This window comes from Camarhynchus parvulus, chromosome 6 (assembly GCF_901933205.1).
Source record: "Camarhynchus parvulus chromosome 6, STF_HiC, whole genome shotgun sequence".
NCBI classification, from domain to species: Eukaryota; Metazoa; Chordata; class Aves; order Passeriformes; family Thraupidae; genus Camarhynchus; species Camarhynchus parvulus.
The window spans coordinates 25,802,780-25,946,958 of record NC_044576.1 but is presented as its reverse complement, the minus strand read 5'-3'; the positions used below and the strand labels follow the sequence as shown (position 1 = coordinate 25,946,958).

At 42.3% G+C, this 144,179-nt stretch overlaps 3 protein-coding genes across 6 annotated transcripts; 1 reads left to right on the top strand and 2 right to left on the bottom strand.

Moving 5' to 3' along the window:
* Positions 1 to 59,567: 59,567 nt before the first annotated feature.
* ADRA2A (adrenoceptor alpha 2A) lies at positions 59,568 to 62,961 on the bottom strand. Its single transcript, XM_030951710.1, has one exon. The coding sequence runs from the start codon at positions 62,842 to 62,844 to the stop codon at positions 61,510 to 61,512; it is 1,335 nt and encodes a 444-aa protein (XP_030807570.1). The 5' UTR covers positions 62,845 to 62,961; the 3' UTR covers positions 59,568 to 61,509.
* A 16,446-nt stretch (positions 62,962 to 79,407) lies between these two features.
* Positions 79,408 to 140,082, bottom strand: SHOC2 (SHOC2 leucine rich repeat scaffold protein). 4 transcript variants are annotated; one of them, XM_030950860.1, is made up of 10 exons: positions 139,945 to 140,082; positions 139,065 to 139,215; positions 115,183 to 116,117; positions 102,176 to 102,313; positions 89,985 to 90,115; positions 86,968 to 87,156; positions 85,554 to 85,676; positions 83,306 to 83,443; positions 82,701 to 82,818; positions 79,408 to 81,428 (listed from the first exon to the last, which is right to left on the bottom strand). In XM_030950860.1, exons 3-10 carry the CDS (start codon positions 115,883 to 115,885, stop codon positions 81,220 to 81,222), a joined length of 1,749 nt encoding a protein of 582 aa, XP_030806720.1. In that variant the 5' UTR covers positions 115,886 to 116,117; positions 139,065 to 139,215; positions 139,945 to 140,082; the 3' UTR covers positions 79,408 to 81,219. The 4 variants fall into 4 exon arrangements, with proteins under 4 accessions (XP_030806720.1, XP_030806722.1, XP_030806721.1 ...); XM_030950862.1 differs by lacking the exon at positions 139,065 to 139,215 and adding an exon at positions 131,547 to 131,616; XM_030950861.1 differs by lacking the exon at positions 139,065 to 139,215.
* LOC115905459 (basic proline-rich protein-like) lies at positions 139,723 to 140,175 on the top strand. Its single transcript, XM_030951759.1, has one exon. It carries the CDS (start codon positions 139,723 to 139,725, stop codon positions 140,173 to 140,175), a length of 453 nt encoding a protein of 150 aa, XP_030807619.1.
* Positions 140,176 to 144,179: the final 4,004 nt, after the last annotated feature.

Genomic DNA, 144,179 nt, shown 5'->3' with positions numbered 1-144,179 from the left:
CCCAGCAACATAGGAAAGCACTTCCACTAACTTTTCCTGTCAGTCTCAGCACTTGCACTGCTGTTGCTTTTGTCCCCAGGAGAGCAGAGCTCTCACTCGACTCACAGGAGCCACCTGCTTCCCCCTCAGCAAGCCTCCCATCCCCTGCCATGCATCTTCCTTATAGACAAGGTTTGGACCCCAGCCCCTGCTCACCCAGGTGGGTTTGCATTGTTAGAATAACGAGCCCCATTTCAGGAGGATCGTTTCCTCCAGATGGATCCAAAGCATTTCGCAAACTGTTAATTAAGCAAGCCAGACTCAGCAGAGGAAGCTCTCCTTAGAACTGCACAACAAATCCCTTTTGGATGTAAGAAAGCAGATGTCTTACCACCAGCCCAGCACAAATAATGAGAGTTATTTGTAAGGAAACTCAGCCTGGGGAGGAAATACCTGCATGTATCACAGGTACTAGGTCAGATAATTTATGGTTTCCTCTAAACAGGAGGCACCAGAGAAGGGAGGCTGGCTCTTTTCCTACACTGCTCCCAGAGTGGGGCTGCACCAGACCCTCACTGAGCTGCTGGAGATGCGTGTCCAGGTACCTGTGTCCATGTTTTGAAGCACAGTAGTCAATGGGGAATAAGTTTTTTAAAGTTAGTTAAAGGTTTTTCTTGCTTTTCAATTTTTCATGTTCCTTATGGACTTCCTTTTCCCCAGAGGTTAAAGCCTGGTTCTTAACAGCCCCTAGATTTCACAGTGGGGATGGGGGTCAAACCCCCTGAATTCTCCATAATATTTTTGAGACTGCTAGAAGTGCTAGTGCTGGAAGAAGGAAAGTATCAGCAGAAAAAAGAAATCCCTGCAGGTGTAAAATCCCCTCACTCTATTGGCTTTGTCACAGCATATGAGCTATACAAGCAAAGGATGTGTCTTCTGGCCCATTCTCTGACTTTGCTGGCGGTGAATAAGGCCCTTGCTTACCTCATGTAACCACCAGACAAAGCATGCCTACATGCTTGTCCACATCTGGGAAAGCCATGGAATCCACCAGGTGGGAAAAATGGACCCCATGGGCCAAAACATGCACCTACCTCTCACATGGCCATATCTCCACTGCTCAGTGTAGGTCTGTCACACTGCAGATGTTGGTCAGGAAGATTGGACTGATGTCCCTCTTAAACATCAAATGTCAGGAGGAAAGCAAGAATACTGCAAGGCAGAGTAGAGACATTAGCTACCATTATAACCCTGGCCCAAAATGTCCCTGCCCCAGAAGCCCAGGGTGAAGGTAGGTCAGGAAGTATGGGATGTAGCTGGGCACCAGAGGCCAGACATGGAGACAATCAAGAATATTTAACCTGTACCATGAGGTCAAGGATAACTGCAGGTTGCTGCAATTTCCCTGTCAGGGAGGAGTTATAAAAGTGGCCATGCTGAACTGAGACAAGACTCCTTTTATGCCAGGATTGGGCTTCACTAATCATGCTTGTATCTGACTGTGTTCCACTTCACATCTTCGAGGCAACTAAAAAGCTGTGACTAAATAGGTAACTTCAATGAGGAAATTTCCATTTTAAACTAGCATCCTTCCAAAATAGAGAAAAAAAAAAATTGGAATATAGACAGCTGACCAAAGGCTATCTTATTTGCATAATGAGGGCTCCCCATCAAACAGAAAAATTAAAGCCCTTTGAGCTCAGGTTTAACATTAGGTACATTCTTGAAAACTGCCCCAGGGTGCAGAAATATGCATAAGTGCTTCTACTCTGGTGCCAGAAGTGATTGTACCTTCAGGAAATGCTTTTGAAACCAGTTTCTGAGTCTCACTCAAACTGCTTGAATACTTTCTTGCAGTTCGCATGCTGAGTTCTGTTACAGATTCCATTATAAATGCTGAATCCCAAACACATCTAAAACTACTCCCTTTTGAAAAGCATAGGAAGTCACAAAGGGATAAGGGATGCTCATTTCCAATAGGGTTTGCCACAAACCATGGGCTCCTGCCTATACATGATGGCTTTCTGAAGTCCCCTCATTCATGTAATAACAGCATTGATCTGCAAAGCTTGTTGATCCCTGGGAGGCTTGAAGAATGGTTAGAAGTCTTGTTTGGGAAGTTTTTTAAAGTTTCCCATTTTTCCACTGTTAAGGTTTGCATAAATGCAAGGTAAGAAAATTGTTCTTCATGTTTCATTATTGAGAAAGCAGCCACCACTGAGAAGCTACAATGAGAGTCTCTCTCTCTTCAGGCAACAGCCCACTAGACAAATTGAAGTCTGTTATTTCTGCAGAGTTCCCATTCATATGGAATATTTTGAAGTGGTCTCATAAGCAGCAAATTTTAGAACACGACATTACGAAATATGGGAAAAAAAGAAAAATGTGACTCCAGTCTAATTTCCCTGCAGCACTGAATTTGGTTTTAAAGAAAAAAGAACTGGAAACACAGACAAAGGCATAGCTCTGTTTTTAAAAGGATGAAAAAGAAAACATACAAACTTGTCATTTGACTTGCTATTTATCCAGAATTTTCTAAGTTCTTTAAATAAATTCAAAGCATATCAAGTAGGAAAGAAAAGTAGACAAAGTTTTCTTATTAAGCTTTTCACAAAAAGCACATAATATTCTTATTTTTACATTGTACCTCTTTCTGAAATGTCACAGAGAAGTCTCAACACATAGTGATTACCTTTTTCATTGTCAGCTACAAAAAAATCCAACCAGAAAGAGGGTTTCAATTAGGAATCCTCCTCATTTTCCTATAAAACATCTGGTGATGTAGAAATCAGCATCTTTTCCTTGGTAGAAAGGAAGGGGCTGCTTTTTACAGGCTACAAATGTTTTTCTGTTTTCTTGTGATTCTCCATTGTCTCAGTACACAATTATGTAACAATAAGGGTGACCTGGGATCAGGACAATCAGCAAAGGGAGATGTCAGGATCTCTGCCTCTTGGTGACTTCTGGTTAAGACAGGAGCACCACTAGAAGCTCTGTTTTGATGAAGACATGACCTGCTGGACTCCAAACAGGAGTAATCAAAGAAAATTCTGTGTTTAATGTTATAAATACCTCAAAGATCCATTTTGATCTTAAAATCTCAGTTGACAGCCTATGTGTTACCTTGCAACCTGAACTCATGCTCATGCTCAAGCCTGTGATCTGAAACAGACCAAGTGTCTCAGCCAAGGCTCACAGCAGCAGATGAAAGGAGTTGGCTTGAACTGATTTTGACCCATAACGAGGGTACATGGACAGTTGAGCGGAATTGGGCATCATGTTGAAGATCATAGCTTAAGAAACACAGCAGACAGGAAAACGTTTGCAGAAAATCTCAAGAGTCTGCACTTCATGATCAGGTCTACTAAATAAACACATCAGCTCTGAACAGACTCCAGGGTTAACTGCTACACATTATCTCCATATTAAACATTTCTTTCATTTGACTGAGGAGGAGACTTTCTGTCCTGTGGACAAGCCACAGGAGTAACACCTGAGAAACTGCACAATTTAAGATCTAGCCAGTGTTTCACATTTATTCCTACATTAAAGTATAATTATGTGCAGTGGATAGACCTGGAAAACAATCCTAGCCTTGGCATGGAGAATTTCTGTACAGACAGAGCATTTACAAAGTATATTATTACTGACACCTAATTTAGTCTGTCAGAGCGGCACTATGAGGGACTAATTAAAGTCAAAGTAGAACAAATGCTTGTACTCAAGAAAAACACCAGGGAAAACGCAGACAGATTTTACCAATCTGCACATAGCTTGTGCCTGTCAGTGTGAAGTGTGTCTGAGGTGGTTCATTTGATACATTTTACCTGCTTCAAAGCAGAGTCTGTTCCACTAGGATAGCTCTCAATTTCAAAAGAGCACATTACTGGCACTCACTGTTTGCCCAGACTGCTTACTTAACCAAGCTTAAGATTTTGAATTTTGAGCTTCCAATTACATTTTTACAGTTTTCTCTGGCTTTTCACAGCCTCAGAAATCTATATCCCAAATGTGATAGATCTCCCATACCAAGAAGGAAAAACAAACACAGACAAACAAAAATGACAGGCAGGTTGAAAAGAAGGAGAGGGGTAAAGAGACAGCCTGGTATTTAGAGCACAACTGTTGGACCAACTCACTGTTAGTTGCTTGTACGAAGCAAGACCCCTCAACTACCAGGGTATTTTGCAGGGCATTAAATTCATTCAGTAGGGCTGGGGCAAAGGGAGAAAGAGTGCTGAGGCTGTTATATGCCAAGCTTTGATTATTTCAGCAAATGAGGATCTTTCTTGCCAGAGGCGAGTATTTTGAAGATGCCCTGAAAAGGCTTGTTTTAAAATTCAGTGACTCTACAGGACTTCAACTCAACTAGCCAAAGAGCCAAGTGCTCCTGAATAGCTGTTTATTGTTTGCAGTACATATGCAGAGAATGAGAATTTGCAATTTCTCATTCTCAGCACCTGAAATTTCCTCTGTTTTGCTATCAGCATTTGGGACATGGAACCTACAAAGCATCAAAGGGGACCACACATTTCTGCTTAGGCTTCTGAGGTTCTGCAAACCTGGGAGACAGGACCCAAAGCTGTGCATCCCAAAATCCACCACCTTGCAACATCAATCAGCTGTGTGACATTCAGTGCTGCTCCCAGCATGGGCTTTGGCCACAGAGCAGTGCAACATTGGTGATAGCTCCAGGTGAGACTAAGCTCCATCCCTTCCTGTGGGCAGACCACTTGAATGGCAAAAAATGGGCTGTGTGTGATGGCTTAGGGTATAACAGTGAAAGAGGTTTCATGTTTGCACAGGAAAGCTTTCCGAACTGAGCTATGAAAGACATTTCAACACATCAGCCAGGAGCTTAAAGAAGGTCAGCCCAATGCTGGCTTTCTTATCTTGGCCGCAGAATATTTTTCAAAGTCCAACCCTTTCAAATTATTCCTGCAGGCCCACATGTACCCTCCATCAAGGCAAAGCTGGTCCACTCTATTGCCTCATTCACAGAGTAGTTCAGTCTTGTTACTCCCTGTGCAGACACTGGATCCCATTCCTCCCCCTTGTTCTGTGCTAAAGATGCTCCTCACAGCCTACACAGCATATACATCCATCAGCAGGCTTTGGCTTGTACAGCACCAGCCCAGCCTGAAGTGACAGTGGCTGGGTTTAGAGCAGCTCCTCTCTTCTTTCTTGAGATGGTTTTCAGAAGGACAGGAGCTGAGCTTTCCTAGAAGAAAAATCAGAGGCAAACATAAAATTACACTGTATTACCTTCGGTCAGATAAACCACTTTTGGGAAAAGAAGGTCATAACAACTCCAGAAATGCCTAATAGTTCCACTGTGAGTCTCTGGATAAAGCCAGGGACTGGAAACAAAATGAAATCATTACATAAAATTATTTGTACTACTGTAATGTTTGAGAGCCCCAGCTTAAATTAGACCTTTCTTTAGCAGGTGCTGTGCAGAGCCAGACAGAGGCAGTTTCTGCCTGAATTATTTTGCCAACTCAACACAAAGGAGAAAGGCGGGGGTGCACTTGTGCTCTCTTCCCACAGGCATAGGCACAGAGGAGGTCTGGGGTCAGCCAAGGCTGGTGTGAATGACAGCTGGGAGCAGAGGTTTTGCAACACCACATAACCCAGGTGGCCTTATTTTTATTGTTGTTGTTGTTATTAAATACATTATCACAGCATCCTCAAGCAGTGTAAACCAAGATGATTTCCTCAAGCTACGCTCCAAGAGGCATATTACACCCCCCACCAAACTTATTGAATTAAGTGAAGTGTGCATATTATCTTTGCTTATGGCTTTCAAGGCTCATGAATGCTACTGTAATTGTTTCATAACACAGATCAATAAGTAGAGCCCAAATATGTCCTGTCTGCCTCAGGGGAAAGGCATTAAGAGTAGCTGGGTAACAGCTTTTTCGAGATCTTTCTGCCCACCAGACAAAGGGAACTCCCTGTAAATTCTCACTTCTCAGGAAAAGATCTTATTTGCAGGTCAGTCTGTGAATTGTTCCTTAAACAGAAGATGGCAGGAGCTTTCATTTGGAATTAAGGGATCAACTTAACTGGCTAGGGTTATCTTAAAAAGTCCTAAATCTTCAAGCATCTTAAATTAATCTACAATTTAAAGGACCTTACTTCATCCCATATCAGTGCTGTCAGCTTTCACATGTCACTTGCATGCAGAGATCCGCTAGATATTCCAGAAAGATCACACAGGTGAAGTTTGTGTTTACCTGAGGACAACGGGAAACACAAAAAATATCAAAGGACAATAAAGTAAATGAAAAAACTCTCATTTTTCGCTATGTTGAATAAATTTTTGAGTGTGTTTTCCATTTGCTCCAAGAGGAAGTATGCCTTGCTATTTATGCAGCAAGTTAGCATATTTCTGAAGACATAAATAAAAATATCAAGGTGAAACACCGAGGAGTTTATTAGCTTAGTTATTAAGAGCTCTTTACACTTAACAACCTAAAGCATACACAGAGCAATTTGCAATCAACACTTTTTAAGCTCTGAATAATCCATTCCTTAAGCAAGCTTTCCTGCTTCCTTGAAAACATCTTTCGCGTCTTCAAACTTTCAAAGAGGAAAGCCAAATTCATTAAAGCAACTTCTTAGCTATGCTTTCCTCTCTCCCCCTTATTCCATCATATCTCCTGTTCTCAAGTGAGCTAATTACTCTGTAATTGGAGCTGCAGAGCCTCCTGCCAGGGCAGGACTCAGCCCAGTGAGAACATCTCCTGTGGATGGGATCCAGCTGGATAAGGGACCAGAGGGATGTGACAACTGGCAGAGCTGTTGGCCTGGGATACTTAATCCCTTTTCCTGGTTACACCTTCTCCTCTAATCAGAGATGCCTCCAGATCCCTCCCTACACTGCCATCTCCTCTCCCAACCAGACCTTATTACCCCACTGCTCTGTTCTCCCTCACACACAAACTCCCATCTTCCCCCATCTCCTTCAGCTCCTCCAGTCCCTGCAGTACCCAAATACCTCCTCTCCCTTCACTGGTCAGTTTTTTCTTTCATCCTCCTCCTCTCTTTTTCACTTTTCCTTACTGGTTTCGTCTCTTTTCAGCACAATCTACAACGGAAAAAATATTTCTGCTGTCAAATAGAATTTGTGACATTTGCTGTGCTTATTCAAGCCTTGCTCACAACACCCAAGTTACCTTAATATATTCTCTTAATTATCTGGCTGGCTGGCTGCAATACATCATCTTAAACCAAGCTAGCAATATGTAGTGCATTTAAAGATAGCTCATGGAGTGTAAATGATCCTACAGGTCCTTGCAATGATCATGCAAGTGAGACACCTTCTGGCAAGGGTAACAGGAAACAGACACAAATAGTTTGTAAATAAGATCCTTATTTTTTTAAGTAATCCATGAAAACATACCAAATACCAAGAGATGAGTAGGAATAGAGAAGCAAAATTCATGTTTCAGATATAAATCTTGAAATTCTGGCCTTTTAACAGACTTTCTTAGAGCTGAGAATCACAGCACTTGAGCTTCTTTCCCTGATGGTTTAAATGACATTTCTCTCTTTCTCTGGACTGGAAGCCTTTAGGGATCATCTCATAGCAATTCTTTAAATTTATCCTCAATTCAAAAGAAGAATATAATTTTCTGTAACACCCACCTGGCAGCTTTCAGGAAAGCTACAACACCGTGTGGCACAACAAGATGCTCTGTGACCTCTCCTACAGGCTTTGCATTCACTTGCTCTTTGTGCAGTTACCATTAATCTGAAATATTGTTAGGCAGAGAGCATATGGTGAATCTAAGAACCTAATAAAGGCAGTTAATGCAATTAGAGCTGGTAAGAGAAGAGGTGGCTTTGCAAGAAGACAATAAGTAAAGGAATCAGTAAACAAATGACATAATAACTTTCTTTATCATGGGCAAGGCCAAGGATCCCACTAAAAAAACATTACTAAAACTATAGCAAAGAACACTCTGGGCAGCACCTCATTTGTCTTGACATGACACTGAGAAGTCATGCTGTAATACTCAGATCTCTTGTTTTTCCAATTTGTATACTTCTTAGTCTTGTATGAACATATTTTTCTGAGGACAGGAAAAAAAAGAGACCCAGGAGCTTTATTCTGAAATAATGCAGTATTTCCCAAATCTGCAATGAGTGAAAATGTTTTCATAAACTAACTTAATTAAACTTTGAAGGGAAAATCTTAAAAAAAAACCCAATCCAAGTATTTTGGTAAGGTGATATTGCAACAGCTGAAGTGAAAATTAATGTAAACTAATCAATGTAAACTAAAGGGAGCACTACAACAGATCCTCATTCTTACATTTCTGTTGCCAACATTGAATTCAAATAGGATCATGCTGGCATCAATATAAAGAAAAATAACTTTTTATCCAGAAATTGATCCTAGGCAGCCAAAATTCAGGCTACATTATTGAAACAGAAGCTGACACATACAGAGCATCATCATTGGGGTAATTTTATTTAATGTGACAGCATCTTGAATTATTAGAAAAACTATTTCAGAAGATAGGAAATTCCAAAACACATCAGCTTCCTGAACCCTCACCACCTGTTTCTAAACTCATGAACATTTTTGACATATACAAGAGTCTATTCCACTGACTGTAAATAGGAAAAGAACAGACTCTGACACACAGCTCTGTTTGCCATTTGTGGATGTGACTGAAAACAAGACCTCCCTTGCACTGTATTTAGCTGATTGAGTCGTTCAGTCTTTGTTTGTATTATCAGGGGTTTGGAGACCATTGGATCTGAATGCAGGAAATCATTTCCTCCCTGTTCAGATTCATTGCAGTTTAGTGCTGACAGAGGGAAGGACAAATTTGCATTTTTCTGCAGCACGGTAAAATGTTTTCACAATCATTTTCTATCCATTTTTTCCCTCCCACTGTTGTTTTAAAGCATTCTTAAATTTGATGACATATTTTTTTCCTTGCTGGTGGTGCCTGCTAGTTTAATTAATTTCTAGTTAATAGAAGACATTACACAAAACTATCAGTGAGCAAATTAAAATGATCTAATAGTCCTTTCTGGCTTCATACCTTCTGCAACCATTAGAGAGGCAAGCATACCTGAGCCAGGAAGGGAAAAGATCCTGTAATGTTTAATCTGCTTGTGATTTCTGGGAACCTGTCCAATGATGTATGTCTGCCAGAGGAAGACAGAATTGTGTCCCGGGGGACTCCACTGGAGCAGGGCTTCCCGGTACCTCATTAGCCTCCACTGCAAAGTCCTTGTGCCTGAGGTGGCTTCCCTTAAAGGCAGCAGTGAAGGGAGGTGGGTCCAAAGGCAGGCTGCCTGAACTTTAAAGTCTTCAGAGATTTGACAGTTCAGCCAAAGGGTGTGTTTCAGGCTTTGCTTTAAAGAAAAAAAAAAATCTATTTTCCACATTTAAAAAATGAACAGGTTTTTGGGTTTGGTTTGTTGGCTTGTTGTTTTGTTGTTGTTTTGTTTCTTTGGGTTTTTTGTTTGGTTGGTTTTGGGGTTTTTTTTGTTAGAAAAACATTTTTTACAGATGAAACAATAAGTTCTTGCAGCTTGGGTTTCTTCAAGAAGCTATAATATTGTCTGAAAAATCAGTCAATTAATAATGGTTAGCACATGGGATCAGCTCCAGAGTAAATTCCTCCTCCTGGTGTAAGGCTCTTTAGAAGTTGTACAGAATAAATCTCATACTCCTACCAACAAAGGATCATTTCACTCCGGACATTCTTGCCTTCTAGAAACACCCACGAGCTGAAAACTTCTAAACAGCGACAAATAAACCTTGGGACACCATTTTTTACCGTGCTCGGTCTGGTGAAAGAAGCAGGCTGCTCTTCGGCTGCTCTGCAAGCCAGCCGGCAACACCAGAGGGCTCTGTGGCTGCGCAGAGCCGGGCCCGCCGCGGACACTCCGCGATGGATTTCTCCTCACCTGCTCCTCCTGAGCGGTCACCGCTGGCTGCTGGCACGCCCTTTCCACGGCTCCAGGCTGGGAGGGACCCTCCCTGGGCAGGGACCCTCCTTTCTCCTGCCTCCCGCTGCCCCCAGGTCCCGGCCCAGCCGGGCCCAGGCTCCCCGCACAGCCCCGGAGCGGAGCCTGCAGCAGGGCCGGGGCCGCCCTGCCCCGGGAGGTGAGGGGCGGTGCAGGCAGCTCTGCTGGAAGGGCTTGTTCTCTCTTTTGAGTCTCGCTCTAGACAAGCTCAGTCAGGCAAAGCTCTTGGTTTCATTTCAGCCCTTTCTCTTCTGAGATCATTAAAGCTCCTGCTGCAGGCAGAGCTGGCCACGTGGATGGTGCCTGCAGTGCGTGAGCAGAGCTGTTCCCTCTTGGGCCTGATGCCTGTTCCCATCTCATCCATGCTGGGCTTTCTCCTGGACCTGCAGTCACCGCTTTTGCTGCAAGAGCCATAGCCTGAGCTATGAGCTGGTTTTTCATTTTCACCAATTTTGCCACCACAGCTCAGCTAGTTTTTCTCAGGGGAGCTTTCTGGAAGATTTCCCTGCTTGTCTCAAAAATCTGTGGGATTTGGTACAGTGAGAAAAATCTCCCCTTCTCACTGACAAGCTCTGACATTTGCTGAGGGCCCTATCAGCCCCAGGAACATCAGGTAGCCGCTGGCCCCATCACATCCATGGCATAGATGGATTCCTCCCTGCAAAAGTGCCTCAGACATTTGTGAATGCCCCCCTCTGAAAATCCCCTGGACCACAGAGCCATGGCTCTTGCCTTGCTAACTGCCCTTGCTTTTTCCAGCCATCAGAAGTCACAGATGGCATTTTCTCCAAATTCTCTCCTTTACTCTTTTGAAACTGACGCCCAAGAAAATCTCAACCTATTGATGGGGGGGAAAAAAACAACAAAAAAACAACAAAAGCCAAATCAGGAAGAAACCAAAAGTCCATGATCTCTTCAGAGTGTGAAGAGTGCTATTACTGTAACTGCCACAGTTTATTAAACATCCCTGGGCTGCCCCATGTCAAGGACAGGGTAACCTGAGCACGTGTAACACCACCTCAGTTCAGACCATGCAGGTGCATCCATCCATGCAGGCAAGAACAGCAAGAGCCTGCACTGAGGACTTTTACAGCATTAACCAGCATTCGTTTGAAGGATGGACAGGCTATAACTACATCAGTGCAGGGCACTTACCCTTACCCAGGGCTCCTCTGAGTGTGTGGCTGTCTAAACTCCTTCATCTCCATCTGCTCTCACCTGCACAACATGGCCAAAGATATTAAACACTTCTTCTGCAACAGCTTCTCCAAGGACAAGAACAAAACATTTAATTAATGTCACCCTCCTCCCCTGGACAAAGGGCAGTACAGCCCACATGGACATCTCCAGCTGGGTGTCTGTAGCACAGGGTGGCAGTGTCAAGGGAGGGCAGGGAATCAGAGCTGGACTGAGCTGTGCCTGCCCACCATCCCCTCCCACACATGAATAAGCCTTTTCCTCACCTGCTTCAATGAACACACTTGAATCTCTTCACTGCAGGTTTTGCAAGAGGATCCCTCGAGCCTGCTGCACTGCTAGGAGCTGTGCATCTTCTTCCCAACCCATAATATCCAGTAACTGTGTCCAGCAGGTCCCAAAGGAGTGGGGAAAGGTGTATTTGCCCGTGCCAGCAGGGTGACAGCAGAGATGGCACAGCTGGAGAAGCACAGGTCTGCCCTGCCTGCAGACACACATTCCCTGTCAGCCAAGCTCCAGGTGGCAGATCAGAGGAGCCAGCTGCTCGGATGGAAATGAACCTGTTTTCTCCCTCTCACACACAAACACAAGCCCACAAGTGAAAGAAGTCATGCTGGAAGCTGCTTTATGAGGAGCAGTTTAACACAGATGACAGGTGGAAACTGAGGCTTAGGCTGAGATCTCAGATAAGAGAAGCAAGGAGGAGCAGGTCATTTCTAGACATAGATCTCAATGCACAATGATGAGAAAAATGTTGAGGCCAGCTCAGGGCTCTCAGGAGCAGAGGCAGTATTGAAGGGTTTACGCTCACAGCTTGAAAGCCTGCTGTGGAAACCACAAGGAGAGACTGGGGACTGCAATGGAGCACAGGCAGAGACAAGGAGAGAGAGGGGGACTCTGTGGTGAACCTGCCACCAAAAGTCCAATTTTCCTGTGCCCAAGCTCCAGCTTTCCCAAGATCCTCACAAATATTTCTAGGCTACAGAAATATAAACATCCTTAAACCTGATGGCAAGAGCCTAAGGAGGGGTGAATATTTGTTCAAAGCCAGAGAGGTAAAGTAAAAGGAGGTAAAAAGTAAAAATCTTCATGGAACAAGTCACTGCTGTGCCTGTGAGCTACTCAGTGCCCAGTCCCTGCCACCCCCAGACCCAGCAGGGTCCCTTCCAAGAAAAAGCTTGATTGAAGCTACTTTTCCTTGAACATGTTTGGAGAAGTGCAATGAAGTTTCCTTTCCAGAGTGACAGGACATGGAACATTCCAGCTCAAAGTCCCCACAACGGCACAACCTCCTTCTCTCCCTCTCCTCTCATTCATGCTGCTGTGTCCGTGACTGAGCTCTGCCTGCAAGAGACAATTCCATTTCAGTGCAACAGATTCAAACTCTAATTGAGTTTTCCCATTTAAATCCAGGCAGGAACAGCTCTGCCAGCCTGCAATCATGAGAGCTATTTTTGAAGAGAATTTCCAAACTAGCCAGGAAGTCAAATATAACATTTTTAAAACATTTTTAAGTGTGTGTGTGTGCACACGTGAGTGCATTTCCTTCTGCAAGAAAGGAACAATTGTTCCTTGTGCATGAGAGGAGCCAGGTTGCTTTAATTGTGTGGCTGCTGATATGACTTCTCTGTGCCAGTTGAAAACAAAAAAAATCTTCAGTTTATGTGTGTATTCCTGCTTTTAGTGACTGACTGTAATGGAAAAAACATAATGCTGCTTCTCTTCTTTTAGCCCTGTCTCATCCCAGACACCATCTATCTTCATGCCACCCTACGGCTGCTTGCACAGTGGTGTCCCCTCCCTTATGCTGCTTAATTCAAGTGCACAGTCTAGGGATTATTTGGAATATTTTATCCCCATCTCTGTACAGCACAAGGAAGAACTGTTTTATGATGAAGATATCAGATTAGGACTCACCCAGATTTTGCATTCAATACTGATTCAAACTTCTCATGGAACTCAGTTTTTCGTCTTCTATTATGCAAAAGTGCAAAAAAACTTTGTCTTTCATGCTATTCTCTTTCAAGGCAAAGTCTAAGCCACTTTCCCTTTGGCAAGATTTAGCACACTGAACACCTATTAAGCTTCCATCACTAATTGTAGACCTGCATTTTCTATCACTTTCCTTGTATTATTTTCTAAATACAGTATGTTGTTTTTTTTAAGAGCTAAGTGAACTCTTTGATAGATGCTTTGATCTCTAGTTTAATAGGCCTTTACAGTTTAAATCAGTGCTAGGAATTAAAGTCAATACTTGCATATTGAGCTAGTTTCAATTTCATTGATCCTTTAGTAAGGACAAGAGTGCTTTGCAGGGTTTACTATCTTACAGCTAAATTGACTGGAATGTTTTGAAGGTTCAAATACTTTAACAAAAATGTTCTTCCTAGTATAAAAATGTTTGCACAAAAGCATACAATTTGCTGTAGAATAATTAACAATTAAATGATGATGAGCCCATCATCATTTTGTGCTAGAAACACTAACTCTCAGCTACAGTAAAGCCTTGCTCTGAATTTCTCTCTAAGCAGAGCCTGTTTCACTCCATGTCATTTCCATTTATCGTTTCCCTACTTCATCAGATTGTATCTGAGGACCTAATGAAAAACAGTGTTGAAAGTCACTCCCTAAAATTAAGATAACCAACATCCACCTCTCTCCTCTCATCCACTAAGCCAGTCACCTCACCTATCATCATCCCCCTGTGCAGTGAAGAAGAAGGCCTGAAAGCCAAGATCATGGCATGGACAGGCCAGTTTTATTTTCCCAGTGCTTGCAATTGTTTAATCCTGGGATGGTCAATTCTGTCATGAAAAAGGTAGATGTGATTTCTTCATTTCTGTTTTACATTAGTAGATCTTGTTTAACCTCGATCTTAGATATTTAAATGCATTGCAATATTCTGGGCTTAAAATTGTGCTGTGACCTTTAGAAAAGGATCCTGAGGCTAAAATATCAGTTGTGCCATTCCAAGAACAGCTCATTTCCCCATACAGAGCTTTTTGTGTTGCTAACAAGGAGCCTGGTTTTTGTGTTGTTCTTCATGAAAACAGAAGCTCAGCCTTGGCATCATCTCTCCTTGAAGTAACTAAGAAGTGAAATTGGCCCATGTTTTATGTTTTATGACAAATGTGGTTGAAAGCTTAGTTGAAAATTCGATTTTCTTTAGAATAGAAAGCAAGGAGGACAAATGTCAAGGAAATACTCTTTTTGGCATCCCTGTGCCTTGGAGTAGCTCTCTGAAGATGGATTTTCTAGGAGAGAGAAACTGTGATGAACTAGGCCCTGAAATTACTTTCATGGTCTAACATCTTAAATATTGTAAAATATTAAAGAGGAAGACTCTCCCTTGCCACCATTAGTCCTTCAAAGCCAGTTCTCTGCAGAGATGTGAAGGAGTAGACAACAGACATTACCAACACAGACTTATTTGGAGATCAGGAAATAAAATAGGTGAATATATCAGGAAATAATATAGGTGTTTGGATGTGGCCAACACTGCTCAGGACTCAGACATACCTGGTGTGTCACTTGAGCTGCAGTAGAAATTCCCAGTCCCCACTGTGTGTGTGGCACAAACAAGGAGTACCACGTTTGCTGACATCCTGGGGAGGGCCCAGCTGGAGGATGTCAGGCTGGGGCTGAGCACAGGCTGTATGATGAGAGGAGGAAAGCATAGGGGATGCTCAGCCTAGCAGGGAGAATCTTCAGGAGGAACTTGTTGCTGTCTTCTACTACCTGAAAGGATTTTATAAAAAACGAGCCAGGCTCCTCTTGAAGAATCACAAGAACAGAATGAGGGAGAAAGACCACAAGGACACAAAGAAATAAATCTTCTCTGTGCATGGCAGTAACCACTGAAACACAGGGCCAGTGAGTTTGTGGACTCTCCATGCTCAGCTCAAAGCCCTAAGCAACTGACCTGCCTTTGGAGCTGTCCTTGTTTTGGGATGGAGATTTGGCTGGACAACCTCCAGAGGTCTGTTCCAGCCCATACCACTCCTTGAGCCAGTGACTAACAGGGAATTTAATATAACTTAATTATCTCAGCTTAAGACAGGGTATCCAGACTCTTACTGAGATTTAGAGATGCACAAGAACAGTGGGAGTCTTGTCTGCATCAGAAAAGATACTGAAAACGTTGGTTAAACATTTTTTCAGCAGGCAGTGATGCTTCAGTAAGCCTAAGGCTGTTACTAATATACCTAAATATTGTGATTATATAAACATTTCAAATAAGGAGAAAATTTCAAAACTATATGTCTACTCTTCACTTAGTTTCTCTGATAGCAGAGCTGTTCTTCCTAAATATGCAGGAATTTCTTCACAGAAGCATAGTCTAGATACACTGGTATATTTTTCTGTTGGGAGACATTTTTTTCAAATATTCATTATGGACATAATATGATAGAAAAAGCTTATTTTTAGTCAGCAGTCTATGGTATCACATGAAGCATCAAATGCTAGGAAAGCATTCTGGTAACTGAACATGAAAATTATATATATATGTATGTGTGTATGTATGTGTATATATATATGGGATATTTCAAAGATATCTGGTTTTAAAGTCTGTGTTGGATACAGACCACTCTTCCTTTGCACCTGCTGCTGCTTTCTCAATAATTTATCTGTAATTAATTATTGAGATACCATTTTTTTTAAATATAAGTGAAATCTTCACAGCACAAAACACAGAATCATGAATTCAGCATTGAACTGCTCAAGCAGAGACAGAATAGAAAGGCAGAAGAATTGTTATTAGCATACAAATAGATGAGATAATGGAAAAGGGGATATACTGCTCAGGAAGCAGCTTTACAAATGTTATTTTTCAAGTGTTCTACAGGATGGAAGTCCCCATTTAATAACAGCATTTTAAAATTGTCATTAAAGCCTTAATCCTTTAATGTGCCACATGTGGGTGGCTGCTGTCCAGATGCCAAGTGAGGCTGGGGAGGAGGTGAGCTTCATGAGAAGGGGGAATTCTTCAGATATAGATCACATTGTCCTGCAGGTTTACAGATCCTCCCTGCACCATCCTCCAGAGACCTCTGAGAAGATTTTCTGCAAAGTGAAACAAGAGAAATGAAAAAAAAAAAAAGAAAAAAGAATGGGAAAAAAGGCATGCAAAGTGCATTCCTTTCAGCAACAAACTCAGATTTCTAAGGTTTTCTATCACTCATTACTAAGGTACAGTCACAGGTCCCCAAGAAATAAACAATGATTTTTAATATTAATGTACATTGATACTAATACATATTTAAAGAATTTACCTACCTTTAGCTGAACCACAGAAACTGAAAGCTACTGGGCTTCCAGCAACCTGCAATGCAATATAAAATGGATTATCTTAAACAATCTTTTCTGGAAATGGTTGGCACAAAGGTATCAGAAAATTGCATCCTCTCACCTGAGAGATGATTATTTCATTGCTTGCAACTATCTGACCATAACTTTAAGGAATTCTTTGTGGACCTCAAAAGGAACTTTGCATTACACTTTTATGCCAAGGCAGTGGATACAATCTGAACAAGAAAAATCCTCATTGAAATACTCTTCAAAAATAGCTGCATATTTCACCTAACATCCTCTATTGTTGGCCCAGTCTAATCAGTGTGGCCAGTATCTGAGTCTCAGGAAACTGTTTAGATATCTGTGGGTGAATGTCACATTGGCAAGCACATAGAAGAGCTAATCACTCTGCAGGATATTAGGCTTTGTCTCCACATGCAAGCCACTGAAGCCATTGTGATGGAGTTCAGCAAGAAGGGTTTCAGGCAAAGAATGGTTAAATTATAGTAACTGCTCTCAACATTACCTAAAAAAAAAGTATAAAAGGATACCTCAAGGACCTAAGCTTTTTATAACCTTTGAAGCAGCAAATCTCTGACAGTACTTCATAGAGTAAGTACTGAAAGATAAACAGCTGCACCAGTACATATTATTATCAGTTAAATTATCAGATTCCAGCTGGCACAAAAGTCAAGTCAAGCAAATAATTAAAACTTCCAAGAGGAGCTATGTGCCCATGGGGTTCATCCTGAAAGTCACTGAAGTGATTCACTCACAGAAGTCCTGATGCCTAAATATCTAAAAGAAGATACTTGTAACTAGGGTGTTCATTGCTCAGATATTGGTCAGAAGATTAAAAGAAAATTGGGACTAATAGAAAGCTCAGCAAAATAAATATCACCTGCCACTGACCTGAATATTTGCAGCTGCTCTGTATCTTTGATTTAGTGGGTGAAACACAAAATGTCTCAGGACTCCTTGATCCTACCTCTAATGTTGATATTAATATCTTTGTTACAATTACCCAGGCACTGTAACCTAGACATTTTAACCAACAGTTAAAATAACTGGTGCTATTTTATATGCTAAAGCTGCTTTCCAGTTGGTGTCAATGTAAGAAATTACTGTAAATAGACCAAACTGCCTGCAAAGTTACAGAAAAGGCAGCTGGGAAGCTGCTGAGAACCTGAGAAAGCAGAAGTTTTTCTTTGTTGCTGGATGATATGGCAGCATTCAAAGGAATCTCCCTTTGAGATAGATCATTGTCAATCCTGTTCCAATTCTCACCTTTTTGTTGAAATATTTCTTGAGCTTGAAACCTCTCCTCAATATAGGAGGAGGGAGTGAGGAGAATCTGAAAATTGGGGGTTTTATTCTTCTGTGCTTTCTCTGTTGTCACTGGAGAGACATCCTTAGTACTTCTCCCCATGGCAACCTGGAGGTAAGCTAGAAACACAATACTGAAATAATCCCTTTTCCACAAATTTTCACATACATCCAAGATGACAGGAACTGGGTAGTGGACAGATTTGGAGACGTAATAAATGAGGTCCCCAGGTGCAGAGCCCTGATGCCCCACAAAACAAAAATTCAGAAAGATGTCCACCAAAACCATCTGAAACTTGTGCTGAAAAGAATTAGATGGGAGAAAGAGACAGGAAGGAGAAGAAAAAGGAAAGGGGAGAAAAAGCCAAAACAAAAGGAATAGTGAAAGAGAAGGGGAGCTCAACAGAAGAACGTCTGAGTCACTCTTTTATTAAAACTTTCTGTAAGGTTCAAAAACCCTACTGCATTTTATCTGTGAACCTGAAAAGATGAAAGGAGCAAGGAGCAGAAGGCTCTAACTTTCATGTTTACACACAAATGCTTAGAAGGAACCTACCTTTGCCTTACAACCTCATTCAGTACTTGGAAGTGCAAACACAAATTAAGCAAAGGCTTTGAAGTCTTTAGCTATGCAGAAGTCCCAGCAGAACAAGGAGTTCTGAGCTGAGGCAGAAAGGTGCCTGCAGTGTTGAAGGAACATGAGTGCAAGGAGGCAGAGACAGAAGATATGTCTTTTAATCCTCTGAGTTTTGCTTGTGCCAGGAGTCTTATTGAATCCATAGGGGCACTTTGTCTTGGAATGCCAGGAAAGTTGCTGCTCTGGCCTGTCAGCATTGTCTGAAGCCTCTCTGTCAGCCAGGTCTGTTGGTGAGCCTCACTTGGTAAGCACTCCCTTGCCAGGGCTGGAAGGCTGGGAGTGAATGCAGCAGGAAGGGTGAGATCAAGCCGAAGAGGTTCTGCACACATCCCCAGTGCTGCTGTGCACAGGAGGAAATGCTGCTGCAGCCAAAACACCTGAACTGGCAGTGAAGGTACCAGATTTGTCCACATCAGCTCTTTCTGGGCAAGGTATCATCACCTGAGAAATCCTCCACAGCCACAGGGCACCAAAAGTAGCCCAAGAGAGTCCTCCAAGCAAAAAACCTCAAAATACGTGGTGTTCAATGCACTCTCTCCAGGCTGGACTGTCTCTATGGGCTATCTCTACCCCTTCCCTCTGACTGTATTGTTCTGTCTTTGACTGGATGGCTCTACTCAGCTGATACACTCCAGCACTGCTCTGGGCTTGCCCCATCCAGACTTTACCCAGAAAGGTTTACTGAGCTCTCAGTTAGCACAACTAGGGAATTAGAGAGAGGAGAAATAACCAACACCAGCAGGGATGTGCCATAATTATCCAAGCTGGTAGAGAGCACTGAAGAGAAAATCAAATTACTTGAGTGTTGCTGTGCACACAAGAACCAAAATTCTACATTCCATAAGAGAAGCTGAAGCAAAAACCTGCATAAAGTTCTTCTACTTGTTCTTGGAGCCTGAGGACTCCTTGTTTTGTGTATAAAGAGAGTATTGACTTTGGCAGCACAGGGTACATCCTACAGGCCTCCAAGTCTCTTAAGCCTACTGCCTCTACTTCTTTACTCCCATAAATCCCTTCTAAAAATGAATGAACATTATTTTAAAAAAAAAAATATATATATATATGCTTAGTGAGTCTTCTCATGTATGGCCTAGATGAAAATGCAAATGTTTAGCATCTGAACTCCGGGCTAAAAGACAGCCTGGCAAGCAATGAGTACCTGTTGCTCACTATTTATTTGCTTTAGAACAGTAACAATGTCACCATTTCCAGCCAGCAGTTAACACTGCCGGGTTAGCACTGAAGGCTTTTTTTTCTCAGTGGACTCAAACACTTCAGGGCTTTTCCCCTCAAGTTTAGAGAATATCTCTAAAAATGCAAATCATCAAATTCCTGCTGATCACCCAGATGTTGCTGTTATAATACATGGTCATATATACATATATGAGTGTTTATCTATACATAATATAAAATTGTGCATATACAAGCTCTATTCATATAAGTTTTAAAAGTATATAAATACGCCTATGTGTTCTTGAATATACACATGCTATGGAAGAAAGAGCCTACTGTTGGAGCTATTGAAAAGTCATCTGGACATCATCCTGTGCAACTGGTTCTAAGTGGATCTGCTTGAGTAGGGGGCTGGATAAGATCTCAGGAGATCTCTTCCCATTCCAGACATTCTATTCTAGAAAAATTCTATTTTTCTACTCAAAAGCAATTATTCAGGATGGCCATCTTCTAATGGCATCCATCTCTGGAGCATAGGAACAATTTAGCAGCATGTTTATCCAGTTCCTAAGATCGCAGAAGTTTTTCTCTGCATTTTTCCTTTTGGGACCTGCTGTGAAAAGTTCATTGTTTTACTGTTAGCAGTTCAGTATGCTCCAGGCTGGAACACTGAGCCCAGTGACAAAAGTTAAATATCCCTACGTTCAACAACTTCATGAAAGATTTTAATCTCTAAAGTAAAATGCTTGTAACTCCTTTGCCCAGAAGGACAGATTCTACAAACATAAATTTTACAAATAAGTTTTCCTTTTCTTCAGTGGTGAGCTTTTCTTCCTTACAGCTGTCTCTAGGTTAAAATTAGATGGAAGAGAAAACTTTTCCAAGCTTATCATGAGAAATGTTGTATCCCAAGTTACTGAGAAATATTAATGAGTGTACTAATGGATAGAATTAGGAGCTTTAATGACTTACATTCAGCTGCCCGGAGCCTTACAATCTATGAAGGACTGAAGGAAGGCTCCCAGAGGGTCTCATGATGTGCTGATTCTCAAATCAATCCTTGGATCGCTTTCCTGGGAGTGCTCACAGACTTAGTAGTTTCAGGCACCAATTCAAGAAAATTGTCTTATTCACTATCTGCCATTGCAGATACTCCAGAGTTTTCAGCGCCCAGCAACTAAAACAGGGAAAGCTCCTGATTTCTGACAATTTTGCAATGTGCTTAAACACATGCATAGGTTTTAAATCCTTGTATTAAGCCATGTTCCTAACAGCTTTCCATAGTTTGACCATTTTTGGGACTGAGTTACGCAGTTCTAAATCTGGTATATTATGCCTCATAACCAAGTGAATTCCAGATTCTTGCTGTTCCAGCTAGGAAGAGATTTTAGGTTGATTTGGGAGCTTTATTGAACAAACTCTATTTTGTGTCTATTTGAAGACAATTTCAGTTTTAGTTGCTTTGTAGTCCTCAAATAAGATAAATAGTTGTCATTATTTACCATTGACTTTTTTCTTAATTCTATTGCCCTCTGGCAGTAAATGCATTTTGCTTAACCACAGCAAAGCCCCAGGGACTCTGCTGCAAGATCACTGAAACCTCCAGCAAAGAGGAATGGCTCATTTTCTTTACATAAGAGCAGGGCCCCACATTAAAGTGGAGAAGAAAAAGTGACACTGAATTTTTAGAAGATTTTCATGTTTCATCTTAGCCATTTGAAACTCCGTTGTTCTCTGCCACAACAAAAAAAATGTCTTGAGTTCCTACAAAAGCAGAAGACTGAAAGGATACTTAAAGAGAGAAAACCAGGTAGTCCAAATTGTGGTCTAGCAGTGAGTGTCAAGAAAGAAATCACAGAGCTGAGAGGAAAGGGAGGTAATCCTGATGTGGTTGAAAGGATAAGTCTGGCGCCGACTGCCAGAGAATAGCACAATCAATGGCACCACCAGCCTATGGAAATGGAGAAATTATTTTCATGATGCTGCATAATGATAAAAGACTGGCTGGATTTGCTGCTTGTGGTTTCTTATACTGAGGAACATAAGAAATGCCTCGACATTTTCAGCACTTCAGAGGGAAGTCCAGGTTGTGGCAGACAACAACTGAGCTAATTATGAGAAAGGTATAGGGGAAAACAAAAAAGAAAGGCTCCTCCCAGCATGTCACAGGTTTTCTTACTCAGGAGTTCTTGTGAAATTAAGAAGGTGCAAGAAGCAAATTTTTCTCCCCCAAGCCTAGTCCCTTTGTGTCCCTTAGACAGCCTGAGTTGACAGTCCTGTTAGAAGGCTGTGGTCCCCTCAGTCACACCCCACAGCTTTGCTAAAGCACTTTCTGCAGCAAAACAAAGACATAATTCACTATGGGAAGCTGCCAGCATGCAGCCATTACTGTAGGTTTGCTGTCTGATTCCTAAAGATCAGAGTATCACAGCCTCTAGGAGGGTCAGCAGAAAACTCAGCCCCAACATTTCCTATATTCTTGCTCCATATCTATACAGATACCAGATCAATTCCCTGCAGCTTCACTCCATGGCTCCTCTAAAATCCACTCTTGTTGGAGAAGGTGGTCTCAGTTAGATTTTCAATCAGCAGTTCAAATCCCTGTACCTTTCTCCAGGCCTTGAGGTATCTGCTGCTGTATACCAGCAATAATCAAAGAAGCAACTCTGAAGGTTTGTAGTGAGGTGAAGATCTCTCTGAATTATTCTCTCTTGCCCAAGATGAAGCATTTAATATTTTCACCCCAGAGGCAGTAAAGATGAGGGAACAGTGACATGAAAAATGAAAACAAAAATACAGAAAGATATATTACCTTCATGAGGTGGAATCTGCTTGGGTTTTTTCAGATGTTCACATTGCAGACTGGTGGGATCATCAACAACCACTGAGCTCCTAGATGCACAGTCTATACAAATAATGGTGACTGCACAAAGGCTGGAGGTGCTCACTGACCAACACATCTCCTAACTGCTGTTTAAGGACTGAAGGTATGGCTGACCCTGGTTAGGCTGTGCTGCATTTCATTTCAGTGCTGCATCGTGGGGTTTGCTCTTTATTCAGTTCCTGATGTCACAGAGATGTCTCTAGTGGAGACCACACTCCCCCTTTGCTTCATTGCTGTGGTATTTTATGAGGCAGAATGTAGGCAAGGTAGAAAAGCTGTGATTCAGATAATCTCACAAGTAACATTGCTCTGCCACTGAGGTGACTTTGACCCATACCAGAGAGCTAATACAGCTCTACACTTCCAGCATATCAGCTTTAAAGCAAGTCCTTGGGCTCCTCATTTCTTTTGAGACTATCCTGCTAGAGATGTACAACCTATGAATAAATACAGTTTCTCAGAGTGCTTTGTTTTCACTTTGGCACAATCTGTAGATGCTATGTTCTAAAAAACTCATAGGAATTGAATTATCCCAAGTCCTACTGTGCTGTGCCCCTTCATCTAAATTAGCTGAAATTGGCTAATATACTCAGAAGTATAAGACATAAATACAAACACACAGAGAAACTGTACAAACTACACTGAACCAAGCAGCTGTTGTCCTTCTGGGGTTCCTTTTAGTGACTAAATTGTCATCTTCAAGAGTCAATTAAAAATGCCAGGGAAGTCTCTTCTAGAGAGTCAGCATCTCCCTCTGTGCTCCCTGAGTGGTGCTCAGTGCTTGCCACAACAAACCCATCTGTGAGACATCCTGACATTTATGTGAGAAATGGGTAAGTAGGTCCTTTGGATCAAGACACAATACAGGATAAATGTGTTTAATCCAGCTCTTAATGCTGTCATTATTAGAGTCTCTTTGCACAAATCAACTTCATTTCTCTCAATCCTTGCCAAAGTGTCACCCTCCACTGGAAGGCCCCTGTATTATCCCTGCAGGAAGGACCAGGAGACTTAAAGTATGATATCAAGAGGATAAAAAAAAACTCAAAAAAAACCAAGAAATAACCTTCTGAAAACTTCTGGTAAGGCCAGAAACTGTTTGGGGGCTGTGAACCCACACTGAAAAAAAATCTGCCAATAACTCTCAGTTCTACCTATCCCAAGCAGACAGTCTTTTCCCGTGGATTTTCCCACTTATGGTAATCTTCTGGATACTATAAAATATAAATACCAGCATTATAAATATCAGCATTAGTACAGATGACACCCTAGTCTTTTAGTTCTTTTAAGAATTGGGCAATCTAAACTTGTTTCATACTTATTCAATTACTTGAATTTTTCACCATGGAACTAGAAAACAAATTGAGTTTAGTGTTTAATATCTCTGGAGTTGCCAAAAAGAGGGCAAGACAAAGAAAACACAATTTTATAAAGCAAAACTTCCCAGCTTCCATGTCCAATAAGCAATTTTTCATAGGAGCTAGTGGGAAAAAATTTTTATTTGCTCTTCCATAACTGCAAAGAATTCACCTAGATTACCATAAAGCCTGAACTTAAGAGGAAACTGAACTTCTGACAAGGCAATCCAGATTTTAGCCCAAATAACACATACCTGGAGGTACCTTTGGATACCACTTAAATACTGTTGTCAGTCTTCATGAACTGAAGGATAAAAGCACTAAGTTGACAGTTCTGAAATCTGGGGGAAATGTGGGAGTTTAAATGACAGATGTTTTTGGTTAGAAATACATCATCATCATTCACTTCATCAGCTGCAGGAAAAATGAAAAAATCCATAGAAACCAACCAAAGATGATAGTTTAATGGTCTAGTAGGATGTGTATTACAAGACACTGAAAACACAAGGATTGTTTAAACATGGAATGATGAATATGACCTTATCTTACTCACGAAGAGTCAGAACAGCTGCATCCTGATGCCAAGTATAAACAAAGGCAAGGCAAGATGTGCTGTGAATAATCTGGATTTGCTTCTTTATTCATCAGTGGAAAGTAAAGCACAGCAGAGACATCTCGGTTTCTCACCTCTCCTGTATCAATATATAAATATAAAAGAGCGCAACCCGCATGTGTTTAAACAGAGACTCAAAAATGTTTGAACATCAGGGAAGCTTAAGAGATGTCTTAGAGATTCTCTCAGGGAAAGAAAACTTCAGAGCACATTTATGCTAAATTGCACAAAATGCCCAGCTTTGTAGCTTCATTCAAAGCTTTTTCATCCACAGGAGGGTATAACTTGTGAAGAAGATCCACAAATTTCAACACCATGATTTCCAAGTGATCTCTCAATGCCCATTCTCCAGCATATCCAATACTCTGACTGAGAAACACTTTTTTATTATTATTTTTTGAGGAAGGACTCTAATTTTGGAAGCTGAAGAGTGACAGTAGGATCTCCACTGATTGGACAGCTCTTCTACATGAAGAAATATATGTTGACTCTAGAGAATTCTTTATGAAAGAATGAGCTGAAATGCAGGAAGGTCAGTGAGTGCAAAATAAACTTCATAGCCTTTTAAATATCATAAAGGCAACAGGAGCAGGAGGTAACTTAGATGGATCTGAACATTCTAAGAAATCCTAAGGAGAGAAGAAGAAGAAAAAAATCAGAGTTTTCATCAAGGAATATGCTCAGGTATCAAGGAACAAATATTTTTGAAAAGGGGGGTGGGGTGGGGGGTTGGGGTCTAATGTCCAGACACCAACTCAGCAGGGCTTTGAGAGAGCTGTGACTAAGACAAGAGACAATCATTTTCATTTGAGAGACAGTTCTCTAAAACACCTTGAAGAAAAGAGATATTGACAGGAGATACAGACAGAAATCCTGCCATCAGCAATCACTCCAAAGCAGGGATATTTCCTCATCACAATATTCAGAATAGTGCCATAAGCTATGTAAGGGAACAGATTGACAGGCAGCACAAAGTCAAGATTAATGATGAGTCTCTAACCATCTAATTGCAGCTGAATATCTGAGTGCAGCAAATCACACCAAATATAGTGAATATAATCAAATGCACTTCCCGTGCAGGGAAAATATCTCTCTGGTGCTCCTGTACATGCCTGGTTCCCAGATGAATCAGTCAAATTGCTGTTTCAAGCTTTCAAGACCCAGTCAGAGATGCTGTCTGTGTGAGGGTAGTTATTCAGAGGATAGCAAAGCCCAGTTCCCTGGGGTTGGTGGGCTGCCATGGCTGACCCATGGCTGCAGTGTTATGCAGGATCAGAAGCCCCAGTGGGGCCTTTTTCAGAGTAAATTTTTCCTGTACTGTTTTCTCCAGCAATCTGATCACCACCATGAATCTCCCTCTCCCTCTATGCCACCAAAACACAAGATATGGTCCTGGAAATGAGCCTGGAAATAACCTGGAAATAACTTAATAAATGCTGCCCTTTATTTGGGAGGAATGAGTGGCAGCACTGATATCGCTCTGGGGAGAGACAAAGCTCACACATTCTGATTGCTGATCCATACACACTGCAGCAAATTAAACTTGACATGCACTCCTATAAATCCAGCCTGGCAGTGGAAGAGCTGGATCCAGAGCTCTTCAGGAATATAATGTAAAATAAATAATATAATATAAAAACCTGAATATCTGGTAGCCCCCGTGGAGAAGGAAGATGGGATGGGACAGGACCTCTGCTGCCATCTTCTCCCAAAAAAAGGAAAGAAACTTTCCTATTGCGCAGTTAAAGGAGTATCAGAAGGGTTACAGGATCTTTATCTCCAGGGTAGCTCTTGGTTTTGGGAGCAAAACTGCCAAGAAACCATAATTTTATTGCCACAGTTTGCAACACAGTGATGAATGCTAAATGATGCCTGTTCACATTCAGGTGCCAAGTGAGTGCTTTAGGTACATTACCTTTCTGTTCTTTTCTAGGGAGCTAAGAAAAATTGATGTATTGGCAGTTACTTCTTTTTGTGCAAATATTCTCATTTGTGTTTCCCTGACATTTAAAGCATTTTAGAGCCATGCAATGGTTAGATTTATCCTTGAGGTACTCTGTCTACACTGGGTGCACTCCTAAGGAGCTTCAACATTGTCTTGAACTCAGATCTTCAAGACTCACCATACCCTGGATGATCAAGGGAATATTATATTCAATCCTTAATGCACAGCTAAGGAGACTGTTGGCAACAATCTTTGCTTTGACCCATGTGCAGCTCCAAGGTAGCCCTAACTGTTGAAGAACCATAGCCCCTCTCTTATACAAAGGAAGAAACACTGAATTCCTTTTACTTCCTTCTTAATTCCCATTTGTGAATGTTATAGACCACCCTCAGAAAAATTATTGCAAGACAAATATACACAGATGCAGTGATTTTATTTGCTACTGCACTATTTTATGAGTGTGTACTGCAGAGCCTAACTTGAAGGCAAGAAGATTTATGATGTAATTACTTTAGTATATTGTTGTACAATTTGCAACTAATGGAAAAGAAATTTACTGGCTACACTTCAGCTGTCAGAAAGTCTGTCTGCAGAATAAGAGTGGAGGGAATATGTGCTTCTCCCCATGAGTGGAAATGTTAAATGACAGGCATCACTTAACCTGATCCAACATTTTAAATGTGATCAGCTACCCATATCACAATAAGTAAATTTTCCTGCAAAGAAAATTAATTATTCTTCATAAGGAAACAGAAGCATGTGATATCAAGAAGCAAATAAAAGCTTACCCAGCACACCCACTCCCAGGAGAGTCAAGCCCAGTCAATCAACTTTCTAGCCAAGTGTAAAAATTAAGAATTCCATGTCCTTTTTTAATTGCTTTAATTGGTAGTGTTTCCCAGTGGACTTTCATGTTTCACTTAGCCTATTTTCCCCCAAGTTGAAAAAAATGCATCTGATTAATAATCATGTAATTGAATTTCCAGCTCAATGTTTAATGTCTAACATCCCGTAATTAGGAAGAGCAAAAGCAGAGACTTGTCTTCACTTTTGACATAAGATCTTTTTGATGGAGAAAAAATCATTAATATCAAATGTTTTGCAACTTACATTTCTCAGCTGCTTGCCAAATCTCTTCAAATGAGATGCCTGGTAGTAAACATCACTTTCATTAGAAACAGAGAAATTGGAGGCATGAAATTGAATGGAGGAGGATGGAGGAGTTCTGTCACAGTTTTCACTGGCCCTAATACTCAATATAATTTAGAAGGAACCCACACTCACATCTCTTGGAAATAAAATCAAAGTTTCCTGTTGCAGCACAGATGAAAAAGCTGATGCAATCTGATGCGTATCTAAGCCTCAAGTGAATTTAGCCTATATCAAATAGCAGTGAATGTGAAGATTTTTGTTTGATCTTTGTACTTGGGGCAGTTGCCTGCTCTCTGAAGCAGAGAGGCAGCTGTGGCTTTCTGTTCCTTTCCCCATTTTCTACCCTTTGTTCACTACAACTACCATTGTTTGGAGAATTCTGATTAATAGTTCTGGGCTCCTGTTATAGAGATAGTAATAAGGCATGTCTGCATCATAAAACTTCCCCTTACACAATTAGAACAAAAACTATTAAAAAAAACCCAAACACAATAAAATACAGAAATACCTTTTCTCCATATTGAAAATGCAATGAAACCAAGGAAAACTTGAAATGAAAATAAATCAGGCTGCCATCCAGGATCATGCATTGTGGGCAGATCTTCATATCCTCAACTTCAGCCTATTTAATGTAATTATTAAACAAATCTTGAAATAAGACAGGTTATGAAACCTCATAACCATGTCCATATCAGAAGGAAACCATGCCAAAGTTTCCAGTTCCAAATGCTTCATAAAAGCCTTTCAAGACCCTTTACACAGTCAGCTATCATCACAAGTTCAGCTAATGAGAGCTGAAACCACCGAGGTGCTGCCATATTTTGTACTCAAGTATAGTGCTGATGATCTTGATAAAGTCCTCACCCTACACATCAATTTTCAGTTAGGATCCTTCAAAAGGCAGTGAAGTGTTTACCTTGACTTCTTATTTCTTGTTCATCACTCTCCAAGCTTCTGATCTCTTCCCACATATGAACTATCCAACAGCAATGATGTGACCATGCCCTGAGCTGATGGACACACCTACACAGAAACAGAGGCACTCCAAAAGGACTCATTGAGGAATTCAGCCAGGAATTCACAGGTAAAATAAACTAATACCTGCTAATAACCATAACAATAAAAATTATAATAATAACAAAATGTCCTTTTATTGTCTCTGGGCACATATTCTATGTTCCCTTAGAGCATCCTGAAGGCACATTTAATTGAGATACACTGAGGTGACTGTACTTCTCCAACTTCTTGCCTCTTCCCAGTGTGAATTCAACTTCAAGGCATATTTTTGGAGCAGAATTATAGCTCATACAGAAGAAATCAAGGCAGTACAAAGGTAACTTACCCTGCAGTATGAGATGGGGATATTTAAGCATCTTTTAGTGTGCACAGCACATTGCAGGAATAGGGCAGCCTGTGACCTGAGACAGCCCAAAGCCCAAAGGACAGCCTGTTCTCTCATGCTTGGTGCTTTTCCTCTGCTCCTCTGGGACTCCAGGGTGCCCAGAACATTGGCCTTCAAGGTCACATCTGCCAGAGTATCCCTCTCATCACTACTGTAACACAAACCAAAAGAAGTAATTGAACCTCTTCCTTGACTGGTTTTTTCTTTTGCATAAAAAAGGCAATGGTATTGATGTCTCTTCCAGAACTCCCACTCAAATGTTTATGCAAAAAAAGGAAATATTTTAATAGGAAAATGGAGGATATTCTGTAGAAAAGAAATTCTCATTATGTAAGGTAAAAAGGCAACCAAAAATTACAGAACCCTAGCGGAAAAGGCCTGAAACAGAAAAGCCAAATAATTTCTTAGCAGAAACAGTCTTTTAACAATGGCTTAGGGAAAAGAATTTATGAGCCAATTATAAGTCTCCATAGCTCTATAAACCTAACTGAGATGAGCATTGACTAACACATCAAATTCCTGGTGGGGATTGGATTGTTAATGTGGGCACCAAGATATGGCCGCACCGTTCAGCACCCAGGCTGTGAGACTGTGGAGTGCTGTCTTTCCCTGAGTTAGCTTCCACTTGTGTGCTTGGCTGGGTTTGGGAGAGGAACTGTTCCTTTTTCATGCTCCACTGAGCTGGAGACAAAGAAATTACAAATTAAGTTGGACCCTCCCAAAGGGTTACTTTTTTAAAAACTGCATATTGGCTGTGAGGCAGCCTCTTATATGTGCAGTCTTCTCTGCTCCCTATGAATTGAAATATGGCTTTTAAAATGATGTGAGTTTGGGGGTGAGTAAATCTAATAATCTTGCCCTGATGAAATTATTTACATGACATTAGTCCATTCCTGAGCATTATACTAACAAGCAGTGTGCAAAAATAGGAAATATCTATGTATGACATATTGACCTGAATGCCAAATACCTCAGATTTCTACATTAACAAGCTGATGGGTACTATTACAGCAATTATGTCAAATAAACCAAAGCAGACTTTAAGGTCTGCCTACAAAATGAGAGCCAAGAACATAATTATTGATGAGTCTGCAGCTGTGCTGAAGCTTATTCTGTATTAAACATCTCATATACTTTTATTTTGGTATGGCTTGTAGGATATCTCCAATACCAAAAAGTTCTGCTTTTCCCATGACTCAGAGCACTCTGGGTGGTACAAATAAGAAGGCAAGAAAGGGGAAACTCTGTCCTTGGCTATGGTCTTCATGCTGATGTAGCTTCTGAGTCAGATCTCAGGGATACACCTTGATGACCCCATTTGCCCACACCTATCATTTACAAGTTTTCACATCTACACATGAAGAGGTCCACAAAACTTCTTCATATATGCTGCCTCCTGGATGAACCTGGGCTTTTAGACAGTGAGGGCATTTTCTGCCTCAGGAGAGGAAACAGCTGCCCTGGCTCCTTCTCACGAGCAGCCTGCCTGGGGAGCCAGCACAGCCCTTGTACAAACTCCATGAGACAAACCCTGGGGAGATGAAGAGTTAATAAATCTCCTGACCAGAATGGCTAAATCTCTTTAATGCAGCTGTACCCACCAGATAACACTGTGCTCCAGGAGGAGCAGCCTTTTTGTGCCCCATATCTGATCCAAGCTGACTTACCAGAATTGGTCTGACTCACACGTACCAACCAGCCTGCTCTCCTGCAGGAGCGAGGAATGGAGAAAAAGCTTCCCTCAGAAGTGTGTTGGTGGGATTGGAGCCATTTCAGAAAAATTGGGCTGCCACAGACTGGCCATGTACTTTACCATCCTACATGCAGTTGTATTTTCATTTTCCATCAATTATCCAATCCAGTAATCCCAGGGCAGCATACAGACTCTCTCCACAAAATTCAGGTTCCCCATTAGATTACTATAGCTTTACAAGCTAAGTTCTTTCTTTCCCTTTCCTGAAGCTGCCTTATGCTGCCATCACATGAGCTGACAGACAAAGTGATTTGCAGAAATAGTCCATCTAACACAATAGGCTGCCACCAACAGCCTTGAAATGTCCCCAACACACTTTCACAGCCTTAGGTAGTTTTGTCCTGAATGCACTTACACTTCCAATCCAACACCTTACAGCAGCCAGTCCAACAGCAAAACTCCCCTGAGCTTCATCACCTTTGCTTTAGGTGATGATAGGCAATGAGGCTAAGGCTTTCAAGGGAAATTTGAAAGGCTCAGATTACACACAAACAATAAAATGAGTAATATGCACTTATGCTTCTTAATAGGACTGCCAGTGGCCAATTTGTTGCACTTTAGACCCCATGTTTCACAGGCAGTTGAATAAAAGTGTACTTCCCTGGAGTGTAATAACAGCAAAAGAGGACTGACCAGGGACGAATCCTTTTCACCTGAGTCACTCAGTAACATGCAACTACTCTGCAAACATAACAGTAGATGTTGCTTCATCAGTTCCTTCCAAGCTTATCTGCCGCAGAAAAGGTTAAGCATATTGACCAGGTGTTGCCTTTTGTGATATGTTTATTTTATTAGTGCACGTCCTTGAAGTAACGCTGCATTTCATGTACCTGCCAGATAAGTGACTGAAGGGACTCGGCTTCTGGGACTGAGAACTCAGGGGAGGGAGGATGGAAGGGAGAGGAGTGCATTTCAGTACAGATAAGGAGTTCCAATTCTCATGCTCATGCAAATGGCAGGGACAGAAGTGGCTCACCTTGTAGAGGACAGATTCGCAAACATTTTCCTCTTCAAAATCGATCTTGGAGTACCAGAAATCAGGTCCCATTTCAAAATTCCCCTGGTTTTTTCCCTAATAATGCTGCCATCTACTTTAGCCCGTGGGGCTGTCTCTGTTAGATGAGACATTTTGGGATAAAAAGACATACTGAGAAATCTCCCAAAGGCTTATCCATAGCCTATGACAGACAGGTGGATACCTGAGGAATTCCTTTCTGTGAACTGTCACTGATGGTACTAATCCCAGGCTGGTGATCAGCCCTGATGGCTGAACTGTGCCATGGTCACTTCCCACAGCAGATTGGTTTGCAGTCTGCACACACCACCTTGCATGGATTCGTTGCTTCCAGAGGAGCCCTGGACTGAGCTGGGCTCAGGCATGTGCCTAGCCAAGCTTAGAGACAAAAACTACTCTAGCACAGTGAAGGCTTAATTAAGTTCTCAGCTGCTCGGTTGAAGACTTAAAAAAGAGAATCAGAGACATTGAAAGCTGGCACTGACCTTTCTGTCCTGTGGTCCCACTTTGACCCCCAAGGCACTGCTGCAAAAGGAACTCAGCATCCTCCACCAGCTGATAGGTTCAACCTGGCAGGCAAGGACCACATGGGTCCAGCCCCACACCAAGGGGCTCCTTTCAAGTCAGCTCTTTGTCCTCTTGCTCAAGACAGACTGCTTCTCTTTCACTCTTGACTTCTGCATCTTTCTTCCCTCAGGAATGCAGCTTCAGCAGCCCCATACAGCAATGATAACTGCAGCTCCCCCAGTCCTTTTTTCCCTTTAGTGTGTCTGTTGCTTATGGAAACATAGCAAGGGAAACCTTCTCCTCACAGGTGTCTCTGAACTCAAACTGCTGCTTTTTTCCAGAACTAGCAAATGCCTTTTAAGTAGCCTTTTTTCAGATACATATTTTAGAGGCCACTACAATACTTTGTGGTTTTAAACTATTTCCTTTGCACAGGCTCACAGTTAGCCACCAGAGTGATTTTCTCCTTCCTATCCCTCCAGTTGCCCACAGCTACTGGCCTCACACAGATTCACTCTCACTTTACTCTGAGGGCTTGGTTTCACAACTCTCCAGCAGAAATTAAAACAGAGATTGAACAGATCAGCTGGAAATTTCAGGACTTCTGCTTTTGCAGCAGTTCCCTTCTGTTAGAAGGTGGAGACAGAGACTAGTAGCCCATCTCCTGTCCATCACTAAATGTCTCAGTAGAAAAACATTCCCTAATAAGTGCTATGGAATCTATGGAATGTCTTCTCAGTTCATCTGAATGCAGATGCTGAGGTTCGATGTTTATTATAAACCCAGCACAGTTAGCACACAGGCATCAGGTCTGTGATCCTGCAGCATCAATAACCCCACAGCTTCTCTCTGGTGTTCCTCTTTTTTTTCTTCCTCTGCCTCCATGCCATTTTCTTTTCCTTACACTTTCTCAAGCCTTAAAAGGCCTCCAGTTTTAAGTATTTCTGTCTGCTCTGCTTTTCTTTATCAGGGATTTGCCCTCCTTCTCTCAGTTCTCTTGGCGACTCTCCATTTTCCTTGTGCGAACCAAGAAATTCCTGACTGCTGCACTTCCCATCTTGTGCTTTGCCGTCGTTGTCCCTTTGTTTGTGTGCATGCACGGAGAGCATGAGAGGAGCCCAGCCAGCCAGTGACACGGCTGGAATCGCACAAGAACTGCAGGTGGAGCCAAACTCTCCATCCATCCTTGCAGCAGCTGCTTCCCTGGAGAGGCAGCCCCAGCTGGGTGACAAAGACCAAGCTCAGAGCCCTGGGAGCACCTGGGGGAGCCCAGAGCTCCGTGCCTTGACACACACATTTACCACCAGATTTGTACAGCTGCACTTCCCCCTGCACGGATCTGCTGCTGCTCTGTGCTGCTTTTTACTTTTATAGCAGACAGCTGTGCTTCGTGAAGAGACTGGGCAGGATTTAATCGATAAATGTTAGAAAACTGACCATTTTTTCCCTTACTCGCTCTCTAGACCCTCAGCACAGCTTTCCCCCCTACGTGCACTGGCTGGTTTTTCAGTCCTGCCCTAAGACCTGCACCAGCTGGTGCTGCTGCTGGGACAGGGTCAGATGCTCCCCCACATTGACCATAAATTATAACTGACAGTGATCCTGGACAAGAAAGAAACATTGGTGATCCAGATCGATGATTTTGAATAAGTACTGAATCCTACAAACTCTATCCATAATCCATTACCTCTGAAACATCTCTCTCTTTATGACTCAGCATCTGGTAGTCAGCTGAATCCAAACTTTTATAGTATTGCATTAAAGCCATCTTCAGAATGATTTCTTCATGTTCCTAGAACTGTATAAAACCACAGGAGCAGTCAAGTAAAATATGCAATAATTCATAGTTATCAGAGCAACAATGTAAAATATTTGCTTCCTCCATTTTTTTTTTAATTAAGAAAAGTATTAACGTGGCATCAGATGTTTGGAAAGAAATCCATCTTATGGTTTGTTAATCAGAATAATATACTAGACTACTGAGAGAGAAAACTCTCAGGGCTGAAAGGTTCTGCCAGTTATTTCCTATAGGAAGATGTTAAGACTCCATATGCATTTGTTAGCCTGAAATTTGATGTTGCCTATCCAAAAACATTTCCAACCTGAATGCACTTAAACATATGGTTAATTTTAAGTAAATAAGGAGTGACAAAAAATTCAAGCTGAGCACTTATGACTTGGAACACAAACTGGATGAGTTGCTGAAAACTCTCAAAATAGCAGAGTGGCCAACACATCTCAGAGATTTGGAAGTTTTATATAGATTACTTTTTTTTCTCATCCTCTAATATTACAGCAATATTTTGTCTTTACCATTAGCACATGCATGTGACATCCCCAAGCACTAAAGTGTCTCTCTTGAGGAATGGCTGCATTTCAGCTGTCTCTGCACAGCTTATTAATTTTGGCATTACTCTGGGGCTCCTGGTAATGCTGTTCCATAAGGGTGTGATCTTGTAAATAATCCATTATAAATTATTCTTTTTCTGCACACAGGTGAGCAAATGTCTCACACCTTGCAGATGTTGTTAGCTGAGGTGAAAAATCACCAGCTGGCTGTTGGTTTTAGCAGAACAATCAGCACAAAGTACCAAAACGTGGCTATGTCTCTGCCCTACCGTGTGGCACGATCAGCTCGAGGCTGATGCATTTTTTAGGTGTGTCCTTTGTTTAGCAAAACGAGACAGCTGAGGACAGGATGCAGTCCTAGAGGCATGATGAGCAGATCACATCTATCTTGTTCATCCATTTTTCCAGCTTCTGAGAGATCCACTGGAACACAGTATCACCAGAAAGATACGTGTTTTATAAATAAGCAATGACAGGCAAAAAGCAATTGAATTAGATCCCCAAAGCTTTACTAAGACAGATGATCCTTGAAAGCACAGCTAGGATATTAAACATAGTGAAAGTATAATTCTTAATTTCTAGGCATCTGTGAGAATAATTACCATTCTTTTGGGAGCATTGTAGTGGCTGTAGCTGGTAGATGTCTAAATGAGACAATATTTCCTTTCGATATTGCATCATTAAGATAACTGATTCCTATACCCAGACAAATGTTTCATATAACTCTCCTCCCTTTCCTTAATGTGTGCAATTGTGAAAGAGGAGCACTGTGGGGATTTAGTGGCTGTATCTCTTTATGAGTCTGAACTGTGACATGGAGAACTTGGTGAGTTTATTGATTTTAATTTCTTATATTTGGGATTTATCTTCTCAGCTTTTACTTAACAGCTGAGAATACTCACAATGTTGATATGGAAGGCTGGCTACCCAAGGGCAAATTTCAGATCCTCATTTCTCCACCTGTGTACTTACTTTTCTGCTCCTGGATGGATACCAGCTGCCAGGCTTTGATCAAGAGTGGCTGACAGGTACACTCTGTGAGAGAGCATTCCTCTCCCTCAGCCTCCATAACCAGGGCTGAGAGGAGCAGGGGACCCTAAGTGAATTTCCATGGATATCAGAGGGAAAGATCAAACATTCCTTTGAAGATACTTTGTCATTGAAATCTAGATTATGACCTCAGATTTGGCTTGAAAACCCTTAAGTACAAGGCTCACAGTACTTCTAGGGGGTAAAAGGGTCTGAAACGCAGGGGTTGATAGCTGTAGGTGTCAAGATATTAATTTTTCTCAGGAAGACAGCCAGAATGGTCCTGAAAGCAAAGACAGAAAACCTGCTGAGAAATCCCCTTTCCAGATTACATAAGAACCACCATCCTGCTTTGCAGTAGTGAGGCAAAGTTTAGAGTTTTTGGTTTAAACCAGACTCAGAAATTCTCAGGCCATTTCAGTATAGGAAGGAGAGTTGAGTTAGATTGATTTCCTTACCAGACCATTTAAAGACCAAGCTAATAAGTAGCTTTATGACTGAGAACTCATGTCACAACATAGGAAAAGTAAAGAGACATGAAACAGTAGATGGAGCATGTCTGTCATCCTCAGAAAAGGCGTTTCTTCTTGTGGATCACTGAACTTTGGTGCCAGAAGGAGCAATGCCTGTCAGTGATTTGTTGTTCCCCTTGCTCACTTAACTGTTCTTTTCCCCATGGCACCATTTTTATCTTTTTCAAGTTCCTTGACATCTATGAGGGAAGTATTTGTGCCCTATCTTGTCTCTGCATCCCAGCAGTCAGAGCCATAGCCTGGATGTTCCTCCAACCTTGGGTATTGCTGCCAGAGAGAATTAATGGCCATAGATTGCCAGGGGTAATGAACTCTAATGACTTCTCACTTGAGACTGTCTTGGTTCAGTAACACAGGGATTGATGTAAGATTTTCTTTAAAAGGTATTTTATTTCCATGATTCCTCACCTTCTTTGGTCGCTCCACCCTCCCTTCCTTTCCCTTCTTTCTGCCAGTACTGCCAAGCCTGGCAGACCATTACTGCCTTCTCCATCTTCTATTTTGAGACGGGATCACCACCAGCCAGCCACAGGGCAGGGCTCTGCCCAAAGCCTTTTCCAGTTCTCCCACGTGCAAAGAGCCAGCACACATTCATGCCCATTATGGTGCTACAGTGGACCCATTCATGGACTCACTTCTTCCTGCTGTGAGATTGCCTTGCCCCAGCACTGTTTTCCTTGGCACAACCCATGAGACAAGAAGGAATTTTTACATCCAAGTCGCTCCGTCTCTGGGAAACATTTCCCCATGCACACATCCTAGCAGGAGATCTACTGCATCCGTAATTGCACCCAGCACTTGGAATGTGGTGACGCCTCCACATCTCCTGACCAAACATAGTCTTTGCCCTTGCCCAACGGTGGAATAGGCTCTACCAGCATTACCCTATGGTCCTTTATCTCCTGCTTTCGTCATTCCCATTTTTATGTGTTTGGAGGAAAGTTGTGTTGCGGCTGCTATGATGCACGGCTGCCTGGCAAAGGAGATTTGCTGTATTTGTGGTATTTCTGCTCTTCTCCTTTCAGCTTTTTAGGCAGCAGCAAGTCAGTGATCTCCTTTGTGGTTCTCTTCTTCCCAATTCTTCTGGTCTCATGAAAGACTTTTCTAAAATTCATGAATGCTCATTGCAAGCTGACCCTTAAGAGGCTCAGTGCTCCAGCTTTCCTTTCTTCTGGGACAATTTAAATAAGGATAAGCTGCTGTTTGATCTGAGGAGAGGATAATGCACGGGGGTGCAGTTCTACCACACAGAACTCAAGCCTGGATGCCACACCAGCTGAGACCAGTGGCACAGTAAGTCTATTGTCAGAGGTGCCAGAATGCACTCTTTGTACAGTAGCTTCAGATTAATCCTGGTATTAGTGAGACCTGAAAACAACCACAGCAGGTTTTGATCAACCAAAGCACAAATGGTTCTCACCAAAAGTGGGAGGGGAAATTATAAGGGTGATTTCATCCTTTCATGTCTAATGCAGACTATGACAGATGGGGGAACCATGGAGCATACTAATGAATGGGATAGGAAGGAGAGCCTTCAGGGTGGGAACACTTGACTGCTGAGTTATCCTCCATCCCAGGTACCCCTTGGGTGTTTGAACAGGAGTTACTTCATTTGCAGCCACGAGCACACACAGTTCCTGCCACAAACTGGTTGTGCACTGACTCCTGTCCAGCTCAGTGCTTCTCACACACAGTGTTTACTCCTTGGGTAAAGCTACCTCAGGTATCCCCACATTTAAAAGGAATATTCCTTTTTAAAGCATCAGACAACATGCTCACTGCCAATGGCTCTCTTACACCTCTGTAGCCACAGCAAACAGACCCTGCTGACTAACACAGGTGCCAACTGTCCTTCTAGCACTGTGAGCTGTAAAACCAGAATTAAGAAACAAGAGCTTTCACAATTTTCCATTTTCCCCACTCCACGAATAAAATCCATGGATATAAAATATGAATGAATCTATGGAGGATGTTTGGTAAAATATTAATAAATCTATGGAATTATGGATTTATTCATGATAGTTTTTTGGTTTCTTCTGGAAAGCGTAGCTCAGCTTGAGTTTTGGATGAGTGTATTCCTTGTACCTACCAGATTAAAATTTGTCTCTGTTGATCTTCTAAAGGGGTAAATGAGCCCTTTAGCAGCCCCACGGCAGCCTGGCTAAACTGCTTATTGTGCTAACTAAATAAATCTCCACTACATTGTGCAATATAGATATAACTCAAGACAATGGAGCAGCACTACCCTTTAATAACTGCACTTGAATCAGATTGTAGGTGAGTTCATGAGCTGCAGTACAGGAGAAGCTATTTGCTCCAGGCATCTCTGCAGAGAGATGGAAGTTGAATATGAGAATAGAGGCAAATAATTCTGAAAGAGCTTTTAGAGGGGCTTCAGACAGAAGGAAGAAAAAGGTTTCGTAGCAGAGCAGATGTACAGGTGAGGGCTGAAAAAAGAGAAAGCAACCACTGTCAGGAACATTTCCACAGCCCAGTAGTCAGCATCAAACCCCAATCTTGTTTTCCATGCTCTCAGGACACTCCTAAAAAAGCAGCAGGAGCTGTGCACTGACAGAGATGTTTCCCTGCCTGGTGCTGCCTGAGCACACCAAGGCCTGATCCCTGCCCAGGACTAAGCCCTGCAGCAAGGCTGGGGCAGCCCAGAGGTTGGAGAAGAGGAAATGTCCTACAGGGAAGGCTTTTCCCTGCATCACTAGATCAGACCAGCACTCATGCAGGAGGCATAATTAAAACACAGTGCATTGACAGATAGCTGCTTAATGAAAAAATTAACGAACCAGCTCTGGAAGATACAAATCTAAGGAAAAACAAACAACACACTGGTGCCCAGCCTGACAGTCAGGCTATCACAAAAAAACTGGTTTCATTATTTAACCACTGTTTTGTCCTTCCCAACACTTACTGTGTTGGGCATTTTTTCCATTTTTCAAGCAGTTTGCACCCTTGAAGCCCAGCTCCCTGTGGTTCTGGGAAGAAAATATTCAGCCCAGGCTCCACCTGCAGTGACAAAAAAAAATTTCCAGGCAGAGGGGGCCAAAAGGTATACATTCCACTTTTCAGGTTACTTACCTGCATCAAAAGAAAATCTAGAAGGCAATTATGTGGGAAATGAGTTAAAATTGGAGGTGAGAATTAGCACCATCTCACTGGGGAGGGAGATTTCCAGCTGGCCTATGCAAACAAAGCCAGGGTGAGTTCAACTCATTAACTCAGCATAAACCATCTACCTCTTTTCTGTTGTACTGTTTTTTCTGCCAGATTAGGGAGCTGAATCAGCATAGAGAGGATCCTACAGGTGCCAGAGCTTGGATAAATGACAGGATCTTAAATGTTGGACTGCAGAGCAAAGAAGCTTAGTGAGCAGTAGGCGTCAAGGAGAAGATCTTACCCCATCTGAGGGTACTGTTAGTCTGTAAAATTGGTGAGACAGGGATTGCACTTCAGCACTTCTGTGCACTTTTTGATCTGTACTTCTATCTGTGGGAGACAGAATTTATAATACAACCAGAATAAAGTATAAGCTGTGATGAACACGCCACCACATCTACACAGGAGTATAACAGAATCTCTACAATATATTTAGTAGGTGGGTATGAAAAGTGGTGATCAAGGTTATGTATTGGAGCTGCTGTTCCTGCAGGACCAGTGACAATTGTGAATTGTGTGTGGATTCTCCCAGAAGCAGATTTAGATTTATCTGCTAGTCCTGACCTCCTGCCTGCCAAGGGGAGTGGCAGAGACCCCTGCAAACACCCTCCCCTAGTGACTGTAGCTATTGTCAGTGGCAGAGAGGTGCCTCAAAGGTGCACAAAGGGGAACAGGCTGGCTCTTCAACACCAGCTCGACACTCTCACACTGCCGAGCTGCCCTCCAGACTGGCCTGGGGTGGGTGCCACAGCCACACATCCGCTTGCATCATGAAAGCAAACAGCCTCCTTGGTGCCACTCAGCCCTGGTCATTCAGGAGTGAGTCACAGCCATGGCTGTCCCCTGTTCCAGAGAGTCCCAGCATACACATTTGTCACTTGCTGATCATATGCTCAGAGATTTTCTCTTTTTCCTATGGTTTTTTTTTTTTTTGGTTGGCTTTTTTGTTTTACAAGATAGTAAAGCTTATGGTGTATCTGACTAGCTAACATCTTCCTGGTGCTGTGGGAATTACTATATCCAATGCTTTTAGAGAAGGTATTTGTACTGCTTTTACCTGCCACTCTCCATATCGATCAATTGCTGCTTTCAGGAATTTATTTCTACCATATTACAAAGATCACCTTACTTCAAATCCACTCTGTCTCCTGGATACATGTTAGCAGGAGAAGTATGGCTTTTGTTGCATTTTCTTAGACTATTATTCTATATTAAAAGAAGATTAATTATAATGACTTTGCTTAAAATGTCATGGTGCAGTGAGATGACTTTCAGTTCCCCTAATTTAAAGTACTTAAGGCTACTCCTCCTGTTGTGTCCTGTGTTTACATCATTTATACTTTTTTCTTCAGTAATTTTTCCTTCTGGTGAAGTCTGCGGGGTAGCAGCCCTGGAGCCTTCAGGCTCACATCTGCATTCACTCTCCCTCCCCAGTACTCTGAGTGTCCCCTGGGAAGGGTGACTGGCAAAGGAGCAGCCTCTAGGAGGAAAACAAGGTGCTTTCTCCAGGTCCAGGATGGGCCCCAACCCCTGCCAGGCTTGGGCAGAGACACACAGGCAACCCAACAATGGGAGAGAAATTAAAAATGAACCCTCTGCTAGGTAAAACATTGCAAAGAACAAATAATAAACAGTCTGCTCTCAAATATAAGAGAATGAAGAATGCTCGTTTATAATCTCGTCTGGTACAGAAACTATATAATATATAATGTAATACAGCATGATATATAGGATGTTTCGATGGGGTTTCAGTGTCTGGAAACAAAACTTCAAAAGAAGAACTGGTTTCCAGCACTTTATGATGAGGTACATTCTTCCCTTACAAAGTCCCCACACCTAAATTCCAAATACTGCCTCAAAAAGTATGGTGACTTTAATTCAAACCTTCTGCTTCTCAGTGCATTCTCACGCTGAAATTTATAAGCTTCTGCTCATCCTTTTTGTACAAAATAATAAAAATTTGAAAGTCACCTAAGCACACTCATTATTGCTTGGCTGCTTGCTGTTTTAGACAGAAATCTGGTCAGAAGGGAAGACTTGAGCATTGCAGTCACACTAACAGGAGATGTTTGTCCATGGTGAAGACGTCCCTGAAGACAGCAGCAATACACCATAGGTAAATTTAATCTATTGCATCACTAGTTTGACACTCCCAGCAGCCACCTGCAGAGAGTTCCCAAGGACTCAGCACTGACCCAGCTTGTCCCCTGCCTGATCCATGGTAGCATGCCAATCAAGGATGAAGTGGGAAGGAAAGCTTTGGAAAATACCACCACATAAATGAAAAATAATGGAAAGTTCCTAGCTTGGGTTAATTTCAGAAATTGTCCGAGAATCTAGCACCAGCAAGCTTTCAACTTGATGATGAAGTGAAAAAAAAAAAAAATCAAAAAGCAAAATGAAAAAAAAAAATTCCTAGCTGAATGAAAGATAGATAGATAGATAGATAGATAGATAGATAGATAGATAGATAGATAGATAGAAAGATAGATAGAAAGATAGATAGATAGATAGATAGATAGATAGATAGATAGATAGATAGATAGACAGATTTAAAATTCACAGAGATATAGTAGTTTCTAAGTCAGTTACTGCCAATAAAGTGAGCTCTGTTGACTGCAGAGAATCCAGGTTATGTTATTTGTTTATATTAATGAAGAAAAAAAACCTCAACAAATTGGGAGCATGGTGCAGAGAGAAACTTCCTGGGTCATAAAGTCCAGACTATGAGTATCCCAGGCACCACATAATTGACTCCTTTTCATCTGAGTTATCTCTGGTCTCCCAGATTGATGTGGAAAGAATGTAAAACAGGAGATACTAGCAATCAGAAAGTAAAAAATTACTGTACCATAAGCAAAGCCACACCAGCACTGAGAGCAGCCACAAACATAACAATGTGTAAGGCTCAGACAGGTAAGGCAAAGACAAAAGTGTCATGAAAAGTCTGATTGAATTTTGAGGAAATGTGTTGTGGTCTCAATGCACCTGTACCACAGGAATGCCAGAAGTGCCCCTGGGCAGGGCACTGAAGGCAGGACCATGGATGGGGCTGTTTGGTGCCCACTCCCACTGTGCTCTGGGGTTTCCTCCACTCCTGCCTGATGGGTGTGAACACCCCCCACTCATAGAGTTTCAGCCCATGGTGATGAAATGCTCAGCTCAATATAACCAGAGGTTGACAGGATGGGAACACAGCTGTGTCCTGCAGGGATAAACCACAGCTCTGGCAAAAGCTGTTCAGAGCTGCTGATTCACTGCTGTTACCAAGTGGTTTACCATCACTGTAGCAGGCATCAGTGTCTGTCCTCTCTCCCCTGTCCTGCCCTGTCCACTAAGCTGCAGGGTTGTGTTTCCATTCAGTCTTCTTGCCTCCACCACCTTTAATCACCTCTAATTCACCTCTGTGAAAACTGAGATTTGGGAACTCAGTTCTTCTTGGGTAGAGTGGAAATCAAAGTCTTTATCTTTTGTCAAATGAAAGCCTCATGTCTTTTAGAGGAAGGGAAGGAAAGGATAAAACAATAGCAAACTGCATGAGGCAGAGGGAATTGATTGCAACCAGCCATATGTAATTGCATTGTGGAGGACATTTAATATTTCAACTTGATTTTTGCTGTATCAGGAGAGCAAAGAATATCAACATATGAGGAAGGGAGAGGCTGCAATGTCTCTTGATTTGAACTGTAAATGCCCACAAGCAAAACCATGAAGTACAATTTCAGACAATCTGTACTGCTGTTGACTGAATGCATGTGGCCCAGGCTGCAGGGAGAACCAGAAAGCCACTGGACCTGCCTGGGGACAGCAGTGACCCTAAGCCATCATGGCAAGTCCCCAGCACAGCAGGTATTTAATCCAATTCTAGTAACCAATTTCTCTCTCCCCTTCACTCCTGGGTAGCTACAAGCACACTGGCAAAGGGCTCTCAAACCCTTGCAAAGAGGAAAGAGCTTTGCATCCTACAGTCTGAAATGGCCCTACCCTCAAAGCCAGAACTTATAACGCTGACTGGACCAACTTGTCTGCAGCTCTTTGGCCACCTACCACAGCAATACAGCTCCCTGAGGTGGATCAGAGCTGGCTCAAGCTACAGTTTACATCACAGAGGGAATAGTTGCCCCAAGAGCTCCATATGCTCATCCTTTCTGACAGCCTAAAGCTGCCAAACACCTCTCTGTTTGCCTTGATCACTTCCACGCTCACTCAGCCAAGTGCAATCCAGCTGTACAAATTAATTATCGAAAAAGAGGGGGAGATTTACTCACTGCTCCAGATGATTAATCAGCTAGTCAGGCATAACACCACCCATGCTATTGTAATTGCAGTAAAATAATAAATAATGTTATGTGTACTGCAATCACAGCCATCATCAAACACCGGAGGAGCCTGGTAATATAAGCAATGTCATCTGTTCACAGTCTCTACAGCCTGAAATTATCTAGAATCTGGAATCAATTCTTAAAGACAGCTCATGAGATCAAGGGCTTGGTACAGAGGAAGACTGGAAACCAACCAGTGATGGAAACCAAAACATGAGAGGGTTTTTGGACAGATTTGGGGGCAAGAATGCAAATCCCTTCCAGGTTTGGTTTGCCTGACCTGGTGTTACACATGTGCAGACAGGAGCTGGACAAGAGGTACAGTACAAAATGCTGTTGCAAGCACTGCCACACTCCCTGCTGCTGGGACAAATTCCTCCAGCCCTGAGCATGCTGCTCATCCCAGGGTGTGAGGGTGGAAGCCACCCCTCACCACCCAATGGAGAGGAGACAGGCAGGGCCAAGCTCACCAGCATTCCATGCATCCAAAATCTTCTCTCAAGAGCAACCACCAAAAAAGGTGATCTGGAGAGACAAGACAGATTTCTTGGGTGATTAGTCCCTTAAAATAAACCACAGTCTTCCTTTTGTTTTCCACTCTGTTCTGGAAGCAGCCTGTGAATAGCTAAGACAGGGAATTTGTTTGACAGAATTTACCAGCTTTGCATCCTTATTTATAGCTCTTCCTGTGTGGCTGAGTAAGTACCCCAGCCATTAGGTTACCTTCTCAGTAATTCTGCATGCACAATTGGTCCTCTCATCTCACTGACCTTGTCCCTGAACTTACTGCAGTGAAATGTCTCCACTAAATTTCTGTTCACTCATTCTCTTCATTCAGATCTCAAACCAAAACCATAAAGATATGACTTTTAGCCCCCAATCCTATTGCTCAGCAGCCACAATGTGCATTTTTTTCTCTGCATTCTCCATTTCACACAGGATCAATACCTCCTCCAACTTTCTAAACTAGCAAACTTCTGAGAAGGGATCATAGTCTTGGATCCTGAAACTGGGCTGCAGCAAGGAGCAGTTTTCAGGGCTCATATATTCATATGAGTAGCAAAAGGATGTATTTACTGCAGGTGAGGATGCCCCCAATCCACATCCTGCATAAACACAGTGACCAAGAGTGCAGTCCCCAAAGCCATACACACACACACACATGGTAGCAAGGGCACTGTACCCGACTGTCTCAACCCCTCTCAGATTCCAAAGCTGCTTTAAAACACCTCATGTGCTTACATAAATGTCTTGAACTCATCATAAGTTTGGGCCAAGCACCTGACTTCTGTCTCATCACTCAAAATAGGCTCAACAAAGATTATTTGGCTATCTGTCAGCCTTGAAGCACTGTATCTTGCATCTTAGCACTGAAATGAAAAGACTTGATGATGTGGCCAGTGCCTAGAAGAAAAGATATAATGAAGAAGCAGCATGAGAACTTACAGTCATCACAGCAGGTGTAAAAAAGTGTCTTCTGGGTTGTTACTTTTTTTTCCAGTGTGTATTTTGCCCAAGGCTGGTGGTATTTACTTGTTGAGCAGCTTTTTGGTGGTCTGCGGGAAGCTGATCGTTCTTCTCAGTGGGGCAGTTTTAGTTTGGAACAGACAGTTTAAGACAGAGGCCATCAGCCTGTTGTCTGCCTTACAAACACTGGCTGAGCCTGCTCAAGGCCAGCTTCCAGTGGAACTGACACAGGGCTCTTTTCTCGGCTAAGTAATGAGCTGTATTGATTTTCCTCAAAAAGAAAATTGGACTTTTACAAACAACGCCACAAGCTGCTTGAGTCAGGATGTTCCTGAAGGGATCTTGTGACCACCACAGGCTCTTGTTCTTATCATGAAAGAGAGGGGAAAAAAACCTCAGTGGCTTTTCTCTGCAAGGGCAGGTTACACAGTCAAAAGCAAATCTCCTTGGACAGGTACCAGACCACCATGCCCTGCAGAGGCACTTGACATTCACTCATTTGAAAAACATCTGCATGATCAACTTTGTGCTTGTTCTAGTGAGTCAAGGCCCAAAGACTTCACCAGGAGGCCACGGGGCCACTCCATTTTGGCCACCTGGTAGATCACTGCTGTTCATCTGGGCCAAATAACTCCGAGAGTTGAGCCCCTGGCAACATCTGTCTGCTTCTCCCTGGGCTGTTGAGCATTTTGGACCTTCTGAGGAAATCTCATCACATGGCAGAACACATGGGATTGTCCTCTTCATTTACACCAGACTATTCAGGTCTGGCCAGCATGGGTTTAGTTTTTACCTCCTAAGCTTAAAATTACTAGCTATAATCTCCGTTCCAATCTGCAGACCTACAGCATGTTCCTGAAGCTGATCTGTGAGGAGAAGAACATTCAGCCAACTTCTAAAAGTCAGTGGAATCCAACTCCTGCCCCAGTACCTCTCCAAAGGTTCTGCTGGCCTGGTACAGAGCACAGAGCTGCACACCCAGGGCCTGGCTGTGTGCACCAGCTCAGGCTCACCTGGACACCTCTGTCCCCTCACTTTGCTCCCCACGCTCCAGGACAGAAAATCCATCTCTCCTGCAGAGGGTGCCACTCCCTTCCACCCAAGCCTGGGCACCCTGATGTGCAAGGGTGCCAAGGCAAATCCCCTTCCTCTGCTAAAAGAGATCATTGCAGAGTATCTGAAGGAATAATCCTAACCATGGTGTGAGGTCTGGCTTCCCCCAGGAACCAAACCCCAGCAGGGTTTGCAATGTGCCCCAGCCCCCTGGGGCTGCCACATCCTCACATCAACACCAGTGCCACCTCCAGTCCCCAGCTACGTGCTTGCAGTCCCCCAGGAGGCACCACCAGCACCAAGGTAGACAGTGAGGGCAGTCCCTGGATGTCCCAGTCCCAAGGCTTTGCCATGCAGTGAAGGCAGTCCCTGGATACCCCAATCCCAAGGCTTTGCCATGCAGTGAGGGCAGTCCCTGGATGTCCCAATCCCAAGGCTTTGCCATGCAGTGAGGGCTTTCCCTGGATACCCCAATCCCAAGGCTTTGCCATGCAGTGAGGGCAGTCCCTGGATGTCTCAATCCCAAGGCTTTGCCATGCAGTGAGGGCAGTCCCTGGATGTCTCAATCCCAAGGCTTTGCCATGCAGTGCAGCCTCAGGCATCCACTGCTGCCAATGGCCCCAGAAGGCAGCAAAGCAGGAGGAGCTTCAGCCTTGCTCTCATCTGTGATGAGGCAGCACCCAAGAGCCTGATGCTAAATGCCATGGCATCCAATTGTTCTTTGCAGTTTGACTCAGAGATCACATGGCTCCTAGCTCTGTCTGAAATTCTATGTCTCTGGACTCTGAAATTAAGCACTTATGGGCAATAATCTCTCTGAGCAGACATGGACACCTATAGAAACCTACAGAGGCAAAAAAAAACCCTAATCAAAGTTTGCAAAATTAGAAAACTAAAGAAAAAATCAATAGCAGTAAGCTCAGCAGGGAAAAGAAGTGTTAATTTTGTGTAGGTAAATGGGAATTACAAGAAAATGGAAAATACATAAAGTGTAAATTCAAAGTCTCAAAAAGACAATTAAAAGAAGTAGCTGACACACTTACCTGGGCCAGAAAGGAATGCAATTAAAACCACAAAATAGGCTTTTCTAATATTTTCCATATCAGTCATTTTTGTGCATTATTTAGTGCATTACATAATCTGGAGAAATATTAATACCTCTCCAGTAAACCAATATCTTATTATTTCATTTTAACACATGAGAGGAAGAAAGTTTTACAAGACCTCTGGCTCATAAAACAAGATGTTTTCCTTCCTAATGGGATAAATAGAGATCACAGCAGTAAGCAAACTAGAAGTAGCCATAGCTGACCTAACTTGAAACACAAGAGCTTTGCTGATGTGTGTAAAGAAGATGAGCACCACATTGTAATGGTGTGCTCATACCCCAGCTGTCTGCCTGACCCAGCTCCTGCATGGTGCATTTTCCCCAGGAACCAGGAGCAATTTGCTGTACCCAGCCCCACTGGCAGCACGTTGAAAGGAGGGATGGAAAGGCTGAGGTGATCAACAGCTCAGAGCGAGGCATAATAATCCCATTTTCCAAAGATTCCCCATCTACAATTCCTCTTCCCTTTAATACAGTGTTGTTTTAACGATGAATGAGCTTCTTTTGACCTGGTTTTGGGAGATCTCCAGAGCTCAGACTAGCAATGCCTTTTGCAGACAAAAAAAAAACAGAAAGGAAAAAAAATGGAAAAACGGTGATAAATTTTGCTCCCTGCCTTAATATGAGATGCTGATGTCACCTAACCACATTCACATGACACCTGCCCTCCTTCCTAAAAATATATTAAAAGCACCAAAATATCTCCTCTCCCCTTGTTATCATCCCTTCAATAATTCTGCAGAATTAGGCTGAATGCACTGATTATTTTCCATGTGCATTAATCATGGCTAAATCATGCTAGAGAAGAAAAATGTACAGCCTGCTGTTCCTTCTCAGCATCCTCCTCTCACCCTGCTCTCAGAACAGTCTCAGCCTGGAGGGCATCCTGCCAGTGTGATTAACAGTGTGAAGTGGGGAAGGGAAAGAGATGGGAAGATGAAGGAAAAAGACCTGTCCTTAAAACTTAGACATGCTTTTGGCTTATGAGAGCAGCAAACCCTTGAGAGCATCATGTACCTGCACCCAAGAGCTTTCTCAGCCCATGAAATCCAGACATGGTGGACTGCTGTCCTCTTCTGCAGTCTCCTTCCAGTCCCTGTCCAGAGCCCCACTCCAAGCTCACAAATCCTATTACACTCAGGAGAAATGCCTACCAAGCTTTTATCTTTTTTGGCTGTGCTTATTAAAATATTCAGTAAAGGTTTAATAAATTATGAAGAGCTGTGAATGGTCAGCCTATTGCAGTAGAGTTGGATGGAGCCCACCAGGACAAAAGGTAGAAGGAAATTGTGTTATTCCCTCCTTGACCAGATTTCTCTCTCCCAGTGTTGCAGCTCTAGAGTAAGCAGTTTCCTAGAGCTGGCCAGGGGGTTCCATTCACCATGGACCAAGAGGAAGTGAGCGCTCAGGGTGGCTCAGCTTGCCTTAATGCAGACATTTAAACAGTGGAGTTCTGGACTGGCTGGTCGCTGCACTCAGGAAAGTTCCTAGGCTACCTTTTGGCAAGCATTGGAACCCATCTGCTTGGGCTGGGTTCTGGAGTCAAAGTGAAACTGCAAATATCTAATTAGAGCTGTGAATGTCACATTTCAAGCTTGATTTGGCTACCACATCTCCCTGCAGGGAGGCAGCTTGTGCTACCAAGCAGGGACAGAAGCACAAGCTCTGATCCTCAGCCTGTAAACTCCTCCAAAGAGGATCCCTGCTGCTGGCTCTCCTCCACAGCAGCTGCTGCTGTGTCAGGAGAATGGGTCCTGCCAGAAAGATTTTTCCATTTTGCTTTTCTTTTGCCAAAATCCTTCAGGGCACTGTCACTTAAAAAAAAATTGCATCCAAAAGAAAGCAGATCTGAAGTGGAGATGACCTGGCAGAAGGAATGGATGACAAGTCTAGGAAGTGAGCAGTTAGTGCTGGGCTCTTTCCAGAGGCACTGTGGTCATGCCACACATTAATAAATTGTGACAGGCATAAAGATGGGCAAACACCTGCCTACAAAGCCAGCTGCTTCCTCCATAGATACAGTCACTGAGAAGCTCTGGAGAAGGTTCAGTCCCTGTCTTTTCAGAGCAAGGCTAGAGAAAAGCAGAGTTCAATTATAAGCCTCCAAAGACTGTTGAGGCAGTTGGGGATGGAGAAACACACTCAAGTTTCATGCACCATGGCAAAAGGATTAGGGTGCGTGTCAGAGCACTTAGTGCACAGTGCCTGAGTTTTTCCCAGGCAAGTGCAAAAGTCTCCCCTGCTGCAGTGTCTCAGAGCGAAGAAAGCAGGGCCTTGCAGAAGGGTTTTTGCTGCAGGATGTTCTTCTTCCTCTGGCCTGGAAATCCAAATCCTCTGAGTCTTTACACATGAGATTCACATTCTGTATTACAGCTGCTTCATGCTTATAGCATAATGTTTTGGGCTGCATCCAACACACGCTGAAAATTTTGCACTGTGAGGTGGATCAGATAGCAGAAGGCATGGAACACAACCTGAAAATTCAGATTTACAATGGTTTTGTTCTCTGGGAACAGAGACACATGCAGCAATCTGCTGTGACAGCAGGTGGCTTGAGGAGTACTTACTGAAAGATGGATTTTCCTCCCCATCATGCCCAGAGCAACACAGTCGGGCAAAACAAAGTGATCACAGAAACTGCACACAGTGACAGAATCAAAACATATCACAAGAAAAACACCTTCTGCTGTTGTTTTGGTTTTGAGGGGGGCATCCCAGTTGGGTACCAAAAAGCTCCCAACACTGCCATCAGTCATTCAATCAGTTCCAAAACAGCTCAAAGAAATATTGCAGCTTTGTCCCTGGGATCAGGGCACAATTTGGCTGAAGCAGCCCCTCTCTGTAGTAGTGAGGACTGGAAACATCCAGCTTGCAGGACATAGGATGTTCCAGCTTGCAGGGTCTATTTAAGTCCCATGAAGGTCAGTGTGGTTTTGGGCAAGTCATCTTGGAGCCACGGCTACCAAGCAAGGGCACAGAGCTTGCAAGGTGGAGAGCTTGCTCACTGCCCTCAGCCCAAGGGACTTGGTGTATCCAACTGTCTGGCCCTTCCTGTGCCACCTGACAGCTCTCTTGGCCTTGGGCATCGTGCCAGAGGATTTGTCTAATGGGCTAACAAAGGTGAGAGCAGCTGAGACCACTGCAAACCCCCAGGCAAGTACAGCTGACACCTACAGACCTTTTCCATTAGATCACCTATTGCTGACTCCTGGCCTCTCAGTCCCATCATGACATCATCCACAGGCAGAGGCAGATGAATTAAACCCCTTTAAGGAGGTCCAAGAGGAAGGTTTCCCTCCAGAGACAGACTCTGATTCATACTTAGGAAAGGTCCAGTGCTACCCAAAACAAACACTCCACAGGCTGGTGGTCTCAGTGCCTCATCACTGTGTTCTTCACAGGCACTGGTCATAGAGGAAACAGGCAGGCCTTTCCCCAGCTTACATTGCAAAGGGCAGGTGAAGCCATCAGGCAGGGCTGGAGAAATGTGCACCCTGTAGGGTGCATGTCCCTGTACCCCTGCCTGAGGTGGAGTGCTCTGATCAGTACATTTCAAACAAAACACACTCACGTTCATCAGCTCCGAAGGAGGAAAAAACTTCTTGCAAGCTTTTCATAGAAGGGCCAGAGGACAGGTGGATCACTGCTTGGAAAGGGTAAAGTTGGAGCAGAGCTTAATATTAGACTGGTGAGAAGTCTATGAAAACACTCTGAAAGTGCTTGTATGCTGTCTGAGTTAATCCTGAAGAGTACCCTGAAGGTTTTCAATCATTTGCAAGGCTTTGGCACCAGCATCGATGTTTGCAACCTGAATTCACTTTGAACACAGTGTTCTCAGCTGTTGGCTGATGAAAAAATCTGCTTGAGATGCTGAGGCAAAGATGTGCAAAAAGAAGAGAAACTTCCCTTGCTGCTTCCACAAGATTCTCAGGAACAGTGCTCCAGAGAGGCAAGGACAGCCAAAAAGGACCTGAAATAGCTGAACAGCTCTGATGTGGCCTTTGTCTCTCTGAGACACTGCAGGAGGGGAGACTTTTGCCAGGGCCATTCCTTCTTCTACCCCACCCTCTGATATTGCTCCTGCTTAGAAAATGAAAACCACCAGAAGTTAACAGTGGGCTGCTCCTTTTCTAATGTGAATGCCATTGCTGATGGGAAAGCATGGCCACCCACATGCCATTCTCCTGATCCTCAGGAGCTCTCACAAACTCTCAAAAACCTTCCCAGAGCCATGGCTGAAGATGGCTGCCAACACAGCAAACCTGCAATTCAGCAGCCTGTGGGCAAATGCTGCTCGTTCCCATCCACGTTTCCTTCCAAAGCTGTGCTTGGGATTCCACACAGCCTGGTTTCTGCCTTGTCTCTGAGAGCCTGCAAGCACACCCCCTGCCTCCAATGAGAGGTCTCCATCCCTCCTCCTCTGAAATGACAGGCTGCATTAGACTGTTCAGAATCACATTTGGTTCTCATTTTCCAACAGACATCCAAGATATTATTTTTAGAAGAAGCTATACTGGTATTTGCAAAAAATAGCCTTCTTTGCTTTTTATCCCAAATGGGGTCTTTTCCAAGTTTCTTTTCCTACTTTAGTCATATCTCTAAAGCTGTTTGCATTAAACGATCCAACTCCAGAAGCACATTAACCAGACTCTCTTTGGGCTCCTATTGCATGTGCCTTTCTCTGTGTCACAAGGCAAAACCACAATCAGCCCAGCTATCACCTAATTCTCTTCCCCAGCAGAGGAAGCCCCAGTTTGAGGGCCATATATGAGGGATAGCAGGTCCATTCTGCATTGGCCTGGCGCCACTGACATCCATGCATCAAGAGAGCAGCCTCCCAAGACCTGTGCCCAGCCATGGGGAGTCAGCCCTCACCAGTTCCCTGCAGTTAACAATGCAGATCAAGAGCTGGTGCAACTCGCCGAAAGGAGAGGAGAGCTGCCAGCAAGGGCTGGCTTTCCCAGGTGCTGACCTGCCTGCCTGGCTGTGGGCCTGTGGGGACCCTCAGAAATCTGCTCTGGAAATGGTTTTCTCTGCTTGGCTGTGTTTACAGCTCCAAGAAAACCTGGCAGGATAAATGAAGACATCCCTGATGGGTACTGGGGGTTCTGCTGCCTGCTGGCAATGAAACTCGAGGCAATTCAGCAGCACAGAGATAAACCATAAAAACAAAGACAGGTTTGTTTGGGTTTTCTTCAGCAGATTCCTAGAAAAAGACCTGGACTTAATGAGGTACCGCTGCAGCATCCAGAGACAAGGCAAGCATGGAGTGCTGGTGTCTGCAAACAGACTGCCAGTCAGCCTGAGCCACAGGAGGAGAGTGCAGGAGAGCACAGCTGCAGGAACAGGAACAGGAGGGCACAGTAAGGCTGGAAGTGCCACACTCTGGCTGGCTCCTTCCCCAGGGGTCTGCAGGCGCCCCTCAGGTGATGCTGTGGGCATTGGGGATGCACATACCTCAAGCAAGGACCATCATCATGGGCCTCTGTGACCTGGGAATCCAGGCTCCTTTGTCCAGCAAATTGTAGAGCTGCCTTTCCCAGGCATCACAGACAGCATGGACTCACAAGCCCACCCAGAGCAGGGATGCCCTTTCCTGGCAGGAAACCAAAAGGGACCCTAAAGACACCAAAGGACACAGAGAACAATTGCCACCACACCAAACACAAATCTGCCATCCCCAACCAGTCTCTGAGAACCACTGTGAGATTAGTAATGGGGTGGGCAGAGTTGCCCACACAGCATGAGACCCCCTCCCAGAAGTCCTCAACATCCCTTACCTCTTGCCAAAAAGCTGGCCAGGCACTGGTTCACACCAAGCTGAATGAGATCAGCTCTCTGGTCCTGTTAAGCTCCATCAGCTGGCCCATGCTGAATTATTTAAAACCATATTTTATTCATCTACCACAGCTTTTTTCACTCAACCTCTAGCAAGTCACTTAACCACTCTGAATGGGTTGCACTGGCTTCATCCCCTTGCAGTGATGCTGGCAGGGGTGAGAGGGACAAGTCATTACTCTGCTAAAGCTTCTGCAATATTCCAGTAGACCAAAGTGGTGTGTTGGACAACAAGAGCCCTGGATTTACCCTCACTCTTGATGGGAGGTCTTATCTAAACACACAAGTCCCTTTGTGTGGGTTATGACAATACTTTTGTTTAGAAAACTCCTGCTAGGATAGTGTACATACTTTTAAAACAAGCTCAGTGTAGCCCAAACCAAGCAAATTCTGGCTACAATACTGCCAGTGCCAGCACAGGGGCCAAACTGCAGTCCTAGAAATTGGGCACTGGAGGAAATGCATCCCCAGTCCCTCCCCTCCCACTGTCCATCATCGCTGGATGGACACAATGACAGGCAGGCAGGGACTGTAGCTCCAAGCCATCATTGGTTGGACCAAACCAAGGGTCATTCTTTCAGTCTCCACTCACTGGCAGGTGGATTTTGACAGCAAGACTATTTCCAGTTAAGCATTTGCCACCAAGAAGCTGATTCCTGACTTGAGGACAGTGGTCCCACTCCTGCTCTGGTGGGGGATACACAGCCCCAGCCTGCACAACTGGTGAGGAGTTAGCTGCCCTCCTTCAGGCAAGATGCTGTTTTTCCACATTTTCCTCTTCAGGAACGTGATTAATCTGTGTGAAGCAATGCTGTTTTCTTCTCAGTTTGTGTTCACTGCCCTGATAAATGAGAAGCATGGGAGAAAACCCTTCCCCACGAGGCCCCTTTTCCCACTGAAGATGAATGCAGCAGGAGAACAGGGTGATAGCCTGCGCTGAAGTGGCACCTAAGTCCCAGAAGGTCGTGGCTCAATAATCCCAGAGGAAGGAAGACCACGTTCCTTGTCTTTGTCCTCTGCCAAAGACAAGGATCCAAGAGAAATTTAATTCATATCCACGGATGATACTGCCATGTAACTCTGATCTTTGAACACACTCTGGCATTCAGAAGATGTTCTAGCTTTACTGCCCACATAAACATCCACTGGGGCAGCTGTCCGGGGGGAAGAAGGATCTAAATATTTCATTTCAGTCTATTTCATAAAATATTTAATCTATTTAATATTAATTAAATCTTGGTCTGAATAAACAACAGATAAAAATTCACCTCTTCCTCCAAACATCTGAAAACTTGAAGATGTCAGTCTGTGCAATCCCAAGTGAGATGTCAATTAATAAGAGGGGAGGGTCCTAACTTTATGTTTGCCTCCCATAGCGTTTCAGGCTGAATGCTTTTGCAGATGGGTGTACAGTAGCATCATCTGGTTTACACCAACCATTTCCACACCCAGTTTCACTGTGTCTCATTTCCCATGGACTCCATTTGTACATCCCCAAGTGCGGGCCCTCATCCCAGCCCCAGTCACTGCTACATGCTCAGCAGTGGGAATCCATGAGGCTGAGGTGATGAAAACAGGTATTTGACTTAGGGCAAATAAAACCCAGGCCCCTCACAGGTGGATGTCACTGGTGTGAATTGTTTCCTAGTCCTTGACCACCCTCCTGACACGGTTGCACATCTCTCACATCACCCAGCAACAGGGTCAGGAACAGGCATTTCTGGGAACAATGAGCAACAGCTACAATAGGAGCAGATCATTTCCAATGCAAAGGTTTAAGCCAATTAACACTGGGATTTAAAGGCAGTTGCCACCATTGCATCTGTTGCTACAACCATCTTATTTTACTACAGAAAACCTTGTTTGGACCAAATCCCATCCATACCAGTCACAGCAGCCAGAACACAGTCTCTAATTAGCCCCCACAGAGCCAACAGTGAGGAAAGATTGCCCTGCATCCAGCTCTGCTTACCTTGCTCTCCTCAGTGCATGCCCAGCTCAGCAGAGCAGCATTAGCTTTTCTTTTCCTCCCTGCTGCACTGTTTAAAGCCATCTCACCCAAACACTGACTGGTGTTGATGAAAGCAATTATCCTGCTCCTCAGAATGTGTCAGATGTATCTTCATTACCCTGAGACAGCAACGCCAAAGGCCCTGCATGGTAAATCTTTCAAAGTAAGCAAGTCAGGTGATTTCATTTGAACTGGACATTTTAACTCTTCTGTCCCCACTAGATTCTGAGGCTGGTTTAAAGCCACAAGACATTTGTTTTAAAATAACAAATGCAAGATTACTTTTAACTTACATCTCTGAAGTATAAATCTTTGGGTTGTGCTTAGGTCAAACCCATAACCAAGAGAAAAACAGGGAGACTTCACTCCCTTTTCATGTTGGCCATGTGGTTGACTGGGGTCGTGCCACTTCTTTGTGTCTTGGGTACTCTCTGGGGAAAAGAAGAGCTCAGTGCTGCATTTGGTGTCCCCTGTGGAAGTATCCCCTGTCTGGGTAACAGCACAGCAGAGACAACGAGCATGGAGAGCTGTTTGTGCCAAGGAAAGGTTGCCTAAATTAAACACAGGAACTTCATTCTGACAAACCCCATTCAAGGAGCCATTTCAGTTCAAGTATCTGCATCATGGAACCAAGAACAAGCTCAGCCTTACACAGAGAGGAGTTTTCACTAGATTATCCAGGAATTGTGACTGCAGGATAACCTGGGAAAGGGGGGGCTCCAGCAGGGTAAAAATCAGCATCTTTAAATCAGCCAGGTCTGCCACACTCAGGGTCCAACCCTGCACGGTTTGGTCTGAAAGAGGAACAATTTGTCCAAATTCTTCTAGTACCAAAAGTTATCCTGGTAGCAAAAGACCAGAATTCAGCTTTTCACTCTTCAAAAAAAGTTCAGTCAGTTCAGAAAAGAAGTTTGGGTGCAGAGTCCGAAATATTTATACATTTATTTCATTTGTTACTTGAAGAATCTTTCAGTAACCCCTTAAGGTGTCAAACTTAAGATGAATGCTTTGCAGCAATGGCACATGCACAGATGAAGAAAAGGCACCCTTCACCAGAAATTATTTTATCAGAGATGTCCAGCAATGAGAAGCTTGTTCTTTTCTTCTTTTCTGTGGGGAGCAATTGAAAAACAAACAAGAAAAAAGGCCATAAAGTCATGGTCCAGCAAAACACAACTGTTTCAAGCAGCAACAGAGCAATCTATTCCTCCATGTAGCAGCTGACTTAAAGCAAATGTTTCTCATGTCTGGGAGTGAACCCTGCAGCAGGTCACAGAGCTCTGGGGGGCCTCAAGGCTGCTCCTGCAAATGCAATATCCTGGGCTGTGCCAAACCAATTTGGGCCGAAGGCTGCCGGCACTGCACGCAGGGAAGCAGGATGCCCAGGTCAGCTCATCTCACCTCCTGATAAAACCCATTCACCCCATCACCCTCACACAGACCAACTGCTGGCTTTTGACTCAAACATGCCTTTGAAAACCCTCCAGACCTCCTGCTGCAGAGCACTGCCGACAGGAAACACATGTCAGTGGAATTTCTCCACTAGTGCAAAAGGCACTGCTGGCCCCAGGAAATCCCAGAGCACCTAATGACCCCCGAGCCTCCTGGGAAGGGTCCTTGCTCTTCACTCTTCCCTAAAATCTGCTACAGGCCCCTCTCAGAGCCACAGAAGCAAAGCAGGACCTTAGATCCAAGCCAGCAGAGAGGCTCTCTCTGAACTTAGCCAACATGGAATTGACAATCACACTAACAGACTAAACCAGAGCCAGCCTAAGCAGTTTTAAACTAGTTTAAGCCAACAAGTTTTTACCTGTGTTGATGACACCTGTGCCAAAGTGAGGGAGTTGTCTTCCTGCTCCCTTTTACAGTCTATCCTCATGTCTCTCTGTTGGATTTGGGTGCTGAGACCCACCTCACACTCCCACACTCCTGGATGTGAGATGATGTCCTCAATATTTGTGGTCCTCCTTGGGAAATGAGTTCTCCTAGGGGACAACTGAAATGGCCAAGAAGGTGTCCCAAGATGGAAGAATGCTGAATGACCAGCTCAAACATCAGTGTCTCCATCCAACACCTCTCAACAACCCCTGCTCCACAATAGCAGGCCTCCTCCTCCTCCCTCTCCTTCTCTGCTTGCTTGACACCTCCCTCCTGGGACTAGCCATGGTCTGACTCAAAAAAGGCAATGATTTTTGTGCCCTGTTCACCATCCCCTCTGCTCAGCCTTGAGGATATTTGGGATTGTGCTGTAGCCTCCTTGCACTGTGACTCCCAGATGGAATTTCACCTGGGCTTCCCAGGGCTCAGACTATGACACTTTCTGTTCCCAGAGGGGTTGGGATCTGGTCCTGAGCATTTGTGAGCTGAAGGGAGTACCAGTGGGTACTGCAAGGGTTGGGCTGATACAAATTCTGCTCTCTCTTCACTCCATTTCTACAATTTGAGATGAGGGACAGAAACCACAGGTACTACAAACATTTCACAAGTCACAGAGATGTTCCTATAAACCAGCTGCAAAGAGCAGTTCATACCAGAGAAGGTGAGAGCTGCAAGTGGAGCTGATTGCCAAAGCACTGGCTGTAATAATGGAGCAATCTCAACAGACTTTGAACTTTTCCAAAGAGCAGAGAATGTTAAGAAATAAGACAAAGAGCTTCAACTGGTGAAAGCTGCACAGGCAGAGGGGCCACCACCCAACCCAGAGGGAACCTTCCCCTGGGCAAGAGCATGCAGGGTGGGACTGGAGGTACTCACAGCACAGGAAGGCCAATGGACACTGCCTGAAATCCTCCAAGGCTCCTCTGGGTGTGGGAAACTCATTTTGTGTGAGCAGAGTGACTCAGGCCAAGTCCCTCCCTCACTGGAAAGAGACTCCTCTATGTGGCCAGCTCCTTGGCCCCCTGAGAACATGGACCAAAACCCCATGGAAACACATGAACACATCAGTGGCTCTGAGGGGATCAGGGACAAGCCCTGGGCAGGCAGCCACACGTCTCCGCAAGGGCAGCCCTGCTGCTCATGCAGCTCTCCCCAGCAGCATTTCAGGACATTTGCTCCACCAGACCAACTCACCTGAGCCCTTCCTGCACCTTGTCTGGCACCTTTGTGTCCTCCTCAGAGGTCTCCACACAAGGGGTGGCACGCAGGGTCACCCCACAGGGGAAAGTGGTGCAGAAGCCTCTCCCAGGGCAGAGCTGGCAGCGCCTGGTGTTTGCTGTGCCAGCCTGGCTGGCTCCCACCCAGCTAGGCAGACAGGTCTCCCTCCCTCCCCTCACACCATTAACCTTTCAGCCCCAAAATAAAAGGTTATAAAAAACAATCAAAGTTCATTACATCCCTTAATGCGTCATTTGCAAGGGAATGACCTGGAAGCAATGATGGGGAGGGAGTCAGGAGGAGGAAGGGGAAGAACCTCAGTCTCCCAGCCCCAAACCCAGCAAAATACTCTACTGTCCACCCTAGAGATTTGGCAGCAGGGACAACTGACAGGCAGAGGGGTGGAGCAAGTGCAATCAATGGCTCTGGATCACCTCGTGTCCCAGGAGCTGACCCAGAGTCTCCCACAGGATCTGCTTTGTAAAACCCTCCCAGGCCATCAGGGTCAGCCAAGACCAGAGTGGGAGCAGGACACTCTACCCAAAACAAGTTCCCCTGACCTGCAAAGGCCACCACGAGGTGAGCCAGATGTTCATCTCTGGGCCACCATCAGCTGCCCTACACCCAGCAGTGATGCTGCCTGGCCCCCTACCACCATGCCAAGCACCTCCAGCTGCAGCCCTGGGGCACTGGCAGAGTGGGGCCACCAGACCAGCAGCTCCCACACGGGGCTGTGCTCATTTATTTTCTCACCAGAAGCAGTTCCACATTCAGTGGGAGAATGTTCCCCCATCACCTCCTTCAGGGAGGGTCCTGGCAGCACTGGTGGAAGGGCAAGCAGCCTCTAGCTCCTGGGGGCTGGAAACAAAGGCCCACTCAGGTGGACACTCCTGCATTTATCACAAAATGTTGCCTCCCAGCCTAATTGTTTCTAATCCCATTTGCAAACATATTATTAAAAACCCTCCCAATGGCTGCAAACGCCATGCCAGGCAGGTGCCCAGCAGCAGTGCCAGGCTGCACTCCCAGGGTGCAAATCACACCCTCAAACCCGACGCTCTTTTCTTTAACAAACACATGAATGCCCTTCCCGTGGCACAAAGAGGGGAGGGGGGGTGGAAATACCCAAGAAATATCAAGGACTCATTTGTTATTATGCCACTGCATAATGAACAGAGCCATTGTTCCTACCTGGGCTGACAATCCCTTTCAGACAACATGAGTGCTTTTCCCAGCGTGTTCTTCAAAAAATGGCAAGACCAAAGCTACCAGCAGCTCGGTGAACAGTTCAGAAAATAAAATAAAATACAATTCAATAAAACAGTTAACATTATTCAGAGGATTTTCACACTTGATCTGTAAACGCTTTTTTATTTAATAAAAATAATCATCCATTATAGCAACTTCTGCTCGTGGTTTGGTTTTGTTTTTTGTTTTGTTTTTTTTTTTACATTAAAGCACAGTTTATTTGCTTTCCTCACCTCTTGAGGATTCAGTTCTGAAAATGCAAGTGAATGTAAACACTGCTCTCCAAGTCCCAAGATGCATCCAGGGACACTTGGAGTTAATTAGAAAGTCAAAAGAGAGAGCAAAATCAACAAAACACTTCCCAAAAGTAAAAACGTATTTTTAAAGTCTCTTCCTGTGTACCATACAACTCCAGAGAAGGCAAATTCATTTACACATTCAACGTATACAAACTTTGTTTTCTCCAAACCATTTCTGTGACTTGTCAGCATTTGATAAAGCTATTTTCCTAACATTAAAAGACTTGCAGATTCATTTATTTATTGTGTTAAATCAAAAGTTTTTCCTATAAATGTTCTCCAGAAATTTATTCATGGCACAAGGATGTTAGATTTGTTCTGCCCATTTTTGTTTTGGATTTTTTTTTTTAGCACAAAGAGCTGAAAGCCATTTCAGGAAAGAGTGTAAAAGCAGTATTAACTCTCTCTCCTGCTCCAATCTCACAATATTTACACTTGGATTAAAAAAAAAAAAGCTTAATTACACTGTAAAATAATGGAGAAACTGGAAGTTAAGTTTCCCATTTCAGAGTTTTGCCTTGTATAAGACTGAAAGAGGGATGCTTCCCTATTTCCTAGGAAAGATGAGACTGGCAGGTTAAAAACTGAACTCTTTCTTAATTGAGAAAGACGAATGGCCACTGTGCACAAACCCCTTCCCCTCTGCAGGAAATCCTGCAGGAGTTAAACCATCACAAATCAGCACAGATGAGATAAAATGATATGCGGAGCCCTGCTGTTTGCTTTGAAACGTTACCTATTTACAGTTGAGGCAGAGGAAGCAAGTGAGCATCGAACACATTTCAGTGCTGCAGAGTGGTATAATATCAAACAGGATTAACTCTGGGGAGCTTGGCAGGGTCCCAAGGCTCACGTTGCAAGGGAGAGACAGTCCCTGTTGCCTGGGACATCCCTGCCTGCATAGCAAAGCCACCGCTCCGTCAGGCTCTGCTCTCACGAGTAACGAGATGGCAGGTGCCATCTCAGCTGTGTTGTGTCACAGGCAGCACAGAAATTAAACAGAAACAGGTATGACATTAAAAAAATAGCAACAAAAACAGCCAGTCTGGTGAGGTCTGTGATCCTAAGCTTATAGCAAAAAAACAAACAAACAAAAAAAAACAGTAATTTGGGGATTTTGGTAATATTATCAAACTGTCAGTTAGGAGGATGGCTCTAGTTGGTCAGTGGTTTTGAGTGAGGGGCTGTGCAGGGGGTAGGAAAAGAAAGACTTTTAAGGTATCAAAGATAATTAAAGCATTCACAGTTTCAAAGCTGCTTGCCTTACAAAAATTAAGACATTCAAATTCAAGAATACAATACTCTATTTTACAAGGGGGTCAAAATTCATTACATATACAACAGGGGGGAAAAAGACACAATAAAATAAAAAAGCCAACACCTCTGGCGTGGCATACTCCCTCTTTGTTGTTCATCTCACAGAGCTGCACGATGTTTGCCTTTAAAGAGTCAAACTAAGCAGTCATGAGAATATCCACTGAGAGATTCTGGCAAAAGAAAAAAAAAAAAACTAACAAAATAAACCAAGTAAGTCAAAGGCCATCCTCCCCTGGCAAGTTGAATGCCACAGCTCGGACCTCCACTTGCCTGCTGCTCCTCACTGCTGCTGCCCAGTGCTCCCACAGGCTTGTCTCAGGTTTTAAAGGCTTCCTGCTCATGAGCTGAAGGAAACCTTCCCATGCAAGCACAGCCCAAGAGAGATGTACTTTACACTCCTACAAAGTCTTGGCTAGTCCTGCCGGTCGCAAAGGGTCCTTCAAACACTCATTTTCCTCTCTATCCTGCAGAGGATCCTTTTGAAAGCCCGTCTGAAGTCATGGTTGAAAATGGTATAGATGACGGGGTTCAAGGAGCTGTTGCAGTAACCGAACCAGAAGAAGAACTTGAAGAGGGTGTCAGGCACGGAGCAGCTCTCGCAGATGGCCATCAATGTGTAGGTGAAGAAGAAGGGGAACCAGCAGATGACAAAGACCCCGATCACCACCGCAAGCACAAAGGTGAAGCGCTTCTCCCGGTTCTGCCTGCCTCTCCAGCGGGACCCTTTGGTGTTCCTCTCTTCCTCTGTCTTCCTGGGCAAACTGTCCCCGGGCTTAATTTGGCTCAGTTTAGTCTTGGTCTTTCCTCTCGATGATTTCTCCGACTTCTTGCACTGGTTGTTCTCCTGGTGCTCAGAGGAAGAGGTCTCCTCCATGTCTATGCCATTGACCTCTCCCTCTTGCCCGCCACTGCCTCCTGCTGCCTTCTCCCCGTTGAGCTGCGCCGTGGCTGGCAGGTCCTCCTTGTCAGCCAAGCCATTCTGCTTCTTCTCAGGGCGCTCTGCCCGCTTGTTCGGCGGGACCCTCGTTCTCCTCTTGGCTATCTGGTAGATGCGCATGTAGACCAGGATCATGATGAGGCAGGGGGCAAAGAAGGAGCCAATGCTAGAAGAGATGATGTACCACTTCTCATCGTTGATCTTGCACACTGCCACCCCCTGGTCAGCCTGCTGCCCGCTCTTCTTCTCGATGGAGATGAGTGGTGGGAAGGAGATGACAGCCGAGATGACCCAGACGATGAAGATGATGCACTTGATGCGTCGCGGGGTACGCTTGAGGTTGTACTCGATGGCTTGTGTGATGGACCAGTACCGGTCCAGGCTGATGGCACAGAGGTGCACGATGGAGGAGGTGCAGAACAGCACATCCAAGGCCAGGTAGATCTCACACCACACTTTACCGAAGTACCAGTAGCCCATCACCTCATTTGCCAGTGTGAAGGGGATGACCAGCGTGGCCACCAGGATGTCAGCTGAGGCTAAGGAGACCAGGAAGAGGTTCTGGGGGGCTTTGAGCGCCCGGCTGGTGAAGACAGCGATGATGACCAGGACGTTGCCAAAGACGGTGAAGAGCATGAGCAAGCTGGCCAGGCTGATGAGAGTGATGGTGGTGTGCAGAGGGTACGGCGCGTCCCAGCCCGGGCCGGCCCCGCTGTCGTTGAAGGTCCCATTAGTGCCGGGAGGGGGGTAGCCCTCCTCCTCCTCCAGCTGCCGCTGGTACTCCATGGAGGAGAAGAAGTGGCCCCTCTCCGTGAACGGGCGCTCCAGGTTAAACATCAACCCCGGCTGCGCGGACACCCCCGCCCTTCGCCCCGGCTCCACCCGCGCCGCGCCCGCTCCGCGCGGCTGCTCCGCTCCTACAGAGCCGCGGGCCGGGGCAGAGCGGCGCGCCGGGGGCCGGGGGGCTGCGGGCAAGCACGGCGCATGCTGGGCGCTGCCCCGGGACCCCCGAGCGCGGCGGGGCGGGCGGAGCGGGTCCGAAGCTGGAGCTGCAGCCGGCCGCGGCTGCTCTGCCTCGCTCGCCGCCGAGCAGCTTTATAGCCCCGGATCGGGCCGGGGCTGCCGCGTCAACCCCACGTGGGGAGCTGCCCCCGGTGCGCGCACACGCACACACAGACACAGGCAGAGACACACATGGGCAGGCAGGCACACACACACAGCCCGACTCGCACACCGCGCACCCTGCACCCACACGGACACCCGCGTCCCCCGCGCACGCCCCTCGCTCAGCGCTCACACCGCACCCGCTGGCACCGCCTGTATTCGCACACCCGCTCGCTCCCCGGCACCTCCGCGCGCACACCCGCACCCACTGTCACGCTGTCCCCATCCCACGGCCCCGCCCCGCCCGGAGACAGGAGCGGCCCCGCGGAGCGGACCCCACTGTCCCCGGGGATGGGCGTGCGAGGGGCGGCTGGAGGCGACAACCGTGCTGCCGCTGCGCGGGCTCCGCGGCCCGGCCGGGGGTGCGCAAAGCCGGGCCGCGAGGGAGGGAAAGCTGCCGCCCCGTTCCGCGTGTGCGCCAGGGAACGGACGGGCTCCGCTCCGCTCCGGTGTGAGGCCGCGCTCGCTGGGAGCCCCAGGGCAGCGCTTTCCCCACGGCCCCGCGAGTCAGCCAGGGAGGGCTGAGCTGCCGGCCCCGAGGGCGGGGGCCCCGTGGGGATGGAGGCACCCGCGGGGATGGAGGCACCGGCGCACGGAGGGTCCCCGCAGGGATGGAGGGACCCGGCACACGGAGGCACCCGCGGGGATGGAGGCACCGGCGCACGGAAGGTCCCGCGGGGCGGGCGCGGCCCCGGGCAGCGCGGCCGGGCAGTGGCACCTGGCGGCCGCGGCGCTTCACTGCACCGGGAGCGGCGGCTCCCGACGGCCGAGGGGAGGACGGGGAGGCACGGCAGCCGGGGATGGGGCAGTCCCGCAGCGCCGCACCGAGCCCAGCCCGGCTCAGCCCCGCTGCACGGGCACCCACGACCACCCCACGCCACAGCACAGGCTCAGCGCACTCGCTCCTGGCAGTCCCCCAGGGGCAGCAGGCCGGGGCAGGCAGCTGCCCCACGCCTGGAAAGCCTCCCCGATAGCACCGGGGCTGCAGCAGCAGCGCGGAAGCTCTGTAACAGCAAAGGAACAGTAGTGATGCTCCAAGTATCCCAGCCCTGACGTTGCCAGCTCCCAGCACGGACAGATCACTCACCTGCAGAGCACACGGCCTCCAGCCCCAATCCCTCGCTCACGGCCTCTTTTTCCTCGTTTTCAGATGGTTCTAGTGATGCTCACTTGGTGCTCCAGAATTCAGGCTGCTCTCAATTGCCACACTCAATGCTCGGGCCAATGAACCAATTTCTTCTGCAAGAGGAAAAGCCTTCAGGGAGGAAGGCCTGTCATCTTTGTCCCTGTGCCACACACCGTGTTATAAGCCAGGCCCAGGAGCAGTGACGCCCAAGAGAGGGAATAGGAATGGGAGAGACAGGGTCTGGGAGCCAGAGAGCACAGCCTCTGGGACTGGCACAGGGCTGAGTGAGGGAAAAAGAGGGGGAATCCCATTGCCTGAGCACGTGAGTGCAGGGCCCACTGCACTAGTGTGTCTGGGAAAAGGGCAAAATGCAGAGAGTAACTTAAAACCTGTAAATTGAACCCAAGAGGACTGGCATTCCCACAGAAAAGATCTCTGTCTGAGAGTAAATGTGACATAAAACCACAGATTTCACTGCAAGGATGAGAGGATTAAGTCTATGGCAAGGCCAGGTGAGAGGTCAAGGATGTGCTGGACTTTGCAAACACCTCCTGCCTTCTGCTGCTTGCAGGGGACTGCTGTGCTCTGCAGATGCCTTGCTCTGCCTGGCAGAGGATCTCAGAAAAGGAGTCTTCATCACTCTTGGCAGAAGCCTCCTTGGTCGCTGTCTGGGTGGAAGGACTCAGACAGGGAAGGGTGCAGACTGTGCCCTGTCTTTATGATCAATACCTTCTGTGACCAGTTTGATCCCAGGTCCAGCAGTTCACCTTCACTAAGGCCACCAGGGACTGTCTGAGATGCTTTGCTCAGACCTGGGATGGTGCCTTTCTGGAAACACTCTGCCTTCCCCCATGCTCTCCGCATTCCCCAACACAGACAGATTGCCAATTTAAATGACAAAGCACGACCAGCTGCCTTGGTTTTCTGTCTCCTTTTGTAGCTAGACACCCTGAGTCTGCCTGAAGCTAAACACAGCCAACAACTGTTGCTCCTGATCCACTGCATGGCAAAAGCAGCTTTGATCAGTTCAGTTTGCTGGGACAAAGATCTCAAGGGGAACATGAGGCCAAAGGCCTGAAGAAAAGGGTTTGTCCCAGAAACACCACTAGAAAGAGAGCTCTCTGCAAGTGGGGAACAGCTGGGATGGCATTGTGCTCATCTCAGAGAGGGAGAAAACCTGCCTCATCAAAGGCACTTTCCTCTCACTGCCACATTGTTGTGCGTGTGACATCGCTGTGATTTTATTGACACCAGAAGTGCTCAGCACTGTCTGCAAAGTGACTCAGTAATGCTGCCTCCCCTTGATTTTCTCTGCAGGTTATCTCATGGCTCTGGCCAAGTTTTGAGATGAAAGGTGGTCAGAAATTGCAAGGGCTGGCAAGTACCCTGAAGATCTCACATGTCAACCCATGGCACACCTTGTCCTACGGGACAGCTGTCTTTACAAGTCTATACCAAGCTTGATGATAATTTGTAATATTGATAAAGCCTTAACTCCCAGGGCTTAGGCAAGAAACTTGAATTTTTAGGCCCTGGAACACTGTAGAGAAAAGTTCCACAGGGACAAAGAACAGCTAGCAAAGAACATTTTTATATCAATTCCCTGACGTTTGCATCCAGACGCTCAATTTTTGCATGCGTGCTGCTGACAGCGTTAATATGAGTAATAAGACTCTGCAGATCAAACTCAGCCGACAAATGCCTGACAAGACAGCCCAGAAAACAGCCTGTTCTCTGCAGCATCCCACACCAAGGACCTGCAGCAGCCTGCCCTTTCCCCAGAAAGCAGCCTGGCTTCTCAGCAGAACCCCACAAGGAATGGGGCTCGCCAGACAAGGGGGGACGGCCTGGGTGCACACTAACGAGGCTGAGGAGAGCCCCATCCCGGCCTGGGTGCACACTATGAGTGAGGCTGAAGGCTGTCAAGCCCCTGTGATGGCTTCCCCTCCTCCCTCCATCCCGGGAGGGAGCAGTGCCCTTTCCGAGGCCAAGTTCGCATTCAGCACGCGCGCCTCGAGCGCGGCCCCCGCAAACAAGCTGACCTTTCCAGCTGGTTTCAGGTCATTAATTAGGCATGCTGCCTCCACGTTTATGCATCTCTTCCACTCCTCGACTCCAGCATCACTTCCAGCATTGTCTCCATTGCGGGGAACTGGGACCATCCTCCCCTGTTGCCTCTCGGGGAGAAGGAGCTGAGAAACGTTCATGCGGTCTGGGAGCTGCTCACGGCACGAAGCAATCTGCATATGGAGAGAGAATCTCTGGGAAAGATCGCTACGGTAATAAGCTGCAAAATGTGTGTTTTGAGCAAGCAGCCCCAGGAATTGTTTATTTCCAGAAAAGCAGTGAGATTCTGGCAGGGGAAAATTTTAAAATACCAGCGAAGAACCAAGGCTTGCTTTTTAGACAGTCTGGTTCAGGCCTGAGAAACTGGACAAACCTAAGGCTATGTCAAGGCATGGCAGACTCCTGGGGGGGACCACGTGAAAGGGGCAACCACTGGAACAAGGTGCAGAAATTATTGCTCAGCAGAAGCTTTCAAGAGCAACTTGACACAGGCATAAAAGAGGGAAGCCTTGTAGCTGTGGGTGCTGTGCACCAGAGGTAAACAGCAGTCACAGTTTGCTTTGCATGAGGTCTGTGATTTGCACTGATCTCAATATTTGCATATCCATGGCAGGAAGCCTTTGTTGTAGCTGTGTATTTTGGTCATGCTGCTGGGCTTATCTGAATGTATCAAAGCAGGGTGTCTTTCAGGAGGATTTGCCTTACTAACTGTTCAGTTACCCTTGCGAGTAAGGCACTGAAATCCCATGGCTCATGACTCCCTCTGGACTAATGACTGAGTAGCCCTTCACAGCAGCTTCAATTTGGTCAGTTTTCCTGTAGGTCCAGGACAAGCCAGCAAAGAGGCACCCAACTCACACAGAAATATGGTTTTCCCTTTTACTGTGTTAACCCCAGCAGGAAAAACAGCATAGGAGCTATCAGGGAAGAGTCACAGACATTCTGCAGGCAAACCTGGCTTTGCCACTGCAAAGTAATACAGCAAGCACGCCATCCATTTCCAGGCAGAGGTTTCAAATGTTGTGATCCCTATTTTCCTTCTATTTCTAAATTAAATTCAAAAACTGTCTAGTGTGGCCACCTCTCCAGCTGCTTTGAGACCCCAGGCACATTTCTTCCTACACACATTCGGACCCACAGCCCTTCCATTCTCCACCCCTGGTGCACATGAGAGTTTGAGGTTTGCTCTTTTCACAGATCTCACAGCAATAGCTCCTGAAGAGCCAGGCATGTTTTTCAACAGAGTTTTTCTGAACTCAGCTGCTGGATGTACTTTTCCAAGTTATTTGAATAAATCAGTAGGAATTGGATACAGCAGCAGTGGTCTGTGCTAGCACCTAATCCCCTTGTGAGCAGGGATGCTGCCACGGTATCAGATGTTCAGAGGGGAAGGAAAGGAGACACACTGAATATTACCTACAGTGGCAGTTCTTTACTCTCTACATCTGCAGACAGCTGGCTCAAAACAGCACAAGATGGATGCTGCATGACCATCTGCTCCTCAGGTGGTTTTTTTGCAAACAACTGGAAAGCTCTGCTTGCCTTTCCTCTGCTGTTTGGGTTGCCTGCCCTGTTCAGCAGGCTTTTAACTACCAGATTTGATTGCACAGCCCAAAACCAACAGCCAAGAGAAAGATTTCCATGCTACAGATTATAGCATGGCAGAGCCAGGGGTGAGGCTGACATGGGGATTGTGCTCATGCAAGCCTCTGGTTTATTTGTTCAGTATTTTCCCTCTTGCTTCTGCCTGGTGTCACGGTGGCCTCTGGAACATAAAAGGCTCATTTCAGCACTGCAGGAGGAGCACTGCACAAGAAACCTCCCTGGCTGGCTGCATGTAACTGGCTTGTGTCCCTCAGGCACTTCAATGCCTGTGGGAGAAGGGAAAGGGAAATGTGCATTTTCTCTCTGCAGCACCCACAAATACACACACACACACACACACACACACACACACACCACCTCTGTGCCAAGCATAAGGTGGGTGTGTTTTTATGAAGTGTTGTTTTCTTTATTCAGTTCCCTGTTTGGGACTTCTCCTTCCTCGCTGCATCCTGCAACGTGGCCAAAATTAAACACCAGGGGGCCATCCCTCAGTGCTGGGCAGCAGCTCCATTCCCCTCCCCAGGCTTCCCAGCGTGCCAGCTCACAAGATAGATCCCACTGAAATTAGCCAAGAACTGTGGAAACATAGTAAAAAATAAACCAAACGTCTATGGACCATTCCTAATATACGACAGGGACCTCCATTCTGCTCACTGTCTCGCTCAGGGGACTGAGTCATTGCCTCTCATAAAACCCTGAACCAGACTACAGTGGGCTTTTCCATACCTAAGGACCACGTAGCCAAAACACAGTGAAAACACAGCCAAACCCTTCCAGCCCTGGCCAGCCCTATGGTAGGTGATACTCCCCAACCTCTGGCCCCACTCCTGCCTGGAGGCTGCCCACACACAGCCTTGCTCCTGTGGGCACTCCCTGATCTGCTCCCATGCAAAGACTCCCCTCAGCAGCAATGCCCAGCAAGAAACAACCAAGCCAGAAGCACTGCCCCACTCCTGGAACCAGGGCAAGCAGGTCAGTGTTCCAGCCAGTCACAAAGGCAATGGCTCTCCAAGCCTGCGCTGCAACAGCTCACCCCGAGAGCTGGTGAATGCCCCATTCCTCAAAGTGCTCATGGCCAGCTTGGTTGGGGCACTGAGCAACCTGATCTAGTTGGAGTTGGATTGGATTAGATGACCTTTACAATGCCTTCCAACCCAGCCCATTCTATGATTCTATGAAAAGCAAGTCATCCTGGGCATGCAGAGTGGCACCCAGGCCAGTATTCAGAGAGCAGAAGGGTTGGGCACCTTATATCCTTCCCTGAATGAAAGCAATAAAGTTTCTGCAGCTCAACAAGCTCCCCTTCATGAGCAGAGTCAGCCTGTGTTTAAGACAAAATTGAGACCGCATCTCTTTAAAGCATTTAATTTCCCAGCTGGGAGACACTGGCATTCAGTTACTCAGCTGAGGAGTAACTCATTCCTTCAAGTTCCACTCCCCAGTGCCCAAACATGTGCACCTGCCCTTTCCCTCCCTGTTCTCCATGATCTACTTTGCTACCTCTGGGGCAGGGGCTGCCATCAGCAGCATTTGTTCAATCCCTCTTGCAGAGGCCGGAGAGCCCCAGGTGAGCTGTAACTCTCTGGTCCATCACCCATCCCCAAACTCCTCCAGCACAGCCAGGACAAAGCTTCCAGTGAAGCAAACAGCTCTGAAAAGAGATGGCACAACAGAGAGCAGCCATGCAGGGATTGCGATTCCCACCTGCCAAGGTGTGGGTCTCACAGCAGGCTCAGGTCCTTGTGGGAAAGGGGAAGCAGATCACACACCCTCTTCACAAACCAGACCAAAGTAATTTGCTACAGCCAGAGACAGCTTTCCGTACATGTCTGCATCAGGCAGCTTTGCCATCTGTGCCTATCACAGCCTGCCGTGTCTACATCAATGCAGGGTGGCAGCACTGGAGTTAAAAAGATCAAAGAGTCAGGGTGGTAGCAGCAGTTCTTGAAGGCTGAGTATAAAACGTCCAGGGAATAATTGCCTGAAATTGCTGGGTTCCCAGAATGCAGAGCACATCAGCGTGGTTCCACAGGGAGCGAGGCCACTGGGGAACACAGCAAGACTTCCTGACCTTTCCCTCACTCCTTACCTCACCATCTAGTGGCAAAAGCAAGTAACTCTGAGGAGCCATCCAGGAACTGCTGCAGCTCTGGAAGGAGAGTGTGCTTAGATCAGCTGCCACAGCTGGGGACACAGAGGACGACACAGGCAGCACCCAGAACCCTGCAAGTGCCCCAGTCCTAAATCACAGCCCTGTACAAACACTGCTCTGCACAGGCTGCCTCCCCTCCCAGATGGATCACTGCCCACCCCGTGCCTCTTTGTCCCTGCTGTCCCCATGCCAGCTGTAGCCCACAGACTCCTATAATTTCTCCTGTAATTTCTGCCCCAGGCAGTTCTTCCACCCCCCCTCCTGCCCCAGCCCCTCCTCAGAAGGGCCCCAGCTCCCAAGGGGACAGAAGGCACAGACAGCAGGGCAAACCCAGGTCTCCTGGCAATCAAACCCAGCACAGGCTGAGCCAAGCCCTCAGGAAAAGATGTCATGGTGAGCAGAGCCCTTCCAAGTTGGGACTTTTCCTTCCCCATCTCAGCTGAGTTGTTAACAAGGGGTGCAGTGAGAAGGGGAAAAAAGATGGAAAGAGACACATACCTCCGAGGAAAAACCTTCACTGTGGACTCAGCTGGGTGTTACAAGTACCTGGAGTGCTGGCAAGAGCTTGCCTTCATCAGCTCCCCAGAGCTGCTTTCTCCCTGTGCTGCCCCTTTGCCATCAGACCATGCCAAAGGGGAGAGCTCCACCAAGGCCAGGCCTCCTTTCCACATCCCAGCCACAATCCACCCACTTGGGCATGGCAGGAATGCTTGCACATGATCTGCTCCAGGAGAGGGAAGGAGAGGGCACCTGCCTGCAGGGAGACTACCCAGAATGGGGAGCTCACAGCAGGTTCAGCCCCCAGAGCAAGGCCAAGTGCTGCCCCACATTTGAACTCCAGCTGGTCCATGGTCCAACACCTTCCTGGCCTGCATGGTGATAACCAGGTGAGCCAAAACCAGAGCAGAACAATCTTCATCTGGTGGGCAGAGGATGAAGGGTTCTTCTCTCCAGGGCCAGAGTTTCCATCCTCACAGTGGTTTGCAGATTCTGCATCCATCCTCATTACTGTGCTCATTCCCACACCGCCTACCAGACAATTACCCCATGCAGATTGCACAGGGATGCTGGAGATTGCAAGGCACAGTCACAGGAATATTGCACAGGGATATTACAGATAGCAAGGTACAACTTGCTTTTTCCCTGAGAGGCTCAAATTAAGTTTAAACACCAGATTTTGATGTATTTGCTTATTCAGCACTGTCAGTTGCTTTTCAGCAACACAAACTGGCTCTCTCCCCAAGAAACATTTATCCTATCTGGGAATCAAGGGTGGTAATGTGTAATGAGGACAAAGCACTTAGAGAAAGCAGGCTCCACTTGCACTTTTTCAACTCAGATTTTCCTTTTCCCTGGCAGCATCCTAGGTACCAAGGGAAATTCCTGCCATACAAAATTCAAGAGCAAAATAATCCATGTCATTCTCTGAAGTGTAACAGAAAACCAAGCACATGTCAGTAAGCATTAATCTCTGCTACTGCGAACTCTTCCTTTTTTTTTCCCTGAGAAGTAATTTTCAACCCTGAACAGAACAATGGCAGATTCTTCTGCCACAGCTTTGTCTTTGCACTCTGATGAAGGATACAGGAGGTCAATGCTCCCATCAACACAGGATGCCATCCCCATTTTCACAAGGCTCGATGTCTTCAACACCCTCTGCCATCCAAGAAAACCTGATGGGAGCCATAGCAGAGGGAAGGGAGAGGAGCAACCTCTGCTCCTTCATGTATATTCTGCTGTTCAGCTTGTCAGAGCCAGTGAAATGCAAGGGCAGGAAGAGCGAGAGGCAAAGCAATCCATGAGAAACACTGGAGCTCCCCAGACAGGGAGCACTGAACCCACCCTGAACTCTTTCTCTCTACTTGTTGAGGCCAAGCCATTTGCTGGGCAGCAAGCACAAAGTGGAAACTGCCATACAGCATCCAAGCACTTCCAGAGGTGTAGCACCAGTGCCCTCAGACACGCACAGGAAAACAGCACAACTGAAATCTCAGCACCCTTTCATTCTAACTAGGCTAAAAATATTCCCCAAATCTTCAGAAAGGCAGCTCACTGCTAATGCACTTGGCTTTAACTGACAGCAACTCAAAACCATTCTGTTGAGGAGCCCTTCAGATCCACCCACCCAGCCACCAGGCTCACATCCTTCCTAGGAGGGGTCCCTGTGCACTGGGACACCCTGCCAGGCCAGCAAAGTCCTCTGGAGCTGAAGTCACTGAAGATCATCATTGATTCCTCACTACAATCCAATTTCAGTTTTCCTTAAGCAGAGCAAAAGAAAAATGGTAAAAAGCAATTGTGGCAACTTCAACAAATATCTTTAAAAAATGTAAATTTTTAAACGTTTCTGGGGAATTACATGTCTGTATGAAATGAAAATGTCATTTTCTTATTAATACTTCACCAACAATTTAACTGTGGGAGCATGTGGGTTTTCCTAAAGCAGAAGTGATGAACATTATTAAGCATTACACGTATTTCAGAACTCTTTACCGAACTGTTAAGCATTTTGTGTCACTTCAAAAATTAAACCATCCATCCTCATTCCTAAATGGTTTGGAGCACAGATTGGCCACAGAATTGCCATTTAATCAAAATTCATTCCTTTCTGAGTCTTGACATGTACCCCAAGCCAAATCTTTTATCTGGCAAGTACTCAGACATCAATCCCTTTACAGGGACTCTGAAACACAATAGAAAAACCTGGCTGTGTCCAAGGAGCCAACAGAGAAGCTGTACAGCAATGCACAGCTGTGTCGTGTGCAGCTGCTCCATCTTTTTTATTTTCCTCTCCCAGCCATCTGTTCCCAAATCCTGTTTTTCTCTTGGTGTTTCCATTCTGCAATAGAACTGGAGAAAAGGGGCTCATAACCAATACAAAGTGAGTTCAGAAGAATTGGCTGCACCATCAGGTTCATGGGGCAAAAGTCACTGGTCCTACACCATCTTTTTGCTCTCCCTGACTTCAGCTCAGCACAGTGTGGAAGGCGTGGGAGTGAGATACCTGGCTGCTGGCCGAAGAGTGAAATCTGAAGTAAGAGAGTTGGCAGGTAAGAGCACAAGTGGAGAGGCTGAGATCAGAGCTGGTAGGAGTTGAAGAGCTCACAGGGGGAAAAAGAAGCAATGCCAGAGAAGCCCCTCCTTCTCATGGGGGATTCTGCTACTTCCAGATACAGCTCTGTTTTAAAGTGACATCAACCCTCCGCAGCTTTCAAAAGCTTCTTCAGAAAAAGCACTGGCCTGGCCGCAGGACCATCCATCTGGTGGAGCCACAGACCCAAGAATCTTGGCTGTGCTCTCCTGCCTGCCTGGAGCTGCAGCCTGGGCTACCAACAGCGTCAATCAGGAGAGGCTGGCAGGGTACCACCCACTCTTCACTTGGCTCAATTTGCTTTTAGGGAATTGCCTCCAGTGCCTTTCAGTCTTTCCAGGCAAACTTCTGACTCCCTGGTGCTGCTGGCACTCCCTCCTGGTTCCCCACATCTGAACCATGTGGCACTGTCTGATGCAGCTTTTTGGGAGGCTGGAAATGCCTGGCAGGCCTAAAAAGAAGTGCTTGACTTGGAGATGATTAAAAAGCCTGAAATCAGAGCAGCGTCCCCGACCAGAAGCTGCATACCTAGTTAAACTTCTTGCCCATTGCTGCTCTGGCAAGGATAGATAATTCTAAGTTAGTTATAACTTCCCACTCAATTAACATCACTTGGCAAGGACCAAAAACGATGAAAGGCTTCCAAAAACCTTGGGTCATACAGAGAGAAGAGTTTTACTGCACTGTCTTCACCATGGCTGTTTTCAAACATCTTAAGATTTTCAACGAAAAAATATATTTCCATTAAAACTGACCACATAAAGTTTGGAAATCACTTCAGGCAGTAGAGCTGTAATAATGCAGGACAAAATGCAAAGCAGCTACTACTAGGTCAAGCAAAGCCAAGCACCAAACTACAGTAAATTAAGGATTCATTATGAGTCTTAACAAAAAAAATACTAATAGAAAGGAAAAAGAGGGTGCTGTGGAAAGAGCTTTTAAAAGGGAACACTTGTCTGCAATTTTGCAGATAGCATCTTACTTGGAGGCAGTGGGGTAGATTGATCTCTAAAGACTCTTAAAAGGTTTTGCAGCAGAAAAAAATAGTTGCAAGGCACATAGATCATTAACCATGCAGCCCAGGCTGCCAGCTGCTCACTCAGAAACTCCAGATGGCTCCTCCTCTAAAACATCATCATTTGATCTTAGTAATCAAATTATCTCCCACTCTTACAAACTGAAGTGAGGCAAGGGTTGAATGAAGAGATGATGTATTTTATTTGACTGAGATGGATTGTGAAAACGAAACAAATTAGCTTTCAAGGCACTCAGCCTGTGCCAGTTGTAACAAAGCTAACCATCTCCAGCCCTCTAACACTTCTTTTTCTACCATGGCCATCAGAAAGAGTTCACAGCACCAGCTATGCTCTATAGACCTGCCCAGTGTTCAGATTTTATGCAGTATTTGTACACTAAACAACATACAGTGCATATCTGAGATGCTCAACTCCCACCAGTGGAGAGCAGGACCTGTCACTGGACAGCAGTGCTGGGACACTGGGTATCCTGAAGCACTTGGGCTGGATTAATGGCACAAATATGTCATCTCTTTGTCTCACCAGAGACACACAAGACACCCTCTGCATATTGCTGAGGCCTTTTGTACAGCCTTAAGGACATGGGGTGGCAGAAACAAAACACATTTTTCACTTTTCACTCAGTTAGAGCCACATAGCATGGTTCTTGAGGCCAGGCTCATCTGGGGGTGCTCACTTCAACCATCCGAACAAAGAGCAGTCACAAGCAGAAAGTTCCCCCTAGTCCAGGTGGCTGCCAAGCTCTGGCTGACACCAATTGTTGGCAGGATGCTCCCTGTCATGGAAGGGTCAGGGAAGATTCCTTTTCTTCTCTCTTTTTTAACTATGTGAATTTCTTATGTAGCTTTCTACAAAGACTTCAAGGAAGAAAATAAAACCCAACCAGTGCAGTCTCCAATTTCTCTTTCAAAAAAACCCAGTAATATCAGAAATTTCCCAGTTCTTTCAGAAAATGTTGGGCTTTGACAGTTTAAAAAGGTCAATGAAATATTCAAAAGTCACATCTTCCAAAACAATGAACTCTTACTAGCATGAAGAGAGTATTTTGGCATTATTTAAATCAGCACACTATGAAAAATTTCATATTAATTCTGGCTTTTATACCTAGTTGCAAGAGATGATGGAAGACAGTTATAGCTAATCAGAGGAAACAATTAATTACAGCAGAAGATGGCCTGCATCTGAAGTATAAATCCTAATCCTATCCTTGCCTAGTGGGATTATTCCTCACCAGACCTTAGTACTAAACTTTATCAGCCACTCAACTTTAATTTTCATGACAGAACTGTACTTTTATTTCACAAAGTAGAAGTACACAAAGAACAAAAGAAGTTGCTAAAGGCCATGAACCAGGAAAAAGACTCAGAGCTGGGACTAGAAAACCACAGAGAAAGGCAGCAGAAACTATCAGAGAATAGAAGAGGTTTAGTTTGAAGAGAAGCTAAAAAACTAGAACTCCATGACTTGGAGAAAAAATGCTGCCATTTATGAAAATAAACTGTCTTGGTTTGTCTTTGGCAACCTAAGACATAAACCCAAAACTTTCAAGAGTGGTAAAAAGCGGATGAACAGGAAAAAAACTGTTCATAAATTTCTAGTTCTACAAGAACTAGGAATTACCAAATGAAATAGGGTGGCATGGTTCAAAACAAACAAAAGGAAGTACTTTTTAACCCAGTACATAATTATATTGTAGAATTATTAGACACAGGATGTTGCAGAGGCCAGAAATACACAGAGATGTAAAATTAAAAAAAAAATAAATGAAAAAGGAGAAAAAAGTTTCTTCTGTGAATTTGCTTCATCTATCAAGGCTACTAAATGCAGTGATGTAGATGCTGTTTCCTTTCTGAAAGCCCTTCCAGCAGTGGTTGGTGAGCTCTGAGCAGTGCAGCACAGGAGCTGCACATCCTGATGTGCACATCTGCACAGCCCTGCCAGACAGGGGGATGGCAGCTGGTCCAACACCACAGCACAGGAGTGCCAGCTGATGAGGAGACTGGCTTGTTTCTAGACTCTCAGATCACTTATACAGGGACTGACTCACCTCAAAGACCAAAATTTAAGTATTTTGATCAGACCCTCTACTGATTTTAATCAGCAGGGACCTGATGAAATGACAGGAGCACTCATTAGTGCACGAGTGACTGCTGCACACTATGAGAGCTGGTTCCAGCTTTTTTAAGGAACCAGCTGCAGTCCTCTGCCTCCTTCCTCATGCCCAAACTCCTGAGGGATTTCTATTCTGACTTCCAAGGACACTGGATTTTTGTTTGTTTGTTTGTAGGGCACAATGTAAGCATGACTTTCTTGAAGCAGTCTGTGCAATGAGCTTGACAGAGCTAGAAGACATCAGTTTAATCAGTGCCATGGCAGCTGGGCAATACTGTCTGTTATTGAACCTGAAGATTAAATGCTGGTGTCTGTCTTTTAGGCATCATAATTCTATACCTACTTTAATTTTGTTGCTGCTGAAATGCATTTTGCACTAAAGTCCAAGATTTATTTTCCCCATCAGAGAGAAAGCCATGGGATATTTTTACTACATGCCCTACTAAAACATAACAAAATGAATATAAAACTTTTTACCAATATTTGCTGTACAGAAGGTCTCCACTCTACATGACTCTGAGTAAAGAAGTTACTATCATCCAACTTTTGAAGTTTCCTGTAACTGCTCTACATGAAAAATCTATATTTTGAGATCTTTTGAAGAGTGGCAAGTATATAAAGAGAACACAGTTCTTAATAATTTGAGGTGCTGCAAAAGTAGACTTACATCCAGGTTAATGTCAGACTAGAAATACTAGAAAACTTTGAAAAGACTCAGTGGCAGCTTATTTACAAATATACTATTTATAATGAATGCATTGATACAGAATGACTCTTATAAAAAAGCAAGGCAATCTTTTATATAGACATAACAACATTACAATAATTCAGATTAAAAGTACATTTTTGTAGACTGTTTACACTCTCACTTAGCTTTTAACCACAAAATTAGTGTGGTCTGATATTTTTCCACAGCAAAGGTCCTGTGTAGTCCTGGTTAAGATCTAAATCAGCATAATAATAAACATAATTTTTTGATATTTGCTAATGAGAAAACAAACCCATTTTTAGATCCTATCATTTGTTTGTAATCATCCTTACCGTGCCTTGAAGTTTGTGTTGTGCAAATTAACACCAACTGCACGTTTCTAACTCAAAGCTATTTTGGCATTTCTTTTGATAAAAATGAGGTGTTTCACTGACAGGAAAATTCTTTGTTGCATCCAGATATGAAAAGTCTCCTGATATGGATTTGTGCTGATTTAGAAGTTTAATTTATTTTTGGGTCAAAAAAAATGGGGGAGGAAAAAGAACCTCTCAAAGCTTTCTAATTGTTAAATAAAAGAGATATCTCAAACTCTGAGGACTGAAGATGACACTTGATTTCCAGGTGACACAATGGGCTTAAGCACTAACCAGAGACAATCCAAGTACCAAACTTGAATATGGGACAGCAAGAGACAAAATTTTAAAAGGCTTATGCTAAAAAACTTTTGCAAACAATTATAAAAAATTCCTCTTTAATAAATTAAAATGCAATATGTGACCAACGTGAGTCACAAGAGCAACTGTTTCTTCTTTTCATGGTTTAGCAAATCTCTGATCTGCTTTATACCTTTCCAGACCTCCATAATACTACATAATTTATAATAATTTAGCTTGTTAAATCAAGGCATGATTCAGGATAGTGTCTATGAGTCATGAGTATGTATGTACACAGGCACAGACACATAAAAAATTGATATTTTGGCTACGGACAAGTAATCAAGGTCATGATTTTCACCCAAAGACTGTCATATTTTTCAATAACAGTTCTAAATTATTTCCCTCAGTATAGCAAGGAGAATAAACATTTAATACAAGTATCTGGGAATCACTTGTTTCTCAATCTTATTTTCAAAAATGCTGTAAATAATTTATTTTTCCACCTTGTCTATGCTTTCATACACGTATAGATACACAAATACATTTTTGTATTTATGTATACATACAGTTGTCAGAATGAAGTTCTTTCCACTCATACTTCAACTGACATGGGCAAATAAAATTCTTGAACATGTGTAAGCCAGTATGTGTGTTCAATTGAATGTCACCAGGTAATAAAACCATCTAGAATCTACACTGGGTAACAATCCAGGATCCTGGGAAATGCAAAAGTCTTATTTCAGGAGGTAAGACTATTTTGAATGATCAAAATGGCTGGGTTTATATAGATCTATGTACAGATCTGGATATAAATCCATGTATTGTACTTACATGGATTTATATACATGTATTCCCAATCTGTGCCAGATATTTAATGCTTTAAACTTTCAGATCATTTTAAAGAACTTTTCAGATTCTTTTGACTTGATTTCTCCTGCACCAGAGCTTCTCTCACACTGCTCTTATTCAAATCTCCCTTGAGACGCTGAAAAAATAAGCATTCACCTCAAAGGGTATGAAATTAAACTCCTAAAACAGGGCTCAGGATTATCTGGCATTGCAACAACCATACTAGTAGAAAAACAGTTTGAAAAAAATATCCTGTTTTTAATATAGTAATGAATTAAAACATAGCTTTATTTATTCCTATAAGTGTACTGAAAAGAATAGCTTGTTTTTAAGTGAGTGTGATGAGCACTGTTTTGGTAGCCAACTTCTCCACAGGAATTTATGTGCAAGAGGGTCAGCTCCAATCACACAGTCATTAACCATGTACCTTAACAAGGTGAATAATCAACATATTTACAAACTAAACAAATTCAATCCCTTGAACTCTTATAAAAACGGGATTGAGGAGCAGACAGAGAATGAGACCAAGACGTTTGGAAACACAAGGGGTCGCCACTTTTGCTTTAAGGAACCATATTAACCAAACCAGTTTCCCCCCTGGGGACCTGAGGGCACAAACACGGACTTTGCAGTATATTCAGAATTTCAATTACAGTCTTGACACTAAGCATTTCAGCATCTTCATATTTTAACACCTTAGTGCTGAGAAAGATTAACTCAGGCAGAACTGTAAGGAACTAGCCTTTTATAAACTAAAGTCTAAACTGAAAAGCTACAGTAGATGTAAAAAAAAAAAAGGGAAGGGGGGGGAACAACAGAGAGAGTGTGTGAGAAAGAACAGAACATTACTTATTAAAATCCAGTGACATCTACAATAGTTTTACAGCACGTTTAAGCCCTCTAAGGTTTTATATCTCCACCTGCCTTCCATTTAAAACTTACTCCTTGTTAACGAAAAGACATACAACAAAACAAAATGCAAGTAGATTGAGGAAATATGTTTAAATAAGCACACCTGAAAGCCAGAAATAATATTCCCAAACTTCTGCATGTGAAACAGATTTCCCATGGCATCCATTGATTTGATTTTGTGCAAAAGCTACAGCCCTGTAAGTCACACTAGCCCAGCAGCAATTCCAGTAAGTATAAACAGAACAGTTCCTGGGTAACCATGGAATGTGACTGCCTCGAGTTCTTACCCTCCTGAAAATGGACAACTGCAAGTGCAGCAATAGTGAAAATCTCCCTGAAGCATCTTCTGCCTTCTAAACAGCCAAGAAATTCATGGTAAAACTGAATGTCCACTACTTACAGTGTTTCTTGAGCTACCAACATCTCTGCACAAATGAAAAAGGTGCCTCTTTTTTAACAGATCGGTTTAATACTGAAACAGATAGGATGAAGTTAAAAAAGAATAATCAAGATACTGAACTGAATATTTTGAAGCAAGTGCCCCAGCTGTGGGGAAAAGTGCATTTAGTTCAGCAGCAAAACAGCACAGTGTGAAGATATTGTGCTTGGACACAGAAGTTCCATAATGGAAGGAGGTACAAGGCAAGTCAAGATATAAAACCATAGTACATTGTTAACCAACCTTAAAACTTATATATATTGCAGTGTTTAAAAGTAAGACACATTCATTTATTGTACAAGGTCTATAAGGAATCCTTAAAATTGCCTGTTGTAGTTTATGACTCAACATTGTAATAAAAATGTACATATATATTATTTCCTTGCCACTTAACTGTACTGTTAGACCTCATGGACTTGTTACTTCACACAATGAAAACCGCTCTTCACTGAGGATACTCCACATTTTTACCAATCTGAAAAGGTTTACTTGTGCTAGAAAAGATCAACTGCAAAAGGCTCAGTTCAGATATGTTATGCCTGCAACTGATAATTCAGGGAAGCAAGATTTAAAGGAATTCAAGCTTTTTTTTTTTCTTTTCTTTTGTTTTGACTGCATCCTTTTCACCTGCCAGTTGTTCTGATGAGTATGTTTTTAGTATACAAACTGGTTGATAAAAATTCATCAGCAGAGGCATATAAACTCTAGATATGATTGATTAAAACAGAGCAAATCAGAATAAAACAAAATCCAGTGATTTACTCTGACTGTAAACAATATAAAAACACCATTTGCTTCAAATCTCAAAATAAGTTAAAAGAAAATACCAACCTCAGGGGACGTGACCCTTTCAGGTTTTGACACAAAAAAAAAAAAGGGGGGGGGGGAGCAAAACAGAAAAGTTCGTTATATAAAGGTTATACATTTCTCTTAACTGAAAGTAAATCTAAGCAAAACTGGTTTTATCCCTTAAATTTAAACTTTGAGTTCATTGGCAATTGCTTTAAATGAACTGGCATTTTCAGATTATTCAGACAATTTCCATCAAGTTCAGCAAAGAAAACTTAGACAAGCATTTTTACAGAATTAAAAAACAAATCTAAATGGCTATGATTCCTCTATTAGCAGAAACACATAATGCAGTCTTAAATTTGCCTTTTTATATTATTTATATATTTATATATATATAATATAATATAAACCACATATATTATATTATATATACATATACAGACAATTACAACATTAATGCAGTTTGTATTTTGTACAGTGTATTGGACAAGTCGATGAGCATCAGACCATGGCACGATATGGTCCCTGCATTTTTAGGAACTGGATGATGAAGGAGGGTCCTCCTGCAACAATCTGAGGTGGAAGGTGGCTGAGCGGGCAGTTCTCAATACTCATTATTGACAGTTTGCTGCAAAGAGCCAGCTCAAAGGGAAGGCTGTGCAGATTGGGGTTGTCATTCAAATACAGTTCTTCCAGATTCTCCAGTGTACCTGGTTAAAATAAAATAGTAAGTAGTAGTAGTATCTTTTTGATTCATGCAGTCCCTAACTTTCAGACAGAGGCTCCGAGTCCACTTGAAGACTCTTTCCTATACAGAACCTGGAGTCAGTGAGACTCCTGTTCTCAAGCACAGCAAGTTCTGTTCACCAGTACCTAAGCAAGAACCAATTTGCTTTAATTTCCCTGTAAAAATATCCATTAGGGCATGTCCTTTAGATAATAAATGAACTGCAAATATCGAGAATAAGAGAACTGAAAGGGAATTCACCATAGCCATTCATGAGCTATGCAAGTGCAGGCAACATTGAACAGCTATCTGGTCAAAAGGATCCAGGAAACACTTATGCCATACAGGATCTAGTCTCTCTTTAAAAATATCTATGTCATTCCTTTTATGTAGTTAGAAACCATATATTAAAGACCTGAAACCATAACTGTCATGTGTCACAGTAAAAAAGCAGAAGAGTGTGACTTCTCTGCACAGAAAGATTAACTTATGAATTTATTAAATGGAACTAACAAGTGTGAAATTTTTTTTCCTGAATTAAAATTTTACAGTTTGCCTCTACACATACTGCAATACAGATTAACCAGAAGTTGGAAAACAGAGTAATTTCTTTTTAAGGCTTCCATTTCTCTTTCCAAAAACATAGAAGTCCTCCCCAAAATATTCCCCATTTTCCAATCTTATACACCATAAACATCTCCTATAACCTAAGAGACTACTCAATCTTTCACAAGAGAAAGCAGTAGGCAGGGCTCATGGCATAGTAAACCAACCAAAAGGAGAAGCTATAGAAGAAAACAGTTGATAGCATGATACATGAAACAGTCACACCTGACAATAAGCTCTCATCTGTGAAGACATCCAGCTTTAATAACCAAACTGTACTCCTACAATGGTATTTAAAATGTTCTTACTGATTTTAATTCCACAGTTTGTTTCTACAGCAAACTCTCCCCACTAGCTTCTAAATTACAAAGCTCTGGGTTTAGATTATTTTAGGTTTTTCTCACATTGAGGCACATATAAGATGAGCAGCTGTAATGGCTCCTCACCAAAGATGATGCAAGAGACAAACCATGCCTTCTTCATCTGCACATCACTCTAGTGCTGTTCCTGTGGCACATCCTTCACATCAGGCTGTACATATCTAGAAGTTTCAAATTAATTTTGTGGCTTTTACTGATGGGCAAAATAGCTGGCTATGATATGTGCTTTGCCCAGACACACTACATCAAACCAGACAAGAGGATCTTACCAATTTCCTCAGGAAGGTGTGTGAGAAGGTTCTCTCCAAGCCCAAGGTGCGTCAGATTGGTAAGGTGACCAATTCCTCTGGGAAGGGTGGTCAGCTGATTGTTAGTCAGAACCAATTTCTAAGGGAAAAACACATTTTTACAAATTGAATTAATGATTTTTGCTTGGAATGACAGCAAGTAACAAGATATGTGGCTGACAAATGAATGGGCTCTACTCTCCTGAATTTGAACAAGAAAAGTTTCAACCATTCATCAACATTTAAAATCTCTATCAAGATCACTGAATGTAAAAATAAAAAGATGCCTAATAAAACAAATGCCTAAACACAGAAGACTTCATGAGCATGACTGAAATAATTCCTGGGGTGGTATCACACTCATGGTACAACAGTTAAAATCTTCACAAATTTTTTGTTCAGTATTCACTAATAAAGCTGGGGAACAGTTACTGGGGACTAATTGTGGGTGAAGTTGCACAAGACGCTTAACTTCTGTTTCTATGTCCAGTCTCAAATAGTTTCCACTCATCCAAAAAGCTGCAATTAAATCAGCATGGTGTAAATAAAGGACATAAGATGCTTATCTTGACCAATTATTGTTTCACCTGCAGATCCTTGAGGTAAGCTATTTCATTTGGCAAGGATTCCAGTTTGTTTTCCTCTAGATCTAACTCTCGGAGTTTCCGTAGATTTCCAATTCCATGGGGAAGTTTCTTAAGGAGATTGTTTGACAAGATAAGAACCTCAAAAAAGAAACACCAAACACAGAATTTCAGCAACAAAATAAGTAAATAACAGAGTAAAATACATTTTTTAAAATACTTTTAAGTAATAAAGTCCAATATTAGCCTACATTTACATTAAGGAAGTAGTGGAACATTTTAAAAAAATAAAACAAGTCAGTGATTTAACATAATTTTTTGAAGTCTTTAATGATACAAATACATACATTTAGGATATACTTATTTCAAATATTTATTATACGTAATAATAAATGCAAAGTAAAAATAATAGAAACCTTATTTCTTCAAATGACCAAAGAAAAACAATTTCTTCCTGAATTTGCCTTTCATTTTGTTATGCTTCCTTATAGCTATCTCCTAATCATGTTTTACATTATTTGCTGTGCTTGCCAAATCCTCCTTAAAAAGCTTAGTACTTCCTCTTCTCCCTGTGTCCCTTTGGTTAGGAGCAGCAGCAAATAAACACACAGATGGGAGCACCTAAGCAGTGCACTGGCTTTCCAAAATGGGCTGCCATCACACACCCACGCCTACTACAGTACTGTCCTCTTGTTTTTCTCTTCCTTTCTGAGCTGAATTATAAATGGCCCAGGTTGAAGAAGTGCATCCTTATTTGCAGGGTTAGCAGAGTTAACAGAGTTAACAGTTATTCATTATTTCACAGGCAAGTTAACAGGGGTTACACTAACACACCATTTTTCCTCCAGAGAAACCCTGAAGTTCTTGGAAGTAATCAAGCCTCATAACAGCATCATGAGTAGTCAGGTAATTAATTACTGATTAAACAATGCTATTATCTAGCTCTTTAAGGAGGCACATGGAGACATGAGGATGTGAAAGAGCAGCCAGTGTGGACCCTCGTGCCAGCCACACACAACCAGCCAAGGTGGAAAGTTCCTCTCTTCTGCCAATAATCCCAACTCTCACTGGCTTCATGTAACATGAAAACACCACAGGCAGGAACAAAACAAAGGCATGGTGAGAATCAAAGTGAAAATCAAGGTGAAAAAAGCCAATGCCTGAGGATTAGCACAAGCAGCATTTCAGGGACCATCTTTTATGCACTGTGCATGCACAGAGCAGTGAGAACAGGAATGTTTTAATTGCCTATCAAGAAACAAAGGCAGGAACAGACAATATTACCTACATGCAATGCATCTGACTTAGCACTGCTGTGGGAACCTTCACTTTTGTGTAAACACCGCCCCAACAGCTCTTTGTGTTTGATTTTTTAATTACAGAGAAACACAGTGGTAACAAGTCAGCAAACCAAGCAGCTCTCCAGCTTCAGCAGCTGACAGACCACCAGCAAACCCAGTTGTTAGAGGTTACTAATTTCCCAATCACATCAACCACAGCCTTCACTTAAAAGGGAACTGGGCTATTAAGTAACTATTACTCTGCCATCATTTTAGCCCCACACTACAGGAATAATTAAATATTCACAGAAGAAGTCACATTAGAAATTTGCAATTTCAAATATGCCATTTGTTATAGCTCTTTAACAGATTTTTCCCAGCAACTCACAGAGCCTACAAAGTCCCCTCAACTGCCCAAACAAGTACCTCTGTCTTTCTGTCCCTCCAAGGCAATAACTTGTCTCTGCTGATGGTACCCTGAGAAACAGGATGAGGGGACAGAGCAGGTTTAGTTTATGCTTTTAACCTACGAGTTCTTCCCCCTCAAAGGCTGAGAATTCCCACCTGGCTGCCTACGAGGTTCACAGAGCTACACTCAAGCCATCCCTGGCTGTCAAACATTTCATTATGTTTTTCTGATCCCTGCTGCTTCCATGCTGGTCTCCAGGAATTGAACCAAGTTCAGAAACATTGCATTTACAACACTGATTCCTGTTGGAAAAAATTTTCTTTCTACCTGGCTAAAAATATAGCTGTAGGTAGTGGCTTGTGCACACTCATCAAGAGCCTAAAGAACATTCAAAAGCTGTTGACAACAGCCACAAACAGATTAATAGCACATTAAATTAAATAGCACAGATACACACATTTATTTAGCTTTATTTGACCCAAAAGTAACATTATTTAAACCTGAAGTAGAGAATCCCTATGTTGCAAGTATTCACTTAGCTGTTAACTTATACTCTTCTCACCTCAAGAGAAACAAGCCCAGAGACATCCTCAGGGATTTTTGTGAGCTGGTTCGTCGCTAAATTCAGTTCCACCATACTTGTCCAAGTCCCAAAGTCCAAGGGGAGAGACGTCAGCTGATTGTCCTGTGATTTAACATATCAGACATTTAGGGTGATTTAACATATCAAACATTTAGGGTCTGCCCTTGCCAGAAGCTGGGAAGGCATCTGACAGATTAAACGAACTGCTACCAGAAATACTTCATAACAACATAGTTGATAATGAAATCAGAAGAACAAAATGTTGGTAATTGGCCATTTTTTTTCAAATTCCACCAAATATCACTGGTACCAATCTAGAGTTACAGAATTGACTCTCTGTTACTAATATGAACTGAAGTGGAAAAGTAAGAAGCACAAAATTCTCAAGATCTCACACTATGCTTAAAACATTTTTTGCCCTATTTCTGCTGAATTCAATGGATGGTGGGTTCAAAAAAAGAAGAGAAAGTTCACTGTAACTTACAAAGGCACTATCAGCAAATGTTTGAATCCTAAAAATATATGGAGTTTTAAAAAAAATCCAAACAAACCAATCAAGAGAATAAACACCATCATTAAAAAATCCCACCAGAACCCACACCCCAAACCCTGCTGAGGGGAAAAAAGCCAATAAACCCACATCCAAAAAAAAAAAAGAATCAAAAAACTGCCATATACTTTAATGTCTCAGAGTAAAAGCATCTGAAATTACCCTGAACATGTTACTGCTCAAAATATTTTTTAAATATTTTATTTAGACTAGACACCACAAAATCTTTCAAAAAATGGTCACACAAAGTTGTGGTAAACAGGCAAAGTTACAAATGGGTATGTGAAAAAACTGGACAATGCAAATTCAGGATTCATTTGTCTCAAACTATTCTAAAACAGTAGCTGAGCTTAGCTACTGCTCAAGCATTTCTTGAAATAAATCTATTAATAGAAAAATATAATCTTTTTCCCTACTTTAACTGTATTAGCACACGTATAAGTTCTTTTGCTGTGCTCTTCATTAAAAAAATTATTAAAAAAATTCTTTTACATAGTTCTGTTTAAAAAGTAAACCGTAAGAGTGTCTGAGGGAGAAATAAGCTAATCTACATGCTTGTGTCCCATGTGGATATTCAAGAACTTTGCACCCAGCTTTCTTATTTTCACTGTTTAAACTCAAGCAAATGTGACAAAATCTTAACTAACAAAACATAAAGAAAATCAGTAACATCTTGATAGCACTATTTTACACTAATACAGAATTATTTATATATGTGATAGCAGCAGCATCCACTTCAGCATGATAAATTCATTCCTTACATTATTAAGTCTGCCAGAATTCATGGAGCAGCAAACAGTGCTCCTCATTGATTTCACACAGTAGCATGTTTCTGTGCCTCACCTTCATGTTCAGCTTACTTAATACTTTAGCTCTGGAGAAAATTCCAAAGGGGATTTTATTGATGCGGTTGTGCTCCATATTGAGAGAGTAGATTGTGGAGAACTGGGACGGGCCACCCACAGGATAGGACTGGAAGCAGTTCCTGGCCAATGTTAAACTAGTCAGTTTGACAAGGCTGGATAAAAGACCCTGTGGAAAGAAGAAAACCACCCAGGAACTTAGGACAGATTTATTTGAATGCATCTCTTTTCCCTTATGGGTCTAATTAGAAATGTTTTTCCTCCTTCAAGTCCATCCCCTGAAGAAGTGTTGCAACACACAAACCAGTGTTAAATTTGATAAAACTTCCACGAGCAACAATCTCTGCTCACAGTCACCAGCCACTACCTTATTTCCCCCTTCCTCCCTGCATGCTGACAGATACAAAAAAATCAAACATACCACATTTAAAAGCACAGGTTTGGGAGGCTTGGTAACTCTTTTCTCCTCTGATAGCATTTTTTCTAATGACATGTTGCTCCAGGAGCACAGGGGCAGCGTGTCCATCCCATCCCCAGCAGCTGTTTTGGCTCCAGCAACTCCCCCACATCATAATGGGGCCCAAAGAAATATGAACACCACACAATGGCTCCCAAAAGAGGCATTTGATAATTCCAGTTCAAATCTTTGGTAACTTCATAAAAATCCATACTGTGATCACAACTTGTCAGTGTCTTGTAATTATACCATAATAGTTTCAGATAATCAGACAGAGAAAAAGAATAGGATGGGTTGGAAAATTCCATTGTTTTTTCCTTTTTCTAAAATATTCCTAAGTAGTTACTGCTCTATTTTTTCCCCTTAAAAAAATAAAAAGCAAGAAGCCTGTAGGTAAACTGGATAGCAAGGGCTGTCCATTGAATCCAGAGTTTCATTTCTTTTGACAATCTAATTAGATTCCAAAATCCCAGCAGCCCATATCTCAGTTCATCTGTTAGTTACGTGCCAAGCATGTTGCTGGAACTGTGGAGATGGATAATGAGATCTAAATTACTGCTGAAATGTCACCTTTGCTTATTACTACACCAACTTGAATCCAGCCCTATTTGCTTAAGTATTACAGAAATTGGAGATTTATGCATGGCATTACATACCATAAATAATGCAACATCTGCAATCAGGAATGAGCAGTAACAAGATAATGATTCCAACCATATTCCTAATGTCAGTATTTCTGGATTGCAATTTGAGCTCCATATTCACTGAAAATGCTTTAAGAACATGGCTTTGCTGTTTCATCAGGAAAGCTTTGGCTACTTTTAATAAATAAAAATTACTTTTAACCTAAAAGTAATGTGAATTATGTCAATTGTGTAAATATTAGGTATAATTATATTAGGTATATAAAGTTTATATTTTACTTTATATACCTTTATATTAGGTATATAAAGATTATTAACATAATTGTAAATAAAATAGGATCTAAAAGGGACTTACCTACATGCCCTGGCTAAAACTTTAGACAGTGGGGGCATTTCAGCAAATATCAGTGAAGCATTTTCCCCACTACAGATAAAATAATGGATCTTCAAATCAGCATTAATTACTATAATCTTTGGTTAGGGAATATTGTTTCTACCTATACTTTAATTAACAGATATTAGTCCTAGGGTTAGGCAGTCCCTGAGCACTGAGACAGTTTATTGTCTCAGATGGATTTTGGCATTTCAAAAAGCTGGTTTTGAAGGCTGCATGTATACCAAAATATATCTAAAATATGTTAGCTAATTCACTCTAATAGCCTAGAGTAATTAAATGCTTTTGAAGGGAAGCAAGAGAGCTTTGGCAGTACAAAGAGAGCAATGCTCTTACATCTATGAGAGCTGTGGCAGTGCTGCCTTCTTCCAGCCCATCCTTTTAAGATAAAATATTTATTAGGCATTGTGTCAGCAGCTTCAGCTATGTTTTGAAATTCAGAAATTTCTTCTACAAATACAGTTCTTTGTCTTATAGCATAACATGTTTTACTTTAAACAGATTACAGTATAAACTATACACTTCTGCAAACTTAAGTGTTAACATATTGTGGGCAAATATACCTGAAGAAGGCAGCACAGTTACAAAGAGGTTTGTATTATGACTGAACATGTTTTAAAGCAAGTAATCATCCCTCACATTAGCTTTTTGTAATTACACTGCAGCTGCTTTTGTAACACGTCTGGGTGGGGTGGGCTAGCTTAGCTCTCATCCTAAAAGCAGCCTGGTGGCTTTCACTCTAGCATTTTCCTAAATTACAGTCTTGCACAAACATTTATTGAATTCTCTATTTCAGTCTATCATTGATGAGCTCAGAAATTTATCTGAGGAAAATTAGTTACTTACTGGCCTTTGTTACTGTAAATATTTTGCTAAATTCCTAATGCATTTCGTTTTCTTCTATTTATAGTTTGCTATACACATATTTAGATAACCTTTAACCTCATTTTATACTAGTAATTTAGACAGCTTGGGGTCGTGGGGATGATAGCTTAGGAAAGCAGTTTGACCATCACTAAAACAGAGGAGACTATAAACTTTATGTTGTGTCATGAAGTCTTCATCTTAAAAGGTTCTAAAGAAATTGAATAAATATCCAAAATAAGAAGCAATCACATCAGATTTTTCTTCTGTCATCTGAACAATTACTTCCAGGTAGTAATGCTTCACAAAGCAGAAACACTGAGAAACACTTACCTGGCTTGAAGGGTGGGAATCTGAACTCCTTACTTAAGCTTTTCTAAAGATACAGCACAGCAAATACAACCACGTGCTGCTCCCAGTTTTGACTCAGGTTGTATGGCATTAGTCTTTCTATACTGATTAAATATACCTAATATCTACACAATTGACATAATTCACATTACCTTTAGGTTAAAACAAAGAGTATTCCTCAGATTTAAAATACAAGATGAAATAATTTCCCTTGTTCCACTCCCTTTACAAAACATGGATGCTCTCCAGCAGCATCCCCTCCCCAGTCCACTCCCTCTACTCCTCACCTCTGGTAAAGTAGAAATGTTGTTGTTCTCCAAGTTCAGTTCATCAAGTTCACTGCATTTTGCTAAAGACTTGGGAATTGCTGACAGCCTATTGTACCTCAGGCCAAGACGACTTAGACTGGACAGATTTCCTACGGGTAGAAAACAGGTGTTAACATGCTGTGACAATCACACAAACACACAGAACAAGGTGTGACTTCTGATTCTTCTGTTGTCTCTCACCCTACACTTCAAAATTTCAAATGGTGAAATGGAGCTATCATCCCAAAGCAGGAGAATCACAGATTTCCAATGCCGAAGTCAACCATGCAGAAGTAGATTGTGCATATTAAATATAATTCTGAAGTTCTGCATAATATGATAAGCAAGCAAAGCTTATTGTCCTGTTGTAAAAATCCATCTATCCTGATCTTTCTATCAACAAAACATACCATCATTTTTCCAGATGTCCCAAAATGACTTTTTAAATTACAGACAGTATCATTCAATGCCATGAATCATATTACCAGAACCTGGGCACGCATCATACAACACAGGTCCTGGCAAAAAAATTTCCTCTCGAGGGAAAAAAACCCCACAGCTTTACCATCCTCCAACAGCAAGAAAACCTTTAATAGGTGATAGGAAAAACCCCAGAATTTCCAAGTTTTTAAGTGATACTGAAGGAAAAGTCTGGAGGAAGTCTACAAAAATCTGGACAGTAGTGCATGTAAAAATATTTCTGAATAGTGATAGGCTGATGGTCCCAGTCAAAATGTCTTTCTGTCAGGGAATAAAAATCTCGAGAAACTTGCAGCTTGAAAATTTCCCATCTGAAGCTCCCTTTAGCTCCAACCTTTACCATCTAACAAGTACTAAAGACCAAAACCAACTGCTCAAGGATATTGTTGATGGGCACTGGGGCATTTAGCTTCTCCTGCAGATAGAAAGGCCTTGAACTTCACTGAAAAGCCAACTGCCAAATTGTACAAAGAAACTTCACCTCTGGCTCATCCCTACAATCAGAAAACGTGTCTGTGCAGCTGTGGACTTCACACAAGGGGGGCTTGTGAACACACAATTAATTCACACAATCAGTTCCTTGAAAAACATTTGCTGGTTTACACTCGCTTTTACAACCACCCATGGCACAACACCTTTGTTCTGCAAATTGAAATACCAGACCAACATATTAGAAAGGAAACACAGAATTTAACAAATGGTAGAATGAATAACTAGAAGTAATTTTAAAAGATGAAGGGGTCTTAATATGTACAGTCTAACTGCTCATTAAGTGAAGGCTGTATTAGTGTCTATGCATGTGCACTTACACAAAGGTTACTGGAGCACAGCAAAGGAAGAAGTGAATGCAGAGTATGTCTGCTAGACAGAGAAAACCTTTCAACAAAGCAAGCAGCAAAATATCTCTTTCCTGATCCTGGTCAAAATAAATGCCCCAACATCACCAAATAGTTTGGAATGTAGATAATAAAAACTTGAAACTGGAAAGAATGCTGTATGATTTCGCTGTAGTTTCTAAAACAGAGAAGTCACAAGAGCAGTGAAAGTCAAATAAGAAAACAAAAAATGTTAGTTCCCCCATAAAACTGCAACTGAAAAAAATCCAAAACCCACAAACCCCTTAATATAGAACAAAAATCATCTACATATTCCAAATGGTGAAAAAAAGAGGAGGAGTTTTCAGTGCATATCTGATAATTATCTGACAAGCCTGGCAACAAATTTTTCTTGGTACCATCAACAACTAAACAAAAGTCACAACAGGTAGCTACACACCATTGCTTAACTAATAGTATTTTCAATTGGGTGTTGAGTTCTATTTTTTTAAAGTGCTGGATTCTAAACAAGTATAAAATTAAGTTTTATAGAAGCAGCAAAGAAAGTCTTCACTGATTAAGAAAAAGGCATTTAAAATCCAAGGCTATCAATACTGCACTGCAATGCACAAATCTTCATCTTCTTCTGTTAAATCCTGCAATGCATATAAAGAGAATAACGACCTATTCTGATCCTACAGTCCACTAGTAAAAAGACACAGATTTGTACATAATTTAGCTATTTCATGCTGTATTCGTGAGATCAGGCATTGCTGGTTGAATAAAAAACTTGCCTCCCTTCACACAAAAAACATTCTATTGCAAGATCACTAGGATTTGCCATCCTAGGGATGAACAAAGCACACCCTGGCTGTATTTCTCTGAACTGCTATTTAATATTTTACTAAAGAATGAACAACAAACTTCACACAAAATAAGATATAAACCTACTATTCTTTTCACTACCTAAAACATGCACTAGATGTTGATCTGGATTTTTCAGGAGAAAAGGAAGAACAGGGAAGTAGACAGCGTGATGCCAACTGTTGCTTAGCAATACAACATTGCTGTGCCAGTTCCAGATTGTGAGCACAGGCTGTATGTACATGGCTCTCTTCCTACCAGCAATGTGGCATTTCAGAAAAATGAAACAAGGCAGCCACTAGAGAGAGTCAAAATGTACCATAAAGAAGAGAATGACACACGTTGGCGATCCTCATGACATTATCATGAGAAGAAAGGAGGCATAAATAGCAGCTCCCAGTAATTTCTCCTTATCATAAGTAGCATTTCTTAATAGAACTTTATCACTGTTTCTTTACTAGTTATCTTTCTTCTCCATAGGAAATACACACAAAGGCATAACAGAAGACACATCCTGTGTGTACCACATTCCTTATGATTGTTTTACACTCCACAGCACTAAATACAATTATTCCTGAGGACAAAATAGTAAGATTTCAGCTGCAGCTGCATCAGTAGCACCTCTCCTACTGCTCTTGGAAGGAGTGTCCTGAGCCCAGCTGATACAGGCAACATGAGCCACCTTCCCATTTCAAACCAAAATTTATTTACAGCCTCTCAGTCTTCTGTCAACAAGGCTCAGCTACCTTTTCATCCTTGGAGTGCATACACACACCTCATTGTGAATGCATCACAGTGTGAAACCCTTATCAGCTTTTATCTTCACATGCTGGACAAGCCAGATCCTAGACCCACCTTCACAAAACAGGATACAGCTCTTCCCTCTGCCCAGTGTGTCCAAGTTAACATTTCTTTTTAACAGGAATGCATCAGCACAATGTTAACATTTGCCTCCAGGGGCCAGCTGGCTAACATGAAAACCAAGTGACAAACTGTTTTACCACAGAAACTGTCACAAGTTGTTCAAGACCACACCTAGTGCACTGAACCACCAAATGATCCCACTTACAGCTCCCTGAGCTCAGGGTTGCCCAGCTGATACCTCTGTCTGGAGTTGCTTTACAGTGCTTGCATTCATCTCCATCATTCCCAGCTCAGCTACTGCTTTCTGAGATGGAACAGCACTGGGTATCTGCTGATGGGCTGTCAGGTTAGGTCTAGGGAATAAGGCAAGGAGGGTAACAACTGATCATGATCAGCTCAGACTGTCACCAGGACCATTTGCAGCTGTACTGCTGTCACTGAAGCTGTACCTCAGCAGCTGCTCTGAACCAGCCCCTCGCAGGTAATGACTCAGAAAACGCTGCACTGGATGTTCATGTACGTGACAGTTTGATAACCACAAGTGAAAAGCAGATACCAGCAGGAAAGGCAACAGCAAAACGCCTTTCAACTTGTTTTCTTAGTGAGCCTGTTACGAAAACCCTTGTAAACTCAACTGCCTTATTCAGTGGTACTTCTAAAAATAAGATTGCAAAGCCTGATCGAGCCCTAAACTCACACCAGGCCTAAGCAACTCACTGAAAAGTCACTTGCTTTAGTTCAACTTTTGTCAGAAACTGTTACTCTTGGCATCCAGGTTTCACAGATGTCTTGTCTCAGAACCATTTTTGCACCAGCACAGTATTAACACCCATGAGCAGATGCCAGCTCTCAGGGTTGAAGCAACCTAAGCACAGAATTCATAATCCCTTCAGTGGAGTGACTTTATGTCTCTTTCAGGATTAGCTGCTTCATTTACACAGAAGTAAATTAAAAATCCTTGGTAGCATCCAAATCCAGAAATATTAGATTAAACTGATATAATAAAAGGGATGCAAAATAGATGGTTTAAATTAATTCTTTATTAAGGGTACTTCAAAAATATTAATCAAAGAAAAAACAGGTGTTTGTCAATCCCCCCCCTCAAAAAAAAGCAAAAGAGAAGACAGAAAATAAAGCAGGAAACTGTGCTAACAAAACAATATTTTTTAGAAAGACCACCTGAAGTGGTCTCTACATCTCTTTTTTAAGTATTTCAAAGTCAAGAGAAAAAAGAACTTGTAAACTGAATAATATAAAGAAATACAAATTCCTAATTCAAAGTCCTACTAGTGCTTTTTAAACAGAGTGACAAATGCTCTCTTCTTCTGAGATTTACCACACCTCTTCCTTTCACTCCCTCAGTTAAAATAATCCTTCAAATTCCCTATCCTTAGATGAAAGGTCATTATTAATATGAAACTTAGTTCATCAAGCTAATTTGCTATCAGGATCAGTTGTTTTCTTTTAAATAAACCAAAAGTATCAGATCAATTTAAAAATCTGTTCACTAGACAAAACCTCTACAGATAATGTTAAAAACACAAATTGGACTTATAAGAGCTGTGCACATCAAATCCCATAAGATCATTATCAACAATAATGTGAGCTTCAGCACACAACAGAAAATTGCAGGAACCTGCTACAAACTACATGGCACTATTAAGTATTTCAGATGGTCTCACTTGCATAAATATTCTTAGATTTTGATTTGACTCAACTTGGCACACAATGAGCAGTCACCTACTAAAGAACATGTTTTACATGGCCACACGTTACTTCATAGAGTGCCATGTGCTTAATTCACTGAGGGATCTTTTAGCAAAAAAAAGTGCTGGTTTGCATACAAAGACACCAGGTGTCATTTTTTGCATACAAAGATACCAGGTGTCATTTTTAACTAACTGAAAGCAAGAAGTAGACCTAAACTTAATAATAGTTTTTTTAAAAATTAAACATGATGTCACTTTAAAAATTAATTTAATTAAATAATTAAATTTAATACACCACATTATATTAAGCTTGCAGAGAGAATAACAAAGATGATAATGTGAAATAAATTTCAAATTGTATGGGAGAGGGCAGACATGCTGCAGAGGGGCAGTTGTGGACAGAGATTAAACACTGCATTCAGATATTTCAACAGTGGCTCCTGGTCTAAAATAGCCCTGAGTCAGAAGATGCCTGTGCCACACTTTGTACTTACTATATACAAGTTTTCCAGATGTCAGCCAACCCCTGTGACAACTTTTTAACTGTATAACAGATATTTAGGTGAAAGGAGCTGTTGGTGTGTTTAATCTAATCTCTTATCAGAAAGCAAACCGGTTCCCCTGATAGCTGTAGAGTAAAACGAAAGGCTTCAGATAAAGTGTTTAACCTTCAGTTGCACTCCACAAGCAGAGAGTAACAGCACAAAGTGACTGGTCCTACAAGACACCCCAAAAGAGATCCCATGATCCCTGCTGCAGAGGAAACAAGAACAAAATCCCACAGCCATCATTCATCTGGTCTGGGGGCACCTTCTTCCTAAATCGAAGCTTGTAGGTTTGTACAAATTAAAACTTGTGTCACCAACCATCATCTGAGACAACAAATCCCTTCTACAACCCCTACATCGCTAATGTTTAATATGCTCTGGCTAAAGGCTGATGCCCTAGAAAAATGGGAATGGGAACAGAAAGGTGATGGGGGTGGAAGGGAACCACTCTTAGCAGAACTGCAGGAGAGAAGAGAATCCCTCCTGATCATTGCTACCAACTACCAAAGCCAAAGCATGAAATGTAATTGTTCTGTTCCAAATAGAAAAGTGTAGTTAAACACAATAAAAGTTTGACTTAATTTTACTGGTTTAACAGTAAAGTGACTTTTAGAGTATTTTAATTTTTCTTTTCACCCACCAATACCTCCTGATATACCAGGCAGGCTAGTGTAGGAGGCAAAATCAAATTCACAAATTACCAAAGTCAGCAGGGTCCATCATTATTTTCCCTGCTCAAATTAAAGTGCCTTATCCTCCTTCTGCAAAGTCTAGGAGTTCTGATGAAGATGTTATCTATTAGAAAGCTATTTAACATTAATTTAAAATTAGTCTCTACCACCTCTACAAGTTTAAATGCCATCTGAAGAGAGCAAAGAGTTCTCTCTACTTTCAGTCTGGTATCATCCAAAGATAGGTTTTCGCTCATCATAAAAATATTGAAACACTAAATTGTGACCACAGGCAGTCAGTTATTTTTCAACCTGATTCCAGACTCTAACATTGCTGACTGTGTAAAAGATGCACACAAGATACTTGCAAAACCTGAGCAACGAAGGCTCAGGTACCCAATACACACCGCACACAACACCTGCATAAGGCTAGAGAGCACAAACTCTTAGTGACATGTCTCTGAAACTGTCTAGGTGAAAATTCAACTTAAAACTAATTTAATATGCATTCATCAAAATGCAAGTAACTCACAGACACACTTGTCTCAATTCTGACGTGTTCTTTTGAATCACTCTTCCCTAGTGCCTGCTTCTCACATAAAGAAAATAATATTATAGGCTTTTTCTTTCTGCAGTATACTAATCATTCTGAAAATGCTGAGCTGCAGTTATAATACATCCGTACACACTGGTCTCTGCATCTAATTACTGTGTGAAGGTACATGCATTCACTAAAATAAACTGCCCCCACTCCAGTCCTAGGATGAATATCCAACCAAAATACAAAATACAAAATATTTTCATAAATACATTGAATCAATAAACTCAGAATTAATTAGCCATTAGAAGCTATCCTAACCTTTAATGAAATAGTACATATGTATTTAACTATATTGGGTTTGCACTGGAAATGTATTCATTAAAACATAAATACAAAACACTTCACATTGCAACAGAGACAAAAACAACAGCTGGACCTTATTTTGAGCTATCAATGAAAGCATTTCATTTTACTCAATTCACACTGTGTACAGTAAGACAAAGCAACTGAAATTTATTTAATTTAATTCTTCATTGGTAGTTTTTTTCCCTTTTCAAATGACTATTTAAAGCCTTTCTGGGAAAGTAAAAATACATATGAATGTAAATCATATTGTACGAACGGTTTATACCCAACTGGCAACGTGATAAAAACATTAACCTTTCCTAAGTGAATGATGTGTTTAATTTTTTAAGTCTGCCCTACTATATAAAGAAAACATGAAATGTACAACACATGAATATATCTTAACAATTTTAGCTAATTAAGTAATGTGAGAATTATTTTATGGAGACCAGGGTTCCACTTTGTATCTTCCCTGGAGTTGAATGCTGTCCAACAGCAGATACCAGGAAAAGAACCTAAAGAAAGGAGAAAGGACACCCTGAAACTTCCTGAAGAGTGAGGGAAGATTCAACAGTGACTTCCCAAATGCAGAAGCAACTGTTATGATTTTCTTCTGCATAACTGCCATGTCACACCCTGAGCTTTCAGCATCTGCATCAGCCCGTGCAAACACTGAGACCCAAATGTGCCCTGCCCATCACATGCAGTACTGTCTGATCTTCACTAGTGTGACACAACACCTCACAGCCTCATGTCCCTTTTGTCCCCTTCTGAACTTGGAGGACAAAATGAGCAAGTCACTTTCCATTTACCCTCCATCTGACATTTTCCAGTCAATTTCACTACTTTACATTTACTAAGTCTAGAATTGAAGGCAACAAGAACCAGAAGTTTTCCTTTATGAGACCATCACAAGAACTAGACAGGGCTTACAGTAATACAGATATTAGAGCACAAGAGTGGGAGTCACTGCTTTCAATCAGATAAAGAAAAGGCTGGACTTATTGCAATTGCCCAATACTAGCAGAATCCAATTAAAGAAGTTTAATTAACAGCACAGTCCAAGAACAAAACCTTAGACAAAGCACCAAATGTTGATCAGCTCTCCCAAAGTGAGCCTATGGAAAGACGCTTGATGCCACAAAACAGAATGCTCACTGACCAAAGCACCAGGTCGTGCTTAAATGTTGAGAATATGAATCTTGCTGTGAAAGCTGGAGCAGAAGCCTCTACACTTTGCTCCATCACAACAGTGAGTAATTAACCACATCAAACTCATCAGTCACATCTGAACATTGCCCCTGATCACTGAGGGAGCTGCAGGTGCTCAGACATTTCAGAACAAGACTCCTGATTTTGCTAAACCTGCCAAATTTAAAATACCATTTTAAAGTAGTTTCACATTTCTTCAGAAATATCTTTGCTTCTAGGGACTTAAAGCTCTCAACCACAATTTTGCATAACCTGAGCCGTACCAATTCCATATGTCTGGTTTTGGTCAGTGCTTCATGTTTTATCAGCTGTAAGTTTAAAGAGCAAAACAGTGCTCTCAGAGGTACACTGGGGTTAAACAGGTTAGAAGTGTGGTTTGGAGCACAATTTCAACCAGTAAAACCAATCAATAAATAGTATTCAACTTCATGAAAGCTGTGATTTCAGCTTCTGAGCTATAGTGCCACAGACAAAGACAGGAGGGTAGTCCAGAGATGTAAATACACTTCCCATTTCCCTAACCATCTCTTAGGAACAGTGCTATGTCAGACACTGGAAAGTGTGTCTATTGACAGAGTTTTCTGTGCTTTTAAAGTATAATTTTGGAACATTTACAACTGACTATTCTTTTTCTTATTAAAATTTCTGTTGCCTTAGATGCCTGTGAATATGGCACATTTGACTATAATCAAACTGCACACATAAGTACACAAAACTAGAAAATTACAAAGCAGATGAATAATCTGGTGTTATTAAAAGCTGTACTCTGTTTCTGCTATATTTCTTTCTCAAATCAGTTTTTCTATGGTTTTACATATGAAATTGTGAACACATTTGTACAGAATGCTAAAATTAGAAGTTCAAAGAGGCAACACGCACTATGTGGTATTTCCAGGACAAAATTATCTAAGCTATCTTGTAATCCTAAGAAACAATTTACTCCACCCAAAATGTGTTGCCAGTCTCAAAAAGTCAATTAATAATTTTAATATAAATGATAGGTTATTCATTCTCTTCTGCGTTGGATATATTAGTGTGCCAGCTAAGTATACAGAGATAAGACACTGTGTAAATAAAAGTAGCTAACAATTCCACCACCTTCCAAAAGCAAAAAAAAAGCCACCACAACATGGGGGGGTGTGCAATCTGCAATGAAAACACTAAACAGCTACGATCCCACTATGATTTTGATTCTGGGCTTGAGACTCTCGGAATGTGCTAAGCCATTCCACAAAGCTCATTTTTCTTACAGGAAATGATCTAATATAAAAAGTACTTTACAATTTTCAATCAACAGAAATACAGATATGAATGTATTAAGCCAATATCTATAAAGCAAGGCATTAGGTCACTTCCTGACAACTAATATCTAAAATCGACATTTGTTACTGCACAAGAGCATGTTTCTACAGCATTAGTTGAGAGAAGAACTTGGTATTTTTACAGAGTGGGTATATTGGCTCTGCAACCTCTGTAATCACTGCTGATGCATAATCCCTTCCCTGCCACTCCCCTGCATGTCACCCTCACGTCCCTTTCTCACAGCTCCAGCACATTTCAGTACATGCTGTTAGTTACCAAACAAGCTTTTTTTTTAAGTTTGGCAGACTCTGAAATCTTCCTGTGGTAAAACCAAAGCTTGTTTATATACTTCAGCAGCTACTTTCAGAGGGTTTTTTGATGGAGGGGAAGGAGAAATAAAAAGCAAAGGGGGCTATTTGTTTTTCAAAGCAGCATGACAAAAACATCCTCCTAAAGAAAAATTGAGGCCTCAATCAAAAGGATGTCAGTGGGGGAGAAGGGCACAGACCTGGCAGTAATGGAAAGCCTGGTCCATACCAGGAGGCTCATGGGCTCACAGAACATCAAATACTTACAATGAGCAAAGGTGTTTGGTCTGCTGGTCCCTGGTGTGTAACCCAGAGTTTGACTGAACTGAGAACCATTAACAGCACTCATACAGCGAGCACCCCGGCCCCTGGCAGCATGGAAACATTGCAAGAAAAGGCAGTCGTGGCAAGCAGCAGGCAGGGACAGAACCTGCAGTGAGAGCTGGAGAGGCCCAAGGGCTGCCCCAGCCACGCGCCATTGACTCGGCGGGCTTTTCTCAGCACTCAGAGTTTCTCGCTGAACAATGCCAACCACAAAGCAAGCTGTAATCTAAAAATCATGCCACAACTTGCTTTCGTATGTTGAACCAAAACTGCGATGACTAAGAAATAAAGCCAATGTTGCTGAACTGGCTACGGCTGCCTTTTCTGCAACATGCATAAATGTAGGCTGATCATTATCATTTAAGATGGAACCTAAAGCTTTCCCTTCACTGTTAAATTCTGTTTGCAAACCACATGAGGCACAAACATGGATTTCTGATTTTAAGTTCTTATTTAAATACTTTTTTTTTAACTTACTGGTTACAAGAGAGATTTTCCAGTGGAGCAAAACTGAACCAGAGTAAGGTTAACAACACGATGGCTCACTCCCTTCTCCTACCATTATTCAGCTATCTTTGGTGGTTTCTTGAGCTCTAAAACATTGATATTCAGCTCAGATAAGCATGTAAAGAGATAGCTACCAACATTTAAAAACAAGTAACTTCTATACATTATAAAGACAATGCAAGGGAAAAACTAAACAAAGAAAACAGAAATCCAGTCCAACCAGGTATGAGCCTGACTCAAAAGAAACCACCTAAGCTTACAGAAACTTTCTGAAGAAATAGGTGAGTCCAAACTATCTTGACTGCAGAGTGAGCAATTTCCTATCTATCACAAGTGACTTAACTGCCTCATAACTTTGTGCCTCTCCTACCCAGAGACCTTTCCCTGTAAGTACAGTCTTGCAGCATATTACAAATGAGATTTTTCTGGTCCTTTGAGAAGTTCAGTGACTACCAGGCACTAAACAACTTAGTAAATCATACTACTACTCTCCACAGGAATTAACAGCATTAGTCTATAAGCCTTGAATATGGAAATCTCACACTTGCTTAGAGAATTTTTCCCATAATTAACAGTTTATCCAGGGAACTCACTTCCTAAATGTGACACATACACTACACATAAGTGTTATGTAAAACAACATTCAGCAAGATTTACAAAATAGCAACAAAAATAAAGGCTGTACTTATGAATGGTGTAAGTTAGATGCAAACTCCAGATGGAATGGGATCTCCAGAGTTTAAAAATATCAGTCCAGGCAGGAAGTTTAGTTCTAGTGCATACATCATCAGTGTAAACTCTGCTCACATCAAACTTTCTCAACCAAAAGCCATAGTAACTTCATCCTCAACAATTTACTGCTAGAAGAAAAGCTGGAGTGTCACTAAATGGTTCCTCACTTTACCATGCATTAAAGTAAATTAATAAGTACTCAACACTGAATACCATTAAACTGATAATGTTGATTCTTCTGAGTTGTTCTGGTGACAGAACTTAAAATCATGATGGCCTTGTTTTTATGCTTTTTAAATCACAGCAGCCATCTTTTTCTGCCATCTGTTTAAAACTGATTTAATGAGATAGGAAAAGGCATATTTTGTTGCTTTATCCCATATGAGATACTAAAATCAACCAGGACTGTGTTTATCTTGGTCTATTATTCCCAATGTAAGTTGCAAACTCTCTGTATTCTATTGCATAAGAGCATGATGACCTTGTGGACTTGGGAGATTTTTTAAATGTTCCACCAAAGAACATAATATATACATAATTATTTTAAAACCTTTATGATTTTAGTTCTGTTTTTCTTTAGACAAAGATGTAAGTTAAAATTATCTGCCAAAGTACTACACTTCAACTATAAGTGAACCTTTCGCTTCTTTATATGCTCAGTTTCATTACAGAATGAACAAACAAGCAGTAGATGTTTGCTTATAACCACAGAACACCTTAAGATTTAGAAGTAAAGGATTTGGATCTTTTTCATTGTAACTCTCATTCTTAAATTAAGGTAATATTTAAAGTAACAAGCACACTTTTCTTTAAATCTCAAGTGTGAAGCTGTGTTGAGCTGAACACCAGTCATTCTACAGCCACCAGCAAATACTCATTAAATTTTTTCCCTTTAATGAACATTTTGAAATAGTGATTTATTTTCTCCTCTCCAGCCTCTTCACCTACCTATGGTTTCTGGCAGGTCCAGGAGCTCATTGTGCTGCAAGTCAAGGTTGGTGATCTGCGTGCAGCTTCCAATCTCCTCTGGAAGATGTTCAAGCTGATTGTGCGCTACATCCAGCGTTATGAGGTTACACAACTCACCTAAGAGCACACAGGAAAACCAAAACATAAAGGACTTTAATGTACAGCTCTCAACAATGACCTCCACACAGAGATTAATAGAATCAGGCAGATTTTGGGATAAGCTGAAAAAAAGCTACTGCTACCATAAAGTTATACATATAAAACAAGGTATTACAGGATCATCATTTCATCAGTCAGATCTAAAACCTGATCAACAATTTTGAAAAGCTCAGATAAAGCTTTAATAGAGTCTCCAAAGAAATATAATTTATTGGTTGATTTTATTCTGACAGCTCAAGCTGTGGGATACAAGTACAAAACTTGCATCTTACACTTGTTTCAGGCTGACCAGAAGTTTAAAACATCACTAAGTAAATGAATTGTACTAAATTTTGAGAAATTAAGGTCTGTTTTTATATAATGAATTACTTTCAGACATAAAATCAACAATTAAGAGACAGAAAAATTATTTGGCTGAAATCCTAGATAATCTAAAGTCCTGAACACTATTTTTAAACATTTTAAACATTGGTGACAGTCATCACAAAAAAGACAACTTACAATAAGTAAAGGGTATGCAAGCAGACCTACAGCAAATAAAAGTTGGAAATAAAGGGCTTATCTGTTAAGCATTAAAAAAGTTTGGATTTGCTTGGAGTTTAGAGCCACTCCACACAGAACTGCTTCATTTCTGACATTCATAAATTAATTTAAAAGCACAGCTAGGCACAACTCTCTGACCAGTAGTTTCACCTATTTTTATGTCAAACACACTGTGCTCTGAGCAAAAGATGGTTGGGTTTGAAAAAAAGAAAAAAACAACTGTGTGCATAAATACATGTGTATGTATTCACATATTTTGCACCTGATGGAGGTAAAATTAATTATTTGAACAGCTTCTACTCTCTCCAGTAAAGATGAGGTCACTGCATTTGTATATTAGAGCATGACTCAGTGAGTAACAAATTTGGAAGAGCAGCAAATTCCTTTTGAGGAGCAAATATCTATTTTTAAGCTTCAGCATTGTATCTTTGACAGAAGGATTTTCTCACAGGCCTGCAGGATTATCCTGGGCAAGTTCTGACGTGTAGAGTGTCTACTCATTAGGTCAGCAGATAATCACAACTAGTGATTTAATAAATCATAAAATAATATGAATTCAGACTCTGTCTAGAGTTCAGGCGTCATGTAGCCACAATACTCACTGTGTATCACAGAACAATTGTGAAAGGCCAAGAAAAAAGTCAACCTCAAAGCTTCATTATTCTGTTTTTCTTAAATTGTTAACATATAACTGATATGTTAACATATCTTATTTCCTGCACTAATTAACCCAAAAAAGGAATGTTTTTCTAGAAACTAAGAAGATGGAAATGTAAAGCTGGTGCTCAAGCAGCTACTCCAGCACTGTGTGTGTCCCCTGTCTTACATCAGCAATCAAGTGCAGTCCAGACAACCAGAGGCAAGAGCTAAATGTGCTGTATCCTGCACTGCCTAACCCACACATGTCAATGACATTACCAGGCAGAAAAAAGCAAATGTAAGAAATAATTCAGCAAGAGTTAATGGTCTGTGGCAATGGTATCTTTATTATTCATGGAAAAAGGGGGCAAAGTGTAGAATGCAATAGGAGGAAGAAAAGCTTGAGGAAGACTTAAAACATCCCTCCCTTTAAACAAACAAAAAAAGAGCCCCACAGAACTTTACTGAGGTAACTCAAGAACCCTCACACACTTCAGGGCAGTAGTTTTCATTTCATGATTGCTGTTTTCATTTGTTTTCACTTCAGGCCTTAACCAATGATGTCAAATTTGAAATATGGCATAAATTCCATTTCATCGTGCCGAGTTCTCATTTACTTGACTCTTCCCACTCTACATCTGCTGAAGTCGAAGAAATACTTGGGGGTTTTGCAGCAACATGTGCTGCACTTCATTTTTGCACCTGCTGATATCTTTGACAACAGCAAGCTAAATGTTTGAAACAAACATCTTACTACCTTATCCTGAGGAGGAAAAATAATGAAAAGAGACATAATGCCTATGCCTCTCTAGAAAATTAAAGGCAACCAAACACTTTAATTTGGATAGCCATACTTAATATTGTCACATTAAAGATGCAGGCATTATTTTAAAAAGCAACAGTAGTAGCATTTAATAAAAATACTCAATGTTAAAACAGATAGAGAACTGTCCAACAAATTTTAAGCTTCAGAGCAGAAATCAAAAGTTAGAGCCCTATCATGAAGCATAGTGACTTAAGGAAAGGAATTCAAGAGATATAGAAATATTCAGCTTTTAATTCACATTGCTCAGTAAGGAATCCTGTTCTTGGATATTTATTGTGTTTGACAGCATTTCATCAAAATGGGTTTATTGCCCACTCTAAGGGTAGAAGGAGAGGGGAGATGAAATGCTGTTGGCACTGCAATTTTTTCAAAACTTTAACTTGAATTACTGAGATACAACAGAGAGCATGCAAGTCAACAAAAATCACTTGAGGTACATTTCTCCTGTTACTCTCCATGACATATGGCAAAAAAATCTTACATCCAATATGCTTAACAAGGTGAAAAACGTTTGGGTGATGTGACAGAGACTCAGATCACAGAAGTGAAGAGCAAGAACCCAGCCTATTAACTTAAACACTCCATTTGAGATAAAAATGAAAAGAAGTCTCAGAATCACTTCATAACCCTAGCAATCACTTCATAACCCTAAGAGTACACACATAAAGAGGCTAACTGAGAAACTCAGGATCAAGTCCAGCTCTTTAGTGAATGGCCCACAGGGAGACCAAACCCACATCCTTGGTGTCATGAGCACAGAGCTAAATGGTTTTTTACATCTTCACATGCAAAGGTACACAGAATTCTCTCCGCTGTGGCCTGAGAACTAAAATACTAAAATAGTGTGTGGCCAAATGTGTGAGAGCTGAGACTGTGTGTAAATGGAAATGCTCTTCAGAGCACCTCGCAGCCTGGGGCTGTCACTGCATGTGGGGCTTGAACAGCTACTGTGAGGTAAAAGGAAGAGCAACCAGGGATGGTAAGAGTTGCTAGGACATCTTTAGGGAACGGGAAAGGGAGGAATCAATGTAGCTTAGAAGGACAAGTGTAGGAAAACAGAGGAATAAGGAAATAAAAGGGTCTAGTCCTTTACAAACCAACGCTGGTCATGTCCTGTGGCCAACCAGCACCACCTGCCCTGTCTTCCCGGGTGAGGATTTCCCTGTTCTGAGCTCTGAGCACAGCAAGAGCACAGCTCATGTGCCCAGCCCTGCTGAACACATCCCAGCATGTCCCATCCCACGTCCCCAGTGGGACAAAGAGGGTTCAGGGCCACCAGAGCATCAGTCACAGCCCGGGGCAGCGCTGGCCCGGCTGGGTGAGCACACCGTGAATGGCCACGCTGTGGCTGCGGCTGTGCCGGCGCTGCTCACAACAGCAGCTCTGTCAGGAGCTACAGCGCACAAACACATGGCAGGAGCACTCCACACAACCAATAATGATCTGCAAATGCACAGAGCCCGAACTGAAGGACATCTGCATCGTGCTCTTCCCAGGAGCTGATGTTTCAGTGAGTCAAAGTGTCCTTCTTATTGTCTGAACAGCAGCAGTTGTACTGAGGAAATGCTTCTCAAAAAAAAAAAAAAAAAGTTAAAATAAGTTTCACCAAGATACAACTGAAATCTGTCATTTTTGCTCTGCCAAGATAAGAACCATATGTCAAAATAAAATAAAAAAAGCAAAAATTTTTTTCCTAAAGCAAAGATTTGTTCAGGTACAAAACGAAAAATGTCTAATGAGTAAGGAGCTCACGATCTTATTCATAGTAAAAGAATCAACATTTGCGATTTTTTGCGTACTACCTAAAATTTGCTGAAACACATTTTTGTCTCGATTTAACAGAAATAAGTCAGCTAGAAATGTGCAGCAGATCAAAATCAGCCTTAACCAGAAAGCAGTTTCCTGAAGAAAAACCCATTCCTTTTCATCACATGGACAACTCCTGCATCACTTCACTAAAATCCCGTTCAAACACCCCAAATCACTACAATAAGGCAAGCACTGCTTCAGGGAAATACTAACCACAGGTTAAATGAACTCTTTTTGCCACAAGTAATGTCCACAACAGACAAGTAGTGAATAAAGGATTCTCTATAGACTACGAGCAGCTGCATTGAAGGGATAAGCACCCTCACAACAATTAAAAAATAAACTAGGAGGGTGCCAGCGTTTGGAGTTAGTTTTTTTAGGGAGGACAATTTTTTGCCTTTTTTTAAATTATATTACATTGCGATTGCAATGGGGAAAAATAGCAATTAAAGCTCAAAGTCTGCCAAGAAAGCAGACAGGAATTGCACGTACTAGCTGGCTTGACAATAAAAGATTTTAAAGTAGGAGCAATGCTCATTTGAAAAACATAAAAGTTTCTCTATAAATAACCTTCACAAAACAGTCAGTTACAGCATAGCATGTAGTTTTTAAAAATTTGTATTTTAAAGGCCCTAAAAAATCACACAATTCAAATGCATTTTTCAGAGAAGATAGTTTGTGAAGACTCCAACCACCTTCCATTTTAAAAAACTTGTTAAAATACAGCTAAGTATTCACCTCAACAATCCTTAAAAAAGGTGGAGTGAGCAATCACCTCACTGTTGTTCTCATACACACAAAGAATAAATGTTGTAGTATGACAATGCTACATATACCTGCTTTAAGAAAGCCAGCACAATGAAATGACTAATATTTTCAACATAATGAGGAAGAATTATAGTCCCATTTCATGGCCAACTTTGAAAGCCTGTTATGACAAGAGGGCCAGGTTACATGCCCTGACTTACAAAACTCTGAAACCATATGAAACACAAAATCCTGCTTCATCAAAAAACACTCAAGTACACACAAATTAACACTTGGAGAGAGTATATAGGTCAATAGCAAAGAGGCTTCAGTGTCTCCAATCACTAATTCAGTCAGTGGGCACCACTCCTGGATGGCAAACACAATTTGTAATGTAGCCTGTTTTCCACTGGATTAATGGCATGCCTGTCCATGCTTAAGCAGATTGAATATTATGAAATCCTTCACAACATGATAAATCCTAGGCCAGATGACACAGCAAGAGGATCAAGACTCTTATGGAAAGTAGAAGGAAGAGGAGAATGCAAATATTAGTGGGACTTCAGGCTGATGTGTCAGAACATTGGTTGTAAGCTAATATGTAAGAATTAATTATCCAAAATCAGCAATGCTGGGAACAAGTTACGAACAGTTCCCATAAGTTTCATAGCTACTCATCTTTCACTTGGTTCTCTGCTGGCAAAGGAGAAAATAAAAGGAAAGAGAATTTTCAGTCTACACAAAGTCTGTGGGACAGGCTTCCTGATGTTAGAAAAAAATATTTTAAACAATTTTAGAATTTTGGAATCTTTTCACTCTCTGTGAGATCCAAGTACATCACTGTGATAGAGAGCCTGAGCTCTTTGTTCTGCATTACCAACTGCCAAAAGAAGAGGCAAGCAGTCAGAGCCATTCTGAATTATTACTGCACAACTCTAACTTATACAGAAGAGCTACCGAGGAGTAGGAATGCAATTAATTTTTATATGGTCATGAGTGACTTACTGACTACCAAAGTTAAAATACTCATGTAAGCAAGAAATAAGCACAGTAATATTATTCTCAACATGCAGAATGCACACCAGGATCTAGTTGTGGGAACCACTCAAAACCACAGAACCTCAGCTGAAAAGACTCAAAATCTGCTCTAAAACAAGCTTCAACAAGACACAATAGCAAAGACTTATTATTTATTGCTTATAACTGAAAGCAACAAATACAAATAAAATTAAAAACATGTTCAAACAAAATCCCCAAACATGCAAAATGTACAAAAAAGTCTTAGCAAGGACTCAAAGCAGGATTTGAGGTGGACAGCAGAAACTCATTTGGGTGCCAAGACAAAGGCAAAGTCTTGCACCTAGCAGGAGATAAAATAACCTTGTAAAGAGGTACAACCTTGCACCAGGAGGTGAGAAGCAGGGAAGGACCAGTGGGTCCTGGTGGTGCTGAATCTGGGGTAACATCTGGATCCTGTCCATTTTCAGTGTGGAGCAAGCTCTCAAATAATAAAGGTTAACCACCTCCCAGGCTACATTAGAAAGGGCAGCCTGAGGAACATGATTTTTTCCCCCTATGTTCAGTACTTACTGAAGTATTCAGTTAAAATAACTTCAGCACTGATTTAAGAAATAAATAAAATAAAACTTAAAAAATAAAAAATTAAATTCAAAAATTAAAAAAAACCCAAAACAACTCTGGACTTCTAACAAGCTGTCAGTTATCTACTGGAATTTCACTTGGGGCATCATCCCAGTAAGCTCTGCAAGCAGATCAAAAAGGCAGGACTACTTTATCATTATCCTAAAGCCAGCCTGAAGAAACTGTAATCAGGAGGAATTTGACTAGCTGACAAGACAAAACTGCATCCCCACAAGAGCTTTCACAAGAATCAGAACCCAGTTACTAAAGCTGAAGCTGGTCAAAAGAGTTCTACACCTTTTCTGCAGCTCAAGAAAACCACCAGAACCGGATCAAATAAGCAGTCATTATCTCTGACTCCTAGAGACCAACACACATACATCAATGCTTATATTTATACCACTCCTGTTCACAACTTCATGCTTTTATCACATTAAAATAAAAACATATAAAAGCATTCTCAACTACTGTTTGCAGACATTATCACAGCAGTTAAGCCCAGAAACACAATTTTCTTTTTCTTTCAAATTGACGAAACACAGGAAGGTGTTCTTAGATACAAATAATGTAAACAAATATTTCTCTATATTATCAGCTCTGCTTAAAAAAAAAAAAAAGGGGAAATGAAATTCAGAGCATCATTGAAAAGCTTTGCAACTAGCAGGTCATTTAATAAGGAAGCACTACATTCAGCAAGGAGTGAGTAGACTTGAACTAATGTGGCTGCACACATCTGGCCCACTGTCTATACTACTGAAAACAAAACAGGTGCAAGTGTTATGAAAAAGTTTCAAAGCAGTAAAGAAACCACAAATTATCTAAATATTGGGTAGATGGGGGAAGAGAAGAAGAGAAGAGAGTCTCAAAGACATTCCTAGCCTGGTGTAGGCAGATTCCCCGAATTACATTCTAAAAATATTTCCCTTGCAGAACAGCCCTGACCAGATTCTCCCCAGAAAAGGAGTTGCATTCACAGACAGAAAACACAATATTTGGAGTCTCAAGAAACTTGCAGAAACTATGTAAATGTAATTTCAACCACGCTGACAATATTATTTCTATTTGAATTGTGTGTGCCAACGTGACAAAAATATTCAAAACTGGTATAAGATGCAACCTTGTCTTTGCAAAGAAAATATTATCAACTTGATTGTTCAAAACAATTCCTTCAACACAACATGGAGGAATGCAATAAAACTCCAAATATAAGAAATGCAAAAGGCTTGCTTAAGTAACAGCCTGCAAACTGAAACATTTGCTTGGCCTCATCCCAAGACAATTCCTCAAGGTTTTCATCCTTCTCATGCTGACAGCCTGACTCACCAAAGCATTCACATTCTTCCATTCTCATCTTCCACTTTTTTCTCAGTGCAATGGACAACTTACCAGATAAGGAGATGAAGCTGGTGTCCACCTTGTGAACTCATCCCCACAATTATCCCTCCAGATTGTCTTTTGGCAAAGTTTTCACAAGGAAACCTTTCTGTTCAGGATTTATTTCATGGATGCCACCAGAGATTGAACAGCCAGGTGAACAGGTAAATTCTGTCTAGCACTTGATGTGCTTGTGTGTGTGTGTCACTGTTATGCAGATGTTTATATATATAAATATATATATATATAAACATCGGCATAACAGTGACCTTCATGGGCAGGAACAACTTTCAAAGCAAACTTGCAGACCTTACTAAAGATGAAAGGCATTTATAGGAGTTGAAAGAAAAAAAAAAATGGCCAAGTCTTTGGAAGAAGAGGGTACTGAGAATTACTAAAGAAACAAGCTGCATCAGACTCAGGAAATCCCTGATACAAAAATAGTTGGATGTGAGCAAGGAGTCAGGTTAAGCCTCGCCTATAAACTTACTCTGTTTCTAGGCACACGTTTGCTTAGGGCTAGAGTAAGAACCAGGATACAGGGCAAGATGCACTCTGAAACAATTTATCACTGCTGTTAGTTAGGATACGATTTGTAAAAAAGAATAACAGAGTAGCTTTGCCATCAAGAAACTCTCACCAATGGATTCTCCCACTATACACAAAAACATTGTTTCAGTAAGGTGCAGCTGAGCTCATGCTACCAGCATTCCAATAACCTACACCAGGTTATTTCCAGGTCTCGTGGTACAAGACATGGAAAGCAGCGGGAAATGAGAAAAAGATTCTGAAAATATAATTTGCTGCATTTTCAACAGCTCTCTGCAGACAGCAATCCACCCTTCCCCAGAGCACCTGCAGTGCTCTTGTCATGCTCATACAACAAGAGCAATCCTACCAGAGAGGCTCGCAGGGAGCTGCAGCCAGCCCAGTGATCCCAGAGCTCAGTGCCAAGTGTCCTGCCCTCCCTGTTCCAGTTCATGCTCTCCCACTCCTCCTCCCATACCAGCTCCACGCCGATTTCAGCTACCTAAAGTAACAGACAATAAATGTAGCATCTGGGAAGCTGCCAGGAGGGGAGTGGATCCTGCCACTTCCAGTATCATGAAGCTGTTATACATCAGCACACTATTTAATAAAAACTCTCACTGATTCACCTGCAGAGCTCTTGGCTATACATGAAAAAAAAAAAAAAAACAACCAAAGCAAAGTATTTTTACATCGTATTCAATTCATCGTATTGACCGAAAAAATTTAAAATTGCATTAAAAATGTAGAAGCACTATAGATGTTGCTAGAAAAGTGTTAAGAGAAGTCTGATAAATACAAGCAGAAATTATTTAGTATGTATCTACCTATAATAAAGCAACTGGATGCAATGGAATGAGAGGTGCTCAGTTCTGGGGGAGAGACCAGAAACACACACACATCTGTTGAGTAAATATAGACAATAACACTTCCTCTTTCTCACTAAAACACTTGTTTTAAATGCAAAGCAACTTTTTTTCTCAGGTGTCGTCACCTAAATAAAGTTTATGTTATTGAGCTACTAAAGACAGTTCAAAGTCCAAAATAGAACCAAACTTTAGCTTATTTCCCAGCAGCTCAGGTGGGACGTTCACCTCTTCCAGGTTTTCCCCAAAACAACAAACACCTTAAACAGGTCAGTTGTAAAGTAGTTTCCAGGACCACCTGAGAACAAATGTAGGCAACAGAGGGAAAGTGCTGCATTTAAGAACAATGGAACATCACTGACACAAAAATCAACTACTCAAAGATATGCTGGGTGTTGGAAGAAACATCTCAATTATCAGAGCACTTAAAAGTCCAACATTCAATTTATTTCACTAAGAGCAGAAAGAAAATAAACTTTATTTTACAAGGCTGGAGAAAAAAAGATTCCTAGAAAAGCAATGGGATGATTGCTTATAAATCAGGTGACCCTTGATTTTAAAGTAACAAGGTCCTAAAGTTGGAAAGCCATTTATTCTTATACAAAACTGAAAATTTTTGTTTAGCAACAGTGAAAGCCATCACAAGTCTGTAGCACCGGGGTAAGACTTAATGCTATCCCCCTTTGAGGGAACAATAGCAACATTTTTCAAACTGAAGTCTGGATCTTTAATTATCTTTTTGTCCAGACCAACCTTTTTGTAGCACATCTACTTTCAAAAGACAAAGTAAAGAAAACCCAAGATTCCTTGCACAGTGTGCACCAGATCAGCAACATGAGCACATTGTAGTTAACTGCTGCAAGACTCTTCCTCTCTGGACAAGTCAGCAGGTTACATAAGCTTTGAATTTTTTAAAATATGAACAAACAGACTAGCATGCCATTGTGAGCCTTAGGCCTTAGAATAATGGGGCATTTTTAAAAAGAATTTGAAATGCTCCACATGATATTGCTTTGCAAAAGATAATGGCTTCATTTTACTTTCCATTCTGCAGCAAGAAAAACTTCTGTGTTATTTACAAGCTGATAATGAGAGTGCTTGCTAGTTTATAGTATTTAGATACTGTATTATAAAACATACAAGGGATTAAAAGCATTGAGACTTAAAAGGGAAGTGTTTTTTTGAAGTGCATATATGTGAAACGTAGAGAAATAGTCAGTGTTCAAAGAAACAAATTCCATTGGAAAGTCAGAAATACAGTTCTCAGTAGTTTCATTTTTCAGCTGTGTTTTCAACTCAAGTATTTCATCAAAAAAAGTAACATGAAAGTAAGTCAGTAAAATCAATTACAGAATTTAAACTATCCTATCTGGTTTTACTCTGATGAAAAAGATTTTCAAATGCTTGTACTATGTATCTGGGCAGTTTAAATTATTTGTGTTATTTAAACACCAATTAATTTTATTTTTCACCTGATTCAATTTCAGGCAACCTAGTCTGAGGAATTTACTTTGAATAAAAAAGGATGCTTGAACTTGATGATTTTCCTTTGAAATTCTTCATAAGGGTGACAGTTGTCTTGCATTTGTACTTCTAAAAAGCCTTCCACAATGAGGTGCTGACCCGTAAAAAGGCACATGAGCATTATCACAATTCAAATAAAGGCAGAACTAACTGCTGGATACAAAGACAGAAGCAAAGCAGTTAATGTTCTCAAGCTAGGGTTTTATAGAGAACTGAGAATACTGCCTGTACACATATCAAGACAACAAAAAAATACAAAAGAAAGAAACAAGTCACATGTTCATGACACAAGTACCTACTAATTTTCCCATGAAGCAGTTACACACAATCTCTTTCAAGACAACTGTGAACAAACACATACAGACATTACACACTTCCATGTAAATCATATTCAATAAACAAAAGAAATAAAGAGGTTTCAGCAGCAGCAATGCCTGCAGTATCAAACACACAAGAGAATTTCTGAAGCACAACACCAAACACTAGGATCCAACACCTCACAGAAGTTTTTTCTCTACACACTACTAGTATTACTTTGAATTTATGCAGCACTATCCCCAGCTGAACCTCAGAAGATGGATCTATGCTAGATTAACTAATAACTGAGCCACAAACAGAACCAGGTAAAATACTGACAATTGTGTAACAGCTCAACCAGCAAAATTGGCCACAATTCCTTCAATGAATGTAGAAACATGCAGTGTGATGGGTTTTCTGTAAACATCAGCCCCATGGTTTCCAGTATCATTTGTTGATCAGTAAAATATCCAACAAGGCTGTTGAACTTAAACTGAAGTGTCAAAATAGCTCAAAATTGTAATTCCTTCGTTCTCCCAGGGGAAATTCAAAGGATTGCTGAGATGCTCATGACAATTCAAAAATCACATGGATCAGAAAACATACCACCACATCATCCATTTCATTTCTGCCTAGCAAAAAGCACTCCTGTGGCTCCAGCAGAATGCATCCCCAGAGAGCTGCCTCAGGGAGCCAAAGGCTCAGACCAGCAGCTGGCATCACCAGTGCATTTCTTCACTCCTGTTACCACAGACAAAGTTCTCTGTACTGGGCACTGCTGGTAACTGGATTAGCAGATTCAGGCATGTTCAGGAGTTCCCACCATCAAGAACATATTATCTTATGTATCTTTCATATCAATGTGCAAGATAAAGAGCAAACACTGCTGGCTTGAGAAAGATCTAACAGGTATACAAACAAGGACATTTCCCAAGCTTTGCAAAATTGCTGACCATAGCGGCCACTTCAGTAGCAACACACACACACTGGCTTGGACAATAAGAGAGTACCAGCAGCTCTTGGAAACAGGACATGGGAGTTATTACTCTCAGTGTTACAAGGGCTTTCACAAGGTTGGGGTTTTTTTCACACTTGAAGAAAGCCAAAGCAGTTTCTCAATTGTGTGAAGTTTCTATTCCCCCACCCCCTAAAAGGGCTAAGCTATACTTGCATTTTGAAAACTGGTGACATATAGAAAAAACCTACTGATTAACAGAATCACACTTTTATAGGACACACACATTGTTCAAACATTGCTTGAGAACAGTGTTATAAAGACATTTTCCATGAAGCAGAACATATTAGGAACAACACAGAAGTTATGATATACAGCTAATCCAGCACATTTTGTGTAATAAACCATTTAAAGTAATAACACACTTCCAGACTAGTTCACCATCTTTTGAACCTTTGTAACCATGTCTGGAAAAACAAACTAGTCATTACAAAGTCATAAGAATCATCAGCCATGCGTACAACATTTGGTCACTTCAGAGTCCATGTATTAATATATTCATGACTTATAAAAGGCAGACACTTGCACAAATCATTAACCTAGATTATTAACTGTTACAGCATCCAATAGCTTGCTCACAGTAATAGTTACCTATTCTACCTTGTATTACTGTGGTCACACCCCTCTTTAACATGCCCTTAATGTGTTTATAACTTGGAACAGTTCATAAATGATTTATAAAAAATCTTAAAATAAAAAATGCCCCTGTATCTCTTTTTTTTTTTAACCATCTGGTCTCTCAAGACACAATATGTGAAAGTACAAAGCAAAGATGGAAACAGTATACATCTGATTTTAAGATGACAGATGAAGAAAAAGGGTTTTTGTTGTTCAAAAACAAATATATCTACAAGGTATTGACTATTCGCAAGCTAACAGTGGAACAGTATGATCAAGAGCATAATTTTATGTAGTTTTAAATAAAGTGCAGTCGGAAAAGTGACAGTTTATGTATAATTAACCGAACTGCAGGGAACGTAAAAACGACACCACACTTTCAGTCAGTACAATCACTTACCAATTTCAGCAGGTAGTTGCTTGATTTTGTTCTCTCGTATGCTAAGCATGGTGAGTTTTGACAAGTTTTTGATATCCTTTTCCACAGTAGTTATGCGATTAAAGCGTAGGTACAGCGTGGCCAGGGAGCTGAGCCTGTACACCACCGAGGGGATTTCTCGCAGTTTGTTGTGCCGCAGGTCAAGCATGCGCAGCTTCTTCAAGTTATCCAGAGAGTCAGGCAAACTGGTGAGTGAGTTTTCACTCAGAGCCAGCGTCACCAGGTTCACCAGACAGCCCACCTCGGCTGGCAGGCACTGCAGTTTGTTACTGTATAAATAAAGTTCTGTCAGCTGCGTTAGCTCTTTGACAGCTGATGGAAGCAAGTGTATAGACCTCTTGGACAAGTCCAAGCGCATAGAATTCTCCTCCCGGCATTTATTGAGCTCTTTGATCACTTCAGCATTGCTGGATTTTTTGCGAGTACCTGTGGCAGGATTAGGTCTTTTTATCGTATTGTCCACTGAAAAAGCTACCCCAGGCTGCGTGCTACTGGAGTCCTTCTTTCCATCTTTGGCATCTTTCCCTTTGGTCTTAGGCTCCTTTTCTTTGCTCTCTTTCCCAAATCCTCCGGAGGCCTTTGCCTCCTTCTCCCTTTCTTTTGATGATTGGACTTTTGGATCCTTCTCTTTACAGTCCTTTTCTTTTCCTAGATTACTACTCATGGTGACTCAACGTTCAGCAAGCACCACATGAAATCTGTTTCTGAAGTCCACAAGAACAATTCAATGCTGAGGCAACAAGGATCCTTAAAACACGCAAATGCTGAAGCCAGAGGGGAGCTTCAGAGGTGTGACACCCATTTGCTACATATTGGTTCTGAAGGCACTCTTTCCTAATCCTGCTATCAGGAGATCCAGCTGTAGAGATCAGGTCAAATGCTCCGTATTAGTATTTCTGGAACACAGAGAAGAGAAGCCAAAGTTAGTGTAAATATAAAACTTCCAGTTAAATACTGAGTGTTTCTACATTGAGCCTGTGCTCACTAACTCAGGTTAATGATTTGTCCTTCTGTTCAAATGTCAATGAAAAACCCAAGGCTAAATCAGAAATACTACACATATTGCTCACAAAAGCCATTGTGACACAAGAACTGTAGTAATTAGTATATGTGAGGGAAGAAAAATCACAGTTCTTAAACATAATACTGCCTTCAGTACTACATTTAATACTACATTATCTTATGTCTTACCTAGTTCTTAAAATAACCCCCTGGTCATCAACATCAATATTCTCTCTTCCCTCAATGCCCAATCAGCCAATAAATATCTGCTATAGTTTTAAGTGCCTGCCTCTTCAAAAAAAAAAACTGTACAGGCTTATTCTTTTAGCACAAGAGACTCTCAGTTCAATCTACAGTAAAATCTAATATGCTCAGTAACACAAACACTTTGGCTTGAGGTCTCTCTTCTGACCAACTCTGAACTGCAGGTCTCTGCTTTTCATGTGGAGCAGAATGTTCTCACCAGCTTCATATGCTTTGAAGAACCAAGCACAAGGGTTTTTAAAATACACCTATCAAAAAAGTCAGCCCAAAGCCCAGAAGAAACAATATATTATGCTTCAAGATAAGCAAAATTATGAAGTAATTTCTCTTGGGAGTAGGACACAATATATCTTTACCATATCTCTAATTTCCCTTCTCAATAAATACAATGCAGACTAGGAAGTGAACAGATGTCTCAAACCTATAAAGACCAATTTACATTTTTACAAAATCATAATGCATCATGAAAATTAGCTTTTCTTCATATTTCAATTCAAAACACATGACATGCCCAAGAACTTAATGCAGTGTGGAAACGTTTTTGAATGTGTCTTTGTGGAAGAAAAATAAACAATCAATGGCAACAATAATTCAATGTCTCTATACTAGTCCACCTTTTAGCTTTGATACGAAGTATCCGCTGCTGAAGAAAGGTCCCTTATTTCCCAGCCACCTTGTTTAAATACTCTTAAAACCTTCACAGGAACTGTGTCACTGTCCTGGCTTTCCAACTCCTGCACAAGTTCATAAAGCTTGTAATCAAAATCTATTAAATAATATTTTGCATACTTAAGCCATCACAAGTACTATAAATACAAACATTTTTTAGCAAAGCTCAAGTAACTATTTTTAACTGTGGTCATGTAGTGTATGATTACCTTCAAATACAAAAATGTACAGGGAGAACACAAAGCTGAACACTTTGCTCTATATATAGATATACATATTCATTCATATTTTTTAAAAAGGTGAAGAAAATATATTTAATAATAATCAGAAGGACCAGCCACTTTACCCCCAAAGTTCAAATCCAGCTGTTTAGTAAAAATGCTCAAAAGAGAACCTGCCACAGGAGGTGCCTTTCAGTCCTTCACCCTGATTCATTACTGCTGCAGCATCACCAATTGTGCTACAAACACTGTAATATCAAAAAAAGATAACCCTTCCTCCCCAAAAGCCCAAAACTGCCTCCAGTTCCTGTGTTCTGGACAGCTCTGTTGTAAAGAACCATGGCTGAATGCTAGCAGCAGCAATCAAAAACAGTTTTTAACTTGGAAATTTTCTGCACTGTTGAGTTTTCTAAAGCAGCACAAGCCAGTTCTTTACTAGAAGTTCTTTACTGGTTCTATCCTTAAGACTTCCACATGGCTTTTACACCATCCATTAATTTAACCTCTCCTCAAGATTGCTAACCTCACCAGATTATATTTAAAACTGCTTCTCAGCAATGTATAATCAACACGCTTGTAAAATGCCAGTAATAGGACATGCAATGACTCCCAGTGCAAAAACACAGCTGACTGAAGGGTGGGAGCCCCAAAGGCTTGACAAGGTTTTCATTATGAAACAGTAACACAAAGAATCAAGAACTAACACAGTTTCTGAATTCCAATAATAGACAGAAAAGAGACCTGAGCGCCAGAACAGCTCCTGCTCCTCATCCAGCCCCCAAAGTGCAAAATACTCGAAGGGCTGCTGCTCTCTTGAGCTTTCAATTTAATCAAATTTAGAACCCACCAAGAGATTTGTTTCATTTCTTATGTGCACAGCAGCTGGAGGAGGTTTAGAAAAGAGCCTCAGAAAAGAAAGACTGCTGGAGATTAGTGCTGCTGAAAGCAGCTCGGCAGCGCAAGTGCTCCAAATAATCTGCACGCATTTCACTGTCTTGGTTAGCAATAACTTTAATTGTACCTAGAAAGAAATTAAATGTTCATCTTTAATGCTCTACATGATCTCTACTGCAGGTCATTCAAGCTGATGGAGTTACTCACATACATCAAGTCAAACCTGTATGTAAACTTTTGGTGGGCATTAGTATAATAACACATACTACAGAGAAAGTTAAATATGTTTCAAAAGGTTATGCATATTTTTCAAGCCCTTTCAGTTAAAGGACAAGAGTCACCATCAATTCTAAACTACAGTCAAACAAGAATTCATTGTATCCCAAAAGGAGAGCTTCTTTCAGAGATATTTTTAGCAAAAGGAAATTAAGTGAAATTAGCTAGTTCTGCCAACTACTTCCATTTTCCAATGCTGTTCAAACTGACTTCCTGTCAATATTAATTGACATAAAAACATTTAACTATTATGTCCTGGAGAACTTGGAAAATTTAATAAGACTTGCTTGGCACAGTATGTGAGGGAAAAAAAGTTTAAAGAAGTTAAGGAAAATAATCTCTTCCCTGTTCCGAGTATTACTTTTTTAAAGTAAAATATTTGTAAATAGCTATAAATAACCAACTTCAGAGTTTTGATCCACTCCTCCTGATGTCTGGTGAACATAAACCAGATGCATTTCATTTTTTCTGTCATCTGTAACTGATGAAACTTCAGAAACAGAAGCTACTTAAGCCTAAACTGTATAACCTTCCTTACCATGTGGAAAAGAGAAACACATTTACCTTGTAAATTTTAATGATTTTTTTTTTAATATGTAAAAGTAATTGAAAAGAGATTTCAGTTTTTCTGAGCAATACAACCTAAAACATCTATGCAATAAATGCTTTATTAAAAGTGCAGTAATGTAGGAACATTTTGCAGTTCTAGGAATAACACTACACTAATCAGTGCAATTTGGCAATATAAATACTGATGTTTCCTGGTCACTATCTAACACAATATGAGGCTTGAGATAAAGGATTTCAGCCAACTGCTATTCAAGTAAGGCTGTAAAAGCCTTAACTGTCTCCTACCCACTACTGCAAAAAAGTGGGACCCCCCAGAACAGGCTGTTCCCTGCATGAAATACTCCCAGCAATCCCTCACTTCCCAGAGGACGCCTTCAAGTGTCTTGTGACTTGTAATTATGTGAAAGTTTCCTGTGAGTTCACAGAGATGGCTCTGAAGAAGAAATTGTTAACTGAAATAAAGAGTCTCCCACAGCTGAAACGTTTCCCTCTCAAGTGACGAGGGTAACCAACAGCAGGATTCTCTGCCAAAGGAAAATCATCGTGGCACGTCATCTTACAAAATGGTCACTTTACAGCTCCACCTAAACCCTTACTGTGTTTCAGTAGCCTAACCAGGCACTTCAAACCATAAACAGTTCTGATATTCTAAGCATGTAATATCTAAGGCATCATTTTCACTGAAGTGTAACACATTACACTCAAATGTAACAGAATCTTACTTTTGTAATGTAGCAAGAGACATACAGGCCTGCATTTTAAAAGAATTTTTTTTACTACATATAGAACTTTTTATCACAGTGGGAATGATTTTTCTCCTCATTCTGTGTTCGTACTAAACTTAGCCCACACCATGGCTAGGGCTTTTCAACCTAAATAACTGCAGATGATCATTCCGAATACAAAACAAGTTGAAGAAATAAGGAATCAGCTCCTACTTAACACTCTGGAGTAAGCAAAAAATTATTCTACTACTACATAATAAATAAAATGTTCAGAGATTGCAATTCTGATCTAGGTATTTCTGATTAGTCAGCCCTAAGTGATTCTTAACAACAAGGCAGAGTTCAAATGCTATCTGGTAATTGCAGCAACACCTCTTCACAAACAAACTAAAAAAAATCTATGTTGTTAAAAGTATTTACCTTTTAATTAGAGCAGCATAGGATACATCAAAAACATTTCATATTCCAGTACACCACAAAGATGAACACATCAGTAAGCTATGGATGAAATTTAAAGCTTAGCCCAAGTGGCTACAATGAATTTCCATTTCATTTTATACCACATATGCAAAAAAAAAAGCCAACCCAAAAAAACCTCAACCACCATAGTCACTACTTTCATTTGGAAACCTAAATAGCTTAAGCCAACGAGTCACTTGCAAACAAAGCACATTCTCTCCTACAATTTGCTAGCTTCAAACATCTGACCTACAGAGTTTTCATCTGTGTAAGTGCATTTCAGCTTCTGCCACTGCAGCCACCACGGACCAGCTGGGAGCAAACTGCTGAATCAGCCACCAGTGGTTGCACAGCTCCTCTAAACACAAAACCTCACTCAGAGGTATGGAGACAGCAAGGGAACAACCAGCCATCACTCCACCAGAGATCAAAAACAGTCTCATCTATCTCGACAAAAGCAGTGCTCCTGAAATATGCCAGCTAGACAGCTTCTCTTCTTTGAGAAGAAACCTGTCATTCCAGAATACAGGGTGCTCAATGACAGCAGGGCAATACTGTCATGGTGCCAGCTACCCTGGTTGGCTTGTTCAATAGAAAAGGCTGACCATTAAATTCATCTTAGTCCTCTAAGTGGATGGCCAGCAGATGGTAGTTCACAGGCTACCAATTCAGCCTGATATCAACACCCCAGGATGTGACACAGCTTTCCCCCTAATCCCCTCTCATGCTGAGGGAGCGGCTTGCTCACTGCAGGCACAGCCTGAGCCTGTGGAGCTGGGCAAGGAGAAGGCCTGGGCCCTGACAGCCCTCCAAGCCCTTCAGAACATCTTCATCTGCCACAGGACTGCAGCCAAGAGCATCCCGACTGTTTGCTGCCTCCATGGCTGCCAAACAGCTGAGCGTAACCCAGCCTCGCACTCCAGCAAAACCTGGGGTGGAGGGAATGACTGAGCAAACCTCAGCCCAAGGGGGCAACAAACTGCATTTAGACCACCTCCAAGGGCTTCCTTATTCTTCATTGTGGCGCCTTAAACCTGCAAGCATGTCTGTAACTACAGGCACCTAATCATAAACCTATGCGCAGTTACACCTGGAGTAACTATAAATAAGCAAGTGAGTTTCTAAAGATTTTGAAGGTTGATGATCATGTGTTTGCAGAACCAGACAGATCTCCCAGGACATCCCATCCCAGCTTCTGACACAACTGTGCCCTTCCAGGGCAAATGGGCAGGCACATGGACATCACCATTGGGTTTGAAGCTTTGGAATCCACCTTTTCACTCACTGGTCACCAGCTTTGCTGCTCTCTGGAAGCATTTCCCTGCACTAAGTGCCAGGTCACATACCAAAGTCCAGAGCAGTCGGGACAAAAAGGCTCCACACTTGCAGACAGAAAGTCACCTACGCCTTAAGTTCGTAGGAGGTAGAAATAATCTTTTGTGCCCTGCCTTTGAACTCACCTAGCAAGTACAAAAATATACATACTGTGATTCATTCTGTGTGCTCCAACATTATTTTTATGAAGCACTCTCTCTTCTTCTCCTTTGCAGGAACAAAAACCCACTAGTTTTTTGGCCAAGTTATAAAATACCATTGCCTGTTTTTGCAGAAACAGACTCCAAGAGCAAAGAATTCTGCTAACTCCATGGAGCAGCTTATTTTAATATGCAAAAAGGTACTTTCTACATGTGTGGCCCCCCAGCATGTACCTTTTGAGCTGCATGTCTCTATTTCCATGGCAACTCGCTGTATCAGCAGGCTGTGTAATCCTGCATAATATATGAAATTTAAAAATCCTAACTTTCTAGATGAAACAAATTTCCAGGATTTAGTGCAGGTTCTAATATCTCTTAAAAGGGTCATTCTAAATGGATTTGCCAGTGTAGGAAAACCCAGTTCTTGTTTTTGTGACCATACAACTTCTCTATCTATAGTGGCATACAACCTTCTGTAAGAGCAAGCGCTCCCTATCCACCCAATACCCTCCTTTGAATAAAGATCACCCACTTGTAGCAAAAACTTAATTTCCAATATAAAACAAACTTTCACTATTACCACTACACAGCACCCAGACAAAACTATTCAGATCCCTCAACAACTCCTATAGACAAAGGAAGCAACCTGCCATACAGTTTTGTTACCAGTTTGACAGAAAATGGCACAGGTCCCACCAAAGGTGATGATACAAACTACAAACCAGCATCAAATATTTTTCGTTCATTCCTCATTTCCTCTGAGCAATAAAAACAACTTATCAAAACAAAACCTACTAAAAAGGAGACTAAACATGAATTACAAGCAAGAGAGAAAGTAAACACACAAAGCAACAGCAGAGTAACATCTACTAATTATCTATATTAGCAACAAAAAGTTGTGTTGATCCTACAGAGATTGGGACAAAGCACACACAAAACCCCATAACAACTAAACAAAATTACTATCTAGGATGGCATCCTACCCTGGCCCCTAACAGCAACACAGGTTTATCTATCAAAAATCTTGTTCATTGTAGCAGTTCTCTGTTTATTTCTCTCTGAATTTGATGCAGTAAGTTGGCTCACCTTCTTCTATATGCTTTTCTGTAATAATCATGATGATTTCACAAAGTTCAGTGCAGGATGAATATCAGTACCTCGAATTTTCTGAGCATAATTAGTGACTGTATGTCACTGGATCCTTTTGCAGAGGAACACTGCTGAAAAAAAAACCCACCTATCTAAAAACAACTTAAGATGTGGTTTTAACATAATTTTGTACACGAAAAGGAGCAACAACTCTATATCTTCTATGTTCTAGCAGACAAAGCCACAATATCTACATTATTGCAGCTCAGCACTGAACAATATCTGGCCTCTCTTCAATTTTTTATTGTTTTTAGCTAAAAGTATTTGCAGTTCTTGATCTTCAGTTATGATGACAAAAGCCTGGACATATTTGTTTTATTGAACATCTAGTTTAAAATATAACTAATGCATTGAAAAGGAAATCTGCAGTAACATTTACTTTTCAACTAACATTGTGAGTTTGGAAGATATAGAAGTGTCTGTCAAAGTCCAAAAAAATACTTTACCCACAAGTTTCCAATTACACATGTCCTCACCTTTAAAATCATTAACATATTTTGGATCTGATCAGCTCTTAAAATCATTAACATATTTTGGATCTGATCAGTTCAGAAAACATCTAGCTCCTTGAACAGATCAGCATTCTTTCCAGAGAAAAGATAACAACCACAATCAGCATCAAATTTGCTCTAAGTGTACCTTTCTGCTTCAATACAACTAAATTAAATAAAATTTACTTGAAAACTGCACAATGATCAGCTAGACCTGTTTCTTTATGACATTATATTTTCCCAAAATTTACATTATATATTTAAATATTACAGGAAACCAAAACAAATGCAGACTGAATGAAAAGTCAAAAAAAATCTACACATCTTCCCCCATTATTGCTCAAGCAGTGCTCTTTCCAGTGAAGTTTTTTTGTTTGGTTTTATAATCTGACTCTTTCAGATAAATGCATCTTACCTGCTGAAAGCAACTAATTCAGGCCAGGTTAATATATGTATGTATATATGTTTGTGTATATATATATATATAACATGAGGACAAAGAAATTGCTGTGTTTCAGCTAACTAGATATAAGTTTAAAACTTCTCATCTCTTTTCTCCAGCAATCATTTGCCTAAACATGATGTGACCGACCACTTCTGCCATCCAAATACTCAGATGCAAGAACTAGAAACTGTCAAAGAGAAATGCTATTTTCCCTGTATTGTGTGTGCCCACTCCAGCTGGAGTCTCATTTTTAACTGCTACATTTCTGAGCTTAATTGCATTCTGCCCACTCAGTTTCAACTGGCTTTTGCATTATTCCCTCCCTGTCCTCACCCTCTCATGCTGCATTACTGCACATGGCTAAGCAGATTACCACATTCCAATGGGCACCACATTCCAATGGATTCCATGTTCCTGCACCACTGCTCGAAATGATGCTCGGCCACAGCTGGAGAAGCCAAAGCAACTCAGAAATACCTCAGGGAACTTCACCAATTAATGGCACCATGGAAATGCAGGCTCATTACACACCCTGAGGAGGTGATGAAGACCAAAATTACTCCCAAGCCTCTTTCAAAGCTTTCAACTGCTTTCCCCCATTGAGCATAACAGAATTAAACACAATGACAGAAAGCAGTGAAGTGTTATTGAAACAAACAGATGCATTCCAGAGGTGATTCAGGTGGCCCTGCATACAGCCAGGGCTCCACACTGATCTGAACAAGACTTCACTCCTTCAAGCTGACATTTGGCAGCATCTGCCTGCCAGCCCTCAGGATTTTTTGGATTGTTTTGGGGTTGGAGAGAGGGACCTTGAGGGAACATAAGAATGGAAAGGTAAGACAATTTACTTGGTTCAGCTGTTTGCAAGACTAACAGCTGGTAAAAGCACATGGCTTTGTTCGAGTTGAAGGGAATCTTAACACCAATTTCATAACTATGGCAGTTTTAGTTTAGACTAGAGACTTCAAATCTCTTATAATGTTTGGTGCCACAGTGAATTTCACCACATATTCATTCCTGAGCCTGCTTCACCTCCTCAACACCAACAGCTTCTGACACAAGGTATTTCCACAGAGCAAGTCAACCCAGAGGGGCCACACAGGCCTTTGCTTTCAGCTGAGACATCCTCCTACTGTCCTCCCCCCCTCCCTCTGGGTCACAGCAGGCACACAGAGGAAAAAGTTCCTGCCAGGAGCACAGGCAAGCTGAGAAAGAGGCAGGAGCTGGAGCAAGAACAAGGATGGGACGCTGGCAGGCACAGCTGATGGGCAAGAAGCAGCTGATAGGAAATTCTACATAAGAGAGTATCACAGCCATGAAAATACTGAGAAAATAATCCATCAACAGGCACCACTGCTGCTCCTACACACTGCCTGGAGAAGGGGTCTTGGAGATGGCAAAAGTATGTAGTGATTGTGAAACACGCTCTGAATGGTCACCTACAGCACTGGAAGCCATCTCTTTCACACCTACCTAATTCTGATTGCTTTATAATGAAAATTTAATTTTCATAACTTCTTAGGAGTATTTTTATTTAGCTTTTTACATCTTTTCTTCCCCACTCAACATTGAATGCATTAGCATTACAAAAAACCCAAAAATGACAGCATTTGAATTTATTGCAAGTTCATCCACATTCTTACAGATTCCCAGAATGATCCCAGAGATTTCTTTCCCAGGATAGCAGATGAAAAGTGAAACAAACAAGGACGAGAAAGAAAGCTCTGTTCACCTTCCTGTTAAGAGCCATGAAATGTCCAGACCTACCATGAATTCTCCTCATCCTCATCCCCACTGTCACAGAGCCTGATGCACAAAACACCCTCAGCCCCAGCACTGAACACTACTCTGCTCACAATTTTGAGACCAATTAAAAGATTATTTCACATATACTAACAATTCTGGAAAACACATGATAAATTGGGTCCTTTCACAGGAACAAGATGTTTTCCTTCAAAAGAAAAAAAAAATAAAAAGATCTATGATCCCTTCCAAGCAGATTCTTCAAAATCTGTTCAGATGAGGCATCCTTTTCTTTTCTTCCAAAAAAAAAAACCCACCAAAATGTCTTCAATTACAATTTTCCTAGAAACAGTGAAAAACAGGATTTCTGCTCGTCAAAAATCAGCCCAGTGATAGACTCTTAGCACACTTGAAAGGATTGTGTATTGCAGAAGTAGAAAGCAGCAGCAGTGCTAACCTGAAAAACGTCATGGAAAAAAAATTAGATGCAATCTGAATAAAACAAGATTGTATAAATATTGCAACAATACCCTTTACCTCACCACTTTCCAAAAAAATTAAAAAGATAATGGAAATCTGAAAAAACTGATGAATAAGCAGGCTAGCTTAGAGCTACACTAAAGTTCACATCGCTACCCTAACAAAATTAAAATCTAAATTGTATTATATGCCTATTTATACTGAGTGACACTTTTGCACCTTACTGGCCTTTGTTTCAGGCAGAAAACAGATGTCATAAATGTCTAGATAATTCAGCAAGAAATTGTGTGTTTGTGAACATTTAAAATACAACCTTTACAGCAGCTCAGGTACAGCAGTGTCTTACCAGGCCTGCTGGTCTCCAGATATTTGTGCCTTGCAGAACCTGTTCCCATTGCATAGATGGACCAGAGGATTGCACTGAACTTTACAAGCTGAGAACAGGTGATTCCCTGCACTGGGATTGCCCACATCTGCTCCTCTCTGACCTGCACAGAGGTGAGGATGCTCTCAGCTCCTTGCAGAGTGACCCTGACCCAACCCCCAAGTAAAAGCTCAACAAAAGTGATGGAGCCTTAATTTTTGCACTAATGCACAGGGCAGGAGAGGAGTATTTCAATTGCTTAAGTGACATTCACATGAGTTGCAGGGGTGGAACCAACTCAGATTAAAAGACAGTGAGTCCTTTTCAAACCAAGTGTAATCCAAAAAGTATTAGACATATGCTCAAAGCACTCAGAAAAAATATACAGCCTCACAAATTGACTTGAAGGACTGAACAAATTTTAGTATGACAATATGCTCCAGAACAATATGTTCAAAATAAGGGTACTATATATATATGAACAGTATGAGAATACTAAGAACATATCTGAGGACTTGAGAACAGAGCTCCTGAACAGAGAGAATAAGAAACTGAAACTGTAGAAACACTGTACCAGAAACTCTAGAAACAAATAAATAAAAATCAGTTTAACAAAGAAGTTGATTGACTAATTTTAACTAATACTTTCCACCTGCTTGTTCCTTTCTTACTCAACCATTCTGAAAATAGTGAGGAAGGAAGGAAAAAAAATCACAGGAATGACACTTCCAATAAAAACATAAAGAATGAGAAAAAGAGAGCAAACACCAGTATGGATAAAAGAGAGATGAAAACCACCAGCATGCACCTGAAGTGAGACAGGAGCACTGGGTACAGGCTGCAAGGAACTCTGACAATGTACAGGAATAACCAAAGAGCAGTAGCAGACAGACAGGCAGGACATCAGAAGTGGCTAAGAAGGATGTGTGGAGCAGGACCTGAACTGCTGCGAGCCCTGCAACAGGGCACAGCCAGTGCCACCCTCCCAGCCAGGCACAACGTGCCAGAGCTATTCCTCCATCCCACCACAAGCCTTGCTCCATCCCTCCCTTTGCTGCAAGGCAAGAAACATCCAGTTACATGCACTATTTTATTCCCATCTGGGGCTAAAAGATCAGCACATGTCTGAGGAAACCTCCTCCCCACCAGCCCCCAGCTCCTGTGATTCTTGGGCACGGGGTTGTGCAAACAGGGGCAGCTTCTCTCCCCCACAATTCCTCCTTCCTCCCCTCCTTCTTACATTCTATGACAATAATTTTTCAAACAGGAGGAGGAGAAGTTGAAATCTGAAGAGCTGAATATCAGAGTGTACTGCACAAATTCCTACCAACCCAAAAGCTTCTAAGCTTCTGTAATTCTTACAGAGTAGCATAACTAGTCTGACAACTGTCAGTACTAGCTTAGTACTGAAGCACACTTAGATGCTATAAACAGGAATTAACAGGAATTAAATTCTTTTAAAGCAAATATACACATTAAATCACTTTATATTAGATCAGCATCCTATGGGGGTCAAATTCAGACATGATGCAAAGAAGGAAATTTTCATTTTAAATGATTCTTGCTTTCTAAAGCTTAATTTGATCCGTGCTTGTGAGGACTACCAGTTGGAAATATGACTGAGAGAAAAAGGTTTAACCACAGCCTCTCTTTTTGACACACTGTGCACTGTCCTCTAACTCCTAAATTCCTCATGTCAGATCTGTACAGATGATGCTGTTTCACTGATCATTTTTCTCACAACCAACTTTTAGCTTATTTTGCAGAGCAAATAACACTACCACTAAATCCAGACCAGATGATCTCTGCCAACACTCACTCATCACTGTGGGCTGCATTACAGCATGATCTTACACAGCATCATCTTGTTCCTGCTTCTAGCATTTATCAATAAATTATTATTTTGATTCAGGAGCTCTTCATCTCTCTCCAGAAGAAGGTGGTATCTTCAACGGATGCTTCTATGGGTCCTCTTCTTCTCATATTTATAACATACCATAACTGCAGAAATCTGCTAGAAAATTGTCTGTGCCCTTCATCCTTTAGCCACGCTACCATTATGTCTAGACAAGAGTACAAAGTGCTATCTAAGAAAAAATTCATTGCCAAAGTATTTATTGCCCAAATAGCCCTTCCACCTGTCCTTTAGAAATAGGAAGCAAATCAGTGCCCTGAAAGGCAGTTCTGGCCTGTGGACTGCTTCCAAGCCATGCTGCCCTGCATGCTCCAACACATTAGTCATGCCTCCATATACAATAAATGAAGTTGCTAATAGAGATACAAAAGGCTGACCGTTAAATAAAAAGGGAGATAACACAGCAAATCCAAATTAGGCTGAAAAAATACCATCTGTTCCAGTTAAAATATCTTCCTCATCTGTATTATCATCAGGAGCTCTCCATTTGTTACTTATTATTTCTAGATACTGTTTCAAATATTAGGAGGTTTGCATAAAAGCCACATTACTTAATTCAAGTACCACTAGTTTTCACCAGAAGTACCAAAACAAAGTTGGGAGTGATCCACAAGTGACTTTGGTAAACTGCACAAAGTGCAATGTGATTCTGTAATTCTCCCCCCTACCTTTATATGTATGTGTATATATATATATGTATGCATATATAATTATAATGGTATAATGACAACTATTGTCAGCATATCAGAGCACCTCATACTGAAAAGTGACCCTTAAGGCAAGTGACCCTTAAAGCAAATGAAAAGCTTGACCTAAAAGAACCACTTCTTTGCACTGGCTAATTACTCTGCTCTGTGATCACCTGTTTAAGCTTTCATTTGTCACTGCTATTCAAGCTGGGATATTTTATTTACATTTGGCTGCAAGCACCAGCCAGTGGTAAAAGCTGCACATTAATAGTGATACTAATAATCAAAACCAAGCAGCAGCCTTGGATGAAAAGTGTCCATGATCAGAGGAGGTCAGAAAAAGGGCCATACAACCAGCCTCCCACATCTGACTGACAAGAGAACTTACAGTGCTCACTAGCTGGTAATTAAGAGTTTTGACAGCAAGGAAAATGAGAATCCAAATGAATCCTAAATGATGTGATTCTGGACTAATAATCTCTGCAATGCATCAATAACTTTATTTTGGAGTAGCTACCTGAAAAGTGGTCAAAAACTGGTGAAAATATTATTTTCAGCATAATTAATTCTATTCTATTAATCAGGTTCTGCCCATTTAGTTTTGGTAACTGAAGAGCAGCACATTTGTAGTGGATGAATATATACACACACCTGAAGTACTTCTGGGAGATCCATCAAAGCAGAACCCCACAAATGAAAACTTGTTAATTAGCTCCTGAGTTCCTAGCCTCATTTAGTTACAAACCAGGCTATACAACACTGAATTTACATAAAAATAATAACTAAGATATATCCAGAGCTGTTACTGATCTCACCCTCCACTACTTGAGAAAGTTGCTTACACAGGAAAGAAAACTTAGTCTTGGAAGGGATTTAAGTAGTCTCAGCAGTAATTTTACACTCTGCACCTAGAAAACTTGAAATTCAGTCCATGAGCTTTTACAGTCACATACAACCCAAGCAGAACTTTTTGCTCACATGACAAGTCACTGCTCTAGCACTGGAAAAGTGCATGAGAGAGTTCAAATCATCACTAATTTCCATTTAGAAACAGCAATTTGAAAGTGCACTCACATACAAACTTTCCATGCTCTCTCCCCCTGCTTTTGTTAGAAAACTTTATACCTCTAGACTTGCAAACAGAGTCATCCAATGGTGGAAGCATAGCAGTGACCTGGAAAAAGTTCAGGCATGCACACATACCTGAATGTGTGCATTAAGATGAATGGAGGCAGGATACCTCACGTTACCTCAGGATAAGGGAATACAGACAAGCAGGAGCAATGAGTACCTTTCATGTTCTCTACACCCTTCTGCCTTGCATTAACTTGTTTCTGTGTCACAAAATAAGACATTTCCAGCCAAGATTTAAAAAAACTTATTCTGGACCATTTCTTTTTGTTAGAAGATATTTCAACTAATTATGTAGTTCAAAGATGAAGAGGGAGCAAAAATCATGCTGTAAAAGTACAAAGCAATGCAAAAATCAGTAGAAGCAGCTCTCAAGGATACTTTTAGATTACCATGGTATACAACTGATCAGCTTATATTAAATACTTCTGAAAGACAGCAAGCTGGCCCAAAGAACCAACAGCATGCAAACTGTGAAAGTCTTCCTGCTAACATAAAGCAGGTTTAAGTGGAAAAAACAAAACAAACCAGTTTCAGTAGACACTGAAAATCACAGGACTGAAAGCTGTGACAAACACAGATTTCCTATTCCAAGACTTTACAGGTTGAGAACAACACAAAGATTTGCCTACAGAGACTGAGGGTGTAAGCCCATAGCTTATATACACTACAAGCTTTGAAATTGAGAGCATCTTTCTTTTAGTATTCTTAATACAGAGGATCATTAAGAAATAAGAGTTCACATACAGATTACAACCATCTCAGGATCCTGTCAGACCACATGACTACTTGTTACCACACTGTACATTCAAAGATGACACACACTACCCTCCAAACAAAGATCTCACTGCAGCCATGGGTTTATGCCCATTTGCCTTTCTCCACCTTCCACTTGGCCAGGAGGAGTCAGGAGTTTGAGGCTGGGATCCACCTCTGTTCCTCAACCATGGCGAGCTTGGTGCCTCCAAGCCACGTCCTAGGACTGGGTTTCAGCTCCCATGGCTCACAGGAGGGAAGGCAGAGCTATCCCACTGCCATTGCTGCTGGTCAAATTCTTCCCTGTAATTTGTGCCTTAATTTCTCTAATGCAAAAGGGATAGTACACATCACAAATAAAGGCAAGAAAGCTTATTCAAGACTATAAAAGGCTACAAGGTCTTTTTGATACTGCAACAGCAAATTCAGAAATTACTATGATTTTTCCAGGGCTTCTGAAGCAGAACATCTCACCAAAGGCAAATGCACATCTTGAGATGTGAGCAGCTGCTCCAGAAGAGAAAATCTAGTTCCTTGTTCTCCTCTCTCTCTCTTTTACTTTTACACAACCTGATTTTGAGGAAAACATTTGGGTTTTCGTTACCACAGGAGGGCAGGGGCATGTAACGCTCCTGTCGATTTCTTCTTGGAGACAGCAGAACAAACAGTGGGAGCTGGAATGCAGAAAGAGCCAAGTCAGAGACCCGGAGCGTGATGGAAACTCAGCCCTAGCAGCGGAGTTAACTGCTTGCTAATGAAGGCGTATGCATCCCATCTGCTGACTACACAAGAGCTGGAATGGTTTCAAAACCAGCCCAAGACAGACATACCATCAAATATGTGATGTGAACGTTGTGATCCATACTCAGAAGTTCACCCCACGGATTTTGGCAGGGCTGAGTACAGACCCAGACACACGCACAGGCACTGAGGTGACAGGACACAAACAGTGCCACTGTCACACGTTAACTGTCACTGCCCGGTGAGAACAGGAATCCTTCCAGAGGAATTTGTTTATTCATTAATTCTGATTTCAGGAGAAAGTTCTGGCTTGCACCCAGCAGCTAATTGGTTCAATAAACAGCATCTCAGTTTAGAAGAAGAAAACATGATACTACAGTGAGAACATGTAACTGAAACCTCGATAGCTGGGTATGACTTAGGGCTTCTCCAAAGAGCCGCCCTGCAAAGAGATAAGTTTCAAAAGACAAGACAGGATACAGCCCAAATGCAAGAAATAACTAAAAAGATTTATCTAAAGACTTCTTACGATGAAGAGAAAAGAGAAATTGCTACTGTAAAAATGTCCCTAATGATGACCTAAAACACAGAAAATAAATTTATGGATGAAATCACGGGGGGGGGAAAAATCCATCTTGTTGTATTTAAATTCTGTATTACAACTCATAGGTATAATATTTAAACATTTTTCCCTCCTAGCTAGGCCTGCCACACACAATATGCTATAAAGACATCTGCCAAACAATTTTTTGAGTATTCCCAAAAGCAAATACATAGCCCACTGTGAAAAACAAATATGATTACCTGAAATCTGTGATCATCTGCACACCGTCAGAGAGTCCAAAAGACATGAACAGAACAAAACAAAATCTGCTGCACTAAAACAAGCTCCCAGGTATTTTCATTAGTGCTATTTACTAAGACGAATTTCCCTTTTCATGAAATCTACAATTTTCAATTCAATAAAGCTCATGCAACTGCCACTGTTATAACATTCTCTTTAATAAGTAATATTTTTGGTTTTATAAGTACTGAACAATAGCCATCAGATTTGAAGAACCATTAGAAAAGTAATTGTCACAATTTAACATATTAACAAGAACATTTGAGCTGAGGTTTCATTTAACCCATACATCCCTTCAATAAGAAATTTGTGCAAATCACTCCAAATTATGCATATTATATATTCTTGGCTTTAGACCCTTTGATTGTACAGTCATTTCTCTACATGTACCATTTTTAAAAGTCATGTACTCTAAGTGGTACATCAGAAGAAACAGCAAAATGGGATTTCATGGTAAATCCTTCATACTCTGCTATGATCAGCATTTTGCAGGACTACACAGATGAATTCTCTGTTAGCCCTCCACTTCCTTGTTTAGGAGGTCACTTTTTGCACTATTTCTTTTTATAAAGATCTATTTTTGACTGCAGTGGACTTTTGTTTACATATTAAGCCACCTGATGCCCCCAGGAGACATATAGTTTGCTAGTGAAGTCATTTTCTCTCTGCTACACACAGTGACTCCATGTAACTACATGCTTCTAAACAGGAGCTGGTATTTGCAGCAATCTGCAGAAGACTCCTGGCTGTGCAGTTATCCCTTGGAATTAAAAGAAATGCATAGTTCTGCTTTTCTGCAGCAGAGGGGGAAGGGGAATATAACAAAGCACAAAACTCCAACACCACAATTTCAGAAACACAACTTCTCATTTAATGAAGAGAATAATGATTGCTCAATTTTTTCTTTGCCTTGGACAGTTGCAGGTTGACTGGGGGGGTGTTGAGTTGGAGAAAAGCAGTGGGAGAGATTACAAGGTGTTCTTTTTTTCATGAGGATGCAATGATGCTAGATTAGGTCTAACACAAACAAAAAAGGAAGACGGAAGCTAAGAGTCTGAACCTTTCCATAGCACAATGCACTTTATTCAGCACCTGCAGTTGCACTGTACATAGAGCTTCAGCTAATTATCTACAGATTTACTACAACCTTCACTACTATGCAATATAAGCTTTAAGTTGTGACACACTGAATAGGTTTCTTTTGTTTATAAAAGAAAAGTCTAAGCAACAGTTAAGAAATAGTAAAAAAGAGCTCTTCGTTTTTTTTGCTCTGAGCCTTTTGACACAACATGAGAATTTCCTCCCAGGACAATTCTCAATAACCACGATTAATGCTGTGTATTACAAAACAGATTATAACTTTCAGCATCAAAAAAATTTACAACAGTCAGGAATCTTATTATATAGGAGACTGGACAGTTCACATGCTACAATTACACAGACCACCATTACTGGCAGTCACAGGACAGAAGTCTCATAACAAAGAGAAAGCAAAATCCCCTATTTGCCAAGATTTAAATGGCTGGGGCACAGGCAAGAGAAAGGAAAAGGAAAAGAGAGAAATCTGACTCCCCACAAACAAATATCGAGCCCTGGTTGTTTTGGCTGCCAGTCAGGTATTTCTTCATAAAAGTAATAAATATACTTACTTTTCTTCCCAGTTAAGACAACATTCCAGACCAATGGATTGTTCTGACCATTCAAACTGTCACGAAACAACTCTTCAATTTCTGATTTATTACTAATTTCTATTAGCATGGAGACATTGAAAACACAGATCTAAATACAACTGCAAATCCTGAAGTGGTTTTGCCATATTTCTTGATGTACTAAACCAACATTATCTGTAATATCTAATAGGCAATTAAAATCCATATATATCTGTACATTAAGTATAGATACACTATAGCTTAGTGTTCACAGGTATTGGAGTTTCAAGATTATTTTTATGCTTTCACATGACACTATTTAACCTTGCATTTTCATGCCCATCACTATAGTTATTCTAAACTTCTAATAGACACAATTTTTTGACAGGATAAGTGTTAAAAGTACTGTATTATAGTAATACATATGTTGTTTGCAGCACTACACAGAATACTTCATACGTAAGTGAATCATCCATCATCATATAGAAGTCCTAAGTAAATTTAGGATTCCTACAATGCTATCACTTACTGTTTCAGAAAACCGTTTCTGTAATTTTAATTCTTACAACAAACTCATTCTGCATATCCTTAACCTGAATAACTCATACTGCTTTAATATGTGCAAACAAGGGGAAGAGTGACAAGCTACTAACATCAGATATATTTAAAAAAACCCTAACATTTGATTTAAACATACTTTTCTTGCTGCAGTTTTCATACACTAAAACACAGAAGACAGAGTGAACCCTAGGATTAGAACAAATTAGCCAAAAAATAGAAACACCAGTTTCATGTACTACCACTCCCAAAATTTGACACATTGCATTAATAACAAGTCTATAGCCACAAGAAAAGCTGCATTCTGTGATGATATTAAACAGTCTCTGCGCATCTATTAATCACTAAGAGTCAAGTACGTGATAGTAATCACTGTTCTGTTTAACAACTCTGTAAAGCAAACTTTTGACAGACAGGTGATGGCAATCTGCCACCAGTCCCCAAAAAGAGTGTCTGCTTTCAGTCACATCCCTGTATCGACACTTTCAGTAAGTCAACAAATGTTTCAGCACCAAAACGACAGTGGCACAATGTTTCACATTTCTTATGTAGGAAATACTCTCACAGACCTCCATAGGATTTCTGGAATTAATGCAAAACAAAACCTCAAGCAAACATGTTTTGCAACCCCAAATATAGTGAGTTTAGAAATAGTTGGTGAAAAACTGCTAAAGCTTGAAATTTTTTTGCCTCCAAGTGCATGTATCAACCTGTGGGCTGAAAGCAGTGGGAGACCAGAACATAGCTAAGTTAAAATTGCACCTCATCACAAACAAGCCTCACTATTTAATAGGGATGCACTTCAGAACCCCTCTCCAAAGCAATACCAACCACGAACAAGATCTGTGCTACAGAAAGAACCTATTTTAAAGCCCAGCAGTCAAAGCAGTGAGTGAATTGAGATGTGCTGCAATATTTATGCAGCCATTATAATGCAAATGCGGAAGGTATTAGAAAGGCTATCTGCATTGGTGCACAGCCCCTTCAGTCAGCGCACAATGCCGACAGAAAGAACAATTAGGATGCATGCATAACAAAAAGCCTCCGACCACAGGGTAGGCAGGTCCACTGAACCGGATACAATATCTACGGGATCCACAGGGCTCCATGGAAATAGTGCCTGCCGGATCGCAGCGCACCTCTGGCTCACGCTCAGAATATGAAGCGTCCTTGGGCACAAAAGCACGCAGATGATTAGCACAGCAAAGGTGAGAGCTACAACCAACTCCATGCGAGCACCAGCCTCATGTCTCACAAGACAGCACAGCTCGGTCCCCAGGGCTGCTCCTCCCGGTAAAACCCCGCACCACTAACACACAGCAGCAAACTTTCAACTTGGCTCAAATATAGTACATAAAAATCGGGTATGTACTTTCCCGTGGCAGAAAACAATGCTCTCCAGCACTGGTTGAGACAGAAAGGGAGGCAGGCGTGCAAACCAGGATCTAATGCACATCCACTCTGAGAACAGACTATGCTTTTGTAGAGAAAGCAAAAAGCAAACTAATAGACTCAAGTATTTACCTTTTTTCCCCAACATGTACACCTCAATGTAAAACAATACTAAAACAACCAAGTATACAGGCAAGCCAGATTGTTTTAAAAAGTTCTTTGACCGTGCATCCTAGTATTTATCTACACCAATTCACAGCCTCTTAATATATCCTCACAGCAGTCAGCATGTCTGCAATTATATGATGGGCTCTGTTCTCTCATTTCTCTTGTAGAGCAATACAGATAAAGCACCTCTTAAACTGCGACAATCTTAAAACTGTCCAAAATCACCACACGGCACAAACTCACTTTTTTTTAAAGAAATTATAAACTGTCCATAAATTCTATACAAAAGATACATTACCTGGGGGTTAACGATGGGAAAAAAACCTTAGTAATTAAAATTCATTATTCATCCAGAGACCTGGATATCCTGAAAATGCCTTTATTGAACCAAATTTGATGTTGGAGAATTCCCAGATTTATAATAGTACGTGATGCATATTTCACAACAGAGTCAAGGTAAAGCAATGCAGCAAAAAACAAGCGAATTAAGGTCAATGGCTAATACAGCAAACATTACCTTGCTTATTATATCAACCTGTTACATTTTATCCATTTTGTAACACAGCAAGACCACTGTATCAAACAGACTAGACTATGTCGGCCCGTACAGTTTCCACGAAAACGAGAGTTCTTTTTATCTGTTCCATCAGCTGTAACTGGCTTTTTAATCTTCTCTACGGCATCCTCCACAGCCCTCTCACACACACACACACAAACCCGCCAAAAAGCGAGAGGCAGAAATATCTCCTCTGAGATGCAGTTGCATGCAGTAAAAATAAATACAAGGTATTACGACAACAGAGTGAGAAACAAGCCTCACTTCGATTAAAAGAACATCCACTGAAAATTAAAATCAAAAGCAATGAGCCTCGAAGTGTTCTGGGCGGGAGATGCCACTGGCCATGCTGAACGGGAGGGTATGGTGGGCTGGACATGAGGACACGGCAGCAGCTTTTCCTGCAGCCAGGAACGGCACAGATACCCCAAACCCAGGCGCTGGGGAGGGCAGGGGCAAGGTGGGCACCAGGGACAGCCTTCCCAGGGGCTGTGGTGGGGCACGGGAAGGGACAACGCTGCCTTCCCCTCCTGTGCACAGAAGTTTTCGTCTTTCCTAAGACACGAAATGAGAACCCGCTCCTAGAGAGACATGGCTCCTTCCTAGCACCCACCCAAATTCTCCACAGTGGTATTTTGGAACCACTGAGGTCTCTTAAGGCAGTTTTATTTCCTTGCTACCATACTAAACCTTCCCAAAACAGAGCTTTGTTATTTACTGCGTTTCCTCAGCCTTGTGAAGAAGGGAACACAGAATGTGATCCTTATTTCAAACATGCAGAAGATGCTTTGACAGCCCCAATTCAATTACCATGCATGAGCACCGTGCCCACACACAAGCATCTACATCCACCTATTTCACGGGTACTGGACACAGCTGCCGGCTCACGGTGACAAGCCAGGACTGCCACACACACGCTGCTCCAGCAGAAACATGCTTTTCTAGAAAGCCACAGCCAAGTCACAATCAATCCAAGGGTTTCCTAAAAGGCACACGCACAGCAGTGATCTTCCGAGCAATTAATCTCTGCGCACGGGCTAACGGCGCAGGGAGACAGCTGGAGAAAATATTCCTCGTCTGAAGGAATCCCTTCAATCACACAAAATTCCTGGAGGAGAATACACCCGTCAGTGCGATTAAAGTGTCAACATAACAAAGGAACGCCCCTCCCGCCCTACAGATATGCCACGCTGGAAAGGAAAAACTGCACCAGGAAAAACTACACCGGGAACAGCAGCTACTCACAACCAGAACTGCTCATGGACCCTCCCTTGCCATCACCACAAACAAAAAATGCTGAGGATTCTTTCTAGAAAGAGCACACAGAGGGACGTGGAAGAAGACAGCATCCTCTTTGAGGATCCCTCAGTATTCCTCAAAGGAAGGCTGTGGACACAAGGAGAGCTTTGTCTGGAATCATCTTTGTGTATTACAAGGTTACATATAAAATTAGTTTTGCCTAATATACATGCTTTGCCTTGCCACATGTACAGAAATGCTGATGGCCGACAAACAGCCTAAAATTAAAGGAACACTGCTTCAAACTAGGAAGATTATCTCCCATTTTACTCATCCAGAGCAAGGAATAATTACACAGAAAACAAAATAGTGAAATCCAAAACATTCAAGGGGAATTAAGATGATAAGGGTGTTACTAAAATTAAAATGTATGCACAGTAGTGTAATAACAAATTCATAAGATACTGTAAATCTTTCCCAAAACCAGATTAAGTTTGTATCAAGATCACCATACAACATATGTCTGAAATATGGCTGTAAATAAGCATGATTTAATTTGACCACCACCTACTTTAAGCCCTTGCTTTTATAAACAGAAGTATATCATCATGATTAGTGATTAAAAGAAAACAACAACAACAAACCAACACACACAGTTTAGGAGGTGAAAAGAACAATATAAAAGGTCAAACACGCAAACAAGAAACAGTAGAAAATTAAGACACTTAAAATGATTACCAAAACCATCTCAACTTCTGACAGTCAAAAAAATCCCCACCAAGTACTGCAGCAACGACAATACACACAAATACAACTCCTTGATCATTAATATTCTGCCTCAAAAGTCTGCACATGTGCACAACTCAATGCTTCCACAGTCCCATCTCAAAAGCACAACTTAAAGATTACCAGTACTATTTCAGCACTTCACAATCACTTTCTCACACACCGTGACGTTTTATTCCACGTCCATACCTGTTCCTAAATAGGATGGACAAGCGAAGCAGCAACACAGTTTCACCAAACTTCAGTTCTGCTGAATTGCTGTGCAGCTCACGCCCAGTCGCAATTTTAGTCAACGCGGCCGTTCACCTTACTAAGGTTACTACAGCTTTTGGAGCATTTCCTAGGAAAAGACACGAACAACTCGGTGAAGATGCCTTCTACAGCCACAAATATACGCGGGAAGCTGTCACACCGCTTTTCTCTGTCACACCTCTCTGTTTTAAATACCGGGAAAATCACCTGGCTAGACAGGAAGGCGACGACTTTTGAAACGAGGTTCTCTGTCTCTGTGGCTGCATCAGAACTGCCACAATAAATACATCGGGTGAAACAGGAAAAGAGCCTCACGCCTATGCGAGAGGGTGGGGGACGCGCTGACACGGGCAGAGGCAGCGCTAATCATTACCCGCACGCCGGTAATCATTACCCGGAGCGCCGCCGCCACTACACACACGCCAGTTCGCTTCAATTTCTCCGTGCCAGCTCCCGGCACCGAGAGCTGGCAGCGAGGAGAAGAGGTGAGGCTGTAAGACGGAGCTTCCTCCTTTCTTTTTGTTGTTATTGTTGTTGTTGTTGTGGCGGTCGCTGCCATCGCCCGGCAGCCCCTCGGCCGAGCCCCGCGGGGGCGATGGCCGCCCCCGGCCCGGCCCGTTCCGCCCCACCTGCGCCGGGCCCCGCGGACCGGGCGGGGCAGCCCGCCGGGGCGGGCACGGGCTCCCCGCCGGCCGCCCCGCCGCCCCCACCTGCGCCCCGGCCCTCCCGCCTTTGTGCCCGCGGCCTCCCGCCGCCCCCGGCCGCCGCCCGCTGTCAGCCGCCGCCCGGCCGAGCCCCCGGCCCGCCCGCCCCGTACCGTGCGGCTCCGCCATCCTCCCGCGGCGCGCTCGGCACCCGCTCCGCGCCCGGCCCTGCCCTGCCGGCCACCGTCTGTGCGCACCGAGCCGTCACGGGACCGCCCGCCCACGGCCCTCCCGCGGCTCTCGGGGCGGGCCCGCCGAGCGCGGACACCGAGCGCTTCCAGGTTACGGCGGAAGCGCCGCGTTGCCCGTGGCGACGGTGGGAGCGGGGCCGTGAGGGGCCGTGAGGGGCCGTGCGTGGCCGTGAGGGGCCGGAGCCCGGGTCGGCTCCCCGCGGGGCTCGGGCAGGGCTCCCCTGCGCTGTCCCATGACGGTCCCTGGGTGGGTGCCCGGCCCCGCAGACCCCGCCGCAAGCTGCCGTCGGGCCAGGGCTGCCGGGATGTCCCCGGTGCGGAGGGCAGCCCGTAACTCGGTCGGTGACCCAGTGCAGTTCATTGAAGTGTTACAGCAAACAGGAGGTGTTTTCCTGCCGTTCCAACCGCTGGATGGCGAGCTGGCCCCCAGCGCAGCCAGGACCCGGGGTTCTGGAGGGATGGGTGGTGTGGAGCGGCTCTCCTCAGTGCCGGGCGCTCAGGGCTCAGCTCCTGCTGCAAGGCGCCTTTAGCTGCTGAGACTCCGCCAAAGAAATGGGCACCGCGACATCCCCGTGTCTCCTTTTGAGACAAAATCGGGAGCATCCCCAGCTGTCAGCTACTGTAACCTCGGACCAATATGCTGACTCCTCTTCCTGTAGCAGACAGCTCAGGCTAAGCCCAACCAAGCAGCCTTCGCAAGGGATACCAGAAGGTGACAGCCACACCTCTGTGTAGACAAATATACCCAAGTGTGACAGAGCACCTGCCATCAGTCGCCCTTTCATTTAGGATGGGCTTCAAGAGCAAGTTCCTTGACGACTTGTTATAACAGATCTTTCAGTATTTTGCTGAGAAAGGTTTAGCTTTTTGATGCTAAGTTCTCAGGTGGTTGCAATCAGTTCCCCTTTCAAGCCTTGATGGATTCTGCACTGCAGTAGCATCTCAAATTTATAATTTCTAAATACATTCAAATTAATAGGAGTCTACTAATTGATCTCAGTACTTGCTAGTCTGGACTGGGCCCACAGGCTCACATTCAGCAGCTACTTCAGCAGAATCAAAACCATGAGTAAATTTGGGAACCACATCAGGTAGTCAGATCTGAGTATCTGCTATTTCCACCAGATTTTTTACAACTTTTGGCAATCATCTGGACTAGTTTCAGTGAAACAAGGCTATTCACATTCAATTATCAAATACCAAAATTCTGCCAATCGCCTTTGTGTGAGTCTGGCAAACCAGACATTTCAATGTGGTTATGTGGGCTTTTACTAATAAATGCTGGACCGCATTAAAAGCAGAATTGTATTTTTGGCATATTGGGTCACAAGACAGAAACCAGTTGAAATTTCTTAGTGACAATATTTCTTACAATGACTGGATGTTTATGTGCTGTTATTAATCAGTAAAATTTTGTTGTGGACTGTGCAGGATCCTCTGCAAGACATGGAAATACACACTTTGCCTTGAGAGCTTGGAGTCTGAAAAAAAATGTTTCTTGTGTGACTTAATTGAACACAGTCATTTGCATTAAAAGACTGTCATGTTGTAGGGAGGATCTGAATGTTTTGTCATGTACCTTTACATTTCTCAGGCCCCTTGTGTGCAAAGTGTCACTGCCCAGTTGCCTTAGCATTGAAATATTTACCAAGGATATGTGCTACATGTACTCTGGTTCTGTTAGAGAGTCTACTTCTGCTTCCACTCACTTTGCTTTAAAAAAATTATTATTTGAAATCTAAAGAAATGTTACTTTATACTCAAAAACCCTGATTTGTTCTGAAAGGCTGATATAAAGCAGAGCAGGACAATTGTCACAAGAGATAAATCAGCCAAGAAATTTACACTGCTAACTCCACCCTTCTGCTGCAAATCCTTAAATGTGTCATATGAGATTAGACTGATACTATGGCAATACTTGTGCCAGCAATCAGAACTAACAGACATTTTTGCAAAGGCAGAATTCATGCATGAAAGATTTGTTTTTAATCTGCCCAAATGGAGTAGGTAATTTTATACCCTCCTACTGGATGCTGGAAAGCTCAGCACCAACCCACTCCCAGTCTCCATCAGCAATGTTTGTCCCCAGATCTCACTGGCACAGACCTGTCCCAGAGCAGAGAGTGAATACAGGAGTTCACAATCCTTACAAGAATTAGTGAAGGGTCTCTGAGGATCAGGAGATTGTTGCCCCAGAAACCTCACAGGACTGTACAACGGCCTTGAACTATTGCCATCCACACTGAAATGAGCAGGAGGAGAAATATAATTAAAGAGCATTTCATAACCTACGTGGTTCTGAATAAAGGTTTCACTGGCAATTTCGTTTGGACATTGCCTAACTTCTAAAGGCTTGGCTTTGCAACATTCATAATGTTCCTGTAACACCTGTAGCAGTTCCTGTGCTCCTGAAAAGGACAGCAGTTAGTGCAGGATCATGCAGCACCACAGCACCTCCATGGGCCATCAGCTGGGTGTCCCCACCCCTGTGTGTCCTGCACAGACTTCTCCTTTTACTGACAGAGAAACAGCAGCAGTGGCTGTTATCCTCCATCCAGACCAGCAGCAGAGGGGGATGAGTGTTGGAATTTGGATTATTCAGTGGATTCATAAGACCATCCCTAAGGCTATTTAGTATTTACACAGTTGTCTCAAGCATGTTTCTACAAAACACTGTGATTTATTAGGAGCTAGCTCTTACACAATGAACTAAAATAAAGCAATTAATTAGTTAAGCTTGCTTAAGCCGACCACAAGATCAATCTAGCAACTTCAGAATCATCTTTGACCGAATTCAGATATCTCTGATATATAGTCCCACTTGCCTTTTCTTAATTTAGTGGCTGCCAGACTAATGAATTGACCCTTTCTCCCTCGGTCATGTGGCCTTTTCACTACCTCCTCCCAACTGTAAAATTTTTGTCATCCAACTGCCCAAAAGCCTGCTCTCCTCCCCCAGGCAGGCAGCTGCTGCTGCCTTAGCCAAGGACACTCAGCTCCAGTGGTTTCTGTGCTGCTGCTGGGGCAGGGAGCACAAGAGGCAAATTCTTTGCTGGCTGAGCCAACATGAAGCGCAGCCTCAGGGAAGCTCTGTTCCACTTCCAGCTCTGCAAGTCAGGATGTCCCAGCAGGCAGAGCCCATGGTGCCCCTCTTCACCCACACACCCCCTGCTCTGCGCTGTGTGGGGCTGCTTCCCACAGCTCTCCCCTGCTGCTCCATTCCCTCCCTGCTGCCTGTGCCCCACCTCCACTCTCAGGCTTGCATCACCTGTTCCTTCCCCAGACTGTCCCTCCTTTCCTAATCTCCAACAGGGCCTCCAACTTTGGCTCCCCCATGCCAGGTCCTAGTCCAGTCTCTTGTCTGGTTCTTCATGTCACTGCCTATCCCCCTGAATTTCCACTCTCTTCCTTTTCCTTTCCTTGTACTGAAGTTCTGTTGTGTCTTCTGTCTGCCAGTTCCTTGCCAACCAGTCTCAACATAAAACTCTAATTCCCACTTGTTCATTCTTTCTTTCTTTCTTTCTTTCGGTATCTCAATCTCCCACTATCATATCTCAGATCTCAAAATTTCACGCTAGGTTTTACCTTCTTCTCATCTACACCTCAATCTATCTAGACCTTCCTGTCACATCCTATTCCTTTCCCTTGAGTTGTCAGTTTACCAGAAGTTTGGCTTCAGTCTCTTGGCCAAGGGTTGCAAGGGGTTTAGTTATTCTGGGGGATAGAAGCATGTTTTGAAGGCTGATGGCACAACAAATCCCACTTAATTTTGTGAGCACCATGGCCATCATGGAAATAGTCTTTGCAGCAGCAGAAGACAGTTATTTTCTGTCTTCCCCTCGAATGGCACCTTTGCTCCACTGCCTTTACTATGAGTAGACAAAAACTGAGAAGGCTGGACCACTTGGCAGAAGGGGAGAGAGGAAGGCACAGAAACCAAACCTGGAGGATGCCCATGGAGAATCAGAGCCCTTGTCAAGGTCTAGAAGCTGATCCTCAATGCACCAGGCTGACACCAAGCTCTGTCCCATTGAAATCAGACTCTGACCCCCCAGAGCAAAAGCTTCTGCTTGGGGCAAGATGCCTTTGCAATACAAAGAAGGATGCAAAGAAGGGGAACCTTGAAATGTGGTTCTCTGTTGAAGGACTACAGTACA

Excerpts from the sequence above, each read along its gene's own strand:
- LOC115905459 (XM_030951759.1), top strand. The coding sequence starts at position 139,723 with ATGGCCGCCCCCGGCCCGGCCCGTTCCGCCCCACCTGCGCCGGGCCCC.
- SHOC2 (XM_030950860.1), bottom strand. The coding sequence starts at position 115,885 with ATGAGTAGTAATCTAGGAAAAGAAAAGGACTGTAAAGAGAAGGATCCA. Across the intron at positions 90,116-102,175 it reads GGACCTGCCAGAAACCATAG|GAAATCTGTCCAGTCTAAGT; the intron begins GTAGGTGAAGAG and ends TTCTACCCGTAG. Across the intron at positions 83,444-85,553 it reads CTGGGCTTGTTTCTCTTGAG|GTTCTTATCTTGTCAAACAA; the intron begins GTGAGAAGAGTA and ends TTCTTTTTTGAG.
- ADRA2A (XM_030951710.1), bottom strand. The coding sequence starts at position 62,844 with ATGTTTAACCTGGAGCGCCCGTTCACGGAGAGGGGCCACTTCTTCTCC.